The 144,179-nt window shown below is 33.7% G+C and overlaps 3 protein-coding genes across 3 annotated transcripts; 1 reads left to right on the top strand and 2 right to left on the bottom strand.

The window, feature by feature from the left end:
• Nucleotides 1-1,366: 1,366 nt before the first annotated feature.
• LOC106711347 lies at nucleotides 1,367-5,914 on the bottom strand. Its single transcript, XM_014503650.2, has one exon. It carries the CDS (start codon nucleotides 5,912-5,914, stop codon nucleotides 1,367-1,369), a length of 4,548 nt encoding a protein of 1,515 aa, XP_014359136.2.
• A 13,529-nt stretch (nucleotides 5,915-19,443) lies between these two features.
• LOC123721661 lies at nucleotides 19,444-22,075 on the bottom strand. Its single transcript, XM_045681052.1, has 2 exons — nucleotides 20,259-22,075; nucleotides 19,444-19,810 (listed from the first exon to the last, which is right to left on the bottom strand). The coding sequence occupies exons 1-2, from the start codon at nucleotides 22,073-22,075 to the stop codon at nucleotides 19,444-19,446; spliced, it is 2,184 nt and encodes a 727-aa protein (XP_045537008.1).
• A 52,352-nt stretch (nucleotides 22,076-74,427) lies between these two features.
• LOC106710090 (dopamine D2-like receptor) lies at nucleotides 74,428-143,510 on the top strand. Its single transcript, XM_014502067.2, has 8 exons — nucleotides 74,428-75,022; nucleotides 140,327-140,436; nucleotides 140,943-141,195; nucleotides 141,744-141,937; nucleotides 142,127-142,237; nucleotides 142,348-142,575; nucleotides 142,762-142,967; nucleotides 143,296-143,510. Exons 1-8 carry the CDS (start codon nucleotides 74,474-74,476, stop codon nucleotides 143,508-143,510), a joined length of 1,866 nt encoding a protein of 621 aa, XP_014357553.2. The 5' UTR covers nucleotides 74,428-74,473.
• Nucleotides 143,511-144,179: the final 669 nt, after the last annotated feature.

Below are 144,179 nucleotides of genomic sequence, written 5' to 3'. Positions count from 1 at the left end.
TCTCTTTCAAAAACCCTCTAAACTCTAAAGAAAGTTCTCTTCTTTCTTGTAACATGTCTATATTGTATAATTATAATTATTGTTATTTCGCAGTCGGTGTCGGCCGAAGTAAATAGGTGACATTTTATATTTGAGATGTATTAGACATACTTACGTTTATGTCCCTACTTAGGCCGAAACCGACTCCAAAATAACAATAATTATACAATATAGACATGTTACAAGAAAGAAGAGAACTTTCTTTAGAGTTTAGAGACACCCAAAATACGCGCTTGTCGTGGAGTTGCGGAAAACTGAGCCCCTACTACTAACTACTAGAGTTTAGAGAGTTTTCATGACATTATTTTGTTTCTTTTTAGTGCATTTTGTTTGAATTTATTTTTATGTTACTTTTGAGTGCATTTTGTTTAAAATTGGTTTTTTTAGGTTACTTTTGAGTGCATTTTGTTTGAAATTGGTTTTTTTAGGTTACTTTTGAGTGCATTTTGTTTGCGATTGTTTTTTTTGAAGTCGGCTATTTTTTTTTCTTAAAATTTTTGTTTTATTTCACAATTTTTAGTGAATTTGAAGTTCAATTACAAATTTCCTTAATATATATAAAGACATAAATAAGACAAATAAAGAAAAGGACTTTCCTATTTGATATGTGTGTACTTCAATTCAAAAACTAATTTAGAATGCAGCAGATAACCACTTATCCTTTAAACAATGAAATAATTATCAAAATCGGTATACAAATTGAAAATTACCGAACTAATACATCGTAGCGTGCCTTTAATTTTGTCCAGCCGCGCGCCGCACTAGCATTTTTCGAATGCGCGTTGTACAAGAACCCAAAAAAGCCCCGAAATGATACAAAAAAGGTCGGGTGTAATAGTCGTTTAATTAGGATTAGCCGCAAGCACGTATAAACAATTAAATCAAACGCTTGCGTGAATTTATATCGTACAGCGCCATCTAGTGTCTTTAGAACAAAAACTGTACGTTAACAACTTTCGCGTTTTTACGCCTGAACATACCGCCCACCATGGACAGAATGTCCATCACAAACAAATACAAATTTGAGTAATATTACAAACTTGGCGGCAGTTGCACAAGCTCCTTGACTGAGAGCACAATAATCAAACCGTCAACAGCAACTGTCCGCCCACCATGCTAGGATAAACAAGAAATTACAGAAAGTTTAACTAATCACTAAATGACAAAAAATTGTATGGTAAGACAACTATATGGCGTTATTACATAATGTAACGCGAATCAAAATTAAACAAAAAGTAAGAAACACATATAAAATTACTTATAACTATTTTACAATGATAGCAATTATGCTAGTGGACTGTATATACACTTAATTAAATTCTAATCTCTAAGAGACCGGTAACACAACTAACTTGGACAATGGTCGCTTTATTATGCTGCCCTTGCATCGCACACTGACAACCCTCGTAAGGTTGTCCAAACCAGTATGCTTTTCAGTAATGACTCCAAAAAGCCACTTGGCCGGTGGGAGATCAACTTCACGAAGAAGTACAACATCGCCTATTTTAGGTTCCGCGACCTGGTCCTTCCATTTATAGCGATGCTGCAACTGAGCGAGATATTCGTCAGACCATTTACGCCAAAATTCTTGCAGCATGCGCTGCGTAAGTTGCCATCTTTTAAGTGAGGTGATATTGAAGTCCTTATAATCTCTATCAGGGACAACCACTAGTGGTCCCCCTACCAAAAAATGACCAGGGGTCAAAGGAAAGGGATCGTCCGGATATGTTGGTAGCTGTGACATAGGTCTTGAATTTAAACAGGCTTCGATCTGCGCCAGTAATGTGGTGATTTCTTCAAACGTTAATGTACTGTTGCCCATTATTCTACGGAGATGGTGTTTGGTGGACTTCACTCCTGCCTCCCACAATCCTCCAAAATTCGGAGAATGTGGAGGGATGAAGTGCCACTCTGTACTATTTGTGGCACACCACTCGGCGATTTCACGTGCCATGGCAGACGTTTCTGCGTTGAACAAAATCTTCAACTCCTTCGCGCTACCAACAAAAGTGGTACCGTTGTCGCTCCAGATCTCTGCGACATGTCCTCGCCTGGCTACAAAGCGTTTAAATGCTGCTAAAAAGCCTTGAGTAGTCATGTCGCTAACGACTTCAAGGTGGACGGCCTTTGTAGCCATGCAGACAAACAAGCATATATAGCCCTTTGTGGAGTGATATCCACGACCCTTGGTAGGACGAATATTAATGGGACCAGCATAGTCCACTCCACTACGTAGAAAAGGACGACTAGGGGTAACTCTCGCCTCTGGTAATTGGCCCATCATTTGCTGTCTACACTTTGCGGAATGACGAACACAAACTACGCACTTCCAGACGTGCTGTCGAATAAGACCTTTTGCATTGATGATCCAATATTTGGATCTGAGATAGTTGGCCATCAATTGTGGGCCACCATGCAACGTTTTCCGATGTGCATCGTCTATTAATAAACTTGTTAAATGCGAGCCATGAGGAATCAATATGGGATGCTTCATGTCATTTTCCAGTGCAGCCATCTGCAAACGACCACCGACTCTCAAGATGTCTTCGGAATCAAGAAACGGATTCAACGAGGTAAGTCTACTTTTTTTGTTCACCTTGCCATGCTTCTTTAGATTATCCATCTCTTCCTGGAAATAATGCCGTTGACACATTTTAATGCAGGTTTTCAAAGCTTGTCCCAGTTCCTCTGCTTTCAAAGTACCCGTTGATTTTGGAGACAAAAACCTTCTACAGTAAGCTACGACTCTGGTAAGTCGCATTAACGACGAATACTTGGTAAGTATGCTACTCTCTTCTGTGGTGCTTGTAGCGGTGTGACATTTTAACTTTCTCTCTTCGACTGTAGTATCCATAATCTCTTTTTTATATTCGATGTTTTTCCTTTTCAGGAATGTCGGACCCTGCTTCCATATCTGATTATTGGCGCATTCCGATGGTTTTACGCCTCTGGACGCGCAGTCGGCAGGATTCTGCTTCGTCGATACGTGAGACCACTGACTTCCATCCAAGACGGTGAGCACTTCCGACACTCTATTTGCTATGAAAGTTTTCCAACGACTAGGGTGGCTCCTGAGCCAAGCCAATACTACCGAGGAGTCAGTCCAAGCATGGATGTTTTGCTTGGATATTCCGAGAACTGTGGATACTTCCTTTAACAGCTTGGCGAGCAATACTGCTCCGCAAAGCTCGAGTCTCGGAATTGACACCTGCTTGACGGGTGCCACTTTAGTCTTAGATGTGATAAGGTTGACATGAATGGACCCGTCTCTATCGATAATGCGAGTATACACTACGGCTGCATACGCAACATTGGATGCATCGGCGAAGCCATGCAGCTCTACCACGCAGTCATCACTGGCTGCATGAATCCAACGAGGGAGACGGAAGTGGGTAAGTTGCTTCAATTCTTCTCTATACTCAAGCCAGTCCTTCAACAATGGTGAGGGTAGTTCCTGATCCCACTCGATGCCCGACAACCATAGTTTTTGTATCAATACCTTGGCCGTTATTATGGCTGGAGCTATCCATCCGAGTGGGTCAAACAATTTCGCGATATCCGAAATAACTCTGCGTTTAGTTACAGGTGTTTCTAAAGGAGGAAGATTCACGGTGTATTCGAATTCGTCGGACCTCCTATTCCAGGTAAGTCCTAAAATTTTGCTAACGGCGTCTGTTTTAAGTTCCAGGTGTTCTCCGGTTGCTTGTCTGTGGTCTTCCTGTATGTGATCTGACAATTCGGAACTATTGGTGGACCATCGCTGAAGCTCGAAGCCTCCACGACCAAGTAACTCCTTCATTTCGTGATAGATTTGAATACCTTCTCCAACGTTCTGGCATCCTGTCATTAAATCGTCGACATAGAAGTCCTTCAATACACGATTCGATGCTAGAGGAAAATCAGTTCCCTCATCGTGTGCAATCTGCTGCAAAGATTTCACTGCTAAGTATGGTGCCGATGATGTGCCGAAGGTCACACGGAGTAGACGGAAATGCTGCAACTCGTCTTCTGGATTTTCGCGCCATATGATTCGTTGAAAATCAACATCCGTCTCAGACACCTTGACTTGTCTGTACATCTTAACGATGTCTGCAACGAGGCATATTGGAAACTGACGCCAATTCATCAGGATGTGACGCAACTCTGGTTGGAGAGCTGGACCGACCAAAAGATCCTGATTCAACGACGCTCCATTTGTTCCCGGACATGATGCATCGAAAACAACTCTCACCTTGGTGGTAAGCTTGTCATTTCGCACTACTGCGTGATGTGGTAAATACACCGCATCAGTCGTTTCTTTATCATCGACCTTCTCCATGTGGCCAAGGTCCAAGTATTCATTGATGACCTTGACATATTCTTTCTTCATCTCAGGGTCTCGTAAAAACCGCTTTTCTAAAATAAGAAACCTTTTCTGGGCAATTTGTTTCGAGTCACCATATTTGCATTTTGGATCCGGTGTGCGAAAGGGCAACCTAACCACGTAACGACCAGATTCGTCTCTACGCGTCGTTTCCGTGAACAATCTTTCACACAACTGCTCTTCTTCCGTCAGATATGTTTTCTCAACATCATAATGGTCGGACTCCAACTCCCAGAACTTCCGTAAGAGCTCACTCTCGTTTGAATGAGCTGAGTGCAAGCTAACAATAACGTTGTGACATGTTTCCGATTGGCTGCCTCCTTCTTCAACTTCACCAGAAAGGATCCAACCAAATCTAGTATTCTGTGCAAGAGGGTAGCCCGGCGGACCCCTAATCAACCCTTGCAACAGAATTTGGCTGTAGACTTCGGCACCTAACAGAACATCGATTTTGTTGGGTGTGCCAAACGAAGGGTCAGCTAAAACCTCACAAGATAATGAAGGCAACATCGGGACGACAATCTTCCTATCAGGCAAGAGAGACGTCACTTTGTTCATAACATACGCCTTGACAGAGATGACAAAACTGGGGTCGTGACGGGACTGAATTTTCATGGTAACCATGAACTTACAGGCCAATGACGCTTGGGGGTCACCGCCCAGACCTGAGATTACAGTTTTGATGGGATGTCTTTTTAATCCCAATAACTGGACCGCGGACTCCGTAATGAACGAAGCCTGAGACCCCTGGTCTAACAGGGATCTTAAACAAATCAAAGATCCAGTTCTCGCCTCTACATCAATCAAGGCCGTGGCCAAGAGTACGTGTGTACTAGCCTTGGCGAAACACGTCATAGCTCGTGTGGACTCACCCGCTGAAGATGAAGCTGCTTCTGACGCAACAACATCGCTACTAATGGACTGACCTGGATTACTATCATCAGTTTTCGGGGTACTTTTAGGGTGAAGAAGCGTATGATGTCTTCTTCGACAAAGATGACACCTTGTAGATTGCCGGCAGGTATACATGGAGTGGCCTGCGCTCAAACAATTAAAACACAGCCTACTGGTTTGGACAAACTTACGTCGATTTTCTACATCTTCCTGGGCAAACTTTTTACAATTACATAACTTGTGTCCTTTATCAGTACAAAAAACACAACTGATATTATGAGTGGTGGTTACATGTAATGCCGTAGCATTTTTTGGCTTAGTGTTACCTTGCTTATTTACATTATTTGAACCTAGGCATTCTAATGCCCTAAACCTATTTTCTAAGAAAGTTTTAAATTGACTCAGTTCTGGTAATTTATTTGAACAATCGTTAATTAAATTTTCCCACAATTTCCGTGACTCTGGATCAAGTTTTTGGCTGACAATATAAATAACAAGTATGTCCCATGAACCAACGTCAACCCCTAAGTTTTCAAGTGCATGTAAACATTCGTTCGTTGTGTCAAGTAATTCTTTAACGGCACTTGAAGACTCCACGGTGATGTTCCTTTGGTTCATGAATCTTTTTAAAATACAATTGGCCAAAAACTTTTTATTGTTATATCTACTCTCCAATTGGGCCCAACAGGTAGTATAATTATCGGCCGTGATGGGTATATGTCGTAACAATTGCTCAGCTTCTCCTTGCAAATGGCTCTTAAGATAATGGAGTCGTTGTACATCGTCTAAACTTGGGTTATTGTGAACGAGAGACACAAACAGGTCTCTAAAACTAGTCCACTCCACATACTTGCCGGAAAAAGTTGGGATGTCTATCTTCGGTAGGCGTACACAGGGACCTTTGGATTCGCTATTTGAAGATTGCGTTATCGGCGCAGTCGCCCGCAATTTCACCAAGGCTCCTTTTAATTTCGATTTAAATTCAATATAAATCTCCTCAACTTCATCGAAGCGATCTGATTTATAATAATCAGAGGATTCAAACTCTGTGCCTTCCGATTCAAAAATCATCCTCTGATGACCCTCCTTAAACGATGTCCAACACTCCTCCAAATTATCCAAACGCGTTTCGACATTTGACAATGTTATCTTGTCCTTTGACTGTTTGCCAAAATTTATTTTGTTTTTAATTATTCTGTTTTTAATATCCTCCTGATACTTAAGCAAACGATCCATATTTAAAATTATAAATAAGAAGGATACTTTAACACAAGACACTGATACTAAACACGCAACAAATAAAAAAACAAACAATAAAATAAAACGATCAAATCAATTAATAAGATACAAGGTAAGTAGAAAACACCAGTCCAAAGTTGAATGCAAAAGTTTTACAAGTGTATTAATTATTCGAAATACTACAAGTGTAAGGGATTCGATATTAAATTTTACTAAGTCCAAATTACAAAAATTTTCTAAGTCCCCTATTCTGTAAAATAATCTAAGTCCGGTATTCAGTGAAATTTTTCTAAGTCTTTAAGACAACAATTCGCTATAAAATCGGGCATGGATTCCCCGTCTGAACACTTTTTCTTAAATTATTCTAAGTCCTAATCTACACTTGTAATATTTTTGCATGCATTAACTATTCTTATCTAAATAAACTAAGTAAAGTTCTTCTAAGCAATAAGGTTCAAATTGTTCACTTCTCAATTAAAATATATAAAGTACTTACAGTTTGCATCGTAACACACACACTCACACTATGACACTTCACTGATGTCCCGTCGCAGGAAAAGGCGGATGAGGAGGTGCTCCCCCCGCTGCTAGAGTTGAACTGCTTTGGTGGTGTTAGTGCGGTCTCTCCGCACTAACTGCTGCCCGGACTGTGACACTCACTGACGTCTTCTTCAGAACACACACGAATCAAATCCGTGCCAGCTATGTTTTATGTGGCAATATCGACGTGACCACTTGCTCAAGTAAGCACCCAAGGTGCGTGGAACTGTACATGTATACTGCCAACGTCCAAGATGCCAATATCCGGCTCGAAGGACCATGTACAAGAACCCAAAAAAGCCCCGAAATTATACAAAAAAGGTCGGGTGTAATAGTCGTTTAATTAGGATTAGCCGCAAGCACGTATAAACAATTAAATCAAACGCTTGCGTGAATTTATATCGTACAGCGCCATCTAGTGTCTTTAGAACAAAAACTGTACGTTAACAACTTTCGCGTTTTTACGCCTGAACACGCGTAGTTTTTAATTATTTAATATCTCCCAAACTATTGATCAGAATTACATAGTTTAAAGGCTAATGTAATCTGCATTTAATACTCTAGCCATAAAACATATTTATTTGGCTAAGGATTCATATCGAATATAATATAATAGCGCCGTAAGCTTACGACGCTGTTTTTCGTGTGCATTTTAATCGAAGTTTGTTCACAATAACATGGTTTTTGTGAGACATCCATAGATGATAGATATATGCCACCGAAGACTTTTATTTAGCAAATTTAAGGATCTATAATTACTCCATACATCATTTTTATGTAAGTCATATAGTGTGACCTACGTAAGCCCAGAAAGCAAAATTGTGCATTTCGTGTAGCATTTTTCGTTTCCGCGTAATTTTATTCTTACGATATCTCCTAAACTATTAGACAGAATGATATAGTTTCAATTGCAAATATAATCTACATTAAATTCTCTTGATAATGAACATGTTTAGTTACATAAGGGTTACTACTGAACTCGAATAATAGCGTCAGAAATAGGGCATGAATTTAATTGATGTTTCTGAAGAAAAAAATGGTTATTGTGAGAAAACTATAAAAGATAGATATATGCTATCGCGGACTTTTATTTAGCACATTTAAAGAGCTTCAATTCGCCATACATCATTTTTATGTAGGTCCTATAGTTTAGCCTACGTAAGCGCTGAAAGCAAAAATGTCCCTAATGTTCGCAACAAATTTTGAAGCTATATTCAAAATCTACTAGTCTTCTAGTCATTTAAAAAAAAAAAAAATGGGACCCACCTGCAAGCACTTCCTTTCGATTAAAATATTTTTCATCAAAATCGGACCACCAGGGGCGGAGTTTCGCGGTAACACACATAAAAAAAAATACAGTCGAATTGATAACCTCCTTCTTTTTGAAGTCGGCTAAAAAATAATAATTGTTAATTGATTTAGTTGTTAGTAGAATTGTTCTTTTTCTGCCCGAGGTGACTTTCGACTAGCGAAAGTTGGCGGTCACTATTTTTTTTTATATTTATCTTTGACTCTTGTGGCCATTTTAGAGATGGACGCTCAACAATATTTTATGGTTTAACAGGAAAAAAAATTTTCGTATGCATTGCTTGTTTCTCCGATACATGTTTTGACTACTTGGTCGCTTTTTCAGTGTTCAATTAGTCATGTACCCAAGGATATTTGATATTCTGACTCATGAGTTGTATTTTAAGCTTTTTTCGTCTGACTTAAACAGAAATTAATGGTAAAAGAAAATTACATGTCTCCATTTACAGTATTTAGTGAATCAAGACTTGAAAATTGTCTAAGTAAAAGACAGGACGCTAAGATACAGAAGCTAATTTGTGAAGTAACAAACTAGACTTGATTTATTTGCGGTCAACACTGACAGAGAACTGCGAAATGAACGGAGTATACTTTCCTAATTGGGGGGAATTATAATGTTATTACCCTCTATATTATTATTTTTAGAAGTAATTTAGTTGAATATAATGTGATAAAAATATCGTTACTAACTAAAGGCTGTGTTATATTTTAGTTGAGTTCTGATTTTTTATTGTATTTTCAAAATTACTATACGAATTTTGATATAATGCCAAATATGTTAATTACATTTTTTTGAATGTTAATTGGAAAACAAAAAAATTTTTATTAATTTTTTTGTGTAATATTTTATTGTGGGATTTCACAAAATCTCACAATCTCTACAAAAAAAATCTAATATATTTTTATATTCATTTGAAATATCTTATCTTTTGTAAAAAATGTAGATTCGTTTTACTGTACTTACACTATATTAGTAGAACATTTTTGTAAATAAAGATTTGTTCTTTTTTTTAAAAAAAATCCATGTTTTATTTCGTAGCTCGTGAGCGAAGGGCTGGAGCAGTAAAGTTGTAACAAATGACCTATAAAGCTGTGCCTGATGAGTTTTCTTTGTAAACTATTAGCTCGTTTCTCCCACATTTTTGTTCTGTAAAAAAAAGTAAATTTAAATTCGTAATAAATTAAATTACTATTGATTCTACATTAATATGTATTATCATAGTCATATTTATTTTAATAACTGGTGATAAAATCAGAAAATTTCTTTGTTGCATTTACCAAATTAAAAAAAAAACATATAACAATATCTCTTTGCTTAAAGTCATCCAAATGTATCCTATTGCATTTTAAAATAAACTTTTGACATTAGGAAATCGTTGTTTTAATTTTTTTCAAGCGAAAATGCTAGAATTTAAGGTTAGTTGGAATTTAATAAAGACTATATAAATTCTAGTCGTTATATTACTCCTTAATATAAATTCTTGTTTGTTTAATAAATCTTATAAGCATCGTATGAGATTAAATCCATATTCTAAGTAATAACACTATATAAATTTGGGGGCCATTTAATTTCGTCTAAATTGATAGGCTAGAGCCTGGAGTGGCTGCATCAATTTAATGCTTTAGACTTACGAAGAGGCGTGCCCTAGTTAAGGTTTATGTTCCAACGCTTCAAATGCCGATGAAATGTTTTCAAATGATCTACAGTTTTAAAATATTTGGAAAATTTCGTCATAAATTGTAACTTCAATCTCAAAAAAAAAAAAAAAACTCTGTCTTTTGACGTCAATTACACAGTTGAATGTCTTTTAAAAACAACTGAACGATACATTGAAATACAATTTTTTTCTTTCTTTTCAACGATTTATGGCTTTAAAATTGCATTCTGTAAAAGCCAAAAAATGGCTAACAATATTTATGGTTTGATGTTTTGAAACTTAAATACATCCAGATTGAACAAATATTTCAGATTAATATTTCAACTGACAACCGTCCGGTTTTCATTTATAAAATGTAATATAAAAAGTTTTTGTACTGTAAGTACAACAGTTCCATACAACAGCGTACGTCCGCGCACATATTTGATTTCTCCGGGGTCCGCGCTGTTGACGGCGAAAACCCGACGGGTATTTGTTGAAATATGATAATTCTGTTCAAATGACCTTAAATAATGTGTACGAAGTAATGTAGATAGTTTATTTAAATTAAAATATAAGCAGAAATGTAGTATTCAAGATACAAAACAACTTTACAAAAGCTATCTGTCTTTTAAGTGAGTATGAGAAGTATAAATATTTTGTTTCGGAAGTTTTTCTGCCTTAGAAACTTCATTAAGAAAAATATTGATTTATCTTTTCCGTTTATTTCATTTTGTTTCATTTTCAAATTAACTATATCTAATTATACGTTTAACTTTCACACTTACCATGGGTTTTTGAGACGAAAATCTCAAAACTCAAAACTTTGAGAAAACTGAGATGACTATATGTTTTCAACAAAGTTTTAGGTCTAAAGGAGTTACAGTAAGTGAATATTTAAAAATCAATAATAGTTTAGTTTCTGAGTGCGATACTAAATTCGTATAATAATAGAAAGGTGTGTTGATAATAAGCGTTTGTTACAAAGCTAAAAGGACTAAGCGAGCTTAAAGCTTACGTCCCGGGAATTACGTGCGGCACGCGAGGCATCGCAGCGAAACCTCCTCGCTAAGGCTTCATCGGGAAATTGGTTATATACGGTTTAATCTACACATTACACGATATAAACGGTTATCGCAGAAAAAGGTATAAATTTCAAATAGAGTTCTACGTGGTATATGATATAGGCTAGACTCGTAAGGCTTTAGGTTTATCGGATATTTTGGATCGAATAATTGTATATTTCATCATCAAATTCAATTAAACTATCGACGACATTTTTGATTTTTAAAATGAGAATTTAATTTCATCTCCTGCTCTTATCATGTTTTTAATTTTGAAGTATAAAATGTTATAGTCATTCAGTCGCCATCGAGGGGCTCGCAGACTACACAAGTTAGGGGTGACTAGGCTCTAGTCAGCAGTTTTTAAATAGTCAATAAATAAGGTCGGTCATCGACCGTTCCTATTTGCGCATAATGCAAGCTCATACAAAACACATACATATTATAAAATTTCAAATTGTAAAACCAAATTTTGTTTGATATAAAATTATTACCAAGATTTTAAATCTACTTCCGATCGAACCGTATATCTGTCCAGTTTCTGATAAACGACTTTACAGAAGCTTGCAAAGTTACACAACTTTGTAAGGAAACTCATCAGTTCACAAAACAAAAGAGAATTTCATAGAACTTTCATCATCTTATCTAAAAAATTCTCGTGTCACAATGTTCGTTCCCGTACTCCTCCGAAACGGCTTGACCGATGAAATTTTGTGAGCATATTCAGTAGGTCTGAGAATCGGCCAACATCTATTTATACCCCTATTAAGTTTTTTTAACTGCGCGCGGACGGAGTCGCGGGTGACAGCTAGTAAGAGTTACAATATAGCAACAATGGTTGTTGCTATGACATGTTTTCGACCTAAATGTAGTAAATTACGTATGGGTAGGAAATAAATGTCCTCGTCTGTACCATAAACCAGGATTCCAATAAATGTTATATAACAATTGAAAAACAACTTTACTCATTAATATGTACTTTGGCGCCACAATTTGTGGGCTTAGGGTCGTATAGTTTCACCCTTTAGGCCACAAATTGTGTGCTCACCACTTGGTAACTGAGGGGACCGTTTTATTGAACGTAACGGTCAGAGTTACAGATCCACGCTCTCGACAATTTACTCTATTTATTGATGCAGCTTTTTCGAAAGTACTGACAGCTATTTATTGTTCACAGTTAATTTCAAGTACAATCAAATAGGGACGTAAATTGTAGCGTAAATAATGTTAAAATTTAATTTGTCTTAAGATAATATTTTTAATAATGTTACTGTCCGTTCGAGGTGCTTGCTTGGAGGTGGATCTCAGATCCCATATGTAGTAGAGTATATAGCGTATAGTCCCATAGTGTATAGAGCTCGTAGGGAATTATTGATTTTCTGGATGGTTTAATTTCGAATTGATACAGCCAAATATCATCTAGTACAGAAGTTTATTTGTCTTTAGTTTTGATGTAATTAATTAATTTTTTATTTTGTAAAAAGCGTGAAAACATCTCATCATCAGCTCACTATACGTCTCTAATAAGTTAGGGGTGACTAGACCCGAGTCGACCACTCTGGCCTAATGCTTCACTTAATGGTTCACGTCACACATGTCTTTGGATTTCGTAAGAACGTCGAATAAATGTCGGATATTACGTAAATCCAAAATCGAAAAACACATCGGTAACCTGCAGAGTCGAACCAAAGACCTACAGGTTACAAATCAAGTGCGTAACCTTTGAACCACCGACGCTTATGAAAACATATTTGCAGTATACACACTAAGAACTAAACTACTACTACTATTACTAAACTAAACGATATCAGTATAATTTGTAAATACAAACCAAGATATTGTTATGATAACTTTAAAATTATTACCCCATAAAACTTTTTGAAATTAAACTAAAATGAATTATTAATAATAAGAAAAAGTTTTCATCAGCACTTTTTATAATGAAAATATTCAACCATGTTTTATTTTAAATAAAAATAAAACACGCTGCTTAAAAATTTCATTAAGTCAAATTTTCTCGGTACTGCTACGCTGTCTGTAGCACTTACTTAACGTGGTAATATCAAACAGAAACATAAACAGAAGATGTTCCACACCTGATGGGTGCGTTGACACGCATGCGTGAGGTCTCGAGCACTACTCGAGGTGGACTACGTTCAGTGTACGGTTTGTTCCCGTAGGACGCCGACGGGAAAAGGGCGGGAAAGCGCGCGCTCTGTTGGCTACGAGATAAAACACGTGTGTGTATCGTGAATGTGGCTTGTGATTTTGATTGCGGTAAGTTGTATGGCTTTGTATGTTCACGTGTTCATTTTTTTAAATAATCCTAATTAACGATTTAAGAGGTATATTTAAAATTTATTAGAATAGTAAATTTTTTTGGTATATTTTAGGAGAATTAGTAAAGAACACATTTGGTACTCTTTTCTTAAAATAATTTTACATAACATTAACAGAGTTATTTATTTATTCAATTGCAATTTATATATTAAAAAAATATGCTTAGTATATTGTTATTCTTTTTATTATCATCTACACAGATAAGAAATTAAATCGAATATAAATAATCATTTTTATTCAAATCTTTTGACATTTAACTTATGAACGCAGGAAGGTCTGATACAACTTTTCAAGTATTCACAAAAAGTTCAAAAGAAATCGAGGGAACCAAACCCTAAAAAGGTTCTTTTAGATAGAAGAACTTAAATAATTCAAAGGGCGATATAACTTGTGATGTTTTGCTATAATTTATATTTTTGCATAGATAAATTGTCAAAGCGTTTTCATGTGTGACTAATTTCTGAACGATAATCTGTTATAAAAAGATTTTGCTGACAGGTTCTTCCCTTCACTCTCTGACCGTTAGATTATGAATGGCTATATTAAATAACATTTATTAATAATTAAGTATTTCAATTAATATATAATACCATGTATTAACATTTTTATATTCGCCATACTAATCAAGTTTGTCATAATGTAGAACGTCATTATGACACTTTTGAAGTAAAATTAATGATCTAGTTTTGATACAATTAATCAAGCTATGAACAAACTGTTAAGAACATTAAAAAACTTTAAATTGAGTTACCTATAATTGTTCTGATTAAGTTAAATTTTTTAACATGTTATAAAATATTTGAGTATTAACCTTAAGTAGTAGATAGAGCTGTTGTTTCGTTGGCTTTATGTACCAAACATAGTTATCACATTAAGATTGAGATTGGCATTAAAAAAAAAAAACAATTGATACTAGTAATTGATATAATCTTGCCTTTTGTAATTGAAGGCTATAAAAGACAGTAGTGATAATATACTATTTTTTTTTTCTCTTTGTATGATAATTTGAAATCCTAAGATGAACATATTAGTCAGTATAATATAAGTGGGATTTAATTCTATTTTTGAAAACGTGAAGATATATTCGATATAATGAAAAATATGTATTACTGTTTAAAAACTATTAACAGAGAACCGTTAAACGTGTGTAGAAAGTTTTAATTAAAAATAGAGAATGTGAGCTCTGTTCCAAATATCTCCTAAATGTCAACATATTTCCGTGTAACTTTAATTTTTAATTATAGTATTTGTTATCTTATTTTTTGTATATTTATGTGTTATTTTATTTCTAACCGTAGAATTTCACTACCGAGACTTTAGTACATGTCTTTTATTCTTTTTGACAAAACAGAGATAACCTTATCTTCTGTAAATTATGCTGTTGTAAATAAAGTTTGACCTCAATTATTAAGGTCTAAGTTAATACATGTGTAAATAAAGTCTATATTAAAATAAATATAAAATTTTTTGCGGTCCTAAATAAAATTCCAACTCCTTTTAAAGTCCAACAGAACGTATGGGATATTAAAATAAAACCGTCACAATATTTCTAGCCGCGATTGTTCGAAGGATTTTTTATTAACCTCCTTAATGAAACTGTTACGATACAAAAATCTTTTCGGGTCAAAGATTAAAAATGGATTTAAGATAAAAATAGGTCAATCCACGTTTTATAACTTCCTCTTATCTCGATGGCAAGTCGAGCGTACTTATGGAGTCATCAACTTGAAAGGTTCGACAAAAAAAAAACTGTGACGTAATACATGCAGCTATCGATACTGTGGAAATTCACACCTTTAAACAATAAGGACTTTTCCTATTTAAAATCCAAAGTTTCAAAAGATTACTTGATGTTTATTTAAAAAAAAAAAATTGGTAAAAAATGTAGCTTAGTGCCGGGGCATAGTGTAGCTTCTCAACAGCGAAAGAATTTTATAAATCCCTAGTTTCGTAGCCTATTCAATCAAAATATATATATATATATATATATATAGTTGTTTCTTAAAGTATTCATTCCTACATAATACCTTCAAAATATCACGATAATAGTACATTTCATTTTTTATTAAAAATGTATGAACTGTTCCGCATATATTGACCTATAGTAAACATTTAGACTAGTTATTTGCTCTGGCTACGGTCACAAGTAATCTCCGTTATGAAGTATCCATCGCGGATATGATCTTTTGCGGACTTCTTTTTAAAAAAAAACTCCAGCCGGCGGCCTCAGGAAATTATGTGTCACGACGACATGCATGTGAATAAATATATTTGTGTGGAGAATGCAAAATAAGATTTCTCATGAAAAAGTTATAAAAATAATTTGAGGAGCAGAAGGTTAGCGTGGTTTGGACATGTTATGCGGAGGGATGATGTTCATAAAAACAAAACAGTAATGAGATTGAATGTGGATGGCTATAAAGGTAGAGGAAGACCAAAGAAAGTATGGATGGATTGTGTTAAAGAGGATATTCGTAAGAAGGGGGTAAATTTAAAGATATGACGGCTGATAGAGATGTATGGAGGAGTAGTACATACTGTGCCGACCCTCCATAGGGATAAGGGCAGGTTGATGATAATGAAAAATAATTTAATTGAAGGAATTTTTATGACACCATTTACAGTGTGATAGTAAATATTTTACAAGAAATCTCTTAAAAATAAATATTTAAATAAACAAACTTAGTAAATAAGTACTTAACCAGTGAAAATTTCGAGACAATTTTTTTTTATTTCTAAAACTATTAGCGGGGTGACGAATTTATACTTGTTGTATAAATATATTATAATATGAATTTATAATTCAAATATAAACATGAGGGTACATTCATTGAGGGATTAAGCCCGGATCAAAACTGAACCTGTTCTGATAATCCGGATAAGAGGTGGATAATGGCAATTCACGCCCGGCCATCGTCCGGATTATCTCCACCTTAAATGCACGTATTAATTTATTGTAATGCAACACTTAATACGAACTTTTAATGTCATCATCATCATCATCATCAGCTCACTATGCCATAGTCTACCACGCTGTGGGTTGACTTCACACATATCTCTGAATTTCTTCGCAGATATGTGCAGTTTACATCACGATGTTTTCCTTAATCGTAACATGACGGGATTCGAACCAAGGACTTGCAAATTACAAGTCTAGAGCCCTTGAGCCACTAACGCTCTCACTATAAACTTTTAAAATTTATGTATGCCTGCCTGTATGTTTTGTCCGCAAGGTTGCGTTTGTTCCGGGTGTTCTCCGGAATGACTGGACCGATTTTAACGAGACTTTGACAGGAAGATAGCTAATACACGCGAGAATATTAGTGGCTTATTTTTTAATTCTGCGCTGATAAAATTTTGGGTGACCACTAGTAACAAATAAACTAACACACAAGTATAGAGGTACCTACTACAATTCCACCTGATGTTTAGTGGTGAAGGGCTAGAGTACTAACCGTGGATTTCTGAGACTGAAATCCCCTTTTAAAACATATTTTTACCTCTGTTTTTTTAAGAATAAAGACAGGGATGACAATATGTTTTATACAGAGATTTTGGTCTCAAAAACCTTCCGTAAGTAATGGTACTTAAGAGCTCTATATTGCTATCCAACTCTATACACTCTAGAGTTAGATATAAAAGGGATAATATTTGTAGTGCAGACTAGTTTCTCTCTAAATACGAGATCTATGCTTTGCAATATTTATCATAAAGCTCTATTGAGAGATAAAATGAATACAATAAGCCAGGAGGATCGAGGCATTTTCTATAAAATGCTACGAATTTTGCGGAATATTGCACAAAATACAGTACTATTATATCAGTGGACTAGGAACGTAAGCTACAAAGCTTATTCGCATTTAATGTAGTCTTAGTGTATACCATACGGTTAAAATGTATGCTGGTATTATTTTGTTTATACAGGTCTTTAGCGAAACTGCATTATAAATATTGGTAAAGCGCCATCTATCGTTCATTTAAATTTGTTTTTAAATTTGGTATAATTTTCCGTTTCTGTTTTATGTAATAAACTAGCTGTGGACCACGACTCCGTCCTCGCGGAATTAAAAGAAACGTAATAAGTAGCCTATGTGTTCTTTCAGAATATGTTCTACATCAGTGCCGAATTTCATAAAGATCTGTTGAGCCGTTCCGGTGATATCTCAAAAATACATCCATCCATCCTAACATTCGCCATTATAATCTTAGTAAGATTACTAAATTCTAGTTGGGTGAATAGATAGAAAATTTGAATGTATAAAATGGGTAACACATTTTAATGTGTTTTAAATCCAGAAATAATGTTAAAAATAAATTCAAAAGTATTTCTTACAAAATAATTTGTTTCAAAATTAATAGAAAATAAATTAAGTAAAAAAATGTATTATTTAGAGATATTGTTTAGACTCTATTTACGAAAAAGGTTAAATATAAGATAAAGAGTGTCTGTCGGCATCAATCTACGGCGCAGTTTGGCGACATTTTCAAAATTATGATGCATTAATTTTTTAGAACAAATAAATAAAACAAAATTAATTTTCTTATCTTTAATGTTTGTGTTACGGTAAATTTAATTGTTATTACTGAGACCCCAAGCAAACAATATATAGCTACGAACCCAGGAAGTTAAACTACTTGCAAAGAGATTTAGATAATTAAACTTTCAAAGGATGTTTCAAATATTCACGAATTACAAATAGTGCGGAACACTTGAAATGTTTTCTTATTTAATTTGATCTCTCGAGAGTTTCTCATTTGACTGAGTTAATGAACTCTTGGCGAAACGAAAACAAATTCAAGATACGTAATAAATAAAGATTGCGTAACATGAATACTATATAGTCTGGTCTTTACAAATTAATATTTTACTTTAAGTACCAATAGTTACAATCCTAGTAATGCCATCTATTGTAAATTATTTGAATTTGTGTTACATTCGCACGTTTATTTTTTACCATGTCATTCCGAGACACTGAATAGATAAAAGTTACCAATCAAACACATATTCCGTCGCCATTAAATATTCACGAGCAATTATTTGCGAGCAAGATATAATGATGAACGACGTAGTTAAGACACAAGTTTGGGTCATAAATAAATTACGCTTTAGTCTGTTAACATATCTCGAGATTTTCTTGATTAAAATCTGACATTTAATATAAGTATAATTTGTGTACAAAGTTTGTAAATTATAAAGCAAAAATAACAAGATTTATTATAAAATCAACAAGGTTAAATTCAGCGAGCTTCATACTAGATTAGTAAATATATATACTGTTAGCACTTATTTAATTTACTTGAATATTTTTGTCTATATCTCAGATATTTAATTAGTTGAGATCCTTAGAAAAACGAACAAGTCATTCACTTCAAATGACTAAATACCGTCTGTCCCGAGCGCATACTTCTCATAGTATCGCGATCCTGCACACATATTTAATTAATTCTTTTGCCCGCTAGATGTCGCTTTATATGTGTTGATATAAATAATTTCTGTTGATAAAAGAACTCATTTTTACATGTTAATTACTTGTTTTTTTTAAAGTTCAACACAACTTATAACATACAATACCGCAACAACAAAAGCATTTTAATAAAATAACATGAAACGTTAATTTAATAAAAATGGCGGGAGATTGAAGTTTTAATTAGTGCTTAAGTTTGTTATTTATTATTTTATAAAATTTAAACCTCTTGAAACGAACAAAATGAAATGAACAAACCAATAACTGTGCAAATGACTATATTTAAATAAATAACAAATAATTAAGAAATAGAAAGAACAAGGGTAATCGACAGCCAAACGTCAAGAAGAATATATCAAAATGTGATTGTCAATAATAGAAAACTACATAAGCTATCAAAATAGCAAAAAGGTCCGCAACATCCTCCCCCTCGTGCAGCTAAGCACAAACTGGTTATTCAAACCAAGGTCAGTCAAGGCCTTAGGTGGAGAGCCTAACCAGCTTTCGTACGGGTCAGTGTAGCGTTCCCCCTGCTGTTGCAACGTCCACTACCCTTATCGCGCCATTGAATTGACAATGGCTTCTGCCTCGGCTAGTAAACTGCTTAGGGTGTCTTCTTTTGGAGCTCGTTCGGTTAACGTTGCGTTCAGAGCTACTTTAACTGATCGCACCAAGCGCTCCCAACATCCTCCAAAATTAGGTGTCGCAGGTGGGGTGAACTTCGCGAGTATTCCTTGAGTGCTTGTGAAATCTTCGACATTTTCTCCGTAGAACTCTCTGAGAATGCGATTGGCACCAACAAAGCAGGTTCCGTTGTCCGAGAAAACAGTATTTGGAGAGCCCCGTCTTGCAATGAACCTTCTAATAGCCAGGATAGCGGAGTCAGTAGATTGACTATGTACCATCTCTAGGTGAAGAGCTCTGACAGTTAAACAGGCATGAAAAATGTTGTATGGCCCTTATACAACATTTTTCATGCCTGCGCCCGATAGTGACGCTTATGGGGCCGAAGTAGCCCAGGACCGTTAAAGTAAAAGGCTGTCGATGGTGAGCTAATCTTTCAGGTGGCGGATCGCCTGTTTTCGGGTTCATCTAATCTTTCAGGTGGCAGATCTCCTGTTTTCGGGTTCATCGGTAAGGACTTTCTTATTCTGCAGAGTAGACAATCTTTTCAAGAAGGATGGGGAAGCGCGTGTCAGGATCAATGCCTTCTGCGGCTTTAATTCTTCCGGCTAACCGCAGTAATTTGTCCTATCCCAAAGTGGGTGACAGTTTTCTGAGACGACTGTTCGGAGGAATAGGCTTCGAATTCAGGATATGAAGAAAATCTATAGAAAAGCTCTCGAGCTGTGTTCGTTGTAGAATTTGCCTTTCAGCGGCCTTTATTAAATCTGCACTAAGAGGCGGTAGGGTAGTGGACGCTGAAGGATGGCGGGCACAAACAACATCGCCTTTCAATTTAGAATTTCTAAAGGAAGCCAAAATTACACCAAACTTTGCCGCAGCTTGAAGTACCCGGGCTGTGGCACGTAATAAGCGCTGCCAATTACTAAAATTGGCAAAAATAGCTGTGACAGGTGTCGGTAACTCTTCGACAAAGGAAGTTAGTCCGACCAACTCAAAACTATTGGTCTTGAGTTCATCGGTATTTGGTGAGGCATACCTCGGCTCTGTAGGCCAGTCCTCAAAGGATTTAAATAGAAAAGATGGTCCGCGAAACCATCTGTGGGACGCGTCGAGGTTAATTGATCGCGTTCTGGTAGCGTCATCAGCAACATTTAAGTCTGTTGGTACCCATCGCCAGTCTCTGACGCAAGAGTTTTCAATAATTTCGCCTAAACGATGGGCAACAAAAGGCTTAAAAGAGCGCGCGTCACTACGTAACCACTGAAGGACTGTCATAGAATCAGTCCAAAAGAAGGTATGTGTCGGTTGTTTTCTATGACTGTCCTTAATGGTGACCGCGAGACGAGAAGCTATTAAAGCGGCCTGGAGCTCTAAACGTGGGATAGAGGTAGGTTTCAAGGGTGTAACTCTTGCCTTACTAGAGATGAGAGAAAGCTCGATGCTGCCGTCTGAGTACAAAAGACGCCAATAAGCGACACATGCGTACGCGAGCTCACTTGCATCAGCAAAAACGTGTAACTCCCTTTGAGTTGGTTCAGAGTTTTTAAAGTTAGAATACCAACGTGGAATTTCCAAAGATGTTACTTTTGACAACTCCTGAAACCAATCAGACCACCTTAATGCTTCCGTGGGTTGGAACTCGGTGTCCCAGTCGACATTAGACCTCCACGTTTGTTGGAATAATATTCGACCCTTTACAACTATTGGAGCTAATAAGCCTAACGGGTCGTACACACGCATGAGGTGACAAAGAACTTTGCGTTTTGTGAGAGGGTTCGAAAATGTTTCACCTAAGCCTGAACGGAACCCTAAATTATCTGTTGTGGGATTCCACAATACTCCTAATGCTCTAATATTATTTGCAGAGCAGCTGCCAACATTGATTTCCGACGACGGTTGAGTGGCCCTAAGATCAGCAGGAATAAATTTCAGCGCTGATGGGTCGTTGGAAATCCAGCCCCGTATTTCGAAACAGGCATCGTTGTGTACGGTAACAATATCTGCCGCCAGTTGTGCTGCCTCTTGAACGTCATCGAGAGAGTCAATATAATCGTCCATATAATGATTGTACAAAATAGCATGAGCTGCCTTAGGAAATAAACTTTCGTGCTCACAAGCGTTTTTATTTTTAATAAATTGTGCTATAAATGGACTGCAGCACGCACCGAAAATGACGGCTGTCATCCTAAACTCCTTTATTGGTTGGTCTCTGCTTGACCTCCAGAGATACCGGAGGGCGTCCCTATCTTGCTCCCTGATCCTTACTTGAGGGAACATTTCCCGGATATCAGCAGTGAGAGCAATACGACCCTCGCGAAACCGAAATAAAATACCTAACAAAGGCTGAAGCAGGTCTGGGCCAGGTAACAACAAAGAGTTTAGGCTGACGCCCTCATTCGTAGCTGCGGCGTCGTGAACTACACGAAGCTTACGTTTCTGAGGGTGGTACACGCCAAAATGGGGTAAATAGAGCCTCATAAAAGAAGATTGTTTATCTTTAATGTGGTTGGCGTAGTATGACTCAGGAGCACATTCTTCTGCATAACCTTTCGCTATCATGTTTGAAATGAACACGTCATATGCTTTTGTATTAATTTTGTATTGTTCCCTAATAAGAGAGTCTAATTTCTCGTCATCGGAAGGTTCGATACACACACCGTGGTTAACAAACTCCACTAATTTAGTTTTACTGCTCGCGATTCCATAAAGAACCCAGCCTAAGGCAGTTAAACAGGCAACGGGTTCATTCTTACCACCACACCTTATCTCACTGCTGATATCCGGCTCGAAGGACCAAAATGAAACGAACAAAATGAAATGAACAAACCAATAACTGTGCAAATGACTATATTTAAATAAATAACAAATAATTAAGAAATAGAAAGAACAAGGGTAATCGACAGCCAAACGTCAAGAAGAATATATCAAAATGTGATTGTCAATAATAGAAAACTACATAAGCTATCAAAATAGCAAAAAGGTCCGCAACACCTCTCAAGAAAAGGGTTAAAAGTATAATTTTACGAGATAATAATGATTAATAATTTTACGTACTAAGCGAGGCGACGCCACTGTCTTGCGTCTACGTTACTCATACAAACTGTCTAACCGTAAAATTCCACTGCTTTGACACTTATATTATAACATATTGTTATATCTATTTTTTTCAAAGAGAACGTGAGAGATTACATGTATTTAAACAATTTTATTAATAGTGAAAACCTATTCTATTTTTGCGTCGCAATGCATCGCGTTGTATACCGCGTAATTTCAACTAGGATAACGGGTTAGACGAAATCATGAATTACAACCGTCTGGCGTTTTAAAGCTTATAAAATACAATTAGATTTTTGTAATTATTGGAACATTTCTATTAGAAAATGGAAATATATTAATAGATGTTTTATTATTGATGTTTGTTCCACATTTTTAGACTTTAGGGACATTGTAATACTTTTAAAAACCCTTCGCCTTAAATAATCTAAATGTTTAATCTTACTGTGAAGAGAATTTATCTGAGTGTCAAAGAGAGATCAGTATTGGACCCTTTTATTTGAAATTCGACAAAATGTACTGTGAATTTTGTTTGATAAATTCTAATAAAAAAAAAGTCACACATTTAGTACATTACGTACTTACTTAAATTTATTAAATGTATGGAAGTTTGCCTTAGAACACGTTAGTTTATAAACGCTTGTTTATAAACATTTCGATAAGGAATAGAGTAGCTCGTAGTGACCAAAATTCCTTGAAAACTCTACATATAATCTAGTTACAACATACTTAGCGTAAAGTATTAAATAAGACTGATGTATAAATGAGCTTCGTTCTTTTTAATTACTTTAACATAGATTCCATTAAAACATAATGCGAGAGTGAAATGAGTTTGGAACCCTTTCCTGGGCCCTTAACAATGTACAAGCGGCGACAAACTTTTACGCGGCTTTAGAGTAAAGCTAACGTTCAATTATCGACCTTAAAGTTTAGATATGAATGGTCGATTTGGCTTGTAATAATTTGTATGAAGAGATCGATTCTCTTGATTTGAATGTACACATTAATTTTCAAGTTACACGACTCTGGATGAGAACAGTATTACTTCTACAGTTATCTGTTACGTTTTGTTGTTTATTTACTTCAGTATAAAACACGTAAATTCAGTCAAAACCGGCTTTAACGACATCGAAAGGATTAGCGATAATAAATAGTAACGGATGGACGTAATAAATAGTTTCTAGATTATTGTAAAATGCAGTCTATAAACTCAATAAAGTACATTTTAAAGTCATTTTTGTACGGAACGTTCCAAAGTTCCTCTTCACCTTGTGTAACCAGTCCATGGGTACGAATCTCCACCGCCATAACAATTTAGGAACCTGGTCGAAGGGACTATATAGTTCGGAGACCAAGTGATAAAAAAAGCAAATTATCTTAATCTCTTAATATCTTAATATCTTAACTCAAACGTAAAATATTTTTTTAAACGTAAAAAATTAAAAATTATATTATGTTATTACATATTTTAAATCGAATACAAAGTCAAAATAAGTTATTTAGGCATTCCAAAACATTTTCGGCTTCAACATGTATGGAAGTTTGATGTGATTAAGTAATTTCCTCCGTACATAATTACGCGAGAGTTATCAGATTTTAATCAAGAAACTTGTTGCGAGATCCGAAGTAAGACTCGAGTCTAATTTATTTATTGCCCAAATTCGAGCATTAACCGCAACGTTCGTTTCTCTCGTGTGTATAATTGGCCGTGAAAATTTAATGAAGATGGAATATGTTTTAGTTCATTTCTTGTGACGACCGTTGAAGGACATTTGTTACATTCAAAATGTCGTAATAAATTCTTGCTTTATTAAGGATATTTTAAGTGTATATGACAATATTATTTTCATTTACTTTTTCTTTCAATATGTTATATGTTACAGATCCTATTGCTGAAGTTGGGTTGGTTTTGTTTTCTGTAATAGCGTCGAACCGTCGAAAGAAGGTCGAGGTACCTACTTATTCTAGTGATAGATTCGTGATGTTTACAGCCTGTAATAAGGTGTAAGATTCGATTTTCAAATGATTTGAATAATTATTCTAAACTACCGAATAGATGGCGCTGAAATGCTAAATCACTACGTCTCGTAATAAAACAGAAGAGCTTATTGTAACAATCCAATGAAACGTCTCTCAACGTATAAAATAGTTATTACACAAATAAAATTTATTTAACGATTTTGTTTTGTTCTTAAACTTTCTTATGAACATGTAACGAGCAGTTTTGTGATGTCCTAAAAGTTTAACTGGCAACATTTTAACAAGCGCGCGCTTTGACTATTGTCTTGTTACTCTAAGCTTACTTTATTGTGTTACTCAATGTTGTTTTATTTGAAATAAAACATTTTATTAAATGAATACTAAAATGAAGCTAGTAATTAAACATCATTTGTGTACCAACATAACTCTTTCTGAATGTAGAAACACTACTATTAATGTTCTTATGATTACTTACTTATGACTACTTCAGATTGTGATAAGCAATCCTATACGTTTATAATAAAAAGAGCTTTTATATAAGAAGTATTTTATGTAAAAAAAATTTTAAATAATGACAATTTCGAACGTCATTTTTCATTCAGTTAAGAATTATAAAGTACATTATGAAATCAAAGGTCACAGAAAAATAATCACTAGAACATGAATACGTTTTACTTAGTTAAAAATTATAAGAAAATCTTAGTAATATTATAAACTAGCTTTTACCCGCGACTCCGTCCGCGCAGAATAAAAAAAAAAATAGAAAACGGGTTAAAAATTATCCTATGTCCGTTTCCTGGTTCTAAGCTACGTGCCCACCAATTTTCAGTCAAATCGATTCAGCCGTTCTTGAGTTATAAATAGTGTAACTAACACGACTTTCTTTTATATATTACTAGCTTTTACCCGCGACTCCGTCCGCGCGGAATAAAAAAAATAGAAAACGGGGTAAAAAATATCCTATGTCCTTTTCCTGGTCCTAAGCTACCTGCCCACCAATTTTCAGTCAAATCGATTCAGCCGTTCTTGAGTTATAAATGGTGTAACTAACACAACTTTCTTTTATATATATAGATATAGATTTAAATGTTTGGATGCATGGATGAATGTTTGTTTGAAGATATCTCCGGAACGGCTAAACGGATCTAGATATAGAGCATAGTCTGGAAGAACACATAGGCTAGTAATAAAGTTTTTTTTTTAATTCCGCGGGGACGGAGCCGCGGGCGACAGCTAGTGTTCCAATAAACTTCGATGAAAGTTCACTCAGGTATTGTTTTAATAATGCTCTCCGCTCTCTTTAAAGTCTAGTTTTGCGGCGTCTTTAAACTTTTACGAGGATCGTTTCGGGCTACGCTCCACTTTTAAATGTATTTTCTGCTTGGACACGGTTAATGTGTTTTTTGTTTCATATAAATTACGACAGACGAATGGATAGTTATGTCATTTAATATTATTGGCATATGATCTTAACTATTTTCTGGGAAATTGGGGTTTACTTACGTTATAGGAAAGTGTTTTTAACATTTTTAATATACGAGAAAGAGACTGCTGCCCATAGACATGTGCAAGTTGCCAACCTTTAATCGACGGAGGAAGGGAAGCATAGGAAGAGGATATTTTCCCTTCTTATGCATCCCCTCCTCTAACAGATTCCTTTCCCATAATTTACTTATTAGAAAAGGATGGGAACGAAACGTGGACTAAAATTAAGCCTCCAGCACGCACACTCATCAGACGAAACAGTTCAACTTGACGCCTGTCTTCTGTCGTGGTACTGCACCGGGCGAGCCGGCTCATTCGTGCACTCAGTAATATTGTTGTTGTTGGCTCTACCACTATACTGAACATATTATAACCTTAACTTCACATGCCAATTAATATTAACTTAATAAATTAAAGTTACTGATATAATTTAATCATTCATAATTAGTAATAAGTGTTAGTTTATTAAGTTGTAATACACTTGTCAAAAGTTGTATAAATGGTAATAAATGACACTTGACATCTGCTCCTGAGGTAATCAGTGGCTCCTAATTGTCAAAGTTTTCGTAATGAAAGCAATCGAAAAACCTTGGCAACTTTAGCGCTTAGTATCGATTTCCACTGAATTCAGCTCCATCTTACACTCGCTACCAACTTACTTTGAAAAGTTTCATTGACGTTACAAGTTCTTGTAACGAAGTTAAACTTTTCAGGAATATTCGGAAGAAAATAGTAACAGGAGACATTTATTGCCGGAACAAAGTTAATTGTTAAAATATACAAGAGCTTTAAGTGTAACTTAACCTTAGTAACTTTAATTAATATTTTTCAAGTAGCTTACTATACTCGTTTATTTTTCTTTCCTTTCTTGTCTATTCTTTTTTTTGTATGTAGAAAATATTTTCGTAGGTTACAAAAAAATTAACGGTAAAAATCTCTTAGTTATGTTTTATTTATTTTTCTGCGTACCTAAGAAAAAAATGCTATAATTTTTAGTAATAAACTCTAGTTTATTTCTTCTATAAAGGGTTGGCGAGAGGCATTCGGCCGATTGTAAAAAAATTAAGCCAAAACTTTAAGGTTTATAAACCGTTGTGCGCCCCCACGTGAGTGTGATAAGGCCAGGCAGAATACGAAAGGTAACGTGTAGAATGAAGTGCTGGCTATTTATGATAAAAAAATACAGACCACTAGTATTCTTAAAAAAACGTATACGTTGTTACGTTGAAGGTCCGTGTTGATTGCTTGTTGACGGCGGCAGCACCATTGCGTCTGTCACACGAAATGATGGAGTTGCTTCGAGTGCACTACGTTACAGATTTAGGCTCTGTCAGGATTAGAGTGGGGATTATATTGAAAATTTCAACTCTATTATTTAGTTTGCTTTGTTTTGATGTGGATGAGATGAAAGGTGTACTATCATCGTGTCAAAAGGATTTCCATAATCTTGCCGCCCACACTGAGTAATAGACGTGTGTTGTGTTTTGTTTACGTTGTTGTTGTTTTATATAATATTTCAATATATTTTTTTTTGTCTGAGACGGACTGAAATTAGAATCAATGAAATAAAAATTTTATGAAAGAAAATATACAACAAACTTATTATTTATAAAAATGTAAACTCTCCTAAATTCCCTCCCTAAGAATATTAAAGAAAAATAAGATTTTAAATATCCATAAGATCTGTTTTAATTTACATGTATTTAAAACAGCTGACAACAAGTAACAATTTCAAAAGCTTCGAATCAGCAGGTCGTGTTCTGTTGTGTAGACTACGAATGAAAACAAATATCAAGCACAACGATTGCGTTTAAATATTTCTACGCGCCCGCTACAACATTGCTACGAATATTGCTACGAATAAATGACACCTGAAATAATGTTCTAGTTGGAAATAGTTTAAGTATTTAAATATTTATTAACTTTTAAACTACGTGAGATTTTTACATTTTTTTCTTTTTGTTTAAAAACCATGTTTTAACTTGTGTTAAAATGAGATCGTAAGACATATTCTTTCGATTACAAATAATATCAAGTAACTGCAAAATAAATCAAAAGGCTATTAAATAATAAGAAACAACGAACAGCGTAAAAGTTCAAGTTGTTTTTGGTTCATCTTTCGTCACTTATCCTTGTTATAATTTGTGTAATAATTGTGTTATTCTGTTCCATAGACTTGATTACAAGTCAATTGTTTATTCAGCTACCGAAAGGCTTTAATTACAAAGGAGGAATTTAATTAGAACTCAATATCTTCTCACTGAAATTTCTTATTAAATTCTCTTCCTTATTGTACAATATTTGTCGCAGGATCGAAAGCTTCTGTTCAGGAATAAACACTCAGTCTAAGAAATGACAATACTTACAATCGTAGTAAAAAAACTTTTGTATAGTACTTTCTCGTATAAAATGTATGCTATGGGAACCACTTCTAAGGCTCTTCGATATTAATATAGGATGCTTGAGTCACGAGTATCGCGTAGCACGAGGCCCGTACACACAACACACAACAGTGAATCGTCCACGCGAGTCGTCTGTTCGGTCATTACAGGCATAGTAACTACTTTGCTAATACGAATATTAAAAATATCTATGTAGATTTTCTCCGTCATCTTGGAAATCGCAGTGAGTATTTCACGACGATTTGACAAACAGTAACAGAGAATAAACTAATATGAAATATTTTTTTATGTTTTTTTTTTTGGAACAAAATTCGGTAAGACATTACGATTCTGTGTTTGTCTATTGTAAAATGAAATATAATAAAAGCTACATAAATAACTTGCATTTCATTCTCATAGATGTATAATGTTAAAGTTTCTTGTTGTACATTATTCCAAAATACACATATTAAGATTTAATCCATTTATATATAAGTTTTGCTAAGTTTGCGGTACCTCATCTGTTAAAATTTACATTTAGTAACAAGTTCAGATGTAAACTTATGATTCAGTAATTTGAGAGAAACTTATTTAATACTCTCATTACTTGAGACGGGTGAATTAAAACTATCTCATATGACTTTATATAAGATTTTACGTTGAATAATACATGAACTATGTAACTTTAGAAATAACATTTTTACAGCTGATAAATTCTTGTTAAAATATAATTTAAAAATTGTTCAATAATTTCATCCTAGTTTTGGTTGAATGCTTTCATAAGTTTTTTAACATTTACAACTATAATAAAATATAAATTATATACATAATAAAACTAGAATCATTTGTGTGATATTTACTCTACAACTTTAATCTTACTTATATTATAAATGGGAATGTTTGTATGGATGTTTGTTTGAAGATAACTCCGTAACAGCTCAACGGATCTTGATAAAACTTGGCACAGATTTACCACATAGTCTGGAAGAGCACTTAGACTATTGAATTTTCTTTTAATTCCGCGCGGACGAACTCGTGAGTCTTATAATTATCAGTTGTTTATAATAAAATCTTTTTTTTTAAGTGGAAAACGTGCAAGCGGCCATCTAAATTTGCCAAAATGGCGAAATTACCGCTCCGGCGAACATCCTCAACTTCAGATACGTTGCCTATTTTTAATCCATGCTGAATGATATTTTATAAAACATAACGTAAACCCTCGCATTTCCTTTAAAAGAAAACCGAAAACTGTAATATAAGATAATACATTCAAAAATTTGTTTCAGCGATAGAATTTCAAGTAAAGATGTATAAGGTGTTAGAGGTTTCAAATATTTAATCGTTGCATATTTCGAGGTTTGTATGTCGCATGTTAACAAGGTACAGCAAAGTGCACGCTTCAGCGACCTTCCCTTTGATTTTCCGGGTCGCCGTGCCCGTTGCAAATAAACTACATAACTACGGATGTACCGGAAAAAAGCTGTAACGTTGCGAAATAGATACCTTGTCACGTTGGCCCGGTTTGATTCTATTGAATGGTACGCATCGCTACAAATAATCTAATATTGAACCGTATTGTAAATGAAAATTGTTGATTTGTTTTTTATGGATTTTTACATCCTAAAAAAACGAAAAAAATGTCTTTTGATGCTAATCTTATCATTAGCTCACTATACGTCCTCACTGATGGGCTCGGAGCTACCCTAATTTAGGGGTGACTAGGCCATAGTCAACCACACTGGCCTAGTGCGGATTGGTTGCCTTCACACATATTTTTGAATTTCGTCGTAGATATATGCAGGTTGCATCACGATGTTTTCATCACACATTTGTAAATCGTAAAGCGAAAAACACATCGGTACATGGCGGGATTTGAACTGCAGATTACAAGTCAAGTGCTTAACCCCTGAGCCACCAACGCTCTCTGATGCTAATACTTACAGTTTATTGTCGATTTCTTAATATTCCTTTTAAAAATTATGACTAAGCTGTAGACCTGTGCTAGGATGTAATTCAGTTAAAGGACAGAAATCGGATCATTGGCCGCGTTCAATAGTATGTACCCTTAACCACTAGATAACCGATTTTTCAAAAATGAATCTTCAAATCTTCTCTGATTTTACAAAACGGCTTGAAATCTGAATGTTAATAATCACTTTAATTAGAATACTCGAATAACTTCCTTATATGAGGCGTTAAATTTGTAATTAGTAAGCTTTTACATGTTTTAGTGCTTTAATTTCGTTGTACGTTAGGAAATAACAAGCAGTATCGTATTAACTTAATTTGAGATAAATTAATTATTCTTAACTTAAAATTTGATAATAGTTGTTTTAATAACGCTTTACGCATATCATATCTTATCTATAGTAATATTATAAATACCAAAGATTTGATTGTTTGTTTGTTTCCAATAGAATCCGAAACTACAGAACCGATTTGAAAAATTCTTTCACTGTTGGGAAGCTACACTTTTCACGGGTGACAGAGGCTATTTTTATTACTAGATTTTTTTAATTCTGCGCGGTCAAAGTCGCGGTCAACTGATAGTGTCTAATACTTTAACACTTTTACGGTCACACGCAGGATGGGTAATTAGTAACTAAGGGAGACGCTAAGAAAATCTGCATTAAAGATATATGTGCGTGCCGGAGACCTAATTTTAGACAACGTTCCCTTCCCACCCTTTTTTAAGGAAAGGATGTTAAGAGGAAGAGGGTACGAATAACAAGAGGACTTACTCTTTTCTGTGCGTCTCCTCCTCTGTTGATTAAAGGTAGGCAAAGTATATGTAATTGCAGATGTTTATGGGCAGCGGTCGCTTCGCATTTTAGGCGTATTCAGGTGGCCGTTTGCTCGTTTGGCACCTTGTATTATATAAAAAAAAAATTTGAAACGTGAGTTCGCACTCACATGTAAGGTCCCATGTTCAGTAATATCTTTGTTAATTTCACTAATGAACTATACTCATTTATATCCATTATAGACTAAATTACCGGGTTAAATTTTCTCAGTAATTATTATAAAGAGGCGCGCGGAATAAATGATGTTAATTCTTATTAGAGTCGAGATATAAAGACTGCTCAAGAAACTTAATTAAAATATAAATGTGGAGTAATTCAAGCATATTATATCTTCATATTTCTTAAACAATTTTTTCATAGCATAATCTTCAAGTTAAAGTAATACTTTAGAGGTAATATTTATTAACTTAAAGTTCTAAGTTATTATACTTCAGTTTCTATGTTAAGTTTTACTTATTAAGAGTTTACTAGCATTCTAAGTAAAGAAGACTTTCAGTTTTTTATTTAATTTAAATATTGAATACGGGGTTGTTATTTAAAAATACATTCGAAACGGGTTAAGTGAGAGTCGAAAGGATCGCGATATTATTGTCGCTTATAGAGGTTATTCTCTTACCCAAGTTTCGGTCTTCCGAATTGCTTATTGTGCTTTCTCGCTTATCCAGGTTCGACTGTATTTGATTTTAATGTTTAAGAATCAACTAGACAATATACAAGAAAAATATCTTTTGCCCAGTTGAAGCGTCAATTTGACAAAAAAGGGATAGTCTATTGACCTTCTACGTTGTATTACTTTTTTAATCATCTTAATTTCAAAGTTAATTTTAAAAAATATCATTTTTAACATAATCAACTTGGTATAATCCTCTATATTCTTACGAGTATAATATTTCCGAGTAATAACTTAAATAAGTCTTCTTTTGTTTTAATAACTAAATTGAATCTTAAGAATTTATATCCGGAATAAGTAAGTTTTTAATTAAAGCAAGATTATACGCGAGTTCTTATCCGAGGATTAGAGTGATCTCTTTTTACGGTCGTGGTGAGATAATTCTCTCCATGCGGTCCGCTTTATATTGACCACTCGCCACTCCACTGACACTATAGTAAAATTTGATATTTTAATGTAGTTAAGAATACCAGTACTTATACATTCTTTCAATAGCTGAACGTACAGTTTATTTGATTTATGTTAGCTTAATTTCTGTATTGTGATAAGGGTCCCGTTACTTACGAACTTTATACATAGCTTTTTTATATAACAAGGTGGCAAACGAGCAAGCGGCCACGTGAATTCGCCGAAATGGCGAAGCGACCGCTGCCTATAGACATTCACAATTGCAAATACGTTGCCTACCCCAAATCGACGAAGGAGGAGGACTCACAAAAAGAGAATATTTAACCTTCCTATGCATCTCCTTCATAAAATCCACATCTCATTCCCATCCTTTCCTTATAAGAAAAGGGTGGGAAGTGAAAGAGGACTAAAATTAGGCCTCCGGCATAACGAAGACGAAATGCGGAATTACTTCCACTTCACGCCTGTCTTCTGTGTGGTCGCCTGTCTTCTACGTGGTCGTGGTATTTCATCGGGCGAGGTCAATTCCTGCAACGAATGTTGTTGTTGCTGTCGTCTTCCACTGTTATATGTTATAGCAAGCTTAATATGCAACCATATGTCTATTGGCGATGTTCACTTTGCTATTTCACTGATACCATTTGGCTTTTAACTCGTTTCAAATTTTCTAGTATAAAATGTAGTAGCTTATATTAATATCAATTAAAGTAGTGTATAAAAAGTTGTTTGAACAAGTCGGGTATTGAATGTACTTTGAATTTTAAAACTCGGCCGAGATCATTTGCATAAAAGGCCGGATAGGTCTAATGTAAATTTATTTTTCATTAGGTTAATATAGAGTGAAGAATGGAAATTATACCGGTGTGCATTATTGTATAGCTCATTAGTGTGAAAGGTTTGTTTGTTTTGTACGGACTTGGGAATTGAGAATTTATGTAAGTCATTTTTCAAATCCGGACGATGCGAGGGCATCAAATTGTTCTTTTTCCTTCCGGTTTTTGATCGCTTATGTTTTATAAAAGGGATATTAAATTACACACTCTAGTTTAATTTATGTTATTGCAACAATGGTCTACATCTTTCTTAAAGAAAGACATTATCTCAGTTCTTTTTTAATAATTTAAGATAACCCATAGTCTTACTTATATTATAAATGTGAATGTTTGGATAGATGGATGTTTGTTACTACACATTTCCAGTACAACTAAACGGATCTTGCTGACATTTGGCATAGATGTAGAACATAGTTTAGAAGAACGCATAGGCTACTAATTAAGTTTTTATTAATGCCAAGCGGACGGAGTCACGTATAAAAGCTAGTATGACATAAATACTTAAAAAAAATTATCCATTGATAATCATGTTATAACACGAAAGCCTAAGAACTTTATAATTCGTTATACGGAATTAAATTTCATCCACTATCGAATAAAATATTTTATATGTATTTTGCAATCCACAAAAATGCATTTTCAAATAATGATTTAAAACAGATTTTCTTCATTCCTCAATTTTGAATTAAAAAATTATAAACTTGTGGTGAAAATTAATATTTAACTTTGATATGTCACATAACAATTGAAATATTATCTTAAGAATTCCTTTTCCAGTTGTCAGAGAAGTGTGAGCGCATGTTGTATCCAGGTGCGCCCAGGCCGGAGTCGCACGGCCCGTTGGCCACGCGACCCTTTGATTTTCCACCTGCTGCTCGCTTGAAATAAACTAGACAGACGCAGACAGGGCTAAAGCGACAGCTGTGCTTTGCCATATATGTACCGTTGTCGTTAAACAATTTTATTGAAACTAATATAAGAAATCTAAGACGTTTTTCAGACAGTATAATATTATTTATGTGGTATAGCTGTCGCCCGTGACTCCGTCCGCTATTAATTAAAAAAAAAAAACTTAATAGGAAGCCACGATCGTTTACGTTTAATACGTTCTTCTTGCTGATTATGTTCTACATCTTTGCCAAATTTAATCAAGATCCGTGAAGTCGTTCCGGTGATATCTGCTGACAAAAATGCATTTATCCATACATCCAAGCACTGACGTTTATAATATTAGTAAGAAGTAAGATATTACTGTATAATATAATTTCAAAATATTTGTAGTAAGTGTTCGAACTGTAAAGTCTAGTATGCAAAGTCTAAAGGAATATAATAATTACAGGGAAGTGATTAATATGCAGATGTATCTGTTTTCAAATCAATAAATAAGGGTTACATAGAACACGCAATCAACGCTGTGACCGTCTATCTTGAATTGCATTTCAATGTGAATGTATGACTAATTTTGTTTGCTTTGATTTTACATTTGTATTTGTCTTTGTTATTGATTATGTAAATGACATTTTAATTATGCTACCCTTTTGAAAGTTAAATAAAACAATATTTCACGTTTAAAGCGACTTTATCTAGTGACAGTTTCAGAAAATAGGGATCCTGAGTTAGATTAATAGCATAGTTATAGTCCCTTTAGTTCTGGAATAATGTGCAAATAAACACTTAAGTTCTACAGCCTAAATAATTGTATAAAACATAATGCCATCCCTCTCTTTATCTCGGAAAAGGTAAAGACTATGTGACTATGTGTCTATATATATATATATATATATATATATATATATATATATATATATATATATATATATATATATATATATATATATATATATATATATATATATATATATATATATATATATATGTTTTGTAGAGAACAAAACAGAGGTAACAATATGTTTTAAACTGGGATTTTGGTCTCAGAAACCCAGGGTAAGTATTGTTAATTATTCCTTAGAAACATTAATAAATAGTTATTAACGTCGAGTTATGATTCAAACAGATTATATCAATTGAATTAAAATCAACGTAAAACAATCTCACTGACCAAAGATCTGTTTATTTGAAGCAATTCACCGTGAACGTAAACTTGAAATTTGTCCGAAGTTATCCGAAACAGACAAACTAAGTTATAATCTGGCCACATCAAAGCGATCATCAACAGTAGTGCTTTACAACTTTACAACTAAGGTAACCGGTGTTATTTCTTATATGTAACTGGACTAATTGACTTGGTCGAGTTACTTACTGCCATACTCCCCTGAGTGGCTCTTCTTTTAATGTTTGCTGAGCCGTCCCTTAGTGTAGATTAATCTCATTAAAATACTCTAAGGTATTAATAATATGTGAGTACGGCAATTAGTTCCATTTTTGTTTAGAGTCTTTATAACATATACTAGATGGAATTTCTTGACACCCCTGCTAGAGAAAATAGCAATAAATTCTTTGGCTCCAAAATAACATTCCTTTGTCTACAAAAAAGTAAAACTGATTTCAAAGATTTTAAATACACTTATTGGAAATTAAACTACGTAATTGAAATTTGGACAAACAATATCCTGTATTTTTATTATATCAAACGATAGACTCAATGATCACAAATATCTCACTCCAACAACCATAATTAATGAGATGAAAGAAAAAGCATGAAACGTAAGCTTTTATAAATAGTATTGAACACTCGATTAACCAAATTAGTTTAGTTTCAAGATAGGATAAAGGTCAAACATAAGACATGTTGTTAAACTAACAGCCTGCAGACATCGCGTAATAACCTTTTTACTGTCACGAACAAAAAAAAAAACAATAACAACTCTTATCCGATTAACTATACTTTTATCGGATTAACCCTAATGGCTGAAATCGTCTTATGCGGTTTGGCTTAAATTATTTTTGACGAGAAATGTGTAATTTCCGTAGTATTCTTTACTAGAGTGACACTGAGGAATTGTTAGGTATTTTTATAAGCTGTTCTACCATACGATGTCTTATCGTCTTAGATTTTTAAATATACATGTAATGTGAATAACTATAAGCAAGGTAAAGTCACAATGTTCCATTCAGTAAACATGTCTATTAATTATGTTTTAATTGTTCGTCTTAAATTGCTCTTCAAAATCCATATAATTGCGGCAGTCAAACGAAGATTTCATTTCTAATTACTTGTGTAAACAGATGGCATCGGGTTGTAATTGAACATTTTGAATAGCGTTTTTATTTAAAACGAAACTTTGTCTTAAGCAAAATAAGGATGCTCATTTATTAAATTAATTTAGCTAAAGATAGTGATTTCCTACACGTGTTTATTTAGTTTTATTTATCCAGTTAACTCTATTTTTATTATTGCAATAGCTGTAATTGTACGAATTTAAATGAAATCTCTACAATGTCTTTGCATATTTAATTATATTTAGGTGTAGGTAGACATTATGTTTCAGTACGTCACGTATATATAGACGCAAAAACATAGTAACTTGCTACTTAGGGATTAAAATTGACTAGATACGGATAGAAAAACGAAATCGACCGAAAAGGGACTCATCGAAAAGAAAATATCTTCATTCGTAGTGGAATGTCCTTTTTATTTTTTTATCCGTCCAATTTGGCAAAAAGTATTCGATAACGAAATTAGGAAGATATTAAACTCGTAGAAATTGATTTAGGATTTGATTGATGTTTGTATAGCGTATATAATGTTATTTCATATTAACTATGAATTCAACACAATAGTTTTTCATTTCCAAAGCATGTAGTTGAAGCAATTCCGCGTTCCGTCTGAAGAGTGTGGTGCCGAAGGCCTAATTTTAGTGCTCTTTCCCTTTCCACTCTTTTCTTATTATGAAAGGATGAGAAGAGGAAATGGATTTGGCGGAAGACGGGACGCATAGAAAAGGCGAATATCTCATTTCAGTGCGTTGATTTCTCCGTTGATTAAAGGTAGGCTCGTAGGTTTGCATTTGCGGATGTCTATGGGCAACGGTCGCCTCGCTATGTCAGCGAATTCAGGTGGCCGTTTGCTCATTTGCCACCTTTTAATATAAAAAAAAACACTACTATAATAATTAGTATGGTCTAATCAAGGTAATAATAATGTAGTTATCTATTACGTAAAGTAACAAAAGACTAACGTATTTATACTCCAGATAATAAAATATCTAACATTATTTGCCGTTTGACTTATTTAATAAATAATATGATTGTTTACTAGCTGTATAGAAATCCTGAATTATTTACCGTTCTCCTTTGTTATCAGTAACAATGGTCGCCGCTCCGTAGAAGCCTACGCGGTCGTGAGATGTCTTTCGTTATGGCATCGGAACAAATATAAAGGTATGAATGTAATAAATATTTTCTAATATTTATTATTTATCGCCATACTCAAATTTTTCTTTTGATTACAGTTTACAGTTCAATGTTTTTTAGTACAGGCAGGCTTTAGTATTAGCAGTAAAAATGTGTTACAAGTGATCGATAGATGCAAAATGAATGAAAACTAAATCGGCTAAAACACTCACGTACATTTGTCCTGTGTTGGTGTCTCACGAATGTTTGAATACTTTAATTGTCAATTGCAATTCCGAATTATGTTAAACTAGCTTTTACCCGCGACTCCGTCCGCGCGGAAAAAAATAGAAAACGGGGTAAAAATTATCCTATGTCCTATTCCTGGTTCTAAGCTACCTGCCCACCAATTTTCAGTCAAATCGATTCAGCCGTTCTTGAGTTATAAATAGTGTAACTAACATGACTTTCTTTTATATATATATAGATTTTTATTATGTTTTCTTACGTTAATTATCTTATAGAATGATTTAACGATTTATTTAAAACAATTAGGTGTAATAAATACCCGTGTAATAGAGCTGTCAACAACATCTTATGCAAGAATGTGCTAGTTCGAGAATTGATGAATATTTTTAAAAGTTTCCAGCCTTGATATGTTTAAACTTTTTATTATTATTCTTTTATTTTATCAAAGCTACAAATAACGTCGTTGTTGTCTAAAAGGTTTTCGCGTAATGCAAAAGTTTGAACACTACGTGATGTTATTAGGTTTCTTTTTTGAGTTTGAAATATTATTAGGCTTTATAAAGTTTCTTGTTTATTTACGACGAGATTTGTTTTGAGTATATTTTTTCGGAATATTATAACAAACCTTCATTTCCAGAGTGAAGAAATGACATATTGACTGAAATAATTTACGAAACGAGAAGTTTTAAAATACCAGCAGTAAAGAAAATTTAAATAAGTTTAAGAGATACCATAATGCTCCAAAAAGTAATTGAAACATATCCTTCAAGAAGCGAGCATATATAGGTATCTTTCTTAAAGGCCGGCAACTCATCTGCAGTTCCTCTAATGTTGCGGATGTCCATGGGCGTCGATGATCACCTTGGTGTTCACGCCGCTCGTTTGCACCCTTATCTTATGAAAAAAAAAATATATATATATATTGTAAATTGTAACTTTTTGGTCCTAGCAACGGTTCTGGCATTAATAATAGAATTCTAATTATATAAAATTAATTCCGTTCAATCCAAGATCTATTTATAAGCTTAATTTAAGACAAAATTCGTTTTTAAAAGTTATTCGATTTTAAAGATTTGTTTCGAAATCTCGTGCCTCGGGCGATCGGCTCGCTAACAGGGTCAACGAAAATTAGTAACTTTCAATAATACATATTTTTAATTTCAAAATCTATATATATAAAAGAAAGTCGTGTTAGTTACACTATTTATAACTCAAGATCGGTCGAACTGATTTAGCTGAAAATTGATGGGGAGGTAGCTTAGAACTAGGAGACGGACATAGGAACTTTTTTATCTTGTCTATAAATATAAAAGAAAGTCGTGTTAGTTACACTATTTATAACTCAAGATCGGTCGAACTGACTTAGCTGAAAATTGATGGGGAGGTAGCTTAGAACTAGGAGACGGACATAGAAACTTTTTTATCTTGTGTGCATTTTTTTTATTCCGCACGGACGCAGTCGCGGGTAAAAGCTAGTAATTTAATACAATCAAGATTAATTAATATAACCGTGATTTTCCACTGCTGAGAAGTCTGTACAAAATATATTGTCTGATGAGTGTGCGTGCCAGAGACGTAATTTTAGTCTGCGTTCCCTTCCTGCTCTTTTCTTATAATTTTCTGGATTTGACGGATGAGAGGACTCATAGAAAGATAATATACTCTGTCGATAAAAGGAAGCCAGCGCATCTGCAAATGTGGATGTCTACGGGCAGCGGTCGCTACGCTATTTCGGCGAATTCAGGTGGCCGCTTGCTCGTTTGCCACCTTATGGTATATAAAAAAGTACTGATTTTTAAAAATTCTTACACTATTGGAAAGTTAAATTATATCCGGCACTGTTTTTTTTTTAATTCCGCGCAGAAGAAGTCGCGGGAAATTTTTTTTTTCTTTTATTTCAAAAGGTGGTTAAAGAGCAAACGACCACCTGAATTCGCCGAAATAGCGAGGTGACCGTTGCCCATAAATATCCGCAAATTCAGATGCGTTGCCTATCTTTAATCAACGGAGAAGGGGACGCACTGAAAGAGAATATTTGCCCTTCCTATGCGTCCCCTCTTCCGCCAAATCCACTTCCCCTAAACATCCTTTCCTAATAAGAAAAGGTTGGGAAGGGAAAGAGGACTAAAATTAGGCCTCGCAATTGCTAGTGTAATAATGTATACAGTATATATTCCTGTTATCATTCGAATGACTTGTTCCAATTTCCTTTGGTACGGTTCATTGAGTAATAGTAACCGAATTATAGATATTCAATAGAAATGCCTTCGACTTTTGACATCGATAGTTCTCTCGTAATTTCCTTAGTCAATGACCTTACAGAGTAGTCGGAGCTCACGGAAATTATATTTCTGTAGAGGTCTACCAGATACTAATATATCTACTAAAAGGAAACATTTTTGATTAGGGTTTGATCCTAAATGTATATTAACGTTTTATTACAGTAAATTGTTAAAATAAATAGTAATTTTTTTATTTTTTATTAAAGGATATATTTTCATTTGTGTGTTATGTAGTGGGAAGTCGAAATCATAACTTATGACATTTGACACTTCACGAAGATTTGTTTTATATGATCAAAAGAAGGGGTTTTGTGTAACATTCTTATAAATAACATGAGATTTTCCTTGTTCAGTTACGAGTATTACAGCGTTATATGATATGTAGAAAGATTGAGTAGTGGAGGAATATGATTTTTATATACGTACGACAGTTACAAAGTAAGTAAAACTATAATACGTAGACTGCAAAATTAGTTAAATATAGTTATAAAAGTTAGTAATAAAAAAGCCAATAAACTAATTATACATCACTATAATTTTATTATTTACTAGCTGTTGCCGGCGAATCCGTTCGCGCGAAATAAAATAACTTAATAAGTTAATGTGCTCTTCCAGGCTATGTTCTACATACAGATATAGAATATAGGCACTTGCCACAAGATGTCTTTAATCCATCCATTAATCTAAACTTTCTCATTTACTATATATATAGTTTTTAAGTTAAATAAAAAACTTACAAATTACTCTTAAACAGTAAATAACAGTAAATTGCTATTTTACTTAGATAACTTACTCAGGATGCAACTTATGTTGTGTTAAAACAATTATCAGTAATGGTATACTTTAACCGATAAGTAAGTTATCACAAAGTACGTTTCAACTGTGTGGTGAATCGTCACTTAATTGATTTAAACTACGTCATTGTGCTCGTAGTAACAGCCGCGACTCCACTCACTTCGCACGTTCCACTTCCTTTTATTTAATTTGAGAGTTCATTGTTCGCTCTCTATCACAAATTTCTATAGTAATTTTACTGAAGTAGATACGTACTAAAAATTTCAAAAGAATTTCAATATAAATAATAACACGGAATTAAACGCAATTAAAACGTCTACGTGTAAAAAAGTACTACAAATTCATCTGTAAAAATAAAATAAGTCCATCCATGTCTATCACAATAAATTAATTAAAAACTGATTAACTCACGTGGGATCGTCCGGTGACGGCACCGACTAGTTTCGAACCTGTCGGTGGTCAATCTTCAGAGCGAATGTTTATTTTGAGGACTTCGCGGTTGCGTCGCGTCTTGCACTGAAACTAGTCGGTGCCTTTACCGGACGACCACATGTGAGTTAAGCCGTTCTTAATTAATTTATTATCATATCTCATGAAAGTATAAATAATTTAATTACACGTCTATCACGTTCGTTGTTCTATGTTGTAAAAGAATCTTAAGTAAGCTTAAGTATATAATTTTAATGTCGTATTAAAACATATTGTTGTGTCTTTATTTTCCAAGTGAACGAGTGGGATGTCAGATACACTAGGGTGGTCAGTGGACAAAGAACAATAAATACTTAAAATAATAAAATGTCAAAATAGTTGACCAAGTCCCTAGTTTTCGCGCGTGGATAAACAAAATTTTCCGAGCCGTCGCGCTGGAAAACACAATGCAACTACGAATTTTAAAGTTCATGATAACGTTACTTTAAGCGCGTATGGCCCGAGCCGCGTGTCAGAGACACACCGAGAGAAGTTCAATTATAACTTTGAGAATTTAAAGGGTTTTGTGTTATATCAGACGTTGTTTGTTGAGTATTTCGGAAAAGTTTTGAAGACAATTCTTTGGGATTTTCTCAGTTGCTATAAATGTACACTTATGTATTATTTTTCATGAATGTTTCTATCCTTAAATGGAGTAGGTAGTGAGATTTCCAGATTTTGTAGATGGATGGTCTCGATGTGAACTATGGATACAATATTCTCAAATGCTAAACCCACCGATTCTAAAATTTATCACCTAAGTGATTTAATACAATTAACAATTAAAAAATATATTTTTTTAATTGTTCCGTCGACTTGGAAACTGAATGAAATGTTTCACAAGACTGTGATATTTCACCAACCCATTCTTCTAATTGCGAGATATAAAGGCAATATTTCTTTCAGCCATATTTAAAACTATAATTTGCTTACATTTTTTGCTGTTTTTTGTTATTATTACGGTCCCAATTTTCCAATATCTGTTTCACAATAATATTGCCGTATCTCTCAATTTCTATGAATTTCTATGACTTTGAGTTTCCCAATTGTGTAATACTCTTTGTAACCAAAACCTTATGGACAGGAAACGATAGCGTGCATATTTATTTCGCTTTAAATTTAAAAGCGTTCAATGAGGTTAATTATAATTTTCACGCGTCGGCCGGCGTTTGGCCGCTGTAGCCGCTGGTGGCGCTGTTGTTAAATTTATTCTTTGAAACATTTCAAATTAATTGTTCTCTTTATTACTTAAATTATTTTACTATTTAAATGTAATGAACTGAACATATTATATTTTATAATTGAATGATTTTGTATAACCATTTAATGACACTATAATAAAAAATATTTAGTTGGAAAATGATGCAACATATTTTGGTACTAATTTTTTTAACTGTATTAATCTTTTTTACTTTCTGCTTTTGATAAAAGTCTAATCGTCTTCCAAAAGATATTGCGAGTTTCTCATTTTTATTAAGTACATAAAAGTACTGTAGTATAGAAAAAATTCTGTCCCTCGTAAGGCTACGACATATACGAAGGAATGTAAATATAATATTTCTGCCTCCAAAATAGTCTTCCGATTGAAGTTCCGTATTGAGGAAATTATGCGAGGGAGCAAGTAATTATGCTCGGAGACATTCACATTCACAAAGGCGTTACTCTCAGTATACGTACGTCAATAAATTAACTAATGGAAACTGCTATTATTGGATTTATGTTTGTTACATTATTATTATTAATAACGTAATGTATTTACAAGTTACAAAATAACGTAACAGGAGTAAAAATTTTATCAAAATTAAATTGTTTGCAAGAACTAAGTTTTTTGCACATAATATCGACGCCCCCATCGAATAATCCTGTAATGGACTCTTACCGGGTTCTTGATTTTCCGTCGAATTCGGCATCTAAAGGTCCTACACATACACGTTGTGAGTTTTTTTTTATATTTTTCGTAATATTAATTACGGAGATAAAAAGTCATTATTGACACAGATTTTTTTTTAATTTCCGGTATTATAATTTTTCCTTCATAGCACAGAATACGTCCGGAATATTTGAATGAAAATTAAATACAATGTAGCTATAAAAATTAGCTTTGTTTTGGTATCTAAAATATTCTTGTACAATAATTATTGATGAAGTTATTAAAGAAATACGGTTTTATGTTTCTCCTGAAAAATTAGATTTTTCCTATTACAGGGTTATTCGGCGGGGGCGTCGATATACCCTATACAATTTCTTAAATATATACTGATATTTTTCATTTACTAGATTTCACTCAACTTGATTGAAATAGAAAATATTAAGTTTGGCTGTAGTAGATATAGAATCCTCTATAGATTGAAGTAATCAAAGGAAAACCTCAACAAATTTTCTGAAACATATCTTAAATAATAATATTTGCCGGAGGCCTAATTTTAATCCTCTTCCCCTTCCCACCCTTTTTTATAAAAGAGAGGATGGGAATGGGATTGGGATTTGTCGGAGGAGGGGACGAATAGGAAGGGGACATGTTTACAGAATTTTAACACATGGTTTAGTTTTTCTTCTTAAATACATAAACAGTGATTTAAATTTTACGTATTTATTATTTTTTTCTTAAGTTATACGAATTGTCATTTATTTAATATGGTTGAATTTTTTTTGGCTTTATTCAAATTTAATAGGTAATAAGGTAAGTCGACTTTACTTAGGTACAACATAAAATAAAATGAACAGCGTTTTCAATGAACTTTAGAAAATGATATCGTTCATTTATGATTTATGGTGTTCAGGGACATTGTGTTTGACGCGCGAATGAATGATAGGTATTATCTTACTATCATAATAAATCTTTGTTTAGGTAAAGTAAGTAAGCTTGTTTATCCAAATAGAACGGAAACAAAAGCTTTCTTGGCTAAATATAAAATGATATAGAAACGATATTTTTTTTTTTATATGGATGCTGACAAATGTTTTGTATGTTGTGTTAACGAATGCAAAGCCTGGATATAAAAAATGATACAAGTATTGCAAGATTGATGAGAAATTTCTGCCGAAATATAGAAGTCCCTTAGGGAATATACTACCATAGACAAGTGATATATACTACTAAGGGCGCTGAAAATGGTATCGATTAACAGTGTATGTAAAGTTTTCGATCATGTTCTATGTCCTATCTTTCCTTAAATTTAATTTAATTTAAATTAACTTTATTTAATTTAACTTACTTTAACTTTAAATTAAATTTAAAATTATTTTCTGACCCTCGAGTCAAATTATTTTAAATAGTTTTGTAGGACTTAGTTCTAATCCCAAGGTTAACAACGTATAATATAGGGTGTCTCAGTAAGAGTGCACTTTTTAAAATTGGAATATTTTTTTTTCAGTGCAAGTGGCGAGTCTGAAATTTTACAGTTGTCACCTCTGTTTATTCCGATTATTAAAAAAGGTGCGCTTTTCGAAAGAACAACTCGTTATAATTGAGAAAACTTATTACAATAATGGGAAAAATTACAGCCGAGAAAGTGTACCTAATGTGTCAACCATTTGAAGAGTGATCAAAAAATTGATATGATAATAAGAATCCTTTGCGCAACGTACCGGTCGGTCTCTGAAAACATTGCTGCTGTAAACGAGAGTGTCGCAGAAAATCCGAAAACATCAATACAACATCGTTCTTAAAATTTCACAATTTTTCGAAAAAAGTCATTTTCTCCGATGATCCATATGGATCCATGAATGGCTTCGTGAATACACAAAATTGTCGAATTTGGGACTCATAGAATTCTCATGCAATCCATGAGAAACAAATGCACCCCACAATAAGTAACTGTCTGGTGCGGATTTTGGTCAGGCGGCGTGATTGGACCTTACTTTTTTGAAAATGAGGCCGAAATTGCAGTGACTGTGAACGGCATTCGTTACAGGAATATGATTACGGACTCCTTGTGGCCTCAACTGAACGGTATGAATCTGGACAACATGTGGTTTCAGCAGGACGGCGCAACCAAATCCAACGCGTCATCGGTGATATACAGCCACATATCTGTGCAAAAGTCATGGAAAAATTCATGAAAAGAGTAATGGCCTGTCATCGGAGCCGTGGGGGTCATTTGCCAGATTTTTAATTCCATACTTAATCGGAACATGTCTTCTTTACAATACAATAAAAATATCACAACTCTGTCATAAAATACTTGTTTTTATTTTAAAATGAAAAAGTGCACTCTTACTGAGACACCCTTTATTATAAATAAATGAATAAATAAAATAAATAATGTTTTTGCCATCTTTTGATAATATGTACTTAATGTAAATGTTATAACAATTATGTATGTTCTTATTCAAAGTATTGAAACATTATTTATAACATATTCTTTTACCATATAAGCTTATGTACAAATAACTCAAAACTTTCTCTAACAGTTCCCTAATTTCTAGTCGAGTAACTTCCAGAGGAGTGCCTTAACAAAATATACAGCCTTTTATGTTGAACCCAAATAAGACAAATACATTCACTTGAGTGGAAACGAAAGCCTCGTCCTTTGAATAAACGTAAACATTTCTAGTAAATTCATATTCAGATATTAAAATTAACTTTTATTGTAACTAATTATTGTAACTTTACGATACTAACCTACAGTATAAAAAAATATTAGCAATATTAATAAGAAAAACAGAATCACTAACAAATATAAACATAGTACAATTAATATTGAGTTAAATGTAATTATACTAAAAGCATTAATAAGCAGGAACAAACTATGTAGCATAGGGATAATGTTAATAAACCAAAAAAGGCAATAACCGAAAACTGTGCAAAAAAGAGTACGGACCAAGCTTTTTTTTTTTTTTTTTTTTTTTTTTTTTTTTTTTTTTTTTTTTTTTTTTTTTTTTTTTTTTGTGACTGTGTAGTCACTGTGTAGCCTTGAAGAGGCATTTACAGTTTAAGGCATTTACAGTTTAAACGGACCAAGCATCTGTAAATGTAGTTTTATTAATTTAAAAAAAAAAAACCTACAGTATAGCATCACGTGGTCTTCCGTTTAATGGACAATAATTAAGCCGGGACCCGACGTTATAAGTACAATTTAAATAGCAATTACCAAGAAATATCAGCCATAAGTCTGTTCTTGTAACAAATTATTTAGTACGTCCTTAGAGTATCAAGAGAAAGGTGCATAAAATGTATAAAATATATAGGTAATTCATATATTCATTTTACTAATTAACAAGTGGTTTTATCCAAATTATTCCGTCAGTGGAAATCCTAAAAGAAGATGTGATTAAGAATTATTAATATTACAATATTCTATAATTATATAACAAAAATGACGTAACAAGGAACGTAACAAGTCGATCAGAAAGTGTAATTAAAGTTAGAGGGCGGCTGTTAAACTAGTTAATATGAATTATCGGTTAACACGACAGCGCGGCGCGACTCAGTCGACGAACTCCTATACGTATAATATGTAGGTTTCTACACTCTACTAGAGGTATCGTTTTCGTATTTTTTTGCTAATGGTCATGTTAATTATGTAAATAAAGTGTTTCTTTTATTTCAAACTTAACTTCAATTTTGTGTTGATAATATAGATCTAAAGTTATTAGACGAATTATAGACTAACAATATTTAATCCATTAGTAGTATAAATAGTTACTAGAAAATGCATCTAAACCCTTGACTATATTTAATTTAGTTATATAAAAGATTTTCTATCACTTTTTTAGCTATTCTTATGTTCTATGGATATTTTTTTATTTTGTAATGGTCTTTTTTTTAGTCCAAATAAAAAAAAGACCAGAAATAAAGTTTGATCGTAACTTTAACAATGTAGCATTAGTAACATAAAACTTCTGCTAAGTTCGTACATAAATGGATGGATAAAATTTTACGGACGCAAAAATAAAGGCTTAATATAGGCAAACAAAAATATAAGTCATGAAAGGGTATCGGATGTGCGTCGCAGAGCGCTTTGTATTGGATATTTTCGGCTTTATTATGTCATCGAAATGGATGCGTGCATATTTTATGTCGGCCTATCCCTATTAATGGACTTAGTTTATGGACCCTTTACCCAAAGCTTTATATCATATCCCAATACTAATGTATATAAACCTTGGAAACAACGACCACTAAATATTACTATAATAATGTAATTTCATTTTTTATATAAGAGAAGGGGCAAACGAGCAGCGGGAACACCAAGGTGTTCATCGACGCCCATGGACATCTGCAATACCAGAGGAATCGCAGATGCGTTGCCGGCCTTTGAGAAGGTGATAGGTATCCGCTACGCACACTCATCAGACGATGAGTATGCGTAGTGCATACTACACGCCTCTATTCTATGTGGTCGTGGTACTGCACCGGTCTACCCGGCCCATTCGTGCACCCAATAAATATTGTTGTTGTGGGATCTACCACTTTTAAATTATTGTATTAATGCGTTTAGTATAGTAAATTGACTAAATTCTCAATTGAACCGTGACATATTAAAGTAAAATTCGCAGTTATTTTTGTAAGCATCAGTTGGAGTAATAATGTATACGATAAGATGGCACATTAGTCTACTTGAGCTAAATGTGACTCGTCTTTTATCGTATTAGTGCCGGTTCAAAGCTTCTGCGAGCAGATTCATGAGAAACTGTGGAAAGGAAGGGGCGCATCGTCGTACGCTTTGTATCACAATATAATTCTTTTGAACTATCGGAAAATTGTTTTATTCTGTAACTATCGGGAAATTGTTTTGTTCTGTAAAACAGACCCTGTTTAAAATTTCCTCTATTATATGAAATTATGTAACTTTTGGTTTCTGAGATCAAACTCTCGGAATGTAACATATCGTCATCTTTAGCGAAACAGAGAAAATAACTTGTTTTAAATGAATATTTTGGTCTCAGAAACCCACGGCGTGTGAAGTTAAAAATTCCATCAGATTGGTAGTAAATTTCACTAACAGAAAAACATTTTTTTTAAATTTTACTTATTAAAGAACACACACCAACGTGCCCTTAAAAACACCAATAATACGTACTTATATTTTTGTTTACGTAGAAAAATCAAATTCCTGCCGCCGAGTTCCGTCATCGGACGACCCGACAGACCGCCAAGTTCCATCCACACCACCTCGATGGCTGGCAATCCACAACCGTGCGGTTTTCGCGTAGCTTTCTACCGCGTACCGCCGCGTTGTGGAATGGTCTGTCCTCGGCGGTATTTCCAAACCGCTACGACTTAGGGTCCTTCAAGAAGCGAGCGTATCATCTTCTCAAAGGCCGGCAACGCATTTGCGATTCCTCTGGTATTGCAGATGTCCATGGGCGTCGATGAACACCTTGGTGTTCCCGCTGCTCGTTTGCCCCCTTCTCTTATAAAAAAAAAAAAAATCTTAAAATCAGTATAGACTAGTAAACCTTTGAACATTCTGTCAACCCATGTGTAGTGCAGTGGAGTCCATGTCGTGGGCAATTCGATGCACGTAGATCAAATGAAGCCGCAATTAGTCCGGCCCGAGCTCAGATGCTCGTAGCTAACATTTCGTTGACTTCCGTCCCTAATTTCTATTCCACTTTTACGTTTTCTAAAATGAAGTATTTTTTTAGTAAAATGTTTTAATATTATTGAATTTAATCGACAATAAAAAAAGTACATTCGAATCAGCTATTTGGAAGTTTTATTAAATTGTCTATGAATTCATTAAAAAAAAAAAAATTATTGTCATCAGATCTACATTAAAACTTTCAACAGCAATTGGGCGTAATTTGAATTAGCTAGATTTGATCTCAATAAACAGAACAATCTCAACTTATGGTAGGTTCCGAGCCCGTTGATGGGGACTCAGAACAATTAAAAACATTTTTTCTTTGCTGTTATGCATGATAGATATTTTATATAAAGAGAAATGCAATTTGTATAAACGTATGTAACCAATTCTAATACAAATAAAAAAAATGTATAGCATACAACATTATGTAAATTTATTTTGCCTCGAGTTTGTACATAATCCTATTCAAATAGTGAATCGGGTTACACGAAATGTTGACTAGAAGTTTAACCAGAAAATATCCATTACATATTCTATACGTGTTTAGTTTAAACAATATACTTACGTGTTATTTTGTTTTACAACAAGAAGACAACAATACTCACTCAATACTTACGATACTTATCAACGTCACATTATGTTTGAGCCATATAATTTACGATCTGAACAAGTTAATCTTCTAGTAAAGAGTCTTAAGTAATATTGTCAACAGTTTGTGCAGTGTAGTTTAAATGTTTAACTTCGAAATATAAAGTTACCTTAAGACAGAAAACATGTTTGGCCAACATTACACTTTCTAAAGAAAACTAAGAATACATAATGCTCAGACTAAATTTATTTATGAGTAAAAGTGGTCACTTAATCTGTATTATTTATGTGTACACATTAAAAATTGTGTACACTTGGAGATATTTTGTAATACAGCTTGTACACATTTGAGCCAATGTGTACAGCTCATGTGTGAACGCTATGCGCTTGGGTAGCGCGTTTGTGATGCTTTACCGCTCACAAGACTGACTACAGAAAGTCTTGCTCACACGAAGAATACATATTAAAACTCGCATGAAGTTGACAGCGACTCGACAACACGTCACTTATGTTAAATTATATTTTCACTAAAAATTATGGAATAATAATAAAATTTAATTTTAATACTAAAAAAATGGTTAGTTTCTGAAATTGTAATAACAATAAGCCCGTTTAACAATTCTATTAACATCATCACTTGCATATAAAGATTGGTAATTTTTTAAGCTTTTTGTTGTATTTTACTACGTGTATAGATATGTGTTTTATAAAAAATGGTTCCGGACAACCCGGACGAGGTAAATTGAATTACGATAAAAAAGGTTTTATACTGCCGAACGCTACTCGCTTTATTGGATACTCTACTCCTTATTGTGTAAAAGTTGGATGTATGCATATTTATATTTGGAACACTTTGTTTTTATGTTGCACGAAACACATTCTGACAAGGGATGGCGAATTTATTTTGTTAATTAATCTATCTAATATTATATATGCAAATGTTTGGATGGATGAATGTTTGTTAGAAGGTATATCCGGAACGACTAAACGGATCTTGATGAAATTTAGCACAGATGTAGAACAAAGTCTTGAAGAACACATAGGCTACTAATTAAAATTTTTTTTAATTCCTCCTGGACGGACTCGCGGGCGACAGCTATTTTATTGACATATCATGAAACAATGTATGTTTTTATACTATATGCTTATGAGGTGGTTAATTAATCTTGTCTTAATTGGTAAAATGATGTTTGGTTTACTCAAATTGTAAACATCTATACTCTTAATGTAAATGTTAATTATGAATCGTTAGTTATAATTGAAAACGTAATAACAGACGTTAACCCTCCCGCTGCCGAACAAAGCTCGTCTCATTTGGAATGCGCGTCGCGTCGATCGGCCAGGGTCGCAATTAGCTCGGGACAGCTGCTTTTTGGAACGGCCAATTTGTCAACTTCTAATGGCGGATTACAATTTAAATATAGTGGCATTGTTTTAAACTTAATGGTCTCGCAATTAAATAGCTATTAATAGAAAATAACCAATTAAATTTCGATATATTTGTACAACATAACAAGGATTTTCCACTGGCTTTGTAAGTAAAAACGAATATGTTTTTTCCTAATATCGTAGGTATCTGGGAAAAAATCAAAAATATGTGACAAGTCAACCAACTCGCACTGGGCTAGCTTGGCTGAGTATGGCGTGGTAACCCATAACTTAGGATACGCTCCGGTCCCTCGGTAGCTGATGTTTATATCTGATTATGATTTTTATACAGTTTTTTTATGCAAAAAAACTTTGATTTCTATGTAATTTAAAAAAATATTAAATATAATACAATATAATACAACAAACTATGGATGGAGATGATCGTGATAAAAGGTTAAATGGAGATAGAAATCAAGAAATATATTGACAAGAATGTATTGTAATGCTTCTAAACGTACCATCTTTACGAAAATCCTTGTAAAATAAATAGTATTAGACATGGGGTTGGCGCACTTAGCTGCGACGATGTGGAGCGATGAGGGACTTCTGTTAGCGCATTAGTTTGGGTTCGGTGCACGCGAGGTCAGGCGCCGACCGCTCGAAAGTTGACGGAGATTAACCTTCGGATATTTTTCGTACGTACCAATATCATGAGATTAAAGTCTATAAATCTAATCTGTACATCTTTAAGTAACAGAGTCAGCGACGGATAAATGTATTAGACAAATAAGAAGTTCCAGGAGACTGCTATTGAGTTTATTGTAAAGGAGCGTTGGAAGTTTGTTATGAATAAACGCCTTACATAGAGATCTGGCATGACTCTCAAGTCATCTGGAAGTTATATGAATAACACAACCATGATATTTCGTGTTTCCCGTGTGGGGTATCGACGGCAGGCGGGCAATAACTTCTGTATACCCGTGCAATAAAGATTGCAATCACAAGCGTAAACGATTCCGTTTACCCAACACGTATTTATTCATTGCAGGGTTACCGATACAGTTCTGCTATAAGGGTAAACATTTTCTCAAACTGAAGTAAATGTTGATGTTTAATAATAAAAAGCCTCTTTTGTAGATAGTCATAATAAAAAGCTACTTCTGAGACAGTGTTGTTAGGTAGATTGAACCACTTGCGTCTTTCTCATATAATATAATATTTGTTCGTAAGATGGCAACCCTAGATATCGAGTATAGCGAGGAGGTCGTGGTGGGCAGCCGACATCGTCGAGCGTTAGAAATTACTTTTTGTCACTTGTTGCTGATGGCTTGTTACCGAGATATGGCGTGTAGAGCAGCGGGTTACATACATCCTCATTCCGCGACAAAGTGGAACGTTTAGAATTTGATATTAATGCGTTCTATGTGAGATAGGGAGTCAACTTGAGTGAGACAAATTGTTCACACAAAAAAATGGTAATTTAGAACTTAACAAAATAAGCAACTGACTATTTCTTTCGTTGATATAAAATGGTTATAAATTTGTAACTCTTTAATACAGGTACGAATCGGTAGGCATTTTGTGTTACCCAACGATTATTGACCAGACTAGATAGACCTTATAAGTTATCAGTAAATTGTACGATAGTCACAATGTGACGTGTAATTTAATGTCGTTTTATAAAGCGTCGAAAACAAATTTCAAATCGAAAATTCTACCTGGCAAGATATCAACCTATATTATAAGGCCAATTGTCAAGATAATATATTCGTTAAATATTGTACAAGCATAGATATATTTTCACTGCTGCCTCGAAAATGGCTTACGCAGTAAAAAAAAAGGTGTGTTTGGGCGCATAAATGAGATTCATAAATTCTTTTCCGCGCGATAAACTTGAATGTTATCAGTTCAATTCGTGGCCCATTTCCGTGGCCCAAATCGGAAAATAAATTTACAGCTGTATAATGCAGGTGCTGGCGGTGTCAGTACGTTATGGGGACAAAGGGGGGAGACACAATATGCCAAAAAGTAATGGTGGCAAAATGGGGAAGGAACACTTTTATACTCCTTACATCAGAAATTTCATTAAAGGAAATTATATTTCATTGTTGTTGCATAATCTTGAATTAAGCACAATGCTGTATAATTTCAATTTTGCTTTGCGACGTTATCGAAAGCGTGCTTTTTAAGTAACTCATTCAAGCCAACTTAAATTGGACATTTGGGATAATGACTGAATTTATTACTTTGACTATAAAATTGATAGAAATGAAACTATTTTTTTGTAACATGCGACAAAAATAGTCCGGTTGATTTACACACTTTGATTTGACACATGACATGACACATGTCATTTTGGGCTTTCAATTGAATTTTAGCATCAGTGCGCGACAGTAACAAGAATTGATTCTGTTAATAACTATAAATAATACCATAGAGACTCGAGCATTTTTTTCATACGAATTTCCAAATTAATTTAGACTGGTTTGGAACTTGCTAAATCAATCTTCACGAGAGACAACCCTTGTTATGATGATTTTGAAGATTTTTATCTTTGCGCCACAAAATCTTTACTATGTAGCCCTGAATGCATGAATATCCATAGAAATTGACATACAAATAATATTCTAACTTTTTTTTTGTGACTGAGCAGTCACTGTTTGCCTTGAAGAGGCATTTACAGTTTCACCGGGCTTGAGGTGGCCGGGCGCAGATGACGCTTAGCCTAAGCCTTGTTTAAGAGTAACTAGGCTCGAGGGCTCCCTCAGGAACCTCGGCTCGGGCTATTACTTCTTTATTATTCCCGGATTGGGAGGTCATCGAGTTCTTAGATCGCTTCGGTTGACGCTCCATGGAGTGACTGGGCGCAAGGGCCCCCGAGAGGGGACCTCGGCTTGGGCTGTCACTCATTACGCGTTTAGCATTCTGATTCAAGGGTGCCCGAGAGGGCCGGACCTCGGCTTGATCGGTTACTATTGTCTGATTGCATTCTAATTTCACTTAACTACCTAACTTATAATTCAATCCAAGAAATTTAAAGTAAACATGAGTTATTCGAGAAAATTACAATTTTTTGATCTTTATTCACATTCTCAGAGAAACGTATTCCATAACTCTGAGCTGAAAAATATAAGGCGTAAAACTACTTTGTTACAGCACAAGCGTAACAGGTTATACGAGAATTATCCAATAAATTCCATCTAACATGGTTACTGTTACGTCGCGATGTGTATTTTCATAAAATTGAATAGAGAGATAATAATAAAATATTTTACGTGTCTAAAATTTTATTAGAAACATTTACTAAAAGAAAAATATGCTTTTGTATATACGAGTATAATCATAATTTATAGAATTACAATATAATCGCTTAGGAAGGGGAAATATTATTTTTCAGTTCGTCCCCTCCTCCGTCGATTCTATATAATGCATCTGCAATTGCGGATGTCTATGGACAGCGGTCAATTCGCTATTTCATCTATTTCCCATAGGTGACCGCTTGCCCATTTGCCACGTTATAAAAAAACCTATCGTGTTTCATAAGCGTATAAATTTCCTGATTACACGCCAATATATTCATACTTTATTTAACGAAACTCCTGAAGTCCCTTTTGATACGACACGTCCCTAATAAGGTTTCGTAATGAAGTGGGGTCAGGGTGACATGCAACTTTACTAATTTGAGTAAAGACCAATTAGGTGCGCGATAACTTAGAGTTCCCTCTAAGAAGCTCGTTCCATTTCATGTTTATTTGAGAAGCTATCAAATACTATTATTTACTATATCTAGCTGTTTTTTTCATACGTTTTATGTTTCAAATACAAATGCGACAAATATTATAGTAATTTATTTCAATTTGTGTATGGTAGCTTTATTCTGCTTTTATCTGTTGACATTACACTAGCGGGCCACAATGTTGTAAATTATTTGTGTTTTGTTTTCATAAGCTTATTGATTGGTTGAAGAATATTGTTTTTTAATTCCTCCTAATGAGGACGTCAGGTAGAAGTTTTGTTTACGACGTGCAAAATTAAAAGTCTATACGACTCGCACACATGGAAGAAAAGTTATATCTCGCACAGAAATAAAAATAAGATTGTTAAGGACGTCTCGAAATAAAATGTCAAGGATCGTGAGTAGCACGTTTAAAGTTAAGTATGGCTGAGTCGGTGTGAGCCGGTCACGTATGCCGGACGTCAAATGTGACGGAGCGTCGAGCAATCACGCGTTAAGGCTGTCGATTGCTAAATGGAACAAAAGGGACATAGGATTTTTTTTATTTACTAATACTAGCGATGTTTTATTTTGTATATTCATAAAAGTCAATAAGAAAGATATTTTATTAACTACTTAGCTGAACTAACCCAAGTCATAATGGTTTGGAAATACAGTTGAGGATTGCTAGGCATTGAGATGACGCGGTACCTGGCGATTAGTCGTGTCATTTTTGCATTCTCCTATGACTAGCTATGCATTATTTTATAAATTTCTGCAGTCAAAGGCATTTTGCCTTTACAAAATTTGCTGCAAAGAAGAAGGCAATGAATGTGATAAAAGTTTTCAATTTAAATGCTCATATGTTTCAAATGCTCGTAGTTAAACAATAACGCATTACTTCTTAACTTTACACTTATTGTATGTATGAAGTTAGCAACAGTAACAGAGTAACGCATGCTTGAACTCTACGTAATCAAGACGGATAGCGTGATGTTAGCGATCGCTCTTTTCCGCTTCACTGTACATTACAGCTAAGAGTAGAATCTTAGATCTTTTTATAACTTTTGGATTGAATTGTCGTCTTACAGATTAAAATTATCGATTAATTTGCTACTTGTTTTATTTGGACTTGGAAATTTAAGGCAAATGAATGGCCTTTGCTTTAAATGTACAAATATTTTACTTAACTGTCGTGAAGACGAAATGTAAATTTGAAATTATTTAACACCATTAAATCACTTAAAATTTGTTTCTTTCCCTAAAACACCTTTATTAAATTTTACAGAGTTTTTATTTAATAATAATATATAATAATTGTTTAAGTAACTAAAACTTTGAATTTTGTTTAAGGAAAGGTCACGAAGCGTAGAAAAAAATAAAGTAAAATCAATGTCGTGTCGGGAATAAATCTAGGGATTACCCAAACTCGATTTGATTTCAAGATAGGAATAGAACGACTTCTCAGCTGTCAATATGTGATGTACATTTCGGTAGACAATTCATTGTAAATGAATATTTATATATAAATAATCACATTTAAAATATATGTCATTTAATGTTACAAATATAAATAAAATAATTTTCTTTTTTCTTTAATAATTAGTAAATATTTTCTTTGTTATAAAAGGAAATTAAAAAATAAGGTTAATAATTTAAGCAAATTATCTAAATTACTTTGCTCATTTAAAATTCTTCAAAGAAATAAAGATTAAAATAACCGTAAAAATTCTTTAAATATTTCATAATTTAAATTTTTAATTAGTTTAAGCATTCGCGCTTTAACTTCTTTATAAAATAGTTTACCAAAAAAACATTTAGCATTTTAGATATTAAAAAGAAATTTTATCAACGAATTTTATTTAAATATAAACTTATTCCAGTTGAAGTAAAATAATAATGAAAATTAAATAATAAATATAAATACGTTTCAAACTTATTTTACAAGGTACATTTTTTTAACTTTAAAAAATTGTTATTTTTATAAATTTCCAATTTACGTATAACACGTAACGATACTGTGTGAAAATCCCTATAACTCGAATAATAAAAGAACAATAAAATGATTTGTAATATGTGCTTCGACAGTGTAAACCGACACTTAGAAAGAAGTGTTTTAAGTCAATTTACACGCCACGCGTCAGTTTAATAGACTAAGCTTTGTTTTTGACACTAAAAGCTATAAACAATTCTATTTCGAATCAATTTGAGGAACTCTAAATAATGTGAATGTTTAGGTGGATGGATGCATGAATGGTTGGATGGATGGATTTTTGTTACTACGGCTCTCCAGAACAGTTCAACAGATCTCTAGAAATCTAGAAGAACACATTGGCTACTAATTACTTTTATTTTAAGTCTGCGAGGACCGAGTCACGGGCAAAAGCTAGATATTTTCATTAGATATTTTATTCTTGATATACGTCCCCACCGAGGGGCTCGGAACCAATCCTAAGATAGGGGTCTTTGAATTTCTTCTCAGATATGTGCAGGTTTCATCACAATGTAAATGTACATTTGTAAATTGAAAAGCGAAAAACACATTCGAACCCAGAACCCAGCCACCGCCGCTCACTTGAGATATTTTATCTAAATAAAAATTTCAACGCTGTCATTTTAAGTTTCCATTTATTTCCATATTTTCCATATACGGGGAAATATATTTATTGTTGAACAACACAAATAAGAGTCGTAATCGTATTCAGCGGCGTTGAACAAAGAAAATAACATAAAGTACTCTGTACACTGCACGAGAAAACTTCAAACGCTTTTCAAACGATATTTTTATTCGAAAAATGGTGAGCAGTGGCTCTAGTTTGTTTTGAATTGTCATATTTAATTGAAGTCTTCACTTGTTTTGCAATGCTTTTAAAGATCACCTCGATTTTACTTCACATTTAAATTGTCACTCATTATTTCCTAATACATCATTTAGTTATGATGTAAGTATAGTAAGCGAATTCTTCATTTATTTTCAAATTTTGTTCTTAAATATTTAAACAAAATACCAGTGACATTTTTAGTGAATGGATAAATTCAAAGATTACTTGAAGTCGATTTTGTTTGGGACGGAAATAGAGCGATCCCTCCTCTATCAGTCAAGCGCTCTATGTGTCTGAACGTCATTTGTATAAAAAATATATTTGGAGAAGACCTTCAAGTGACCTTTTATTTTATAATACTAGAAAAAGAGAGAACATTTTGTGAAAATATTTCTTAACAATAATGTAGACAGTTAGCCGAGTACGAGTATTTACGACAAGCGTCTTCGTACTCGTCCTCGTACAATCAATTATGTCTAAATTAGTATGAGGTTTTTTATGTACTTTACCCCGGATACTGCACAAATTTTATTACAAAATTTCATGCAGTTCAGGAATCAGAAATTGTATGCATTGTTTAATAGACAAAGGAAAACATACATAAAAGTTGAATATGGTACTTTCCGTCCGACATTACGGAAATCTAAAGCCAAATTAAACATAATTGTTCATCTATATTTAAAACGAGAAAAAATATGCTTTAAATAAAAAGTGAAAGCTAGTTTTTGTGGCTGTATTAAGTTGATATCGGTTTGAGAAACAATCCGATTTGGAACTATGTCAGAGCAAGCATTGTAAACCAACCGAGATACGATTGGCGAAAGCCGTACGAGATAGACGTAGCTTGACCGTGTATGGATATCTCGCTTTGTAGTGATTAATGTGATTGCTGAACTATTCAATATATTACATTCTACTTTTCATTAATATTACAAATACGAAAGTTTGGATAGAAGTATGAATGGTAACACAACGTCGCTCCAGAAAGGTTGAACGGATCTAGATGACATTTATTATAAATATAGATAAAAAAGCTGGAGTAGCGCATAGGCTGTCATTTATCCTATATATGATCGGTTTTCGCGTATATATTTTTACTTCAGCCATAATAACTCAGCAAATAAATAAATACTATTTCATTAATTTCAAGCTAAAGAATTGATAATTTACATAAAATATTTGATTGTACAAATTAAAAAAAAAGTTTGTTCATGGCGCGTAATACGGCTCGTAACAAATATTCAATTTGTTTCGTTACTAATTGTTGTTAATAAGGGTAATAAATAATCACACTTTCCCTGTAATGTCTAATAACTTTAACTGATTGTTATCAGCCGGTAAAGCTAAATCTGACATCGACAAATTTTCCAAAGCTGACGCTCAGGAGCTTAAAGCCTACGGCATCATTTATTATAAGATATTATTGTTTTTTTTAACTAATTAGGTATCGTAAATAGGTTATAATAACGTCCTTTGATTTGCAAAAAGTTAAAGTAGTTAAAGTTACGAAATAAAAAGAAGGATAGAAAATTTTATCGCCTAACATTTTAACCTAGAAAACATATAGAAACCAAACGTAGACGTTTCTATTTGTCTAGTGAGTTGTCATTTGTTTCGTATTCTGCCGCATAGAGTTGGTTGATCAGTCAGTCTTATTTTAAGGTTTTTTGATTCACAAATAATAGTCGTTTTAGTTTTTTATGCATTTGTCTGATTTTGATTGTTAACGTACGAGCTCTCGATCTATCTCGGGTGTGGAGGAATCCAGATAATACGCAGTAAACACATAGATTAATTAATTGCAGAAGGTCACTCTATCATTACTACTCTGTGGTGGCGTCGAGTTAAGCGGATTAGTGTTAATAGAAACGAAGCTAAAGTGTAACTTATTTTTTTTATACATATTATTATTAAAAAAGCTCTTTTTTATATCACTAAAGCTAATTATAAATACTAGTAGCTAGTAGTTACATATTGAAAACTTAAAATATCTTTGACTTTTGTCTCTGGTTTCAAGACAGATTAAAAACACATTTCATATCTTCTGATGACTATTCAATAGTTAAATAAGATAATAAAAATGAAAATAAATATGATTTAATTATTTAGTTCTCTAAGGAAAAATCGAAAATGTTTTATTCTTTTTTTGCGCTTTATTTAAATTTAAACGCTTCAAGGGCTATGCATAAATATTGAATAGATGCAGTGTATATATAAACCAATAATAAATCAGAATTTGATTATTTACAAAACAGGAAAAAAAACACTCCAATAGTTCCGGCGAACGATATAATGTTAGCAAGATACAGAGTTTCTGATATGTACGGACGGAGAACAAATTTATTGCAGTGCAATTCTCGTTTTTTACTAACTTTGAAATCGGAATAAAATGGAATTTAGATTCAGAATTAGAGGATTTATAGTCAGAATTACGTCATTCAGAGGAGGAAAGATAAAAATGTCCTCTCTTGCAATATACGATAGGATTTAAGAAAAAAAATGTATAAATTTTAAAATCATTATGTTTATAGTAACATTTTATTTAATAATCCGTTAATCTTAATAAAATTAAAAAGAAAACAATAAAATCTATATAATCCGCGTAACATTATATACAAGAAATCATACATAAGAGGGTTACGTGGTTGAATTTCTTAGAAAACATATCTAAAATGTTTTACTAGACAAAATTAAATAATCTTAAAAAGATAAAAATAAATTTATTTATAGAAGCAGGTTAGCATTTTTTAAATTAAACAAACTTCCCTATTTAATTACTTAAATAACAGTTTGCGATAATTAAAAGAAATACATGAAGCGTATTTTCAGCGACTCCAATTAATCAAGCGAGTTCTTTCTTCGCAATGCGAACAATCACGTTTTTCATTTAAACAAATACAATGGTTTTATTTAGGAAAAACATTTCATTTGATTAATTTATTCAAATAGTCAATTTGTTCATTTTAGAAAGGATTCGTTTACAAACGTACCTCGATAGATATAAAGAGACATTATGTCTAATTAGTACATCTAATAATTTGAAATATATAAAGACATGATACAAGGAGAAAAGTTATACAATCCCATAACTTTGGTATTCCATTGAGAGATACCTGTGCAAAAACGTTTTATAATACCTCTCGTTGTCTTTCAAAAAATAGGGATAAAAATATATATTAAATTTCCCGCGAATTCGTTTGCGCAGGATTTTAAAAAAATAGAAAAACTTGAGAGGTGTCAAGGGACACCCGGATGGAACGAAGTTCCTTTCTATTAATTAGTGAAGGAACCAATGTTTATTCTATGAATAAAAAACTTAAGTCTTCACAAGCAGTACATTTTATTTCTATGAATTTTCGTTATATATTGTCACGTCGTTGCCATGGTGAAGTAGCGCTCATTCGTCGTTAACATACTTACTATAGCAAAAAGTGTCGTGACAACTTTTCGTAAGAATTTTTTCCGTCTAGCCCCCTTTCACAACGCGCGATAAGGAACTTCGTTCCAATTATGTGAAGTATGTCATGTGTTACTTGAACCGTTACGGAGTTATCTAGGATCATACGTATACTATATTTTCTTAAAGCCTCTGTTTTATATCTACGCCAAACTTCATCCAGATCCGTTAAGCCTTACTGAAGATACCTTCTAACAAACATCAATCTATTTATCCATCTAAACATTCGAATTTATAATATTAGTAAGAAGTAATATTGTCGAATAGTTTTTGCATTGTATAAAAATTTACTCATATGTCTGATATGATTTATTGATATTTCTGTTGTTGTAGCCAGAATATATCGTGTAGCTGTCATAGTACAGTGCCTTACAACGCAATATAATGGCATAAGCTTACCGAAGCACATTATCGGTGCCTTCCGGTTCATTAAAACGTTAGCCGTCTACGTAGGTTTATCTCACGTTCTAGTATCGATATATTATTTTTAATATACCTCGTACAGTATCATATTAGACAGTTGTGGTCGGATTTTTAAACATTAGTGCGACGTGAGGTGTTTCAAATCCCTTTATGAATGATACGTCGTGAAAGATTATTGAACTCCTCGCACTGTGTAAAAGTAAACTAGTACCATTGACAAAACCTTGCTTTTTCGTTGAATAATCACAAATAAATCGTTGTTACATTTTTGCTTTTATATGCCACATTATTTCTCGCCTAATTCACTCTCGTAGTTTTCTTTTTATTTATATTTTGTCTATTGCATTCTCGGTGGCCAGCACCTCATTGAACATTCATCCTCATTAAATATATTACTTTTTAATATAAATATGTTTTTACGTTTTTGGTTACAATAAAAACATTGGTATTTCGATCAGCGCCATCTAGTGTTTGACATGTACTAACACGCAATCAAAGTGTAAAATAGTGTAAAATAAATCACACATTTTCATAAACATTTTGCATGAACATCGGTCTATTATAATTTATAATATATAGATTGGAATCCATTAACAAAATTGAAACACAGTAATCAAATACATAACCCAGATTTGTCAAGTCTATAAAAACATAGACAGATACAAATAACAACATAATATATATCGGTATTTGAAATTCAAAAGCAAACACAACAAACCAAATGTAATCAACCTTAATGTAGGTAAGTATACACCTCCCTGACAACCTTAAGCTTCTTTGTTCTCTCGCAAGGAGGTGTAAATTTCAACAAATGCCGCCTATATGTCGTGTAATTTACACATTAATCTCTAGGCTATAAACAAAGGTCCACGTGGAAAACAACGTATAGCATATTTTAAATTATGCGATGGAGAGTAAGGCTTAAAGATTATGGAGTGAAGTTAATCTTTCACAATTGTGTCAATTAGGTTATCGTTTATACTATTTTAATGATGTGTGAGAGCAAGGAGAAATAACTGTTGATTAAATTAAAAGGGCAGATGTTTTATGTTTTGAAAAGTATTACTGCCGCCAAGAATAGTTTTGTAAAAGTAATTTCCCAATCTACCAGACAACTTCAACTCCTTCCAAATTTAAAATGTAAATGGTCATTAATGCTTAAACTAATTAATAAATATTTTATCAACACAGATAGTTTGTGTACAAAATCAACAGGAAGTTACGAGACTTTAAAATAAAGTGTCCCGTGAGCAATCAGTTAATAATTAATTAGTTCTCAGAGTCAGCCTCATCCGCACTAATTGATTATAAATGATTAATTATCTGCGGGATTAAAGCCGCAGATGGAATTGATACCTCTTTTACATACTATGAATTTTATATTTTATTTCCAAGCATATGATTTGTTATTTATTGTGGTCTGTTAAAATATAATAATAATACTTGTTTGATGAAATTTCGACACAAAAAATGTAAGGTTATGTAATACTAGTAGTGCAAAGCCCCGGCTAGTTGTCAGTATCACATAAAAGACTTTAGGACCTTATTTAAGACGGTCCTTTTTAAGGCTTATCAGGGACACACGCATTCGACTATTGGCCGTAGCCTTCTGAAGGTTAAGGTCACTGTGAGCCAAGTTTACGAATAATCTTAGTTAATAGGATAAGAGAAAATTGGAAGTGGCGTGAAATTGCCGGCAAATTTCTTTTACGGCCGATACCCTAATTAATTTTCTTCATATTCTTCAGACTTTTGTATTATAATAACAGATAATTTATTGTTAATATATTTTTGTTAAGCAAGCGACTTGTATAACAGATAGTCTAACTTAACTGACTAGCATCTCGGCTCTAGCCGCACGCGACTGCTATTTCTGTGACAAATAGCACGTGACTATTGTCGTGCTAATCGTCTCAGTAGAAAATGGGTCTAAAATCAAATAAGCGTTTGAAATTAAACCAGTTAAATGATCATTACACCTTAATTCCGTCAAGAATGAATACAAAATTTTATAAAATGGGCCCACAGAATTTATTTAAATTATTTTCCTGATATCTTGAATAAGCGGAGTGAATATTTTGTGGAAAAACTTTGGGGAAAAAAGCACAATTTCTATTTGATCGTTTGTCAAAAGACGCTTTTAAAAGTAGTAATTTCATAAGGACATTAAAAGTGACGGAGTACCTGATATTGAGTAAGGAAATTGGAAATACTTATTTGAATAACTTTTCATATTTGCTATATTTCATTGGAAAACGTTTGAAGTCGTTTGTTTTATGAAATTGATTTACATTGGCTGGAAAATGACTAAAATATGAATGAATTAGAACATAAAACATTAATTGAATTTCTACAGTCAAATCAAGATACATACTTACATACTTTTAAATCTGGTCATCCATACTGCCTAGAGACTGAAATAGTGAATGATCGATCTGGAGGAAAAAAACCTGGTGCGGAGATCCCACGTTCATTGGGTTAGATAAGTTTATCTGGATCACTATGAAAACATGTTATTCGCGTATCTTTTTAAAAAAAATTATTACCGCTTTTTTATTATTTGACATATTTTATATCATGTTAGTCAATTCCTCTATAAAAATTAAAACACGGTATAGCTTTTAGGAAAATTCACAATATTTTTTCCTCCTCACAACCAAAGTAAAAGTTGATAGATAAATTCTCGACTCACTCATGGCTTGATTTACAGCATAAGTTCTCAGGTAAATTACTAAAAGACTACGATAAGGAGAGCTTTCGTATGAAGTGGGTAAAGTTTAAGTTTAACTCAACTTGGACACGCACAAAAAGTATTTCAACCAATAAATCAGAACGACCTCGTTTTATAAAATATCTACCTGTAATTACTGCTGTATTAATAGTTATTTTCTTTCATTTACATGTCTATTTGAAAAAAAGGCTTAGTAGACTTACTTTCTACTTTCGATTTAGATTTAGACAAACCATTTTAGCTGAAAAAGGAATATAAGTAACTAGCTTTTACCCGCGACTCCGTCCGCGCGGAAAAAAAAATAGAAAACGGGGTAAAAATTATCCTATGTCCGTTTCCTGGCTCTAAGCTACCTGCCCACCAATTTTCAGTCAAATCGATTCAGCCGTTCTTGAGTTATAAATGGTGTAACTAACACAACTTTCTTTTATATATATAGATAAGATAAGATTTTAAATTACATTGCTTATATTAGATATTTATTTTAATAATTGTATTAATTATTCTGATATATTGCTACACACTTTCTAGACATATTTACTCACCAAACATTCATCGTGAAGCCGTCAAATTACAAGTTTTCGACCAAAATACATTTGTGAATAATCGTTTCGTCGAGACCTTATTTACTGAGTTCGTTACAGATTAATAGAACTCGATTAGATTTTGTGCTGGAAATATATTGAATGTTGTTTGTTTCGTGGTTAATAGAATGGATCATATTTGATGTGAATATTGTATTTTCAAAAAAAAAAAAAAAAACTACACAAAAATGCAACAATATTTACGAATGTTCATTTAAATATTCCAATAATACGTCGACACCCTGAAAAAAAATCTAAGTGCTTTATTTTATATCATAAGGCGACAAACGAGCAAACGACGACCTGAATTCGCTGAAATATTGAAGCGACCTCTGCCTATAAACATCAGCGATTGCAGACCCGTTGCATATCTTTAATCGACGGAGGAGGGACAGAAGTATAATATTTCACCTTTATATGCAAATACTAATGCGTAATAATTTCCGATACAACCCTAAATAAATAAAATGCTCGGTTTTATCTGGGGAAAATTCTTTCTAGTTTAAGAATCTTTCTAGGTTCAGAAATTGGCTTTTTTTCAATACTTTTATTGATGAATAGCCTTAGTTAAGCTCACAATAAATCTGAATTTACTTGATCATACATTTATTTGGTTAAAGTGACGCCGTATGATAAATTGCTTAGTATCTGAGGCAGCCATTACACGCGGTTCTAAAGCCAATGAGTAATGACTTGAAAATTTTACTTTTTTATATTTCAACATTATAAATACACCTAAGTGATGAAATATCAAAAAAATACCGCTGAATAGAATAATGTATGTGGTAGGAATATGCACATTAAATTTTACAATAAATTTAATATAAAAAAACACAACTTAATAAATGCGAAAAAGATGTAAAAACAAAAAACGTTAAAAAACTGAATTATGTCTAAAAGAAGAATATTTTATAAAAATGTCCAAAAAGGCTGCAGGAAAAAGGCAAGATGCAACCCCGAGGCCGCAACAAATAATAAAAAAGTTGCATTTGGATTAAACCTGTCTGCAATACATATTCTTTGGCTTCTTTATACGAACTTTATAAAATTATCTGATAGTCTTTTAAAGATCAACTTTAGTTCTTTGTATGTGTCGATTTTTTTCTTTGAATTCCTTAAGGAAAAAAAATGCTTTAGACACGAAATAAATTATTAACTGCCTCATTTATAGTTGGTTTCTAGAACCAAAGTGTATGTATAAAACATATCGACATCCTTATCATTATTTTTGACAAAACAGAGATAACAGTATATTTGAAACGGAGATTTTGGTCTCAGAAACACAAGATTAGTCATTAAGTGGGAAATAGTTGAAAAATTAACACTAAACTGTACTTAAATTGTTTAAACTTTCGTGAGACATAACAATTAATTTATTAAGAAACGGCTTAACTCACGTGTGATCGTCCGGTGACGGCACCGACTAGTTTCAGAATAAACACTCGCCCTGAAGATGGAACCCCGATGGGCCGTTTCTTAATGAATTAACTAAACTATACTTTTTCACTTAAGCGAACTAATAAGTAATACATTTCTATTTTGAGAAAGTAAGTCAAATAAATAAATGAATCCTTGATATAGTTTTATGTTAGATCTTAAGGCGAGTGATTTCTCTCGCAGTTGTAAACATTTCCAACTTTACAAAGTCCAACAAACTCGGGACACTATTAAAGCTATAAATTGCCTGATCTGTATCTATCTCTTACTAAGTTTCAACATTGCAACTCTACTTTAACTGATTTAATACAAAACATTACAATTGTAACTTAAAAGATGCAGACAAAAATCGAAACGAAAACATTTCATAAATCTTACAATACTTAGCTACTAAACAAATTAGGTTGTATTAATTCAGTAAGTGAGACTGAAATTTTTAGGAGAATAGCGCGGGAAGTCGAAGTGTTAAGAACGAAATGAAAATTATTAAATAGTGTTTTTAACAACGGAATAAAAGTATTTTGACTGCCATGCTGCTGTTTTCAATTTGATTCAACAACAAAAAAATGTTTAACCTTAACATTGTTGATTTATAAATTGTGGTTGTTTGCCGTCAGCTGTTTCAAACCACAGCTTCGTGTTTATAGCTCGTAAAATAATTTCGTTTAAAAAACTGTCAGAATATTTGGAAGAATACAACAGATTGTCACGACCATCTGTAATTTCATTGCAATAGCAAAAATATTTACGTGGGATGCGAAAGCGAAGGGATTTCATTTTAATAATTCAGTGACTGTGACACACTTTACCGCCAACAAAAACAGTTTGAATTACCATAAATTTGTTTATTTTCGTATAATATCGGTGGACTACGAAACTACAATTGTTTTTTTCTTATTTTGTTACTTTAGTAAAAGCCAGAGAAACTCTGAATTAAGTTCATGCAACATTTAAAAATACTAGTTTCTAATTTAAGATACCAGTACAAAATAAGTAAAGTTTTTAAAAGGAAGTGGTTATATTTGTTAATGTCTTATTTGCTAAATTCATTGTGGTTTAAGTCTAAATTATTGGGATTACAATAATGTTAATATATTAAAAAAGTATTTTTCTTACTAGCAGCACATCAGATAAAACTATAGAGTTCGAAATCGTATGACACTAGTTGCGAGCTTTGTGATATCACAATAAGGTCGGTATAAAAAAGGGCTCGCTAAAGTGACATAAATCGGACAATTCTTATGGCACTGATATATTGCCAGATTTAGTTAGATGGAATTATGTCAGTTGCGCCCATCATTCATCACGCCCCAAACTCGCCAGTGCTGCCCTCAACGGAATTGTGATGTAACATTGTACATAAAATATTTTTCATTATTTACTAATGGTCGAACTCAAGAACGCGGTGGAATATTTTATATATCTCGTCTTTTACTAAGATAAATTTTGATTGACCTATTTACAAATTAAGGTTTTTAGTCACCTATTTAGTTGGAATACCAGCATAATTTGCTTTCTATGGAAATACAAAATAATAGTTAAATTGATATTCAAATATTAAGGCATCAATTGGACTAACTTTATTGAAACTAAACTCTTCAAGTGTAAAATCCTTGAAACAGCAAGCCGTATATAAACAAACTCTACAAAATAAACGTCAAAAATATGGCAAACCTCCAAGTTGTAACGAACAAAAAGTCAACATAAGCTCATTGATTATGCGCCGGGGGAAATAACAGTACATTAGTAACGTATTATTATTTAACATGATTTAAATTAAAAATACTTGTAATGTTGTGTCAATACAGTTAAAGATTAATTTCATGACAGTTTCTTCTTAAGTTTCACCAACAACTTAATTTAAAAAAAAAGTTTTCTATAGTTACAAAATCTGTAATATTTAAAACGAGTGCTCATGTGGGGTATACAAACTAGTTTTCGTCATGTGACCACAAAACTGACGTAATTGTTTTTATTATTTCATCTATAAATTTATGGAATGACAAAAACTGTCACAAAGCTAACTATGATCTATTTCAAAGCAAACTTATTGATTTAAATTTGTGAAATATAAATTTTATCAACGAAAATATTTTATATTCAGTTATTTGAAAAATAAAAGCAGTGTCTACAGAACAAGTAAACAAATTTACTTAAGCAATCGCATCAAAGGAAATGATCGAAAATTCCTCCCACTGAGGCGAATACGATGTTTGCCTAGCTAAATCTTTTTACGTACCTCTAATGGAAATCTTTGGGCGTCGAGAAATTTATTCGCATTTACGAAGAGCTGATTCTATTACGATCGATTTTTTTTTTAAATATTTTTCACGATTTTTCTGTCATGAATAATATATTTGTTTAATTCATATCCACGTCAAATAACTTCAAGAAAAGGTCCTAACATTTATCACGAATTTTAGACAATCGCGTTTACATCTATATATATTTCTATATATACGAGTATAAAAGAAAGTCGTGTTAGTTACACTATTTATAACTCAAGATCGGTCGAACTGATTTAGCTGAAAATTGATGGGGAGTAGCTTAGAACTCGGAGACGGACATAAGAACTTTTTTATCTTGTGTGCATTTTTTTTTTATTCCGCGCGGACGAAGTCGCGGGTAAAAGCTAGTACTCTATAACTTCTATTCTTCTATTGGTCATCTTCTAAGCGTAAAATATTAACAACATTGAAGTGACTTTACATTGTATCCACAGCTTCATTGTATCTGTTTACTTCATTGTTATTTAAAACATTCCCGAATATGAGAGACCGCATGTTCCATACAAAGAACCACATTAATTATCGATATGAAACACTGACTATTTACCTCTTTACATTGAATAATTTCACACAAACCTTCCACAAAATTATATTTGAATTTGGCTTATTTGTTATTAACACATTCATTTTACATAAAATATTTGATTTGTGTACTGTTTTTGTTTAAATTGTTAATCATTAATCAACTTTAATTAAGGAGCAGAAGGTTAGAGAGGTTTGGACATGTTATGCGGAGGGATGATAATCATATAAACAAAAAAGTAATGAGATTGAATGTGGATGGCTATAAAGGTAGAGGAACACCAAAGAAAGTATGGATGGATTGTGTGAAAGAGGATATGCGTAGGAAGTAAATTCAGATATGACGGCTGATAGAGATGTATGGAGGAGTAGTACATACTGTGCTTACCCTCTACAGGGATAAGGGCAGGTTGATGATGATTAATCAACTTTAAATCTTACTAATATTATAAATGCGAATGTTTAGATGATGGATGTTTGTTTGAAGGTATCTCCGGAACAGCTGAACGGATCTTGATGAAATTTGGCACAGAAGTAGAACATAGCCTGGAAGAATACATATGCTACTAATCAAGTTTTTTAAATCGGCGCAGACGGAGTCGCGGCCGACAGCTAGTATTAAATAATACAGATTATAAATACAGATATTAAAGAAAAATATTTCGTAATACTGAACAATAATCAGGATATGAATTATCCTTTAGCCGCTGAATCGATCGTCTTGGGATCGCATTCCTTTGGCCCGAGCGCTGGGGATATTAAATTGTCTAACGTTAATTTTTTATAAGAATATTTAATAAATCTTTTAATAATATTATATTCACTAAACAAGCATCTATAAAAGTTCTTAAATAGAAGAATTATTTTAGTGTTAAACCCAAAATATAAAACTTATTAATTTCCATATTTCTAAAGTAAAAGGACTAAAGTTTAAATAAGTTTTGAACTTAATTGTTACATTTTTATAGTGTAATTGGCAAACGTTCAAGCGGCCACAAACATGCGTTTTCGGGCAATAATCTAAGTTTCCAAATTGAGGTCATATTGTTGGGATAAATGTATATAAGATGTATTTCTAAGTTTAGAACAGGAAGTAGCTCTTGTTATTAACTTTGGTGAAGAGTTCTAGTTTCAGACTTAGACTATGAACTTCTTACCGCAACGTCTTCTGTTCGGTTTAAACTATAAAACTATTTAACAAACAAGACCTTAACTATAATGTATAACAAAATATTGATAGCTAGTTTTTGCCCGTGACTCCGTCCGCGCCGAATTAAAAGTAAAAAAACTTAAAGTACCTATGTGTTATTCCAGACTACGTTCTAAATGTATGCCCAATTTCAGAGAAATTCGTTATGCGGTTCTGAAGATACGTATTAACAAAAATCCAACCATCCATTCACCCAAACATTCGTATTTTTAATATTAAGAGTATTAGTGAGATAGTAAGATGGGATAGTTTTAGTAAATAAATTAATACATAAAATTAAATAATAAATACTTTGGTCAACAAATTGCAAACGTATTTTAATTACTTTTCCATTTTTAAAACAATACTCGTTCGCATTTTTACGCGGAAAGTGTCAAAGCAGAGACTGACGAAGGAAAGAAATGCGTATTTATAATTAGGAAAGAAATAATACAAGACGATGCCCGAAAACTCTCTTTGAAATTTATAATTGGCAGTTCAGATCAATTAACAATTATAATTTACCGGATTTTATAACAATTGTACGACTCCAGGTGAGTAATCTTTTCATATTCTTCATTGAAAGTAAGGTCAATAAGGTTTCTTGGTTTTTTAAATTAATTTCTAATGTACGTAAAATTATCATTTGAAGTATAGACAACTAAAATATTTTCAATGTCTGTTAAGGTTCTGAGCAAACAGTACAATTTCTGCTCTTTGAAAAATCTTCATTGGAGTCAAAAGTAACAATAATTTCCCATAACTTTATATAACAGTAATCTTTGACCCTACTTTGTCTTACATCAAACACAAGACTTGCTTCTATACCCGGAAATAAAACAGCGTTTCAAACGCAACTGTACGTGCTTTAGAATTGAGAAGTCTGCTTTTGTGTATCTTTTCCACTTCTCTACGTACATACTTTATCTTGTTATATGTACATAATATATATAGAAATTCAAAGGGAAACAGAAACTCGTTGCTTTTAAAATATTTTAACACAAAGAATGTATAACAAGGTTGAGATGCAGCTGAAGCATGTTGCATTATACGTTTTCTGATTAACTACTTTATTATAATCCTTTGCATCTGCTTCAATTTACTAATTGTGTGTATGTCCTAATTCCACTGGCGCTTCCGCAACTATATAAAATGACGTCAAAATCGTACGGCTAGGTCCTTAGTGGAAATATGTACTAAACATAGCACTCAAAACTTGGTGTAATGAAAAAAAATTAAGAAATTCATATTTTTCGAACTATTCTACTTCTAGTTTCAAAGTATTAAGTTCGCACTTCAAAGTAAAACCACTGAAGTGTCGACTCAATGCTGAGACTCTCAGAACTTCTGAACCAACTCACTATTTACTCTTTTAAATCAACCTCATAAAATATCGGTTATAAAAATCTTTTTACTTAACAATTTCTACAGTTAATTGGACGATAACCTGATATTAATAATTAACTAGATTCACAATTAAAATTAAATAAATACATACCAGTTACAAAACAATTGTACAAAGAGATCTTTAGATGTAAAGTATGTCTTTTGATATCTTGCAAATAACTTTGCAAGATATCCAATTTTTGCGACAAACAGACATTGTAATAATAAAATAATTTACTATAAAAATACTCTGATATCTAAAAAAAAAACTTTTAACATAAAATTATATTTATAAATCAATGTAGTCATTTAATAGGTAGCGAAAACGAAAAAAAAAATCTGGAACCCGATTGAAGTTGTTAATTGACACTTCCTTTTTAAACCAATTATGAATGTATAAATTATTCCTTTGCCGTCTTTAAAAGTTTATAAGGAATCTTGCTTTGAAAATTTATAACAAATTGTTGCTTCAGGCGTTTTTACTCGTTTAAGAACGTGGTTAGAAATCGGACATTGGGAAAGTCTAATGGTTAAGGGTGAATGCCGATATAGCTGGAGTGGATTTGAATCTACATTTTTGAAGTTTCGAGCTGGTTTAAATAGGTGAACCTACTGTCAATAACCTGCAAAGATTTTCATTAAAAAAACAGTTTATTAGCAAAGATTTATTAAAAGGGGTTCTACAATATTTATTGATAATTTCAAGCTATATTGTTTTGTGTCTTTTGAGGAAAATCTCAGAATTGTTTGCTTATTTCTAGAAAATTTATATCATATTATAATATTAGGAAGATCGATGACTATTAAACTCATTAATAAAATACATTTGATAAGTATTGAGTTGCTTCTATATTGTTTTAATGAATTTAATTTTACACTACGCTATAGGAAAGGCAAATACTTAGAATACTGGGCTACCAGATTATTATAATAATAATAAATAGCAAATGCTTTCGCTACGTACGATACAATGGATACGTTTGCGTCCTAAATTCTCTAAACATAAAAACCTTTAGTAGGTTACTTGTTTATTGTTAGACTAAAGCAAAATACCTTTATGCTATAGATTTATAACAATGTAGAGTTTTATTACTTGTTAAAGTAAAAATGTTGTATATCCCGTGACTTGTGTCTCGGATTTATGTTTCTTTTAAGAAGATTATTCCAAGTACGTTAAATATTCAAACTGGTAACACGAATACACATCTTTTATTCCGTTTAAAGAATAGAGTTTATGCTCGTCAGTTAGACAAATGTATTCTTTAAGACATTGATCAAATTTCCGAATATACAAGTGTTAACAGGATACGTATGAATCTTAGACGCACCAGATTTCTTTTGCAGTTTTTCAAATGATAAATCCACGAGAAAATAATGGAATTTTCGATATGAATTCTTCAAGAACACTTCTTAAATTTTCATAAAACTTTTTAGATCTTACTGCCGACGATGCTTTAGAATAAAGTTGTATAACCGGAAATAAGAGATGAGAATAGATTGCTCGGGGCGTCAGCTATCGCGATGGGGCTCGGATTCCATAACGATTTTTTGATATCATCTGTTTAAGTAGAGGAAGATAATTAAAATGCCATTACCAATGTCCGCGGACGAAACGGAAATTATTTTTTCATCTGGAGAACTTTATCGAAATTCCTTTTAACGGATTCGAAATTTAAATTTAATTTATAATAATATATCTTTTTGTTATAATAGAACATCGTATTATTAATATTAATTATAGAAAATATATGAAAAAATATTTCATTTAGTTTATTTTTTAAATGTTACGCTTTTTTAATTTGGTATTTACACCGCATTATATTTAAGAATTAAATTTACTCGCCTACAAAGACTACTCTACAAAGAAAGGAAAATCAAACTGTCAACTCCCAAACCACAGCTATATCTTAACAACAATGCCACGATAAATATATAATATTTCTATTTAAAGGAATCATATCCGGCAGTCAGTCACCGTGAGCTCTGTCTATCAATTCACTTAAAGAGGGTAATAGCTGTTAAAACCGCTGACAAAGGCGTGCCGTCAGCGTTGAATCTATCAAACCGAGTGAATTGCCCGGAATTACCATACCGCGGTCCGTCATACCTCCCGCATGATCTGTTCTACCGCCCGCAACCCCGACATCCCCTGTAACCATCCCATCAACCCGCAAACAGGATTTACATAAAAGCTGACATAGCCGACCTATTGTGTATATATTTATAACTTTTTCCTTGTTTTGTAAATATTGTAAGGTGCGTGTCTTTTACAATATCCTTTAATCGACTAACCGGAGGTTTCTGACCCCATAATCTTTGTATAAAACATATCGTCAAATCTGTGACAAAATAGAGATAAAAACATGTTTTAAGCGGGTTAAGGTATCTCTTGGTGTGTCTCTGGTACAGTTAAGTGGGCACTAAGCTAGACCTTTAGTGACGATTTAGTATGACAATATATAGCGAGGGAGTGTTTACGTAACTGTGACGTAGTAAGAAGAAAATTTTATGTGAAGGTCTAAAAATTTCATTATAGTCCTATATTTCAAAGGGTAGCAAAATATAAGTTACTTTTTTTTAAATAGACCGAAAAATATTGGGCATGACACCAAGTATGATTGATTATATTAAACGAGACGGTGTCATTATTAACACGAGTTTTCTATCAATCATAAAAAAATTGACTCGTACACAAAAGTCTGAAAGATATCTGTTACGAATTGAAATGAGGTAAGCGTAGGAAGTCATACTGTTTGTTGTACTGCGATATTATGAATGATCGATGTCCATCAAACTAATGGTTGTATTGGTTTGAACATAAAACACTGATTTAGCGGTAAATGGGTATTGATCATTCATTTGTTTACAGTATTTTAAGTTGATGTATGTTTCAAATATTTTTCTACTCCTTTCTAGCGAGCCGAGATAATATGTAATTTTGGTGATTTTGTAACTGGAAGTTATGATTCCTTAATTTCTAATTATGCGGGATTTAAAGATTAATATATTGTCTTTCATAAAATTCTGTAAACCTGCATATGTTATGTCTTTAACATAATATTTTTCTTTTGTTACAGATCAATCATGTGAACCAAAGATGAAGATGTAGTGAGATAGAAAATTGAAATTGAAATTAGAAATGGCAGGCACTAGATTAATGCTCAATGATGAAATAAAAATAGCTACAACAGTGTGATAGAGCCGGCCATGACTACAAGAGTACCATATTATTATAATACAGCCTACAATAGTATTACGACTTATCCATACCCATCTAAAAGACCTCCCGATAATATGATAAGACAAGCAAACAATAATTATAGCGACACAGAGAAAACGAAAGAGGATTACGAAAGGAAAGAGATTGGAAATGGCACCAGAAATAGAGAGAGTTTTATGATGCTAGTCGATGATTTTAGTGATTATTTCTATGGAAATGCAAGTCACGATATATTTAGCGTTCATAACGGTTCCTTAGACATTCTAAATGATGTATACGAGTACTCAAATTGCACGTTTAACGGGACTTTAAATGTTTCTTGTTTCAACCGAATAGATGTTACCCCTCAATATAATTTCTGGGCTTTGTTACTGTTGATATTTCCATTTTTTACTCTGTTCGGTAACGTGTTGGTGATACTGAGTGTAGTGAGAGAAAGGACACTGCAGACGGTGACGAACTACTTCATAGTGAGTCTGGCAGTAGCTGACCTGTTGGTGGCAGTCGTCGTTATGCCATTCGGAGTTTATTATCTGGTGAGTGATAGAAATAAGTTTTCAACGTTGATAAAATAATTGATAAAGGTAAATACAAACAAGTATAAATTAATACTGAAGTTTACATTTATTATATGGCGTATTTTGTAATTATTAAAATTGATGACAATTTAACGGACATAAGTTTTTAAATGTTTATTAATGATTTCATACGTTAATGGCTGACTGAGCCGCACTGCGGAGGCGGGTTGAGGTATTTTAATAGGCATAATTATTGGCTTCGAGCTGCTGCATTGAATAATCTGTCCAACTCGCCACCGACATGACAATTGGACATTCCACAATACAATTGCATTGCGGTTACTTCGGATTTCAACTACGTCTACTAGGATAACACTTCATCTGAAGAAGAAAAGTAGTGAAAAATTTTATCTAGCTACTAGACTAGATTTAGTTCAAGATCATTGGAAAATAATTCCTATGAAAAGACAATTAAAATTAAAGTTTTATTGAAAGAAGTAAACTGATATTTTACCAACGTTCGGCAAAGAATTTTCCTTAAAAACATATTCCTTAATTTTAATGAGTCGCAGTAGAATGTTTTAATTGAATTTCGTAATATAAAAGAAATGACATTTAATTTTCTTCAGTAAGACCGTGCGCTGAGCCTTTCTGATCCAGACATTGATGTGGGGACGTAATCATTTCGCAAGTCGGATTAATGGTTCAGCTAAATATGAAATAATATTAGCAATAAAAATACCACACTCCCGTGTACTCCTAGACGAATATAGTACTGACTTTTGTACTGTGACCGCCTAAGAAATTTTGTCATAAAACTTTTATGTCCCACGTGAAATTCGGCTGCTCGTAAAATATTTGTAATAAAATTATTTCATGTTCCACAATAGCGATAGAACGATTTCCTTTCAGGAATTTCAGTAAATCAAAAAATGGTATTTTAGAAACATCTATTGTGTTTTTTAGACATTAATGTCTTTTTTATTATTGACACGACTAGTTATTATTGTGTCAATGAATAATTTGTCTAGTAAATAAATAACTTATGGAAATAAAAATCTTAAACACAATCTACATAATCATAACATCACTAAATTGCATACATGTACGATAGTATGTCGATTAATATTTATGTACCAAACGTTGGCGATTTCTGAACAGAGAGACAGAGCAGTAGACAATGCGGTACTGCTATTGCTTGAACACACACTTACTTTTAAAACAGTACTGCTCCTCTGGCCAATCTATTATTCGATTAGGGATCAGAAATATGTCTCGTAATTTTATGTATTGATTCCTATATATTTTGACACATTTAAACGATTCTACTATTGAGATCGGTAATCGATTTTGTCTTAGGATTGCGTTCTGTCTCGACGTTTGCGTTTGCACTACTCTACCACACTGTTCTGCCCTCTTGAGAAAGCATTAATGTAATTCAAGTCACGTATGTATTGATTGCATTTGCAGAGCATATCGGTTGCTGAGAATGCGATGTGGACTAGCGACTTAGTCTTAGACCACGCGGCAACTCCGGTTTAAACTTAAATTACCTACTTACCATTGTGAAAATGTACTTTTTTACGTGATCTTACTTCTGCAGAGCATCTATATTATGTGTCTGAAAGCAAGAGAAGTAAAATAGCAAGGTTTTCTTTGCATTTATCATTACATTTATGCATTTTTCCTTCTAGGTAATAGTCTAATTGAGTCAATTTTCCGTCAATGAGTGCGCGAAATTAACCTACAAAGTTACTTAAATATAGCTATTATTTATGACACTAGACGTAATATTGGGGACGGCCCCACCTGAAGCTCACTCACTGTGTTTTTACATCGTTAATGTATAAATTTCGTTGAACTTTCATCTTGTTTTAATAAGATAATTGATTTATGGACATTATTAAAGTGTAATTAAAGTAAAACATAGGAACGTAATAAATTCACATTTGCGGACAGACTGAGCTCTCGGGTATATTAATTAACATACTATGTATGTATATAACAACTAAAATAAATATATATCTTACCTAATATTACAAATGAGAATGTTTAGATGGATGTATCGATGGATGGATGTTCGTTTAATGGTATCTCCAGAACGGCTCAACAGATCTCGCTGAAATTGGCAATGTTAAGATGCAGAACACAGCTGTTTTTTGACAGATAGTTATAATATAATTTTACAGTAAAATACCGAAAGATTCTAATGAAGTTCTTACCTTTTCTTTCCACAAAAAATATGACAAATCAATTGATCATAATTTACGAAACATTGTTTGTTTAAATCCAACCCGGAAATGAAAATAAAGTACTAAAACACTTTTTTATTGTTATCTCGTAACGTAACACTTAGTTAGCACAAAAAAAATAATTACTTTACAATCTAATATATAAAATTCTCGTGTCACAGTTTTCGTTCCCGTACTCCTCCGAAACGGCTTGACCGATTCTCATGAAATTTTGTGAGCATATTCAGTAGGTCTGAGAATCGGCCAACATCTATTTTTCATTTTTTTTTAACTGCGCGCGGACGGAGTCGCTGGCGACAGCTAGTGTTCTATAAAAATGTAATAGCTTGCTTTAGATAAAAGCGGCCTATATCATCATCAAATATGGCACGTTAGTCTAGGGCTTGTATTAGACGATATTTCTGCTCCATTTCTTATGCTGCGTAATGATCCTTGAAGAGTTTCATAAAAGGATATGAATGGACATTAAGCCTATGGATTATAATATTAATATACATTACATATATGAACGTTTGAATCTATACATATAAAAGAAAGTCGTAGGAGACGGACATAGGAACTTTTTTATCGTGTGCGCATTTTTTTATTCCGCGCGGACGAAGACGTGGGTAAAAGCTAGTCTATATATATAAAAGAAAGTCGTGTTAGTTACACTATTACTATAACTCAAGATCGGTCGAACTTATTTAGCTGAAAATTGATGGGGAGGTAGCTTAGAACTATAAGACGGAAATAGGAACTTTTTTATCTTGTGTGCATTTTTTTTATTCCGCGCGGATGGAGTCGCGGGTAAAAGCTAGTTATGAATAAATATAGTCTACATACATAGTACTGCTACAGTAGACGAATGTTGAATGCAGATGAAATCAAGTTGTGAAAGTTTCTTGCAAGTTAAAAAACAAAATGCGTGCAAAGTCACTGACAATTGTTAATGTAGTTGAAAAGTATGTCATTTCTAATGTTGTGTTGTTGTTTAAATAAAGTATTATTATTATTAAAAAAAAAAAAATAGCACTTAAATTCACGCATTTGAAGCGATGAATGTTATTCAATCGACCGTTACATAGCTTCGGTTCGGAAATTCAATTGGAAAATTTTATGCTTTTACAACTTTATTATAAATGGTGTTACTTTAACCAACTGTCAAAAGTAGCGCAATTTTGAAGTAGAGTTTAGGAGTCAGACACAAGAGCGGGCTATAGCAAAATCAGCGTTCAAAATAAACTCTGAAAAGTTACATAATAACATTATAATTATCTGCTGAAGACGACGTTTACTCCACTCAGACTATAAAAAAAGCGATATTGTATTTATTTAGTATACCTGTCTGTCAGTAAAATATAACAAGTTGTATTCAGTCTATGTAAACTTAAAAATATAACAAAAATTTAAATCAAAATGCTATTTAAACATTTGATAGATATCGGTAGGTAATACAATAATTAATGATATATTAACAGTAGTAAATAAACGCGATATCTGCGGTCAACCACAAACATCGTCGGTAGCGCTGATTACATCGCGGTGGCAGCCTCAAGTGATAATTAAGATTACACTCGATATTTGTATAGCATTTATGTATGTTATATTATTAATTCCTTGATTAACACAACACAAAACAGTTGTTAACTAGTTGTTAGTTGTTAACAGTTGGATTAAAAGAGAAAACCCGACCGACTTCGTGGAAGAATACGTATCATATGACGTTTCAATCTTTGATATATGTTAAATAATAACAATTTTATCCTACAAATAAATCTTTTCATTGACCTATATTTGGTTTCTATGTTCTGTTAAGCAACAAAACAGTTTAAAAAACGGTTTCAAACTTCATGAAAAACAGCGTAATTCTGAACTCCTCAAATTTTGAACTTTTATCTTACGTAAGCTAAACCGTTTTATAACAATGTTTATGAGATAATATTAGATCTCAAAAATTAGTACAAAAAAGTCTGTAAAGGCGAACCTATCTTTTACGGTTTTCTCAATGCGCATGTTATTTGCGGCGCTATTTTTTCTGTTTCAATACTAATCCTGATCCAAATAAATATGTTCGTTGTCTCAATAATTTAATGTAATTGCCTTTTAGAGTATATTATGATTCTGGCAAAATAGTTAATAAGATATCACGTTCACATACAATAAGCGTAACCCAAAAATCAGCTCATTGGCCTGGCACGCCAGTCCTGCGGATGAAACGTCACAGGCAAGGATAGGGTACTACTGAGCTTACAGTAAAGAAATTAGACTTATATCCTTTGGCACCCAAGGCACATACCGGGGACAGTCGCTAGTCTGTGATAAACAAAAAAAATCTTAATAAGAACTGTAAAAGAAATATTCATATTTATTTAAATCACAAAAAACAGAAAAATAAAAAGCTTTTAAGGAGCCATTAATTTTTACGTTAAAATACTTCGCACTTTATTTAATTTGATTTCATAACATCAAAACAATCATAATAATTCTCGCTTTTAAAACCACAATTTTGTGCTCTGATTGTATAAGAAATAATGGAAAACAAATATTTCCTCTTGCTATTCAAAGAAAATGAATACAGCCAAAGGAATATGAGATGCGAACAATAATTGAATCTGAGATACTCGAGTATTCAGGTATTTACAAAAAACAGCTTTGAAATTCAACACAATGGAAAAAACACCATAATAGCACAAGTAATAGAGATTTTCTTATTTAGAATAGTACAAATGAAGAAAAATATTGTTATAATTCGTGCATTTAAATTACAATTTTCAAAATTAAGTACTAAGTTTCAGATATGCTTTCATAAATCGATAAAACAATATTAAAATTATATATAACTATAACTATTATATATAACTATATAAGAAGTTATTAAACTTTCGTCCCTAAAGTATGTAAAATAGTACATAAAACATCATCATCTATCTTAAATTAAGTATCATTAAATACAACAAAAAAAGTTTTTAACTTAAGTGGATCAAAAATTGTACGTACATTTTATTCAATTCCATTTCGATAACATAGTAACCTTCCGGTATCAGTGAGTGCGTGAATTTGGTCGTTACATAAACCAGCCATGTAATAACACTGTAACATACATGTTATATATTTTAATCGCATATAAACTTTTACTGGAGCTTCGCTCGCTTTATACCTTAGAATAAATTTATGTTACGTATTTTCAGCATACATATAACCCTGTTTCAAGTAAATTATTTGTTTTTCATAGAGATTTTTATGCTTAAAACAAAATTTGTATAATTTATTTATGTTTATTCATGATGTTACATTAAAAGTAATGAGACTGAATATTGGCTACAAAGGTGGTGAAAGTTCAAAGAAAGTATAGGTGGATTGTGTGAAAGAGAATATGCCTAAAAAGGGAATGAAATCATGTACGGAAGTGCATTAAATACTGTACCGACTCTTCGTAGGTAAACAGGCGGTTTGATGACGATATTCAATATGTCAGTAGCAGTCGCTTGCGACTCTTAATCTAACCTCGAAACTTAATCAGTAACCTATGTGTTCTTCCAGACTATGCTCTACATATATGCCAAATTTCATCAAGATCCATGTAGCTGTTCTAAAAATATCTTCAAAAAACATCCATCCATCAATCAATTTAAATATTCGCATTAGTAAGATTATTAGAACATAAGTATTAAAACATGTTATTTTAGCAGTGGAAATACGCAATAATATTCTATAATCAATCCAGTCTTATTTTTAAGCAATCTGTCAAAAGTACCACAAGTTAGCGACAAAAAAAACAAAACAATCACAAAGAGAGTCATTGACCTGTCAAAGTTAGTTAAGTTAAGCTATGAAGAAAACCGCGGGAGCGAAGGATTTTAATGAAATAATTTAAATGTCAAACTTGGTATTGTAACAGAACAAATTATACAAAGTTACGAAGAGGATAACGACTTCTCAAGATTATTAGTTACAGTAAACGTGATTTTTCATAAACCGACTTTAATATTAACCGTGGGTTTTTGATACTAAAATTTATGTATAAAACATATCGTAATTATCTTTGACAAAAAGACATAAGAATATGTTTTAAAATGGAATTTTGATCTCAGAAACCCACGATGAATAACGGCATTTAATGACGTAATGAATAACGTCATGAAATAAATACTCTTTTGTAACCATTGAAAACTAAAACATCTTACAAAATTGTATTTAAACACACAGCGTTATAGATAATGTTTTTTTTTTTTTTTTAATTCAACTCCAAAAAGTTTTCATATGTCCATTTTACGGCCAGTTTAAATAGTGTTTCGATCAAGCACTAGGTAATTTTCCTATCACTTATTTTCGAGAGGTGCCAAGCTCCGAAAACGTCAAACCATCGCGCCGCTGAATATCTTTGATAAATTGCAGTGTTTGCTTGCTACAGGCTAAAAGAACGAAAAGATTTTAGAATAAAATTTGATTTTTAAAGCATTCTATTTCATGTCTGGTATTTGCAAAAAGAATAAAAAACGTGATGTCTCAGATGTTAACTAACTTGGTGGTACATCGATACCACGTTTGGTATCCACCGCCGAAACAGTTTTATAAAAACATTTCCATATCTCTAATTTTTTTTAAAATAACTGAAATGATAAAGTAGCAGTGGAATCTTACGTTTACTTAAGACATTAGTATCATTATGGATTTAAGAATTTGAAATCTAACTATTACAGTATTAACACTACATATGGCACATTAAGTACACATTTTAAACATAAAAAGCGAATTTCATATCATTCCAATGACTCGCCAATTTATTTTATAATTCGTTAAGTAATATTAATCAATTTAAAACGGCCCAGTCACTGTACACTATCAACGGATTCATAATGGATTAAGAGCTTTTAAAAGTATATGAAATGAAGCATTGCTTCAGATTTTAATTACATTATATGAAACAGCAATAAGTAGTAAATTGAAAATTTAGCTGAATTAAAGAGATTATGGGCGACTATACAAGGGCTGTATCCTGTTTAAACCACCTTTTTTCATGGCTGACTGCAAACTGCGACTCCATGTACGACGTACCTCGTCCACTGCCTACTGCTTGACGCTGTCCGTGATCGGCTTCCTTTAACGTTTATTGCCTGCGGTGAATTTAGTAGACAAAGAAAGATCTTTAACGTTCGATCTCAAATATTCAAACACACAAAATCGTATAAAAAGAAAAAGTTCTCGTTCTCTCCTGTCAAATGAAAATTCATAACATTTGTCTACCCTATATGATAAAGCAAGTATTTACACTCTACAGATATTTACAGATTAAATTCGTAGAACAAATTAATCGAATATTAAAATTAGAAATTTGTTTCGAACAGTTATTAGAATCGGCTTACAACAATTTTATCCGCAGGCCAGTTTCGAACAATATTAATTGAAACAGTTGTTTTGTACAAATATCTAACGATTATAAACAAAAGTCGGTGTAAACTTTATCATGCGGCTCGCGTCAGTGGAACACAGCACAAGTAATATCTGAAGGAATCCGCAGTGGTCGAGCCGCAAGCTGCAAACTTAAGCAATAATGAATACCCCAGTGAATTAATCACTTTAAAACTTTGTTTATCGAATATTTACTTGTGAATTATGTTTGCCACAGCCGAAGGTTCCAAAAAAAACCGAGATTGATTCTTATATTTAATTTAATTATAAAAAATTACAAATTAAAACTTATTACTAACTATGCTACGTTCCCTCCGAAGTCAGGAAAGGAATTACTTAATCTATTACAATTAATAATTATGAAATATCGGTGCCAATGCTGCCTCAGCGCCTCGTGTCCACTTAAGTGGGTCGCGGCGAAGACAACGCACTGCTGCGTCGGCGATCTTCCTTATAGGCATATATGTAACAAGTGTATTTGAACATGATTTTTCAACAAACCTAACGATTTTTTTTTATTTATTGTTTATTTCCATACTAAATTAATTAGAACAAGAAAATCGCTTTCGCTTGTTTCTCATTTTATGCAGTAAAATATGTGTATTACCAGTAAAATCCTACGGTGTTTTTAATCTTAAAGCTTTTTCTCTTATCTAAGAATTCTGATCTTACTAATACTATAAATGTGAATGTTTATATGGATGGATGGATGAACGGCTCAACGGATATTGACGAAATTTGGCACGTTTGGTAGAACATAGTCTGGAAGAACACATAGGCTACTTATAAAGTTTTTATTGCCGCGCGGACATAGTCGCGGGCGACAGCTAGTACAAGAATAAAGGTAAATTGCTAGCAGCGACCATTCATACAAATTTAAAGAAAATTGACAAGCAATTACTTACAAATGAATCGAACGGCCCACAAAGGTTTAAATGTAGATTCACAAATTGGAATCGAAGCTTGAGGCCGGAAACCAATTTCTAACGTTTCAGCTAAATCAGATTCAACATAATAATATGCCGAACACTAATTTCGAACGTTCCAAGGTACGCAAATGGGCTTCTGTAAAATCTATTCACCAATATAAGCATAAATTTCCATTGTACCAATACAATGCTTTCAAGATTCCAAAGATAGTATTCCTAAAAAACAAAATAAAAAGCTTTGGTAGCCAAAAATTTCCTGCATAAATTATATTATTTGTCCTTCTAACATTCATCTAACCCCTGTTCTTAGATTAACTTTAATAATTTTCTTTTTTTAAACTATTAACAAATAAACTATACTCTTATGAATCTTAAATTCAAACTCCTTAACTATTTATAAACCTAGATATATAACTCCGATTAATGTCTCTATTTACCTAATATTATATACAGTATCCCTTAATTAAGCGTTCCCGGAATCGTCCTCTCCAATTCAGGGCATTGCATCTTATGCATAATAAACGAAACATAAACAAGAGGGCGGAAGGCATTAGACGATCGTTCTGGGAATTATTCCCTACAATCTCTAATTAACGCGACGCTTACAAAAGCTCACAATTAATCAGGATTAAGACTTTAATAATAACAATAATACTCTTTCAATTATTTGGTTAAAATTATTTATTATTCATATTCATTTATTAACTTATTATACGTATAATAAATTTTAAAAATAGTATACCACCGGTTGCGGAATCCCATGATTTAAGCAACCAGTTAAGCTCCAGAGACAGGAACTTCCTCACAATGCGCGCGGATTCTAAAATGACTGCCTCTTGTATCAGGCCATTAACTAAATTAAATAAACTTAAACATAATTAAATTATTTATATTATTCAGACACTACCTATTATAAAAAATAAGCACAGTAACGTAAATTAAGTAAGGAATTGGTTACTTTTAATTAACTTCATTATCCACCCTTAAATCTGTATCTAGTTAAATTATTTCGCATCTCGTAAACACGCAAACGTACCGGAATAAAGAACCTTTTATAATAAACAAAGTGGTGTGCACTAAACAGGTCGGACAGTAAAATGTGTTCAATAAAGTCCGCTCCACTCACAGCAATATAGAGCCGACGTGTCTCCGCGAGGATTGCCGAGATTCAAGCCACGTGGCGGGTAAGATATTGCGTCCATCTAGTAAGCTTTTATAACCAAGGAGAACGTAAGGGACCCTGCACACTTGCTAAACAAATGAAAGTAACTGAGTGACATAGTAAATAAATGTATGTTTTGTTTTAATATATCTTTTTATATGTAATCAACTAGTTACATTTCATAGAGACACTATTTCGCTGTCTCTCATTAATTTAAATATAATATTATATTATTCAAAGTAACATGTAAATATTAATAAAATTTTGAATGTGAAAGTTTAGTTGGATGGATCGGTGTTTGTAAGAAGGTGTCTCCTTAACGGATTAAAGGATCTCAGTGACATTTTGGATAGATCTAGAACAAAATATGGAAGAACACATGGGCTAGTAATTAAGTTTTTTTAGTTCCGCGCGGACGGAGCCGCGGGCAATAGTATATAATAATATGTATATTGTATCGACTAAAGCTTTAAAATAAAATTCTACATTTTAAAAACGATAGTAAAACTAAAATGAAGATCGTGAACAAATTACTTCTATATTTAATAAAATAGAAAGTGCATATGGACGTTTATGTGAAGAGGAATGGGATAAAGGTAAAACGTTAGAAAAAATTGTGGGCGAAAGTTTGGTCGGCGTAATCCTGACGAAGTGTTGCCTCAACCGGTCGACTACCCGCAAAGTGTTACTTCACGTTACAATAAACCCCTAGTCTGTCCTTTTATAACATCTTTATTGTGTAACTTTACATATCTTTTGCACTAAAACACAGATAAACTAACAGATGGGGTTTATGTTCAATTATTGTTAACTTGTGACAAACTCTACATTTTTCTTGTTCAATAAATTAACATGTTTTACTGTTTTAGCCAAAAAATTATGCGACTTAGAACTCTATCCTATCTAATTTGATTTGAAGTTTACGTGTCACGAGGGTTTTTCCATTCAACGTTAGAACAAAGTCTTTTAAAATAACTATTTCATTAACAACAACAAACTGTCAAAACAACTGACGAGGAAGTCAACAGCTGCATACTCTAAAAGCCAAATAAAACTGACGCAGAGGGATCGCGCCTCGGGAATAATATGTCAGGATTATGGCACACCGCTGACGTCCGGACTTACACAAACTTGTCTAGTTGTTAACTTGAATAAGCTAAGGCACCCGACACACTTAATAGCAAAACATAAATGATATTTTTAAGCATATACAATAGCAATTTTATACAACAAAATCTATTGCACGAATTGGCCGGCTCGACCGCGAGGCGTGCCAGAGGCCTAATTTTGGTCCTCTACCTCTTCCCAGGCTTTTTTGGTAAGAGGAGATGGGAATTGGCGAGAGAATCGACGTAGAGGAAAGAAGAATATCCTCATTATGAGCGCTCTGTCGGTTAAAAGTATGCAGCACATCTGCAAATATGTTTACGTATATTATTAAATAAGCGAACGTAGACGAAGGGGAAGTAAATCATCATCATGGTCACAATGTCCAGTTATGTACTGTTACAGTCTGTATATAGGCCTTTATGTAGCAGTTGAAATAAATCACCAGAGGCAGTACGCAATCGTTTTTCAATTTCCTATGCGTTGGAAGTCCCATTCAAAACAGCAGAGTTAATCATTCGAGAGACCCCTTTTGCGATTTAAACTCAGGCATAATAGTAAAAGCCACGTCACTCAGGTTTATATCGTAGCTTCTCATTCTGTCAACATACAACATATGAACGTCCATCAGACACGAGCGAGCAGAATATATTTATTGGCAATTAATCAAACTGTAGTTGGAACATTGCCAGAAATACGCCGCAAGGACACAGGCCACCGATATGATTCAATTACTTAGAATTTAACTTATATAAGCTGTACGACTATTCAAAAAGATGTAGAAAGCAGTAAGTGAGAAAAAATAATGTAAAAACGTTATTTACGACTTTGTTTCCGAATTATTTATTTTCAAACCTATTACATATGTAGTCTTTAGTGTTTATGTGCACAAAATCCTATCCTTAGCATACTTGTAATGTTTTATTTCCTTAAAACTTATTATTTCCATAAACTATTGTCTTGAAATAAGAGCGTTAGCATAAGATACAGTAATTCATTTACACATCTTTTTTTATGTTGCAGTGGCAGAAATGAACAGGATCTGGTTTATACATTTCTAATATTTATGCAAAAATTGTTTCTCAATAATGATACGAAATCATTTCCTTCTGTCATAAATAACGTTGGTAAGGAATACGATATGGAAAGCGTTGTTTCCGCGCGAGGGCGGCGGGCCTGAACCACTCACCCATAAATTCTTCACCAGTGCACTCCATTAGCTCCAACAGATACTACCGTCTCTTTATCCTATACATACGAGTGTCGCAGTGCATTTTGAAGTTTTGTTGTTGATGTTTTTATCTTACTAATATTATAAATGCGAAATTTTAGATAGATGGATATTTCCTCGAAGGTATCAACGGAACAGTTCAACGGAACTTGATGAAATTTGGCATAGATGTAGAACATAATTTATAAAAACACATAGACGACTTATTACGTTTTTTTTTTTATTAACCGGGGACGTAGTCGCGGGTGACAGCTAATCTATATATATAAAAGAAAGTCGTGTTAGTTACAGTATTTATAACTCAAGAATGGCTGAGTCGATTTGACTGAAAATTGGTGGGCAGGTAGCTCAGAACCCGAATTTTTACCCCATTTTCTATTTTTATTCCGCGCGGACGGAGTCGCTGGTAAAAGCTAGTTTCTTAGATTTCCGTTTTCTTTGGTTATGGATATGGGAGGTTATAAGTTATTTTTAATAATGAATAACGTCTAATTGTTTTATTTGCTAACTGCCACACTCATTCAAGGTTATTTAAACAGTTCCGCAATGTAGATTTTAAATACTAAATCTACACTAAGCGGCTACCTTAAGGACTCTACATTTGAATCCATGAATGTCAGCCAATGCTCTGTTTTTTTTGTTCCTCTCCCCCTTACTATGTCACCTTGGCTCGTGACATTTGTTCTTTAGTCCGAGCGACTGACCTACATACCAGATCATATAAGTGAGAGCATTGTCCGGGCTTATGTCTCAAATGTCTAGCACTTATACAAGACTATACAGGATAAACTTTGTTGTTCTTGTGAAAGTATTTTTTTAGTAGTTAGTTTATTATTTGTAAATAAACATTCCTAGTGTCTAGAATATTAAATTATACGATTTGATCATTTTACTTCTGGAGTTCGGAGGAAAGTTAGTATAACTTTGGTCAATGTAATCAGATACTTAATAAAATAAAAAGATATCAATTGCCGAGGAAAAAATAAAGTCTTAGTAGTGCTTTAATTCCTAGAATACTGATATTAGGTTTATTACATATCTTATGATTTTTTTTACTTTAAATATGTTGTGATCGTCATGATTAATGATGGTATTTAAAAAGAAATATAGATTTGGATCATTTTAATTAAGTTTAACTGAGTGACGTTTTCAATTTGTTCGTAAAAAAAACAACAGCAAATGTATAACATTATTAGAACTAACTTAGTTACTTGACGATAGAACTTGAGCTAAAAGAAGATGAAAAATTGTTTTAACTAAATATTAATCTAAAATCTCCTATGAGATTTTCCAAATTTGTTCACAATGCCTTTAATTTAGCAAACCACAAATCACGGCATCGCGCACGTCACGTCACGTCACGTCGAACTCTCGCCGTCATTAGATAGACAAGCTGCGGAAATAAATCCTCTTACAATTCTCTTCCTCGATAATCAGTATCAAGATCGTGAATCGTAAGAAAACTGCCTTCATCAACCCTCCTCGGATTATATTATCGATTAAGCTTTCCAAGCATTAACATAAAAGAAAGAAGTATTTACTATTCAAACAGTAAAACAGTTCTTTAAAAAAACATATTAAAAAAATAATCGTAAATAATGTTTAAATATTGCTTTAGCTAGTTCACTAAATTAACGTAATCAAATAATTGTTATATAGTTTAAAATAAGAATAACATTGGAAATGAAGTCTCGGGCGTTAAATATATTGTTTCAAATAATTATAAACATTCAGCGATACTTTAACGATTTAAAATCTCTAATAATCAATGCTACAATAATTAGATGAGTCATTAAAAACAAGAAACATTTTAAGAGACGTTGCTTCGTTAAAATTTGCGAGCCAATTAGTGTTTTTCATGTTCAATGTAGCGTTTACTTGTTAATTGTAGCGTTTCATTCGACGTTCCCCGTCTTTGTTTTGTGCAAGAAGCTTTCAACATGCCAAACAATTTCACGGAAGAAAGCTACTGAGTGAACTAGTTTTATTTTAATGCATTTTATCTTTGAATCTAAGAATAAGTCTATTATCATAGTTAAGACAACACTTTTATATGTGTAACATAATGTTGTATTTAAAATCCACTTCAGAAACAGCTAGTACTAGATAAAAAATAGATGTACAATTTTTAGACAGTTTTACGGTCATATAGTTAAGTTAATCGCGAGTTCCCACTGTCAAAACATCTGTACAAAAACATATTCTTCTTTTTTTTAAAAGAGAATATGAGATATGGACTTCTTGGCTAATATAATTTTAAAATCATTTAAACATCTTTTCGCTTAGTTCTTAAACTCCTTAAGTGGTTAACTCCAACATACGTGAATAGCACTTTAATATCAAAGCGGTTACCTTTAATATTGCGAAGCCTTTTGCAAACAGAGATTTCTTTTATACATTAAATAGTGTACATTTTACTACAAATTCATTGTATTTCTAAAAATACACAAAGTATTTTAATATACGTATTTTGAATTCTAAATAATACACTTGTTTTTAAATTATTCAAACTTTCGTGAGACATTATCACTAACTTATATAGAAACGGCTAAAACACTCACGTATATATATATCCGGTGTCGTCACCGACTAGTTTCGAGCCCTACGGGGGCTCTTCATCAGGGTGAGTGGGATTGGTATTATTTCGCGGACGTTATGCGACACTCAATTCCTGCAGGCTGAATTGACGCACGTACGGCACGTATTAGAGAGCAATGGATACAACTGGCGACAGAGTTACCGAATAGCGAACACGACTAGCAAACCACGGCCTCAGGTTGCAGAGCGGGTCCCGGTCTATTTACCATTTATGCGAGGGGTTACGGACAAAATTGGACACCTGTTACGCCGTAGGTTCAGCATCAGGACAATTTTCCGCCCAATGACACAGATCAAACAACTTCTGCGATCCCCAAAGGACCGGGATCCCCTAGATAGTCCTGGTGTCTACGAGATCCCGTGCGACTGTGGTAAAAGTTACGTCGGCGAAACGGGGCGCAATATAAAGTCGAGACTCTCTGAGCATATCCGCAGTATGCGTAAATTAGACGGCAACACCTCGGCGGTTGCGGATCACGCACTTAACTCCGGAACCTCGCATTATATTAGGTTCGACAAAGTTAAAGTGCTGGCCCGTGAGAGGAACTTCGTGTCTCGGAAGCTTCGGGAGGCTATTGAAATAGGTCGTCGACCTAATTTCAACAGAGACAAGGGGTGGGCTCTGCCGCGTACATGGGAACCCGTCTTAATGAACGCGGCGCGACACAACATCAACAGTGCTGAAGACGATATTGTGGATATAATCAGTACATTTTGTGCCCCCGGAAACGCTAATAACAACACCAACACTGCTTTGGTATCAACCTCGTCAACGACGCCGGCGCACCCCGCGCCCCCCGCCCCCTCAAGACGCGCCCTAAGAGCGCAGGCGCGCAGTGAGCGACGGGCCGCGTCCGCGAAATAATACCAATCCCACTCACCCTGATGAAGAGCCCCCGTAGGGCTCGAAACTAGTCGGTGACGACACCGGATATATATACGTGAGTGTTTTAGCCGTTTCTATATAAGTTAATACACTTGTTTATTTTAAATGGTTATTGTCTATGTTCGTAATAACAAAAACATTACTAGTTAACTTACTTTATATTAAAAAAGTTATTTGTCTCATATCTTTTCAGATAATTTGGGGCATGAGTATTATTTTTTAAATATATAGCTATTATTTTAACATATTTAACTTTCAGACACGTAGTTCAAAAGAAGAATTTAACCCGTATAAAAATAAGTTAGGAGTAATTTTAATATTGACAAAGGCACGTTCGAAATGTATCTTTGAGCTGGCAGCGCTGGCTCACCTGCTAAAGGCTTTGTCACGTTTGCTATTTCAGCTTCAGGTCACGATCTCACTACACTGAATATTAAGTGTAATGGCTTTCACATTAGAGGGTAATGTAGTTTTGATTTTATTACTGTCCTTGATGTACTCGTATTTTCTTTCCTTTTTCCACATTCAATAATGACATTTATGACAAGATGAACTTTTTATATTATAAGGTGGCAAAGCAATTGGTCACCTGAATTCGCCGAAATAGTGAAGCGTCCGCTGCCTATCTAGACATTTATAACTGCATGCATTGCTTACCTTCATTAGACAGAGGACGAGACGCACAGAAGAAGAATAGAATATTTCCCCTTCCCATGCATCACCTCCTCCAAAAACAAAAACAGGTTGTATTTACTATCATTAATTTTAAAGAGAAAGGAGAATTTATGTTGTTTAAAAACGAAATTGGAATTAATGACGTTCTAAAAAGGTTATAAATGATTAAAAATTAAACAATTCTTAGAAAAATGCATCAAAAGCTAAACGGATTTATTCCCGCAATCAGCGATCGCTTGCTCTATTTAATTTGCCATCGATATTTGAGACGAGCCATTTGAGCGCACAGAGTAATGATAGCCAGAGAATACTAAATTTAATTTAAATACTGTTAGTTGTGGACAAGTTTGTTTGAAGTCTAAAAACAAAAATAATCTAAAATGTTGGACTTCAATTTTATCTTCTAAGAATAACAGGTTAAATTTTTTTTTTATATTAAACTAATGAATTAATCGTAGAGACGTCCAAAAATTTAGTTTATTGAATTATCTATTGTTTTCTAATACAATAAATATAATTTAATCTCTACCGTACATTGATCTGTACAGAATATTTTGCTATCTCCTGCCGGCAGGTGGCGGTGGGGCGAAGGTCGTAAATTAAAAGTTTCAGCTTTATTTGAACTCTGCGGAAAATATGGCGGCTCTAAACCGTGAGACATCGTCTCGCTCCATTTTAACCCCAACACCGGTAGGTAATATTTGAAACAAGTAAAAATATATTTTTATTTGTTTTAATAAAAGTGCATGTTGCCGTGTTAAAATACAATGGAATTCTTTCGAACAGTGTGAAGATAAAAGGTGAGAGAAAATGATCAGAAATAAAATATGGATCTGGTCTCTAAAATATTAGAAATAGTGAATCTACAAAAATATATACAGGATGTCCATATAATACCAATGAAGTCAATAATTTCTGTCTCTGCTCGTAACCAGTTAGTAGAAAATAAAGTAGATAAACTGACGCACTTGTTGTTAAGCGCTAAGGGAGACCCTTAAAGTAAAACTAAATGTTTTCTTAAGTTACCACTAAAGGACATAGACAGCAGTAAATTGTCAATAACCCAGTATCAAATAAGACACTTTGAAAATTATCGCTTAATCACAAATGCGAATGTTCAGATAAATGGATAGATAGATGGATGTTTGTTGCAAATTATCTCCAGAATGACTGAAATTCGGTATAGATGTAGAACACAGTCTAGAAGAACACATATTCTATTAATTAAGTTATTTTTTAATTCCGTGCGGACGGAGTTACGGACGACAGCTATTGTTACAACAAAGTTACTTACTGTAAATTACAAGATTTACTGGTGGGTCTTTATAGGAAGAGGTCCTCGACTTACGTCTGTTATTCACGCAGCACTCGTAACTCTCAAGCGGCCGACAATATTAAGAGTCTCTTACGAAGAGTTGTGTAGTTCTACTCGAACAGGATTTGATTAAGTGTACGCTATTGTGAAGTAAACTCCTCTCTACGTTTATGAGAAATTTAAAAATATTGTAATTTAATCTCCGTGTTTTATGCCAAGAAAAAATTCAAAACTTATGTCTTCTTTTATTACGCAATGTTAATGGGCCCAGTCGTTTAAAGTCTTGACCATTTGTTTCTGAGACCAAAAACTCTGTATAAAACTGTTTTAAACGATGATTTTTTTCTCAGAAACCCACGGTAAGTCATCTCTATTCTTAACATAGTCATTTATAGTGAGGATTTCCACATTGTTGAGATTAGTCACACAGCATTTTAATAGCGAAAAGTATTCTTTGATGATATTAAGTCCTATTTATCACAGCCTGCAAGTCATAAAAAGTCTTTTTTATTATTATTTACAAGATATTTAACCACCATTCATACTATAATTAACAAAAAATTAAGAGTAAATTTTAGACTGCCGTGTATAAAGTAATTTCATATTTGTAGGGACGTCACAGTAACATTTCTCGCCAGCTGCTAAGCCAATCCGAAGCGCTCACTGGCAGTGGAATGGTGTGAGACTCTAAGAGCTTACTCCAATTAAGTCAAATTTCCTCTTGGCAAATATCATTTAGCTTAAGCACTAGCGCTAACGTAACTTATAACTTGTTGTCAGAGCCCAGTCTCACTTAGAATTTTGATTAAGTTAAATTAAAAATTACATTATAATCGAATAAAAAGGTTGAGCCAAATAAAACAGGGTGACATTTAAACTTTTAATTTATCAGAATGGAATGAATTTTTAAAACCATAATTTCTTTTTACAATCTCAGCTTAGACCGAAGAGTTTAAATAAAGTCTCTATTTTAAGATTGGTTAACGACTTAATTAATAATTAAACTAGTTTTAGATATTCATTTAAGTCTAATTTTATCCCTAATCTCTCATACTTAATGAAAATCACGTATTCCAGTGACGTCACAACGCACTATAAGTTGTAAATCTTAAGCGCCTTTCAAAATGTCGTTTGCTAAGTTGTCGGGTTAAATCAATTTGGGGTCCGCACATGTCGGCCGCAATGTCACGCGGTTCTGTAATGGAACACTTTGGAGCGATAACCTTGTAGAATTCAACCTTGATAATAGTTTAAGTGTAACGTAACTATCTAACATATCTTCAATATTGTAAGATATTTTTTATGTTAAACTAGCTTTTACAAGTCCGCAAGTCAAGTTCAGCAACTCCGTCCGCGCGGAATTAAAAATATAAAACGGGGTAAAAATTATCCTATGTCCGTTTCCTGGTTCTAAGCTACCTGCCCACCAATTTTCAGCTAAATTGATTCAGCCGTTCTTGAGTTATAAATAGTGTAACTAACACAACTTTCTTTTATATATATAGATTAATTAATAACGGCTCAACAATCGGCAAACTATTCGGTGCCGTCAATCATACTTGAGTTGAGCTGTTCTTAATTAATTTATTGTTTTGTATGTATTATTGTATTTTCATTGTTAAATGGTTCAAACAACAAAACATGTACTCCATTTCAATATCTTCATCGCATCTTACTCTCTAAAAAAACTGTATTTGACTATTAAAATCGGAACAATAAACGATAACATCGGCCATAAATCAGTCAGTCTGTATTGATCAGATTTTTTTTTTTTTTTTTTTCCTTTTTTTATATACGAGTAATAAGGTGGCGTACGAGCAAGCGGTCACCTTGATTCGCCGAAAGCTGTTGCTGTTGTTGACGTCTACAACTGTCGATTTCTACTTCTTGTGTAATAAAACTTTTACACACAAAATTATATCAGACCAAATACGTTATGCTATTTAATGCTTCGTAAAACATAAGAAAAACTCGCAGAGTGCCTTGAAAGGATCTTAAAGTGAGCTCCACTAAGTTTCAGGGTTGCAATCAATTTTGCGGTCACACATGTTGACCTTAATATTACGATCTCGCTTCTAGAGTTATTTAACATGAAATTGTGGTCACTACAACAAACGCAAAATTTCAAAAATCATTTTAACATGTCCAGTATTCCTTTTAACGCAATTGAGAAACTACTCAACTAAAGCTAAGCTTTATTGGTATCGAATATTATTTTATTTTCCTAAAAAACTTTCCAACATAAATAAACAACTAACAAAACAAAGTTGTTTGTTGTTTAATTTGTTCTAGTTTCGGTATAATTATGCAAACTGTAGGCAATTAGTTTGCGAATAAACAAACAAGTTATCACGTACTTCTGTCAAATAGTTGGGAACAAAGTCTCTGTCGTACATAACAGTACGAAAATAAACAACAATTTAGTTTGTCTCGAAGGAAAAGTAATAAGACATTGATCATGTAATAAGTAAAGGAGCTTTAATATTTCGGAAATTATAAATAACTTTGGTTGTGCACTCATATCATCCTTAAGATTCTCTTTGAAAAAAAAAAAAGACCAAGAATAGTGCGTGGAAGCCCACTATAGAATTGTCCTGATCGCAGTGCAAACATAACCCTATATAAATTACAAGATAAGCTCAAATAATGTTTTGTGCGACGTTATTTTTTAAAAGCAATAATTGTGTAAGTGTGGAACATATTCGCAAGATCGTAGCGAAGTTAACTAGAAATCTCATTAGCGCGGCTCGCGTGTGATTAACGCGAACATTATCGTCCGCGCCGGCAGACCGACACTCTTAGCTCACTATAGTGATGTGCTACTTCAATATCGATACATTGATATAAAAATTGTTATGCAGTATTTATAAAAAGTTATAAATTTAGTAGTTCTGAAACACCTTAAAGTGTTAGTTTATTAATTTAAAGACAGCAAAAATATCCATCCATCCATCCATTCAGCCTCGTAACGCCCATTGCTGGGCATAGACCTCCCCCAAAGATCGCCGCAATGATCGGTCCGGTGCAACCCGCATCCTGGATACTCCCGCAACCTTGACCAGATCATCAGTCCATCTTGCGGGAGGCCTGCCCACGCTGCGTCGACCTGTACGTGTACTGTAACAAAAATATTTATGCAATAAATATAAATACCGTAATGCTACATTGATGCTTGATGAATAACAAGATCGAGTTCTATTCTCAACTGAATAATTTCGTTAAATGTCGATAAAAATGTTGTATTAATATGTACAACACTATAAGCGTATTGCAATCAAGGATAATGATCAGCTATTAAGACGCAGGTAAAAGTGGGACAGGCTGGCTTGAGGGCACAATAGGCTGTACCGTACTCGACTCTATGTTATTTCTAATACAGTTAATTATGTAATTAATTATCCCTCTGTATGTATTAGCTATTTCATATATTCCTATTTATCACTTTATTCCTTAAAAGTTAATAAAGACAAATCAGTACATTACAATTATTAAAATGGAAAAAAAATGGAAAAAAAAAATGATGTAAATATTATGTCGAAGATTAATTTAATTTAATTATCGACGGTTCAAAGAGATTTAGAAAATTAATCAGAACAAGTTGCCTGTTTATTGTTTGTGTAGGAAATTTGATGAATATTTGTGATACAACATTGCTCCATAATATTGAAGGAAATTTCGTGTTTTGTACCCATTAGACATAATGTAGCAGTACGCTGTAATTCAAAGTGTAGCCACGAGGAAATACAATCAGACTTCTTGGCAATACACCAAGAGGTTTACACACTTCAAGAGCTTAAATTAAAAAGATACTTTTATAAGTTGTTTTATTTTTGTAAGTAAATGATAGGTTGTAGGTAATTTAAAGCATCTGTACCCAATTTTTGTTTACGTTTATTTTATTATAATTCAATTTGCGTTACAATAATTCACAATTATTAAAAAAAAAGTTATTCGTTCAATTGTAAACTAATAGCTGGATAACATTTACAAAAAATTTAGCTTAGCACTTAGCATGTGTCAAAATACTTTTACATCTTGAAATTGTTTCTATTTTAATGCAGTTCATAAACTGTTTTGTTATCTTTCAACTTGAAGACGCACCATCTAATCTTAAGATTGTAACTTATTATGATATGTTCGATCATAAAACATTGCTATTCGACAAGGGAGCGCTATAAACAGCGTAAACAGGAGTAAACAGTGACGAAACAATCCCCATCGGGGTCTTCGTCGATATAACGGTGTATTAGATAAACGGGGCAATACGCGGACGCTTCCGGTTCATTGGTCGAATCACACCGCCTCGTGGCACGCTGCTCGGTAACACGCTGCTTCGTAGCACATTATCACGTTGCAGAGATGAACGCTATCACTGGACCTTGTAGCCCTGTTCCCGTGTTAAGCTGTCGCTTAGAACAGCGTGTTAACACCAGTGTCACGCTGCTACTCTCTAGGTGATATTGTAATAACTTGAGGGAGATTTGGCGACACAAGTTTGTTACGTGAGGTTGACGTATATGTACATACAACAATATCAGTTGCACGAATTGGCCGGTTCGCTCGGTGAAATACCACGACCACACAGAAGACAGGCGTCAAGTGGAAGCAATTCCGCTTTTCTTCTGATGAGTGTGCATGTTGGAGGCCTAATATAGTCCGCTTTTCCTTCCCACCCTTTTCTTATAAAGAAGTGGATTTGAAGCAGCGGAACACATGTAAAGGAGAAATGTCCTTTTTCTGTGTGCCTGTATTCCTCTATCGAGTAAAGGTAGACAACGTATCTGGAATTGCGAATGTCTGTGGGCAGCGGTCTCTTCTCTGCTCTGTCGGCAAATTTAGGTGGCCGTTTACTTGTTTAAAAAATAAAAATAAACAATCCCAGCAATATCTCATTCGCGATACAATAATTTATAGCTATTTGTTTGTTTTGCAGCGTTTGAAAAAACGCACCCTATCTGCTCATATGGGAAAGAGATTTATTTCTATTTTGTTTGTCTGCGATATCGGAAATAATCACGTTAATAATAGTATACATTCTGTTTTGTTTGTATTCATTCCTATATCGTTATAGTAAATTAATTTCGAAGATTCCTTGAAGATATTTAGCAGTGAAATTAAAAGTGTATTTTGGATACAAAAAGCTAATGTATATGTAAACTACAATTAAATTGCTAACTTTGTTACACTCATTATCTATTTTATAAGATGCATTAAAAAGGGATCTCATTGGCTCTTTAAATACAGATTAACCTAGTAAGGAGACAACGCGATATTGATGCTTATCATTTAAATATGCAATAAATAACTACGTGTATATACGTTTGTTTGTTTGTTTCTGATCTTTACAGTCTCCTACATATCTTTGAAAGTCGTTGAATATAAACAAAAGTTAAAACATGACTACATAGTCATGCGACGCAACTCCCGGACCACCCAACAAATGCCTACGCGCACAATACTTATTCCAGGAGAGATAAGACATTTATAAACATCCGATGTGCCTTGCAGGCATAATCTGGGTGGTCCCTAGCATAGTGCATGGTAGAGATAAGTTAGTATTATTAAGTTAGTCTTAAGCGAGCAGTCGAATAAATGACATCTCAAACTTTAGTTGTCTTTTTAAAAAAGCTCCATCTGTTCGTTAACATTTGAGTGGCGCAGCCGGTAGGATACTCGTCATCCTGCTGCCGTGCTTTGCGTATATCTCGAGGCCCCAAAATTGGCCTTGTCGTGAGTGCTGGTAGCAAACGGGTATCCAACGAACCAAAGAAATAACTCTAACCAACGGCGAACAGATTCGGACATCGCAGTAAGCAGACTCAACGGAGGATGTGTGGCTTGTGAGTAGTCTACTTCACTATCTCCTTTTTCCACATCTTTTCCATTCTTTTTGTGTGTATAAATATAACTTTAGGTCGAACTTCACCTAATTGTTAACTGATTTTCGATATAGACGCACAAAAATTGGCGTTTATACGACGGCAATAGTAAAGTAATTTATAAAATAAGTATTATAGAGACATTAGAATAAAGTTAGTAATTTAAATTTTTAATTTGAATTGTGTAATTAGTTGATTGTTAATTGAATTGTGTAACCTTGAAAATAAAGTAAAATGACTGAAAGCAGGGAAAGCAGGGGAATTGTGGCCGTTCCCATGGAGATGTCTAAGGTCATACCAAAATTTGATGGGGACGAAAAACTCTTAAATTTGTACATTAAAAAGTGCGAATACGTATTAAATTGTTATAAATCGGAAAACAGCCAGGCACAAAATTTATATATGTTTCATGTAGTGTCAAGTAAATTAGTAGGTAAAGCCGCTCAATTACTGAGCGAACGACAGGATATAGAATCATGGGCCGAGTTGAAAACTGTATTAATACAATATTTTGGCGATCCACGGTCAGAAGAGTGCATTGCAATTGAACTCGAGACATTAAAAATTAACAATAACGAATCGTATCTCGATTTTTGTAACCGAATTCAACAGGTTAAAAGTACTTTAATTGCGAAAGTCAATACCATCTCAGACCTGCATGTTAAGAAAAGTAAAATTACGATCTACGACAATTTAGCGCTGAACGTTTTTCTCTATAATTTGCCCGAGGACCTCATACGTATTGTCAGACTCAAGGGCAGTTCAACACTTGAAAATGCGCTGTCTACAGTATTGGAGGAGGTTAACTTCCAGTTCCAGTACAATGCTAGGAATAAAATGTTTAGATCGAATGTAAGCAAACCACAGTTAACATCTTCACAAAATCCGTACGTAGAAAAGTTCGGTCTCAAACCATTTTTACCATCAAACAATAATGGAGGATTCAGATTCGGCAGCCCGAATCAATTTAGAATGCCCAGTCATCCACAAGGGTTGAATTCAGTACAACAATTTAAATTTGGGAATCCACCTCAAGGTCAGACCCTAGGCGGATTTAGACCGCCTACCCAAAACTTCCGTTTCGGTATACCTAATCAAGGACCTCAGGGTTACCGACCGAATTTCAGTCAGGCACCCCAAGGTTACCGACCGAATTTCAGTCAGGCACCCCAAGGTTACCGACCGAATTTCAGTCAGGCACCGCAACAAAGACCGGCCTTTAACCAATCATATCAAAATCAGTTCAAATTCGGCGTACAGCCGCCACCGAAACCGTTTGATTCCGATGTAACTATGCGCACAGCTTTACCAGCGTCCCGACCAAATAAAACATTCAATAATGAGATCGAAGTATATACGGAAGCTGACCCTAACGGTTATGACTATAATGCTTATAACACCTACTGTGACTACGATAACTATGACTATGACCCCACTCAGGTCAACGCGATGAATGTGACTGAATTTCACCACGATCAACCCCTAATGGACGAGTCAAATTTTCAAATGCTAGCCTCGGACACAGCCATGAAATAATAAATTTAAATTGTGCTAATTTTGCAAAATTGCCGTACATTTATTTACCCGAATTAGAAGCGAGATTCATGATAGACACTGGTAGTTCGCGTTCGTTCATCAGTCCACATAAAGCCGAAGAATTCTACGAACAAAATAAAATCGCAATGCCATTCGAAGTTATCAGTACTCATGGTAAAAGTCTTCACGACGAGGCCATACACATACCCCTGCCACCGACATTTCAAAGTGCGGATGCTCACACATTTTACGTGTATAGCGTGGACAAGGACTATGACGGCCTAATTGGTTCAGACTTACTAGCGCAACTCGATGCAAATATAGATATGAAACATCAAGTTCTTAGAACACGCGACACGGAAATTCCATTTATATATAACCCACTAATTAACATTAGACTCGAACCGCGATCTGAAACACGCGTGCAATTGCCCGTAGATTTATACAGTGGCACTGGCATTATAGATTATAGAGAGTTTTCAGACGGAATCCGAATGCCAGCTGCTCTTGTCAACTGTGTCAATGGACAGGCGTACACGGTTATTCAGAATATCTTGGAGACACCGGTCACTCTTAAAATAAATAATATTACACAAGTAACTCCGTATGAACCTGTACAGTGTGACGTTAATTTGACTAATGACTTAGACAAGGACGTTATTACCGAAAATGACTTGGACAAAGACGAACACCTAATCGCGAACTTAGAAAGGATACGTCTCGATCACATGAATGACGAAGAGAGGCGCGCCATTAGTGAATTGTGTTTCGAATATAGGGATATCTTTTACTGTGACAAATTGCCCTTGACTTTTACCAATAAGGTCAAACATAAAATTCGCACTACCAATGACGACCCCATTTACGTACGACCATATCGTCAACCCCCTCCTGTAAACGACGAAATAAATAGACAAGTTGAAAAATTACTCGCAGATAACATCATTCAGGAATCCGTATCACCATGGAATGCTCCCGTGCATCTCGTACCGAAAAAGATCGACGCATCGGGCGAGAAGAAATTCAGGATGGTCGTCGATTATAGAAGGCTGAACGAGATAACTACTGACGACAAGTATCCGTTGCCAAACATAACCGACTTGTTTGACAAATTGGGTAAATCTAATTATTTTACGACATTAGATTTGGCAAGCGGGTACCATCAGATAGAGATCGATGAAAAGGACCGCCAGAAAACTGCGTTCAGTTCCCAGGCTGGACACTTCGAGTTCTTAAGAATGCCGTTCGGACTTAAGACAGCTCCGGCCACGTTCCAGCGGGCAATGGACAGTATTCTGCGCGGACTTCAAGGAATTCATTGCCTTGTTTATTTGGACGACATAATTGTGTTTTCTACAAGCCTCCAAGAACACGTGGGAAAACTACGAAAAATATTCGATAGGTTACGCGAAACGAATCTCAAAGTTCAAATTGACAAGTCGGAGTTCCTCCGTAAAGAGGTTCTATATCTAGGACATACAATTACAAAGGATGGGTTGAAGCCGAATACTGATAAAATTGACGCTATCCTTAAGTATCCACTCCCTAAAACTCAAACAGAAATCAAGAGTTTCCTGGGGCTGATTGGATATTACAGGAAATTTGTGAAAGATTTCGCAAAATTAACAAGACCAATGACAGTTTGCCTTAAAAAGAACAGCAAGGTAACAATCACAGAGGAGTTTGTAGAGGCGTTTGAAAAATGTAAGCAGCTGCTCACAAATGCGCCCTTACTACAGTTTCCCGATTTCGAAAAACCGTTTATTCTAACCACCGATGCTTCAGATTACGCTATCGGCGCCGTCCTATCGCAGGGAGCTGTCGGTAGCGATCGACCAATAGCATTTGCATCTAGGACGCTGAACGACGCTGAAACGCGTTACAGCGTTATAGAAAAGGAAGCACTGGCTATAGTATGGGCAGTGAAATATTTCCGCCCGTATCTTTACGGGAAGAAATTCACGATATACACGGACCATCGGCCACTGGCGTGGTTGAATTCATTCGAAGAATCTAACAGCAAAATAACTCGCTGGCGCCTCCGATTGGCGGAATATGACTATGAAGTCATTTATAAAAACGGCCGTCAAAACACTAATGCTGATGCCTTATCTAGGGTTAAAATCAATGCGTTAGGCAACGGTGAAGAAAACTCATCTGTCGCTGTGAATGTCGACGAAACGGAAATGCAAAAACGTCGTGACACTAAGAAAGCACCTAAACCTGACAAAAAGAGAGGGCGGAGGAAGACACCAATTAGTCCTGTAGCTCTTTCGTCCGATTCGGAAAAAGCTATAACGATTTCTTCTGCAAGCTCTATCTTAGAAAATAGAGCTCGTTCCCCGTTTTCGATCGCGACACCATCTAGCGATACTCTTAGTGCTCCGGAAACGGAAAGCATACTTTCCGAAACTGTACACTCCGCACGTGACGTTGACTCTATAGGCATACCGATACTAAAAGAGGCTATCGACACGAAACCTAATCAGATTTTAGTATACACATGGCTTAGAAATGACATTTCAGTCAAGGACATTTCAAACAAGAAACAAAAAATCTTAGAAATTCACTTACCCAAAGGAAGACCTGACCTAATAACAGATTTTCTCAAACGATACATCCGGAACAAAATAAAATATTTCATTTACTTCGAAGACGTACAACATAGAGTAGAATTCACAGCGGTAGTTATCAAACTGTTTAAAAAGGGATCTGTTAACATCCTCGAATGTACGGAAAGAGTAGTGTACATTGAAAACGAAGATGAACAAAGACAAATTATCCAAAAGTATCATATGGGTAAAAATTGTCATCGCGGCATTAAAGAGACGGTTACACACCTTAAGCGAACATATTTCTGGCATAACATGGACATAACAGTAGCCGCGGTTATTAATGCGTGCGAAGCATGTCAAAAAATGAAATATGATCGTAAACCTTTAAAACCCGCGATGCAACTAACACAAACTCAAAATAAACCATTCGAAGAAATATTCATAGACCTTTTTAAAATTGAAGGCAGATGTTTCTTAACTATCATAGATGCATTTAGTAAACTAGGACAGGCGATTGAGATTTCGAATCAGTCAGCACCTGAGGTTGTTAGGGCCCTTATCAAATATTTCTCATATTACGGGACTCCTCGCAAAATCAGTTCAGATTCCGGATCGGAATTCAACAATCGCCTAATACAGGAACTATTGGATTTTTATAAAATCCAACTACATTTAGGAACACCGAATAATCCTAACTCCATGGGATTAGTCGAACGATTTCACTCCACATTGATCGAAATATACCGATTAGCGAAGTATGAACAAAAATTAACAGATGCAGCATCCGTTATGACCTATGCCGTAATGGCTTATAACCACTCCATACACTCAGTAACAGGATTCACGCCTTTTGAGGTAGTATTTGGCCATACCGAATCCAAAAGCACCTTTGAAACAAACATCGATAAAGAATATATGCAAGTTTTAATGCGTGATCATCTTAAACGAACGAAATTTATATATAAACATCTTACAGATAAAATGATACAAACTAAAGAAAAAGCAATAGCGAAAAGGGGAGGTGAAACAGATTTCAAAATCGACATAGATGACGTAGTTTTCTTTAAGGGGACTAATGTTAGACGTAGTAAGGATAAGCCTAGGTTTGACAAGGCGATAGTTACAGGGGAAGTGGAAAGAAACGTGGTAACGCTTAACAAGAACAATCGCGACATACGAGCTCCATTAAAGGATGTTAAACGTCCTCCACAGGCGCATCCTGATCGTCCTGCTCGTGCTGAAGGCGGCGAGTCTACTGCAGGGCCTTCAAATGCAGTCACTTAAGAACGTGCCGGGAATATTTCCCGTCAAGGAAGGAAAGGCGGTAATAAGCAGAGAAAAATGGACACTCATAAGAATATTGGACCTTAATAACATTCAAGACGATTTAACATTAAACATCAACAAACTAAAAGAACTAAACACGCTTATAGAAGCAAATTTCAATCAGACTTACATAAATGTAGTATTTAGAAACTTTAGGATACAAGTAGAGTATATTAAGAATGTAACGTTAAATAAATATAAGCAGTTAGTTCCTAGTTTTAGAGTTAAGAGGGGTCTTATTAACCCATTAGGCAGTATCATTAAAACGATTACTGGCAATTTAGATCACGAAGATGCTAGGCGCTACGATCGGATTATTGGAGAAATTAAAACTAAACAAAACGCTCTTAACTACAAAATAACGTTGGTCACTGATTTTATTGAAAATCTTAACAACTGGTCTGTATCTGTTTATAATAATATAAACCAGTTAAATGATAACTTTAATATCGTCCAAAATAACTTGGAAAATATTAAAGAACAAGAAAGAACAGCTTTTAACACTAACATAATTGTTCATACGTATTCACTCATTTTACACAATTTTCAGAGCCTCTATAGCAGATTGGGTGAAATAGAAACAGCCATTGCCTTTAGCAAACTTAAGACACTACATCAATCAATTGTCGATTCTGAGAAATTGCTAATTGTACTAAAGGATATTGAAAAATCGGCAAGATTTGCATTTTCAGTAAGTTTAGATAATCTTGTTAAAATAGAACAAACTATAACTATAAAAGCATATTGTAAAGAAAATCAGTTAACATTTTTATTAGAAATTCCACTTATAGAGAAAGAGACCTATACATACTATAAATTGTACCCCACTCCTATTTCCCGTGATCACGATACTTACGTCATCCTTCCCAAATATCCTTACATGATAGTGAATGGACTCAACTCCGAACCACTCGCTGAGCCCTGTATAGCTACAACACCCTCCAACTTCATATGCTATGTTGACTCTACTAGCCAAATTTTGGAAGACCGTTGCATCACGGACATCATGAAGTACGCAACCAATCTCAGTTCCTGTGAATTTATACCTGTGGTCATCGACAACATCCTGTTGCATCATATTCATCCGAACCGTTGGATCATATTTGTGAAACAGAATACCCTACTGCAACAACAATGCAACAACGATATTTTCCAACGCTATGTACAAGGGTCACATGTTATAACTATAGAAGATCAAGCGTGTGAAGTGAAGATTGACAAATTTACCTTAAAAGTACATCCCCAAATGACAGAGCTCATGCAATATCTCAAGCTACCGGTTATAAGTCTGCCCCACATCAGTAACGTGAAGACTCGACAGCGAAAACCAATAATGATGGAAGATATGAACTTGAAAAACATGCAGTTATTAGTAAAATCAGTAAAAAGTATCAGTGAAAGTGAATTGGAAATTGGTAAAATTAGAGTCTATAGTGTCAGTGTCTGGACGATCATATTGTATTTAATTATAGCAGTTTTCATTGTGGTCATTTGGTATATTAGACTTAAGAAATTAGATTACACTTGTAACTTTCGAAATTCTCAGAATACTGATGATTCTGATAATTTCGAATCTCAGGGGGGAGAAGTCATGCGACGCAACTCCCGGACCACCCAACAAATGCCTACGCGCACAATACTTATTCCAGGAGAGATAAGACATTTATAAACATCCGATGTGCCTTGCAGGCATAATCTGGGTGGTCCCTAGCATAGTGCATGGTAGAGATAAGTTAGTATTATTAAGTTAGTCTTAAGCGAGCAGTCGAATAAATGACATCTCAAACTTTAGTTGTCTTTTTAAAAAAGCTCCATCTGTTCGTTAACATTTGAGTACATACATTGTCAAAACACAATTGTGTAACAAACATTAATACGTTAGCCGGAAGCGATTCCGTATTGGCATTTATCGACCGATAGCGCAGTTAATGTGCCCCCGTGGATATTATTTCATACATTCAATGTTACTAATATATAGTTATTATTATAGTCATGGATTAGTTAATATTTTAACTATTTGTAAATTTCACGTTACTCTAGTAACTTGTACCTGTAATTCTAACATCTATCAAATTTGTCTGAAGTAATAAAAACATTTTCTTGTTTGTTTTTCTTCTATAAAATTTGATTAAAATCATTTTAGATTTAACACATTAATTCTGTTAGTAATGTTTTTCGAGGTTAAAATTGTTTTAAGAGGCAGTTTAAGATAACATTCAATTCTTGAATTCAAACATACGACTGCACATTACGCTTCCATATAATAAAACCAATGGGCTATTGGCGCTTAAAAAGTCCCTTACGTATATAATAGAAGAGATCGATTGGCCCTTTGGCGCACTTTGTGACGACAAACGCCGTGTTTTTCCAAACAAAAATGATCCCGTTTTCGTTCCGGATGTAGTAGGGTTCGAACGCAGGCTCTCCTGTCGTCCCCTGCGAGGTTTTACTGAATCACTTTACTTTTGTGTATTTCTATTTGATCTTCACTTTGGAAATAAAATGTCCTTTGAGAATTTTATAACCTATATCACTGGAATTCATTCCTTTATATGTTTTGAGATTTTTAATCAAGGTAATATAGGAAATGGAAACTTTAAGCTATAAAAATGACAAACTCTTAGAGATTAAAACTGAATAGGCAATAAAAAGAAAAAGAATTTTCCATCTACAAACATTATTGCTGACAGGGAATATTTGAAATACAGTTCTTTTTTAAACTTATGAATTGAATTGATACTTAAATTTCACTGGACAAATTTACATTAAATAATCAAAGCGAAGCAGTTACAATACAAAAGTCGGCAACTGGCATTCGTAAGTAGTACACTATTCAAAGACAACAACTTAGAGGAGGAGCGATCTTATTGCGCTTTTTACGAGACTCCTGAAAAATAAGAGAGCTCGGTCACAACTCTCTTCTACAACTAGGTCAAGCATTCCATCTATCGGCAAGACTCGGCAATGTTCGGCAATTCCCGGCAAGACTTGGCAAGGTTTAGGAAAACTCGGGCGACGTGCCTGCATCCTCCCGACGAAAACGACCCGGATGTTTGTGCGCGGCCGTAATACAACGGTCAATGAATTTTAAGTATATAGGTTCGTTTTCAATGCGCCCCAATGTTAACATAGATTTTATGGTTTTATATTGCATTCATGTTTTTTTAACATTACTGATCTTCCTTTCTTAATAGACAATTGAAATTGATCGTTGCTAATATGAAATCTACAAAAAGGCGGAGGATCGAATACTGTGGAAGCCATTGGAAAAGGCCTTTACCCAGCATAAGACTAAGTCCGATGATGAAACCTTTAAATCGATGATAAATCAATATGCTAAACGTATAAATTTTTAATTTAATGTTATTACGACGGTAAAAAGTATGAAATGATGAACCCTAAAGTTACATTTATTTATGCAGTTTACCCATGAGTATTCCACTCCGGTCATGTAATTGTACAATTAAGTAATACAACTGAGGTCTTCAAACAATAATTTATTGAAGCATACATATTTAATCTGACTGGAATCGCGCACGTTTATCTCCGACCAAAGATTTATTCTCGCAATAAAATAGCTGTAATAAAAATAAACGTGGCCCATAAACCTAATGCAGGTGGATCTAATCAACTGTAGCTATACCAATTACTCTAATATATAGAAATAATTCATGATGCGTTTGAGGTAAAATACGATTTATTGATTTGATTATTATTGTAAACAATATATCGTTATATTGAGTTTAAGTTGACTCTCGTAATTTAAGCTGATGGGAAGATGTTTCGAATAGGATTTAAGATAATGTTGAAGAGATTTGAAGATAATGGGAATCACTTACACTTGATTAACGCGTAATGAAGATAAAGAAATTATTGCTTTCCGCGTGTATTATTATTAAAAATGGTGTTGTTACTAATTTTATATTTATCGATCTCTTTGAAATGTATTACTTTGATTGTTTTTAAATAAAACTAAATTCACAAATTATTAATTTTTGTTTATTAATGTAAAGAGCTTCGTCATGTTAAATTTATTTAAAAAAAAACTAATGAAGTTACTTAATTACAGTTTCAAGTTTAACAGATGGCTGGAGAAAACGGGTGCGGAATTAGAATATGGGGTGAATTGTAAAGGCGCTTTCGGCATATCTTACAGCGGGCTAACGATCATTAAGGCCTTCCTTAACTTTATTCGCTGACAAAATGTTGCTTGCGAGACCATTTTAAACCATTATCTCCGCTATTTAAACAACAGTATGCCCATATTATCCTTTTAATTGATTAGTACATTGTAAATTTGAATTAAATTTAAAAACAGGCGATTTGGGATCCATCAAACTGAAACAAAATAAATATAGTAAGCTAAACGTTTTGAGATAATCAACTAAAATAATACAATACAGTGCTTGAAGGTAAAATGGAATCTTTAATTAATATAACATTTTAAAGATACACGCAGATACACTTCACTTAATACAAATTCTTGGATAATTTGTATAAAATGAACTTCAAAACTATACCTCCGTACATTAACTCCACCGTTGAGTAAACCAAAACTATTAACTTTACAGAATGAATGTCTGTTAATGAATTTCTCTATTGAACTATGATATAACTGTTTCACTTCAATTTAAATTATAGTATTAAATTAACTATAACTAATTACTTCGATGAATTTATTTCAATGTTGGAAGTATAGTGGAAATGCGCTTACGTTACGACGAGGTGTATTTCTTAAAAATTACCCTATAAAATTATTATATATACTCTCTATTTTTCGCTAAGATATTAATACTCTAATTATCAAGAATAAAAATATTTAAAATAGATAAAAGTCTTCACAATCATTTTCAATTAATACAGACCATCGGCATGGGCATAGTACGATGTCTATTTACAATTAATATTGTGCCAGTATTTAAGAGATGTCCCTTTGATATTATAAAAAAAATTCAATTGTATAATTACTCATTTAAATTCTTAATTTAATTGTTTAATCGTTGTAATAAAGTCGTATTTCATCCATGTAATATGCCCAAGCTTCACACAAAAGCCATACATCTCATTCCACCAACACAGAAATTATCCACACAGCAGTCCATTTGTTATGATAATTTGTAATGAAAGTGCCCCAAAGCGAGTGAATTATACGTATTGGTGTTACTTAATGCGAGTTATCCATTCCCTTTGCGAACACATTAATCATCATTTAAACAGACATGATTGCGAGACCTCGAAAATTATTTTAATTGATCTTAATTTATAAAATAATTGCTTTCGCCTGCGACAACCTTAGTGCGAAATTAAAAAAGGAACTTAATTAGTAGCCTATGTGTTTTTCCAGGCTGTGTATCTGTGCTAAATTTCAGCGAGATCCATTCAACCGTTATGGAAATACCTTCAAAAAAACTTGAGAGGTGTCAAGGGACACCCGGATGAAAAGAAGTTCCTTTCTATTAATTAGTGAAGGAACAAATGTGATTCTATTCTATTTTATTCTATGAATAAAAAACTTAAGTCTTCACAAGAAGTACATTTTATTTTACTAATTTTCTGAATTTTAATGAAAACTAGGAGATGGAAATAGGAACTTTTTTATTTTGTGTGCATTTTTTTATTCCGCGCGGACAGAGTCACGGATAAGCTTATATTATAAAAGGAAGATACCATATCGTATTATATGAATTAGGACGACCCAGAAGAAAAAAGCTTTAAAATAAGAATCTTACTAAATAAATGCGAATGGATGAATGTTTGTTTGAAGATATCACCGGAACGGCTTAACGAATCTTGATGAAATTTGGCACAGATGTAGAACATCGTTTGAAAGAAAACATAGGCTACTTATTATGTTTCTTTTTAATTCCGCGCGGACGGAGTCACGGGCGACAACTAGTAATAGGATTAAATAGAAGGAATAAATAAGCTTTAATACATGCCCCACGATATGAAATACAATATTTTTTGCAGACAGTCTAGTGGTCTTAATAAAATGATTTAACATGTCTGAACCGAATGTGAGGTTTAAATTCTCTATCTCCGGTTTGAGAATATTGAAGCGACTTCATGAGACGGTAACTGAATATTGGTAGTACGGTGCGTAGGACGAAAGGTTCGTAGCTCGTACGTTGTGGAAATCGAAACATACTTTATAGAGTATTTATTTGTTTGAGTATTTGAGTCGGCGAGAATTTTATGATGGTTTTATTGGTTTTTTATAGACATGTGCTTTACGATTATCTGTTTCTTCAACTATAGACACTCCGCGAATGAGGTTGTATGAACAAGGTTATATGTGTAATAAACAGGCGTCTGTCGGTCTATCAAAATATTGAAAGGAATGTACATTTGGAAACTACATGTAAATGTTAGAAAGTGATAGTTTACAGCTTTTTAGTATGCACATTTCGATAGTAAAATTGTTCAGCAATTCTTAGAAAATAAACTACGAAAGACATCGTTACATTCACACATTAAACAAATAAATGGCCACATATTTTCGTAACAGAATTTAACAACAATAGAAAATATATTACTCAAAATATAATCTAATATCCGTTACTGAAATTGATAAACTCTTTGTATATTAGAAACGTGAACGCTCGTGTAGTCTTGTAAAATATTACTTGCTAAGGATTCCCAATAAAAGAGGTAAGAAGGGCTATTACTCTACTCGTTACAATAGTTGTGCTTCAACGCCCATAAATATCTTGAATCGAGGTTAAGTGAGGTGCCTCGGATACACTGCGCAATAAACTAAAGTGCAAAGAAATCTAGATACAGGAATTGTTAAAAGATAAATCTTTTACAAAAAAAAATCCGCAAATTAAAGTTACATTAATCAATCTTAATGAATTAAGAATATATTAATTCACGATGACGACTCTATGTTTAAATACTCTGTTCACTTAAAGACGAATGAGAGCGAAGTTATGTGACGTCACGTCCATTGATTGGTATAAGGCGCGGTACTTTCGACAACGCGTCAGATTTATCCCCCCTCCCTAATTTATAAGGGGCTGACAATGTGACCACTATTTTATTTTCATTAATAGTTTTTCAATATTTCGCAACTCATTTTTCAAAAAGTTTTCATTCAAACAAATCATTATAATAAGTGCAATTTCTTGTTTCATCAGAGTGATTCAAAACTTTAAATGCTAGACACTTGTAAGCCGTAGGTCCCTCATAACTAATGTATTTTCGAGTATACACGTAGTTCTGATATGAAAAGGGTTCGGGAAAACAAAGAGGTAATACAAGCTCCCTACTTCATGTTTGACAAAATCAATATGTGTTATATCAGAGAAATTTGTGAATGAAATGTCGAAGCACTTGAGATACAATTAATGGCAGGATACACTTCATTTGAATTTATAAATACTAGAATTAGTAATAAAATATGTTTTTAAAAAAACAATGGTGAGGAATGTCATATTTAAAATAGAGTTTATAGAGTTTTAAAAATAGTAAAACGTCTTAATACTTTTTTATTGAAGTAAATTGTACACTAAAATTTAATTTCTATTCTAACCATGAATTTTCACTGCCGAAGAAATTGACCTCAAAAAAAAACTTAAATACTCATGTTATAAAAACTCATGGTAGTACTGTCCAGTACGGTAATACTCAATAATAGCGATGTTAGAGATACAATTACAGCTACCGAATATCGTGACTGAAAACGTGAAAACTAAATAAAGTACATATATCTCGTAGTGCAGTTTAGTTGACTTTCTTATAGTTGAGAGGGAAATAGCCAAGAGTTCACTGAGGTAAGTGAGACTGCAATCAAATTAAGCACTTAATTAATTAAAACTCTTAAGGACGAAAGGTAAACTTTTCGTTGAACTCAATGAATATTTTACTAAGAAAATATTGCAAGTATCAAACTTTTGAAGTTGAACTTGTTGAAATACTAAAACAGACTTCTTGGAGTAAACATTTTAAATTAATTTTACTAGTGCATAATATGTTTTTTAAATTACTTTTTTTATATTTACAAGATGTGCAAGAGATATTTTAGTTTAAACCACTGTCCATACTTTTACTTTGAATAACAAACGTTTAGTCATTTCAACTATTATTTTATTTTAAATTAGAAGTTTCATAGAAATACGACAAAACTTTTAAACACCTGCTGTCTTAGATTTATTACTTTGCCAAGAAATCTTAAAAACTGGACCGACGTAACTCTATATTAAATGCTAGCTTTTTCTTTACGCTCTAAAAAAAATAAAGAAATTGAAAACAAAATGTCTGCTGTCAATTCCCATTGAAAAAAAAAACACATGTATCTCAGACTATGAAGGGCTACTTCTTTCTTTACTTCATATGCAAAGTTTTTTATCGTGGGTTACCAGTGCTGTAGACGTTGTCTAAACGACAAACTATAAGAAGTTGAAACACATAGAAACAAAAAATTATTTCAACTTTAAATGTTATCTATGTTAGATTTAGACTAGGATGATTCCTTTTAACCTTACTGAGCGTCCCAACTAGCCGTACATATAAATATCAGTAGAATAAAGTCACCGGAAAGCTTATCAAAATTTGCTTCGATGTTAAATCCGCTATGATATAAAAGTTAGTTTCCCTGCAGTCTTTCTAACTAAAACTGGATATTACTTCCACAAACCCTATCACAAAATTCTACAGAAAAACTACGTTACAAAATATACGTTATTTTTATAAATAACAATAATGTTTACGCACGAAATGTTGTAGCCAACTCAAAGCTTTCATAAAATGAGGAATTTATGAGTGTTCATTTGAGAAATATTGTTATTTACAACATGTGTAAGTACTTACTTATTGAAATGAAGGCCACTTGATCTCCGACATGTAACAAATGTTGTATGCTGAGTGCAGCTGTTTTTCATTTTGCGGAAGCGCCAAAAGAAGTCATTACTCTAAGGCTGTGAACTCACGGGATAAAATAACAACATACATTGATATGAACGCAATGGAGGACCCACATTCGTATGCTCCCTTATTATATAAAAAGGTGGAAGAAATTTAGATAAATATCGCTTATAACAAATTCATCATCAACTTCTCCGCTCACGTGACCCGGGTCAGGAACCGCGCGGCTTTCATCCTAGGTCGTCTTTCCGCGTTGATTAATAGAAAGAGTAAAATGTCCCTTCGGAACAAGGTGACACTCTATAAATCAGTAGTTCGTCCCGTCATGACGTGTGCTAGTCCGGTATTCGCGCACATCGCCCCGAAACAAATACATCGACTTCAGGTAATTCAAAATAGATTCTTGCGTAGAGCCACGGGAGCCCCGTGGTACATGCGCAACAGCAATCTTCATATAGATTTGGACTTGCCCACCATTGCCCAACACCTGAAGTTGGCGTCGCGTCGTTATTTTGACTCTGCCGTCGGTCATCCTAATCCGCTTGTTGTAGGTGCCGCCACCTACAATCCAATCGCGCTCGGTAAGTTTCGTCGGGATTATCGTAGACCTAGGCACGCTCTTGACTTTCAAGACGATGCAATAACTATAGCTCAGACTAAGGCATCACAGACAGATCACACGTCGCAGTCGCTGTCGGCTGCGACAATCATTCTCGCGATACGGCCTCATAGCAGGCAGGTTTTCACCTATTAATAGTAGAAGCGTTGCTGGAGTTTCTTCCGCCACTTCTTCTCCCAGCGCTAACGCTTTTCGAAGTGGTAGTAATGTTAGCTGTATTAATAATAGCAATCAGATAATAGCAACCGATCAAGCCGAGGTTCGGCCCTCTCGGGCACCCTTGAATCGGAATGCTAAACGCGTAATGAGTGACAGCCCAAGCCGTGGTCCCCTCTCGGGGGCCCTTGCGCCCAGTCACTCCATGGAGCGTCCACCGAAGCGACCTAAGAGCTCGGTGACCTCCCAATCCGGTAATAATAACGAAGTAACAGCCCGAGCCGAGGCTCCTGAGGGAGCCCTCGAGCCCAGTTACTCTTAAACGAGGTTTAGGCTAAGCGCCATCTGCGCCCGGCCACCTCAAGCCCGGTGAAACTGTAAATGCCTCCTCAAGGCAAACAGTGACTACTCAGTCACAAAACAAAAAAAAAAAATTCATCATCACTGATTATTCATATTTGTTTCAACAAGTGCTAAAAAATCTGTATCAAGTGTGTATCAACCTTGCATTTACCGCGTCGCGTCGTTAAATATAGGTAAGATAAAATATAACACGTTAATTTAATTTGCATATGGTGCTTTGTTAATTAAATAGAGCTCTTCACAATTAGGTTTTACTCTACCAGGTTCTCTTTCTCTCACCAATATTTCTGTAATCTGTAGCTTATAATCTCTATCCGTCTATTCTATCTTTGGCAAAAATATGAGAACTGTTATTTTTATTCTTGTGAAACAGTTCCGAATATTTGAGAGCGCGGTGAAATATCATCCCGTGTGTTCGCACCACTAACCGATACGATATTTGTTAAGGAGTGTCGTGTCTTGTGTTTGTGACATATATTTTCCGAATGAAGGTTCCGAAGGCGGAACGGAGACGCAATTTTATGTAGCGTGCTCGTGAAGTGGAACGCAAGAAAAATACGCTATCAAGTAGGAATGTCTTTGATGTAAATTTGAAAGAGAATATTTTGCTGTTTACACGAAAAATGTTTTTAGTAGCCAAAAGCTAAGCTTCTTGAGGAATTTGTTAAAATAGTTTTATTACATTTCGCTAATATCGACTGTTAATAATGTTACTTTTTATGTGATACCTAATCTAGTCCACAAACGTTTCTACAATTTAAAGTTTTAAAAAACCCTTACAAGTAATTTGAGAAGTTACGTACATAAACCAGATAGATACGAGTATAAAAAAGGTTATACTATGAACTGATGTTACAAAAATTTTCACTAAAATTGCATCTATATTTCAGTGAAGTTGAGAGATTGACATTTTTATAAAGCTTAATAAATTACAAAAGATATAAAGTCAATCCTTTATGAGTCGTAAAAGTTTATCAAAGCAAAGAGTTTTATAGCGTAGAGCAGTATGTACGTTGTCGTATTTTTACAAAAATTCTTCAGTTATTGCAAAGGAACGTCGTTTTTGTCGAATACCGATATATCGTAGATTAATACTGTTGGCAACTATATGTTACTTTTACGTTTTTGATTCATCTATATATAAATGTGTAAATGGGTAAGCGTGTGTGTCTGTGCACATAGTTATGAATGCGAATGTGCATTTTTATTCTAATATGGCTAAGATTCGGTATTTCGTTATGCTTTTTTATTGTTAGTAGTCATTAGAACATTATATATTAAATATTTCGTTGTTTAGTATTACGTAAATACTTACTTAATTGCCGGTAACCTTAAAAAATATCACTAAAGTATTTAACTATACATTATTATAAAAGTATGGTATTGTTTAAATTCTAGTTAAATCTCAATATATGTCTTGTGAACTAAGTAGTTAATCGACTTACCTCATAATAAAACCAAAGACATATATATTATGTAGATACAACTGTAAAAAAAAACATTAAGAAGATTGAAACTGAAACAAGAACGTTGAAGAATGAAAGAAAAAATAATAAAGATTAAAAATTCCGTGGAATCCAATTGCAACACAAAGCAATTAAAACTTTTTTTACGAAATCGCTTTTATGTTCAATTATACTGGAAAGTTGTGGTAATCCGAAGCTTAAACCAACAGGATCAATGAGAATTGACTTTCCAATTTAATCTACGTAGCTGTGATTGCAACAATCAAACAAACTTTTAATATAATCCAGAACAAATCTCCAGCGGTTTTGTTATTACATTTGGTATTTTGAATTTGTATCGCTATTGATACAATTACTTCAAAGAATACAATGGCAATAAAAAATGAGATTATAAATAATTTCTGGTGATTTTTTCATTAGAAAATTTGCTATAACTTCCAAATCCTAGGTATTAAGATACAAAGTAAAATGGACGGACGAATGACCGATATCATCATTGCGATTAGGGTTGCCAGGTCGCCAAACCTACTAGCCGGACAGACCAGCCAAATTGGCCGGACATTTGGGTTGAAAGGTCGGACAAACAGTATTAATTAGAATTTTGTGTCAGTATTAATAGGTACACTCTCGTTTAGGAAATGTAAAAAGCCTAATAAAAGCCGGACAAATGTTTATTTTGGCCGGACACGCAATCAAAAAGCCTACCTATGTCCGGCTTTAGCCGGACGCCTGGCAACCCTAATTGCGATCATAGTTATCGTACATACTGTATAGGTACCGATTAATTTAGGTTCCTTACTAACGCTGTTTTTACTAATTAAAAAGAAAAATAAAGATTTTTTGTGCACAGTCTTTTGTCAACAAATCCGATATATAGATTGACCAAATACATAAATACAGTTTAAAAATACTAAAGACTATATGGCTCTTAAATTAAAGTTAAACTGATATTTGTAGTAGCATAGTAGAACACGTGTTACCAGTTATCTGTTACAGCTCTTGTTTGTACGGAGTACTGGCGCGACGCCAGCGCCACGCCGCCGCCGGCGCTACGACACACTTCTTGTTTTATAATTTCTAGTGTTGAACAGCTTGAACGTTTGAATTTCGTGTTATGCTTTTAAACTAGCTTATTTGTCTTCATACTAATTGTTCTCTTGAATGTCCTTTTTTTAAACTATTTTTCTTTCTTTCTTTTCATATTATTCTAATCAATATCTAGATCTAAGGACCAAATGTATTTTGAAGTTCATAGAATAAGTAATAAAAAAATACAACATTTTAATTTCAGATTAGGAACTATCGGATTAATTTTATTGGTCAAATTAAAAAAAAAACGTAGTTTAAAAGGTTTTTTAAGCCCGTCTTCCGTGAATTCTTGGTTAAATTTGCCGATGGGTGTCGTCTGCAACTTACAAATATAGCTTAAAATTTAGACGCAGTTTAGATAATCGAGAACTCTCGTGTCACCTTTAAATGGAGAACTTTAACCCGAAAACAACAATTGTTTTGAAATTGCCAAGAATTATTTGCAGTAAAAGAGAGTGAATGCTTGTCTTCTTACTAACTTATATTGTTACTAGCTGTGCCCGCGACTTCGTCCGCGTAAAATTCTGTCTTCGGATAGAATTTTTTTAGGCTAATTATTTTACTTAACCGACGTGCTATGATTTGATGTATGGATGTAGAAGAACATAGAGAGAGGTGTGCCAGGACCGCGCCAAATGTCTAAAATATTCCCAAACAAAATTTCATCCCCTATTTTTATTTAGCATCCTTGAAAGTAATATTTTTTCAAACGTTGAATTTCATATTTTTTTATATCAAATTAGCAGCCACAAAAATAAGTTTTAAACTTGTAACTGTAAAAATGACGATCCTCCCATACAAATTTCCACGCCCACTTTCAACCCCTTAAAAACCCTTTTTCGCATTGAAAAGTAGTCTATGTCCTTTCTCGGGCTCTAAACTAAATATTGGTAAGGGTAACAGCAAAAAATATTAAACAAAACATTCGCCAAAACCTCACATATTGCCAAACAAATTTTCATCCCCTATTGTTATTTAGCACCCGTGGGGGTAAAATTTTTACAAAAAATTAATTTCATAATTTTTTATATCAAAGCTGCCTTAAAAATAAGATTCAAGTTCTAACTGTAAAAATGACCATAATTCCATACAAACTTTCACCCCCACTTTCAACCCCTTACAACCCCTTTTACGCGTTAAAATGTAGCCTATGTCCTTCCTCAGGCTCTATACTAAATATTGGTAATTGTAACAGCAAAACTTATTAAACAAAACATTCATCAAAACCGAACATATTGCCAAACAAAATTTCATCCCCTATTATTATTTTGCACCCTTAGGGCTAAAATTTTTACAAAAATTTAATTTCGTATTTATGTATATCAAGTTAGCAGTCTTGAAAATAAGTTTCAAGCTTCTATCTGTAAAAATAACGATAATTCCATACAAAATTTCACCCCGACTTTCAACCCCTTACAACCCCTTTTTCGGGTTAAAATGTAGCCTACGTCTTTCCTCAGACTCTAGACTAAATATTGGTAAGGGTAACAGCAAAGCATATTAAATAAAACATTCACCAAAACCGAATATATTGACAAACAAAATTTCATCCCCTATTGTTATTTATCACCCTTGGGGGTAAAATTTTTACAAAAATTTAATTTCATATTTATCTTTATCAAATTAGCAGCCTTGAAAATAAGTTTCAACCTTCTACCTGTAAAAATGACGATAATTCCATACAAACTTTCACCCCCACTTTCAACCCCTAACAACCCCTTTTTCGCGTTAAAATGTAGCCTATGTCCATCCTCAGGCTCTAGACTATCTATGTACAAAATTTCATTTAAATCGGTTCAGTAGTTTTTGCGTGAAAGCGAGACAGACAGACAGACAGACAGACAGACAGACAGAGTTACTTTCGCATTTATAATATTAGTAAGGATTGCCAAACTTATTACATTACGCTCGTAACTTTTGTAATATACCCACTAGATGTCGCTGTAGACCAAGTATACAATAAAGATAATAGCGCTAACCGTAGAAGACTATTTCGGTATTCTAGAAGAATTTAAATTCGATCAGTTTAGTGACATACTAGGAAACGTGAAAGTATACTTGTTACAATAGAGCTGAAAATGTTTTTTTTAATAATGAAAAAATACATCCAAAACCATTGTACTTCTTTGAGTGATACAAAAGTTATTTAAAACCATTTTCGGCTTATGTCATTTTTTTATAAATTGGTACCCGAGATTTAACTATTATATTATCTTACTGCCTTGTAAATAAACATAAACTTATTTCTTTATGGTAACTATGTTTAAAACCTAAGTTACTATTATTTTATCTTCCTAACGAAAACTTTTAATAAAATTATTAACTAATAAAGAAACCAGCTAAAACACTTACGTACATTTCGGTCGTACACATGACGGGCCGCGTCCGCGAAATAATACCAGTCCCAATCACCCTGATGAAGGGCCCCCGATGGGCTCGAAACTAGTCGGTGCCGACATCGGACAAATGTACGTTTATGTTTAGCCGTTTTCTATATTAGTTAATGATAATGTCTCACGAAAGTTTGAATAAATTAATGAAATTATTAATGTTTGAAGTTTTATAAAGTTTGTTTTAGGTAATATAGCAGATGTTGAGATTGAGAAAGTGTATTTAACACAGTAAGGCTAAACACTATAAGTTCTAGGTTATTCTAAACTTCAAACACAATTTTAAATGTTGATCATATCTTGTTTGGAACAAATATTAGCCGAAATATTAAATTTCATTTGTACTTTAACTCTTTGTTAAAGATAACAGTATAAAATTAATTCAAAGCATGTTTAGTGAAAATAATTCTTTCATTTTTTTTGTCTTTATAATTTTTAATTTATTCATAAGCGCATTTACTTCTTGAAATTCACGTTCCATAAATATTTCTCAGTAATTTAAACGGATTAAAGTCGGACTAACTAATCCGCGAGACGACAGGGGGCGCTCGCGTTGAAAACGTTCCGTTATTCATTTCAACAATGAATTTGTGTAAAGCCAAGATAAATTCACTATTCTGTTTGCGTTACATTTCACTTTGATTGATAACTACCGCTGTTACATGACATTGTCAATCGAAATACAATTATAAATTGTATATTGTGAATAAAATTTTTGTAGTCGTTTTTGTCGTGTACATTTTTTTTATTTTTTAAATTATTTTCTTCTACGTAGAAACATAAAAAAAGTAAACCATTGCCTTATTAATATATCAATATACAGATATAATTAAATAAAGAAGTATAAGTTGATTTGTCGACCTTGAATGTTTGCTGTCGGTCAGATTCAAATTTGATTCATTTTATTGGTAGAAAATCGAATTTTACTGGCTGTATATCGATACGAAACAGCAGCGTCGATGTTTACGAGCCCGGCACTTAAAGTTAAGGCTTTTATTTAATTTATACTCGACTGAGTGATGACGATTCCGCTTTCAACTCAAACTCATTCAAGACCAAATTAATCCATTGAATCAAAAGCTTTCTAACCTCACAATTTAAATACAGAGTAAATGAAACTATTGTTGACGTATGAAAGGTTTTTATTAATGTGACATTCAGTCGCTTGCGAAGTTATGTAGTAAGTACTTTAGATTTCATAAAGGTTGCCATTAAAAAGTTTTAATAAATATTATTTAAAAGTTTTAATGGATTTTATGTCTCAATTTTGTTTAAAGCATAAGTGTGTTTGTTTAAAAGTAATTCATACCTTTATATGGATATCAAATCCATAGAACGGTGGAGCGCACGTTTTTACATTCATTTCATTTATTTGAATATTACGTGACTCCATCTACAGGACAATTTATTCATGTATACGATTCAGTTATGTTAATTATATTAGAATTTGAAGCTTTGAAATATACTTTTTTTTTATAAACCAGAAAGAACGCTTAATACGCAATTCGATCAATTATTTAGGTGTTGTTTTAAACTGTGATCTTATTAAATAATTCGCTTAAGTAATAAAAGAACAAATGTAAAAAACATAGTATATGTCATCGTGCAAAAACAGAGATATTTTTTAACATTATAATTTCATTTTGTTTCTATATTATGTATACGTGCTAAAACAGTGGGAGCAAGTTCTAAGAATTTGCAACATAACAAGGTCGTATTAACTACATGGATTGTCATCATCATCAGCTCCTACCCTAAGTTAGGGGTGACTAGGCCATTTACCACGCTGATTTAGTACGGGTTGACTTCACACATATCTTTAAATTCCCTCGCAGATATGTGTAAGGTGCATCACGATATTGGATAAACGTACATATTTAAATCAAAATTCGAAAAACATGTTGGTACAAGGCGGAATTCGAACCAAGGACCTTCAGATTACAAGTCAAGTGCTTAACCTCTGAGTCACTGCCGCTTAGTTGTATAGGAAATAAAAGTAGAAATATGAACGCACTATATAAAACATGTAAATCCACGACCTCTCAGCGAGTGAAGAACTCGGTAATGGAACGGAGTCATTATTTTGTTTCAAAAAGGCCAAAAGTAACTCTTGCTTACGTTTGATTTACGTTTATTACGACAAGCCGACCGCTTTTTATTAAATTGCAACAGTTCGTCTCATCTTCGCACGGTTGCTTTTTTTGGAGTACAAAGTAACGAAGGTTTTTGTATTTGTTACTACAAGTTTGATTTTATTTTAGTATTTGGAACAATTTTGAGTAAGCGGAGGCTTATTAACTTTTTATTTTTACCCAACTAACTCAGGACGTTAAAGTTTTTCGTGCGTATGGTTTTTTATATGTGGGTTTTGTATGAATTCAGGTGTACACTCGTGTTGTCTAAACAACTAAACCGAGGATTGTGGTCAATTCGATTTGTTCCGTTCTTAAAGTCGTTCGGGTTTCTTGATTTTTTTTAAACTGAATATCATTTATTTACATGGACAAAAATGTTTATATGGATGTTTGTTAGAAGGTATCTCCGGAACGATTATTGATGAAATATTGACATAGATGTAGAACATAGCCTGGAATAACACATAGGCTACTTATTACGTTTTATTTTAATGCCGCGCGCACGGAGTCGCGGGCGACACCTACTATTAAATATGTTGGTAAAAGTTTTGTTTAAACTACAAGTAATTTTTAAATCATTAATAATTTATCACCGCCTAGCTCATTACGTCCGTGGTCGGAACTGTTTCGTTCGAGTGTTAACGATTCCCAATGAATTTTTACGCCTTAGAAAATCACTTTTATTTTCTTTTCGAATTTAAAATTTAATTGAATTTCAACAGCGTGGCTAACGTTCCGACTCATAAAACTTCAGTTCCCATGTTTACGAGCGCCTTCAAAACCTTGCTCCGAATATCGAAGTATTATTTATTGGAAGGTACATTAAAGGCAGTTGATGTGTTCTTTAAATTGTGTTTAAATTTTCATAAAATAAAATACATCAAGAATGTCTTCAAAGTTATTTCAGATATTTAGTGAACATACTTCGTTTATGACAATGTTAAATTCTTGAATAGCTGAAGATATTTAAGACAGAATCGAAGTAATAATTCCTTTATATTGAGTCAAATCTGACTCATCAGTATTTCTTGCATTTAAAAGTAGATGAAAACAACTTTTTAAAAATGGAATTGTTGTTTTTCTAGTTATTTTTATAATAACTAAAGAAAACATTAATGTCAAGTAAAATGACGTCAAATACGCCAATTGTTTAAAGTTCTGTCGTTTGCACAATTCCGTTTATATTTACAATTGGTAAAAGCCGTCTCTGCACAGTAATGCAATATTCCGGGCTATGAGATGTCGGTGCATTTCGTTATACTTCCATTCATTTTAATAAGTTTCTCTTTAGCATCGCTTTACTTAAGAATGAGATTTGAAACAAGTCTTTGTTTGCTCAGTTGCATTCTTTCAAATAACAACTGAATTGCTTTGTTAATATTATATTCATACTTTTAAAATAGTATTTACTTCATTTGATAGCGTAACAGTTGTTATTATCTGATATTTAATGAAATACAGAGTTAAGCTTATGCATTATTAAGTCAAACGTTCCTCATTCCTTAATTAAAAAGGTTTTTCAAATTAACTATGTTAACTTAAATTTCTGTAAGATGGCGCAGACTGATGGATTGACGTTATGTTAAAAATCGTTGTTTATAAGTACTATATTATTTGTTTAGGAGATAATGAAATCCACCCACAAGTTCTTTTTCATGGGAGAGGGTAGACAATCAGCGGATCACCTCATTGATCCGACGCCCATAGACATGCAACACCAGAGGAACTGCAAATGCGTTGCCAGCTTATTGAAATTTTTATTTCATTTATTGTAGTTACAATCAATTCGAACATCCCGTTCCAAACTGTACCCGTTACAAAATTATAAGAGAATTAGAAAAATTGTTTTCTACTTGTCACGAAATAAAAAATATCGTCTCAAAAGAGTTATAAATATATTTCCCTCGGACATGTTCTTGCTTTTAAATATCTGCAGAACATCATATGGAATGAGAGTTTCTCATAAATCACTTTTAAACATGAAATTCATTCAAGCTTCAAATAGAATTTTTAGTACGTATTCTTTATAAGTTTATTTCCAATGAAAAATGTAAAAGAATAAATATTTTTTTCTTGTTACACAAAACATATCCAAATCCTGTATAATTCCGTAATTATAATAAAACCCTTCCTTTTTAGTACCGCTTACATGAGTAGTGTATTTTCCTCACGTTGTTATGATAAATTAAACAAATTAAAAAAGATCACATCCTGCGTCAATGAATAAAAAAGCAATTAGTAACATTTAACCTCACCTGAATAAATTACGTATGAGAGCATTTTTAAATATAATTTCTTTTTAACCTTTTTCACTGTACAAAATGTACCCAACGATTACCCTTTTCCAGATCTTTCATATCCTAAATGTAATTTAAACACGGTCCCAATATTTGTACTTTTTATACAAACATGAACTCTATATGTTAATATTGTTGTCTTAATATTAAGACCCTTTCACAATTTGTAACCTGTCCGTTTCAAATTATACTGACAGGGGTCAAAATTAGAGTGAACAGTTGTTTAAACCAAACATATCTCATTATAGTTTTTAGACGAAAGTTTTATGTTTATGAATTAACTCAGAACCTACGAAATACAATAAAATTAGTTATTAGTAATAGATACCATGATCCAAATTCATATCGGAACATAACTTTCGAGTACAATAGACTTTAACAATTAGGAATGAATAGAAAAAAATAATTAAACCCATAGGAAGTGGAGATATTCTCTTTTTGTGCGTCTCCTCCGTCGCTTAAAGGTAGGTAACGCATTTGAATTGCAGATGTCGCTTGTGTCGCTTCGCTATTTCAACAAATTCATATTGCCACTTGCTCCTTTGCTACGTTAAAAAAAATAATAATAATCACTGTTAAATGCTAACTAAATCTTTTACGGCAAAATAATTTACAGAAAGCCTAAATAAAACTGGTCATACTTTCGTTATTATGCGTATGCTTTATTACTAAGTTCGGAATTACAAGACAGAGACTGCCGTAAATGTGTAGTCCAGTAATCCAGTGTATAACAGTAAAGGTCATAGGGTAGTCTATTGAGATACAAGGTCGAAGTCATAGAGCAGCACGTGTTGTACATACATATCCCGTACAAGGTCGAAGTTACAGAGTAGTAAAGGCAGCAGCATATGTCCAGTGTAACGATAATCTGTGGCACGTGGCCACTCTGCTTAGTATGCGGCGAGCGCACGCAGACCGGAATTATCACTTTACTCCGCAGAGCTTGATTTTCTTTATGTGGGTCATATTTTTATTCCCCTTATGCCCTTGCACTGGTTATTTCGTACAACTCAGAAAGAAATTATTTTGAAAAGTTATTATTCCACGTAAGTGAGAAAAGGCCAGGGAGATGATGATGTCCTTTTAAAATTTTACATTTAGCTGCAAACTGTGCAATAGTCTTTCAAAATTAAACGTCCTTTGCAAAATATACATATTCCAATAAAGTTCCTAAAGAGTATATTAATGCGAGAGGTTAATAGCATTCAATAGAATCAACGAACAAAAGAGGTCACCAAATCTACCCCCAGATTTAAACCGGAACCTCCCTCCGTATCTTCGATGCACCTTTATCATATGAACATTGTGAATTATTTTAGCATTCATTGTTGAATTCAATTCATTTGGATCGTTGCCAAGATATCGTGGTATCATTGCATCTCTACTACATCTCTCTCTCTCTCTCTCTTCTTCGTCGCTGCAGTCTTTTCAGACTGGTCGTGGTCATCAAGTATCGGTGACCCGCTTTACGAGGCGCCGCCACTCCTCCCTACTCTCTGCCTTTTTTGTATATTCGTGCAGGGGGACCGCTACATCTTTACATAACATTATTTCAATATACTTGAAATACTAACTTACATACTAATCTGATGAATCCATAATGTGATATACTGTTGCGTGGAAGCTTAGATCAATACTCATATTTTGTATTTTCTTTCTTAATAAAGTTGTGCAGGAGGCTAAAAGGTGTCTCGGTGCGTTCCTTTGGAGATCCTGTAACTCTTACCAGGGTACGGTAGGTGCCTGACAACCCCCCCTCCCCGAAAAGGTTCCAAAAAATTTTAATACGCTCTGAATGTAAATCATAAATATGCTTAGAAAAATTTGCTTGGCCATTTCACCTATAAATTTAAGGGCTCACCAGACGTATTTTATTTAACATGACCCAATGATGAAATGAGGGAAGCAAAGGGTTCCCTTTATTCACATAATATGCTAATTTTGGCCCCCATAAAGCAAATGCGTTGAACCTTCGACCCTTCTCCTGCTGAGCTGAACGTAAATAAGGGACCGTATTAATGTCGACCATGCACTGACACGCATCTACTGGGCTATTCCGCCAGGATAAATCTAATTAAATAGCACTAAGGACATAACGTCGTAAATCAAAATTTCTATAGGAAACACAAACCTTATAGATATTTTTCGAATGCATCCAATCCTTATTGCGCTTTGTCTGCTTCCGGATGAGGTTGGCAACAAACTAACCACATTATATCGTAGTTGTTACGGATATTTATGAATAACGGTTATCCATTAATTCATGTTGATTGTGAATTTGTTTATATTTCATCTTCTGCCAAAAATGTTTGCCAGCTATGGCCATATTTTTATATCCTCAAAAGATCTACATCTTCACAAATGGATGGATATTCTAAGAATTCCCTGCTGTCAATATATGAAACATGATGTACACATAATTCGGATTTTTATTCGCGTTGCGTGTATTTTGCTCCGTGGGGAATACGTGTACAATTTTGACCCTTCCCTTGTCAAATTAAAAACCCTAATAAAGTAGTCGTTTCCTGAAAGATACTGCTTACAATTTACTCTATTTCGTGCGATAATTTGGTAAACGTAACGGATCAGAATTATTTTCATATAGTTTCATAATTGTTGTGACTATTCGATTATTTTTATTGTTGAAACTACAACATTCGTTACATTAATTAGTGTGGAATTAATTTCAGAATGCAGCATATTCAAATTAACAGTGTCTTATTAATTTCATATCTGGCTCAATATCATGTAACTTGGCCTCATATATTAATTCGTTCACTAATAACAATGCTTATTATTCCCTACTGTATTACCTACAAACGTCACATTTGCATAATTGCGTTGTATCCACGGCTCACTTGTCTCGTCAGCTAACTGACTGCTGAAAGCAGAGCATCTGATCAAATGTTACGATATGACATGTCGATTTCAATTAACATATGACAGCAAATCAAATTGATTTCGCTGTTTAGTTCAGTATTAGCTTAGTTAATGCTTTTAAATAAGTTAACATCGATGTTTGTGACATGAATTACATTTTGTGTGATGTCATGCTCACAGATTTGTAAATCAAATTAATTTTTTGAAATTATTTTAACTGAGTCTCTCAAAAAAGGTACCTTAACCAGATACTACTGGAAATAATACTGAGCATAAGTTGGAATCTACTGGTAAATGCAGGCCAATCCAAAACTCTCAAAGGAAGTTTAGGCAATAACAAGCATAGTTGGGAATTTAGCTCACAGAGAATGCATTCAGATGCTTTTAATGAATAACTTATATAATTAGGATTTTCAAAATCACTTTAAGAAAATCACGATAACAAGCTTTGTTTTTTATTTCAGCAATATTTGCATCGTGTAGATAAGGATAATTGAATTCTAAAAGAATGAACTGAAATGTTAAAATTAAAATAACAGTGACAAAAGCGTTGACTGTTAAAAAGATTACAAACGTTGAAGTGCATGCTTTTTAAATCCTCATTGTGATAAAAGGATGACAATAGTTCGTTAATACAACGAGAGTACGCCGAATGCTCCAAAATTATTTTGCGTGCGGCAAGTCCCATGTTATCTGTTCCGAGCAATTGCTCGTTAACTGGTTTATTTTCAACTTTTATTTTTAAAAGTTTAAATACCATTAAAATGAAAATATTTCTTTTTGTGTCTGCTTGACAGTAAATGCATCATTAATTTATAATTAGACCCAATTATATTTCCAAATTTATTATACGTATTATAGCTACCGATATCTTGTCGTTTTTATACTTTTTCTTTTACGGCTGCTTAACTACTCCAATGTATATACAACCTAATCAAAAAAAGAAGCATTAATTTGAAAATAGTAGGAATTTTCAGTAGTATTAACATTTTGTCAGGGAAAGTTTGACTTGTTGACATTGTAAGTCAACATCTTCAGATTAAACTAATTTGCTCCGCTGAGTTCTTGTCATCTAATGTTTATATAATGAATTAATTGCTATCATCTAACATTGTTTACATAATGAATAGAGTACATTTAAATGTTATTAACATATACTCTATTACATTGTATGATAGTAGAATATCAAATTTGTAATTAATATCACAGAAACTAGGTGTTTAGTTTACATTAATAAAGCCAATTCTTGATATACTCATTACATAAGTGTTGATTTGGATCATAATATACTCGTAGTTAAGGAATTTGTTTTCTTCAGTTACTTTTCGAAAGATATTTTGTACGAAATAATTTTAACTTTACTCGACATTACAAGTGTTTACTTAAATGGTAGGCAATTTTTTAAATTTAAATTGCTGAGAACAATTCCGCGAATGCTGGTAATCGTCCCAACGGCGAAAGTCCGGAAACATTATCCTCCCGCGGCCATACGAAAAAACGAAAGCGACCGAAAAATCTTTGAAATCCCGAGGGTTATTACAATTAGTGCCGTGTCGTTGGTACGGACGGGATTTGACTTCGTTAAACTGAATCAGTTTGTCTGATTAAACAATTGAGTTGCCAAATGCAAAGTAGACCAGAGATTTAAAAGATATTAAAGAAATCAGCTACTTTTTTAATTTTAATAAACAGCATACATGACCTATATCTATTCTAGATAATAATGGGTTGTTGTGGCAGTTAAGAACATGTCAAGATTATTTTAGTCAGCAAATAATCTTTGTGGTCTGGCCATTTTGTCGTTATTTAAATGTAAAAAGAAATTTTACACAAACTGCTGGAAGTTTGTTTGAAAAGATTAATTAAAAAAAACTTTACCTGTAACAGCTTTCTCAGATTAGTTTTTTACCATTTCTTTTCGACAGACCTTTCCTTTTATAACGTTGTAAATTTTTTGAATGTCTAAAGTTGTGCAATATAAAATTAGAATCATTAACTTTATTAAAAGCAGTATGCGACACACCCTTTATATATGAGCTAGTTACGTTTCTTTCATCGAAGAACACAAGTATGATGAGCGTCACACACAATTTAACAAGTTAATTACTGTTAATCCCAAGAGTATAGCTTTTCCAACATTAATTATCCGTCTATTTTAATCTCTCTCACATTTCGAGGTACCGTATCATTATCTTATCAAGAATACAGCCGTTTAGCAGTCGTTTAACTATCTGATTTAGTGAAACTGTCTACGCAAATGGCTTTCCTTACCTCAATCAGTTGTCCGTTCATTTAATATCGGGTATATATTGTTCTCTTTCTTTAAATTCTACTGATTTAGTTCTTGGAAAATACGAGTATTTATATCTTTCCAGTAGACTGCAAGCCATATATTTTAGCAGAGTTGGTTCTTTTGCAATGTTAAATTTTGTAAGCGCTCATCCGTGAAAGAATCACTCGAGATGTGTTAAACGTTCGTTCCGAACGAGTGAGCAGGTTGATTGCTATCCGCACTTCCTACACTTACCCCAGCTCCAGACCAGCCCTGGGCTGGAGCGAATCGATGCTACGTTTATAACAAATACCATAATGTGAACATTCATGCTTGTTTTATCATACGGCATTTGTAAAATTGGTTACTTATCGCAAAAATATGTTTTTGTTATATTTCCATCTATCTTCAATATTAAATATTCCACTAGATTAATATAGCAATCAGTCTGTAAGTTTTCTAGTTCTTAACAAGAAAAAAAATGTGCTATTTTTTGCTTTCTTATTATTTGATACCCTCATATGTTGCTCGGCTGTAATAAACCCGTCGGACCAGTAACTACGTTACTGAACTGATCGGGTTAGAAGGGATAATGGAAAGCTGGAAAAATCGAAACGGAGAGCCAGCTTTAACAGGGCCGCAACTGATGAGTGTGTGGTCATAATTTTATGACGCATAACAGAACAAACAAGAAATATTACGCTAATACCATTGCATATATACATCTCTGACATGTTTATCTTTACATCTGTTTATTTATCATATAGAATTTATTTCAGAGAGTGCTTCTCTGGTCTTCGGTATTAAGGCCCGAGATCTAGCCATTCAGACGTGAAGGGACCACTTGAGATGTGTTAAACGGATGTTCCGAGCGAATGAGCCGGCTGATTGCTCTTCAAGCTGTGCACTCTCTGGCTTGTGTTTTTGCTCATTATCTTGTTTGTCTGCGACGAAAACAAAGGACGCTTTAAATGTGTTCATTTAATAGGAAATACTCGTGAAGATGTTGTTACATTGTTATGTGAAATTGAAATTTAGACCATACCTCTTTTATGTAACAAATGCAAATTTTTTTGAATTAAACATTATGAAAATATATTAAATTAAGCACTTTTTAGATATAAGTTTTAAGTGCATGTTACTAGCACTTTACAGGTCATGATTTCGTATGATTGAAACTACAATCTATTTCTGTGCCATTATCATTAACAACCGATTTATTTCAAATGAGCATTCTCATAGTTAGTATTCACTTATTATTTTTGTCTTGAAATAATTATATTCGGTTGATTTAACTTTGAAATAAGCGTAATGTTCGTGTACTGCCGTTTATTAAGGAAATAAAACAAATTAATGGAGGGTACTCGTAAAATTTATTCTCATTACACAAACAACTCACAATTTTCTTGAGCAAGCGTAATAAAGTTAACATTTTTATAAATGTTTCTTTTAATATATTCTGAAGGAGAATAGGCATCAGTTCATCTCATCATCATCTGCTTGCCTTTATCCCACTTACATAAGGTCGCCGCAACAGGTTTCATCTCAATAAATCGCAATCATTGTTACCATATATAATAGTTCCCTCCTTATGTTCTTAGATACGCTTTGTATTAGTTACAGAAATTTAAAATTAAATTTTGTAGTTTTTGAGTTATTGCGAATAAAAACAATTAACTTTATTTCAAGACTATAACGTGTAATTGTGTTAAAAGTTAGCAATATTAGCAAATCAATTCTTATTTCCCTTCCGTATGTTAGAGGATTTTAATAAACATAAAGCACACACTAGAGGGCAATCGAAGGGAAACATCCTCGCAAGGTATTGTAATACAAAAAGTTAATATTCCTCTGATCCCTCGGGCCCATTCCGCTTCAGTCCATGCTCGAATAAAACTTTTTTAATTTATCGAAAAATATTTAATGTTGCACATTAACATTGTCAATAACTAATTTTCTTAAAATTATATTTTTATGATACAAACTCTGTAATTTTTTCCCGTAAAGGATTTTTTTCGATTTTGAAACAAAATTTAATAGTTTCTTGTAGTAACTAAGTACATCTCTAACTTCTAAATACCGTCTAGAAACTAATCAGCCATCATGCCTTTTGAATTTACAAAATAAACTTAAAAAAGCAATGTGAATCCATTTCTGTGGCACGCTTAGCAACTTTAGACATTGTTGAAAAATCTAAAGAACTTCTTGATTGTTTTAAGTTTTTTCAATACAACTTCTCAAAACAAATAAACCCATTGAATAGAAAATCCGCGATACCATATTAGCGCTATCCATGGATATAATGCTTCTATCGCGTTATGGATTATTATAACTCCGACAATAGGTTTGTACACAAAAGGAATGACATGTACAACCAAAAATTTAACCCTCATCAGGCGCACCCCTGTCACATACATAACACCAGGTCACTGGTCGTAATCAAAGCAATAATGGCCACTTAAAATGAAGATTCTGAAATAAAATTATAATTAGTGGTTTGGAAACTCTGAACTAACCATTATACGAGTGTATATTATATTTGTTGTACTTATATACCCTACTAAAAAGGAATAGAAATTAATTTCTCCTAAAACAATTTTAGAGGAAACGACCAACCAAAGGTTATGCTTAATTTTTATTAAAATATTAGTATAAAGATGGGTGACCTTAATAGAAACAATAAAATTATATCAACATCTTTATTTGCCATAAAAAAACGTTTTAAACTAGAAATTAGCATTTTTTCGGGTAAGTAACTTAATGCGTTGCTTAATTTAATTTGGGAACACGTCAGATAAGTAAGTAACGTATTTACTTAGGCCTCTGAGCTGTATAATTAGGAGTCTATTAGGAGCCGGCATGGAGGCTCGCGTTTGAACAAGGCCCTTACTTACATTACTCCACTCCAGTCAACTTATTACATTTATAATGACATTTTTAATGGCGGTCTTTTACAAATATAGCATAGATGAGTTATTTTTTTTTATAACGTAAAGTATCTTCAATCAAATTATTTTACAGTTGCCAGCCAGTATTTTTTACTGCAGTAACACTTATATCCATTATGTTATCGTCTTTTTTTGACAATATATTTCGACAATTATTTAGAGTAGATAAAATATATTTTGTAGTGTTAGTATGTACTTGTATACTTTTTCTTTTAACTAAGGGCGGATTTACCAAACTGGAGTAAGTTTATACTCACCAGGAAATACTGCTTGATTAATATTAAAACTAATTTTGCATCTAACCTAACCACTAAGATAAGAATAAAATAATTATACGCGAGTAAATATTTACACGTACACGTACAATTTTTGTACACACACACAAATACACGTACAATTTTTGCGGTATAAAATATTGAGAATAGTAGTTTTCAGAACAATTCAATTTTGTAGGTTTATACACTTCTTTATTCTTCGTTCTTTGAAATTAGAGGATAGCAATACCGAGATAGCTTATTCTTCAAGTAAGTGTGTTGTAATAACGAAAACAAATGATATATCAAAGGGATACATTAAAGGAGTAAAATTATCCGCCCATATAAATACTAAATATATTATACATATATCTCGATTTAAAACTACAACTACTTGATAGTACAAACATACAATGTTCAGTCCTTCAAATATAATGGAGCACTTACAGAGCGAGTTAACTCGCACTGCAGACCCGTTACCGTCTCAAGAGTGTCGCTGTAGCACAAGACTCGTTACAGCAACACGTGGCAGTTACAACATACTTGAGTGACATTTGAAGAAATTCATTTCATTTTTTCTTGTTTTCTTCGAAGCATTTGTTTTTTATATACACGATTACGAAATGAGGCTATGAAATTTAATAGATCCTTAGGGCGCACAAGTTAAATATTTCAGATGTAATAGACAGATTGATTGTTAATACATAATTTTATGTATGTAAGTTGCGTTATATTATAGTGTAATTGCGTATATTTTATAAGTTGCGTTGTTGTTTTTAAGACGTTACAACCAAGCTGCCATTTGACAGCCACTTAGGAGGTTATTAATGGGTATAGTACAAGAAATCTACGGTACTGCTCCAGTACCATTCAATTGTGTTATTCTGAGTTCGCTCGGGAGTAACTTCTCGTAATGTAAGTCCAACTACCTCATAATAGCAAAAACTATTGAATGTATGTTTGTGTCACGAACTAAAACAATTAGGTACGATGTATTTTCCATAGTATTATTTCAATTGTCAGAATTATGTTTGTGAACATAAGTCCTATTCAATTAAATTTTAGGAAAGTGCAATAAACGCTTTACGTGATTTAGCAAAGTTTGTTGTTGGAGCCTTCAACCGTACGTGTCGTGTGGCTGGGCATTATAACTACGGTCGTAATGTTGGGCCATAAAAAACTGATTTAAATTACAAAATCTTAAAAAAGTTTAATAGAAGAATATTTTGACGAAAGAGTATAAATGTAATATTGTCATCTCGTTAAAAACTGAGAAAAAAAATTATCTAGATATTTCGACAGTAGAAACAAGTAAAAGAATAACGTAATTTAATTTTCCCTTTGAAATAAAATAACATTATCAATACGACATCGTCCCTAAAAGTAAAACAAGAAATTTATATGCTAAACATAAATAGACTCAAAACACCTTAAAATACTTTCAATAAATAACAGTGGAAATCGTAAGCAAATTTTATTTAGATCGAGTCACAAAATACATTTTTTTTTTTGTATGTAATGTCAGTGATAGAATACAAATATGTTGGACACCGTATGATATTCATCATGGTAAGGCCGACAGTTCGGTTATTTATGTATGTACACAGTAAGTCACGATAACTTTATAGCCCCACTCTGTCCCGCCATAAACAAAGGAACAAACAGCGTCCACCTGAGACTCAGACCGGGCATTAAATATGTTACGAGTAGTGCTGCTGCCAGCGCCTCGCCTCCGACGATTTAATCTCTCCTACGTTGACTATATTATTACCTTTTTGTTATACAAAGGGACATATATATATACCGTTTTACCAAACGATTGTAAATTTAATAAACATCTAATCGGACTAGGAATACTTTAAACTCATAAAAAATAGTTAACTGAAATAATTATTTATTTATAACTTAATACATTTGATTTTGGACAATTAATTAGTTTTTGTTTAGTTAATTTTTAATCAATTTACAACATGCCTGGTCAGATTATAAACCATGCGTGTTGAAAATTGATACATAACACGAGGGAAAAGTTGTTTTATTATCATCAAAAGTCGTTGTGTTGACCGAATGCTCGCTTCCGCCATGACGACCACAGCTCGCGTTTGGCGGGAAATTGCGCGGGAAATATTACCCGCCATGTCCGCCATTTTGAATCATTTGAACTGTCAGAACGAGAACAAATTTGATGATGTGTTTTAAAACACCCTTTATTTTGTTTACCAAATACCTTTAGCATTGTCATTTTTATATCTACAAAGATAAAAAATGGGTTCAGAATTAGAAAATTGATAAATTGTTTAGTTTTATTTTAAGAAACTAAAGTTATAGATTTCTTACGCTTATTAAATAATAATCATATGAAACCTTAAATGCATATTAATGTTTTATATTTTTTAGTGTTTAATTGGCAAATGCAATATTTCATTTCATATTTGAACATTAAAATAATATAATTTAAATGTTTTACAAATATTTTCAAACGATTTTTGAACGTAACCATTATAAAAATTAAAAGTGGGTATTAAGAAATCATTCATCAAAATACCAGGATCGGTAACTTTACTCTCTCATGCGTTGTTATCTTTTTTTAATTTCACCATTTACAATGTAATCAGTTTTAAAATGTTATGTGTTGTGTGACAAAAATACGTTGGACAAAATAAAATCAGCGACTAATTGATCACCATGAACACTCCAGCGGAGGTAAGTGAATTTTTGGTCTGTTTACTTTTAATTTACAACATTATTAAAGCCTTTTGGTTTAAGTTGAGTTTTAACTTTATAATACTTTTACAACTCGGTAAGTTATAACTGGAATACAGCTTAGGAGAATGCTAGTTGTTAAAGTAAAAAAAAGAACATTAAGATAACTTCTTTTCTATTTTAGTTTTTTTTTAATATCTCAAAAAAGAAAGTAATGTACTTTTCATTTCAGGTTCGATGTATTGTTTGTCAATTAGTATTTTGTTGCGGGAACTGCCGCCGCAAGCACGAACGAACAGAACACAATCTGACGTACGACTGCCCAATCTGCCGCGGCAAGCGCTTCCTCTGCCGCCCCGAGGACATCAACCAGGACCTCATAAAGCACCTTGCTGACGAGCACATACCTCTCCAGTGCAGGAAGTGCAACAAACTGTTCAAAACTATGGACGATCTCATTGATATCGATAAGTGTGTTACCATATCAGAATTAGTTGACGAACCTTTGCACAAAGATGACGTCGCCGAAGTAATAGATAATGAATTTGACTCACTATATAACAATGTCTTAAATAATAACGAAGGTGAAAATATCGCAGCTATAGTATCTATTAATAAATCAAATAGAACCGCTGTAATCACACCATTGAGTAAAGGTCAGCATTTAGTTGATTATGAATCGAGTGACGCTGAATCTAAAAGTAGTCCTAAAGTGCAGTTTATGACAACTCCACATCCTAAAGTAGCACCTAAAACACCTGTTAGTAAGAAGTATTATAGATCTGCCACACCACACGTAAACAAATACGTTCAGTTAATGAGACAAAAAGCTATTGATGATTACGAGGAAGCCATAGCTAAGGAAGAAACAAACATGTCACCAATCAGTGGGGCTATGTCTGGCGTCGACCGCTTAGAAGGTAATAAAATTAAAAAATACTTGACTAAAGACAGCTATACCCTTTCAGTATTAATGCTGAAGAGTTAAACTATTCAGTTAAATCTTTGTGTGTAAGCAAAACGGAGAACTGTGCATTTTTAACTGAACGGACGAACTTTTCAGTTAAAACAGAAGGTGTGCTTTATTATCTGTTAGAATCATAACTACCATTAGCTTTTTACAACTAACATTTGAATTCCAACAGTTACAGACTCTCAAAAAGAGATGACGACACCAACATCCCAGTTACCATCGCACTTGATGAACCTGGTACAGTCGGTGACGACCAGCACGCCCACGCACCCGGCGAGCGGCGGCTGGACTCTGTTCCACGAGCAAGGAGCGGATTCACCTCTTTCAGAAATAGAGAACACAGAAAGCCCCGCTCAGACAATGGAAAGCGATGTAAGTTGATGTGTTATTTAATACTAGCTTTATTCCCATGGCATTACTTTTGCTATCTCACAAAAACAACCCTTTCTTAATAAGATATGTATTGTATTTTTGGGAATGGACGCTAAAACTTACATGAATATTGCTTAAGTTATTATGACGTCATTAGTTAGGATTTGTAAATCTTGATACATAATTAAAAAAGTCCAGAAAATATCTGTGTTGTTAACATTTTAGACTACCAATTTTAAAATTGTTTTAGACAAAAACGGAGTCAGATATTGTACAACCAAAACTGAAAAGTATAATCTCGACCGCAAGCCGTCAGCGCTTCAGTAGCCAGGAAAGTTCCGAGAAGGGAAGCTTAACAGAAACAGGAAATAACAGCACAGAATCATCGATAAAAGCTAAAAAAGTTAAATTCGCGCAAGATACTGTTTTTGAACCGGAACCAAAAGTGAAAAGAGGTATGTTTTTATTTCAAAAATATGTAAACTACCAACAGCTTTGCAATTTATGCAATATCTGGCAACATAGGGGTATTTATTCATATATTTAATTTACATTTCTTCAGTATTTAGGAAACCAAAAAGAATGCTGACACCTGGACCTCAAAGACAACGGTTTTGCTACAATCCTCGTTTCCAAGCACTCGTCAATAGATTTGAAACTCAAGCAAGAACACCGCTTAATATAAAAGTCGAGAAAGATCAAGAAACAACGCCACCTATCGGTCAACACAATATGCAAGCGAGAGCAATAGACTTCAAAGAAGAAATAAATACCGATGAAGTACCAAGTCAATATAAAGATTCCAAAGAATTGTTTAAATCTTGCGTAGACACTCCTTCTAACCCAACCGATAACACTATAACGACTGTGACCACAAACATCGCAACTACTTTAGAAACATGCATCAAATCCGCTTTGCGCACGACTGAGGATGAAACGGAAATTGAGTTCAAATTCGTAATAACAAAAAAGAAAGTCAGTGTAAAGAGGATTGAAGAAGACTGGGAGAGTACAGATTTAAAAAAGATTAATAATAAAAAAACAGAACCACAACAGAATAAAGAGAATATTTGGTCATCGGTTGCTCGGGCGATCAAAAATGCGTTTTGGAGCGAACAAGGTTTGTACTTTATATACCATTTACATCTTACAGGTAACAAGCGACAAACTCTTATTACGGTAATTTACATCACAATAGACATGTGTTGTTCTATAAATCATATATATTACGATGATGAACATATGCTACCATTGTTGTTTGTTGTTGAAGAAAACAAAGTATAATTTTCAAATTTTCCCTCCGTGTTATAAATTTTCACATTTTCGAGCTTACGATGTTGCATTTTCTTATTTCTACTTCAATCACTTTATTTTACACGAAGGGTCGACGTATTTTAATACACTTTATTTCTTTCCCCTTTTTACTTTCTACGCTGCGGCTCGCATTTACGGTGATGGATCGTAATTTTGTCCCTACTTACCACCTACCCTGCGATTTTATTTCGTACTTTATACAAAACTTATCCGAACTCAGCTGTATTATATTTAGTTAATTATACATTTAACAAGTTTTATGAAACTTATGTTAAATATTATTATAGCAGAATCAATGTTAATCAAAAATAGCACAAAATAAATTTATTTATATAATATTATGCCATTAAACATATCTTAGTATCCCTTCTTATTTATGTTCCGAACAAAATAAATCATAAAACAGCAGAAAATTTTCTTAGGTGACAAAAATCTAGAGAAAGTTGCCGTATGTCTTACTAATATTATAAATGCGAATGTCTAGATGGATGGATACTTGTTTGAATGTATCTCTGAAACGGTTGAACGGATCTTGATGTAATTTAGCACAAATGTAGAATATAATCTGGAAGAACACATAGCCTACGTTTTAATTTTTTTTATAATTCCGCGCGAAGGGAGACGCTTGGAAAAGCTGGTCTTAAATAAATAGAAATCTCAACAAAAAACTACAGATTATTTGAATTAATTATCCTATCCGTTAATAAACCAGAAAACAATAAACCACTAATCTTTTGCAGCTTGTTCAACACCGGTTGGATCGCTGGATAGCAACGACTCGACATCATCTTCAGCGTCTAAACGCAAGTACGAGCAGATGTCGGACTACAACCTGAGTCCGATCAACCACAAGCGATACAAGTACGAGGGCAGGATCCCCGGCCGGCCGCCGCTTAGGCGCACCAAGGGTTGGGGGCTGCCCGGATTGAGACCGACTACGCAAGAATGGGGCAAGGATTTACCGGAGTGTAGCCAGGATTAATTAGAAAATAAATTGGAAGAAACAAGTTTACACTATTAGTTTTTAAGTATTTATTTATTTTTAGTAATTCAACGTTTTTTTTAATTTTTTTTTATGTGATTTTAGTAAGTGTAAATTATGTAGAATCCAGTGGTAATCGCTAAAATGATCCTTAAATGAGTTAGGTTAATTATATTTAAGTTAAGAATCTTTTATACTTAGTCATTTTATTGATTGTGTTAATAAGTATATGAAAAACGAAAAAGGTAACAGATAATTAAAAGAATTACTTACAAAATTATTAATCAAGTTACTTTTGTTTTAATTTTACTGTGATTTGTTGTGTCCTGTTTGTGTGGTTTACAAAAAAAATATATAAATTCTAAAATTAAAGATTTCTTTTACATAGGTACTTTTCTTTATGCGTAGATGTGTTTTCAAATTAAACCTATATGTACATAACAAATAAAACACGATAAGAACTGCCATCTAGTTTTTAAAAGTTTAAAACGAGAAATTCGAATATTTTACGACACAATGATATTTATTGCGGTCGTTTTGATTCACCCCCAGCGAGTTTTCCTATCATTTCACGGTCTTGTTTGGTCACGTATCGTATAAGTCTGTTGTTTTTCTTTTAAATTTTCACGTACTGTACGCCCCTCAAATGTTGACGTTCGACAAGGATTGTAAAGTAAATAAAAGAGACGTACCTAAGTAATGCTAGTGCATACTAGAGTAGAACATTGAGGCAGAACTGTACACACTAATGTTGTTTGAACATACTGACCGTAAAACCCCACGGTGGCAGTGGAGTTTCACAGTTTTATTAACACCTATGTATATCTTTGTTTTTTTTTTTCAAAGTAAATAAAAGGGATAACAATATGTATTAGTACTACGAATGCACGTCAAACGAAACCAGACAACTGCGAGACAGAACAACGATAATTTGACAGTAAGTGTGGTTGAAACAATATCAGTATTGAATTGTCTACTGCTCTGCCACATTGTTCAGCCCTCCTGTGAAATAGGATAAACGTACATTTTCTGAGACCAAGTAAATGACACGTCACTTTAAATTCTCCCTGGCGGCCGCAAAACACGACGGAATGCATTCAAATACATTTTGTTCAAATATAAAAAGAAGATTTAGATTGCTCGGTGCGTTATTCGTATCACGATCGCGGGGCTACGTGACGATATTATACCAAATTCAAAGGGTAGGAATCGGGAGAAGGCGTATTAAAAGAATCGTTCCTATATTATACAGAACGCTTCCATTCGAAAGTACGATGCGACTTTTGATAAGAGTGGGTAAAGGTAAAAAGTTTAGTAACATTCAAAGCAAACTAAGTCCAAAGGATATGGGAGTCAGGCAAGATTTGAGTTTCTTGCCAATTTATAATATAATTTCAAGTATTTAAATATTCCAATTTGAATACGAAAATTGCTACTTTCAATTTTATTAGTTATTCGATCAGAATTGATGTTATATACACAGGCAAGAGTATTTTATTTGTTTGCAAATTAAATGAATGTTAATTTAGTATGCAAAACTTCAGTCGCGCGAGCTGTCCGCCCGGACCCGGATTTTTAAATAAAACATTTAACTAATTGATTTTACACACTCATGCGACTTTTTTGTTTTCAATTTAAACACAATTTTTTGAATATGCGAATTGAAATTATCTACGTGGAAAAAAAAGGTAACACAGATATGGTTAGTGATACATAATTAAGTGTTCATCAGTTGGATTAACTCTGCCGTCGACAGTATTGATGTACTTATTGTTATTTAAAAAATCAGATTATTTTCAATATTCTTAAACTATTGCTTGATTTTATGTTTGTTTTCTTATTAACCTAAGATGGAAAGAATCTATCGTTATTACATATTCATATCAGCTTTTAAACGTTATTTAACGTCTAAAAAAAGTGCAATTGACACAATGCTCGAGGTAATGAATTTGTGGAAAGAACAAAGAAGACAAATACATCTCGCGTGCAACGGACGCGAGTTCCGCTTTTAATGTTTTTTGGCCAGGAATTAATGGCTTGCAGCCACCAGCGCCAACAGCGCAGCCAGATCCGCCATCAAAGGCAAAATACACATTCACTACGATTACTTTCAAATATCATTAAATTTAGTTGAAACTGCATCGGACATTTTTAATTCATTAAGCTTGTTGATATCTAACAGCAGCAAAATAATCAAGAGTTGATTTAATAAAAGCTGGAAATTTTCAATCGTTTATCAGATACCTAATCATTCCCTAGATTGTATTTGTCAAATGAAGTCTCTAGACTCATAGTTTCATAGTAGCCACTGAAAGATTCAAAGTGTGGCAGTTTGTCGTGCATTTCTAAGTGGTCACCCACTATTTATTAGCTCACATTTATAATGCCTTCTTTTTCCCCAGGTGAACGGATCGTGGGGTCTGCCGGCGTTCGTCTGTGACGTGTACATAGCCATGGATGTCACGTCCTCTACCTCCAGTATATTCAATCTAGTTGCCATATCTGTTGACAGGTTAGTGAACTTTATATAGTTCTTGATAGTAAACAGATTTTTTATTAATACGTGCCCAGATCGTTCACAATTACGTTACAGTTCTATATCAAATATCAAAATGTCAAAAAATGATTTCAATCCTCATTTTATAGTGATTCATATAAACTGGTAGAGGAGACAGATAGGTTTACCAGTCCCGAAAAAATACATATCAAACAGGTTTAAGTCAACAAGCGCCATTCCCGTGGGGTTTCTTGGCAGTCGTACAAACGTTTCATCTCAGAAGTAACTTGAATTTAAATAAGAACATTGTAATTTGAAGATATTGCATTTCATGAAATTCGTATGATTCGAAATATAAATATGTCGTTGTATGTTTAATACTGCTTAAATTAGAACAAATGTGAACGCAAAAGCTTATTCCAGTAAATAAAAACATTTTAAATTGTATTTGGCACCATCCTAGCACAAACCAGTCCTTTCTTTTATACTTTCGTTTTGAACATAATCATCGGTTACTCCAGGTATATCGCGGTAACTCAACCAATAAAGTACGCGAAGCACAAGAACAACCGTCGGGTGTGGCTGACGATACTGCTGGTATGGTTGGTGTCTGCGGCCATCGGCGCCCCCATTGTACTCGGCCTGAACGACACGCCTGACCGCAATTTCGACGAATGCCTCTTCAATAGCCAGAACTACGTGCTCTACTCCTCCATCGGTTCCTTTTACATCCCCTGCATTATGATGATGTTCCTGTATTATAATATATTTAAGGTCAGTTTACAAAAGTCTATTTGAATTCGTTACTAAAGAACTGTAACTTATTTGTTTGCAGTTAACGTGAGGGTACAAACTTATTTTCTTGTTTATACCTTTATTGTGAATATTCCATGATTATTAGGTTATGTCTTTAAATATATTTAAATTCTGAAAGTGCCTAGATCAAAGGAAAACCTGGGACTTATAAACACACGCGTAAAATAACTGGAGCTATACAACACTACACTTTATTTTTCATGTAAATTCAATTGTGCAAAAAGCTTGAAGCAAACGTGGTCTCGTAAAGCGAGCGTTTCCAAAGCATTTCACACGACTGATATAAAAATTCTATTTTATATTGCAATTGCTTGCCGACTACGTTTGCGTCTTTACTTGAATACCGTATTGACTTTTCAAAACAATACAATTTTCATTTCAAGGAATTGGTCGATTCGTATGTCTCGATCTTCTAAAGTTTTCTTTTTTATTTAGATTTCCGTACCAGAACCATCCTGAAGTCAATTACCGCTCTAGAATAAAGATTAGTTTATTTTATTGTACAGGCACTAAGAAAGAGAGCGAAAAAGCAACGTGCAGCAAAAAAACCTCCGGTATCTGGTGACCCCATAACCGGAGCCACGACCGCCGTGGTCATAGAGAACGTGGCACAGACCAGAATGCTGACAGAAACCGCGCTGCACGATGACCGTCCCACGAACACTGGTTCCGGGAGCAACGAGGACGATCACGATGACAGGTAAAACGTTAAGCTATCAACCACAACATTTTTAGTCGCCTAAACAGATTTTGAGAAACTTCTAAAAAACAATATCTGCCACATATTATGTCAGATTATACACAATGGTTCTAAGGAAATCTGTTATAAAATGATGTCATAAAGAGGACAGTCATAATGTCTGCAATGCATATATACATTTTGTTTTAGCTTCGACAAGAGGTCAGTGGATCTGGAGGCTGACGCTGAAGACTGTCATGTTATACCTAACGACAAATCGACGGACTTCATGCTCGCTGCTGTCGCTGAAGAAACAATCAAGTAACTGCCAAAATGAACAACCCGTAGTTCAGACAGGAAAATTCATTTGTTCAGACATTTTCGAACCGGCTCTTATTTATTTTATAGATAAAATAGCAATATACTTACAGGACACCAAAGAGAAGTCTGAAGATACAGATGGTGCCGGACACAAACGGGAACAACGACTCAGGATATGCGGCGTCAGCGGCGGAGGAGGGGCGTGAATGGCGGGAGGTGCGGGAGACGTCGCCGCCGGGCTCACCAGGTCCACGCGGCGCCACCGTGCTGCGCAACCTCGCCGCTGACACCAAGTTCAAGAAAAACGGCAAAATGACCAGGCTGGATACAGACTCAAGGTTAGTTTTTTTTTTTTTGAAGTTCTGATGTTTTTGGAACTAGTGTTACAGAACTTGTAGTCAACGGTAAGAAATTTGTTATCTTAAAATTATTTAAAGGTCTATCGGTATAGACATCGTTCCGAATTATGTATACCTCTTTAGAGTTCATTAGCATATTAAGTGATGAAAGGTAATGTTTTTTAGAAACGCGTCGCTGGGCATGCGTTCGGAGGATGAGCACGAGGCCAGTACGCTAGAGCTGCGCGAGTGCAGCAAGAAGGAGCGCAAAGCCAGCGCCGCCACCGCACGCTTCACCATCTACAAGGCTAACAAGGCCAGCAAAAAGAAACGGGAGAAGTCCTCCGCAAAGAAGGAGAGGAAGGCCACCAAGACATTAGCTATCGTCTTAGGTAACAACTCTTATAATTAAATGTCCTTGAGGTCAATACAGTGTACAATTCAAAATACTAGTATTACATTATTGAACGTGTACCGATAATTTTGGTATAGGTCATTACCACATATAATGGAAGTTAAGGTCTCTTGTATATCTATCTTAAGTGCTTTAAACATTTTGTGCAGTCCTTTGTATGAAAAGAAAAAAGTTGCTATTAAGCAAGCATTTTCTTTGTTAGATAACCGCTGCAAATATTTATAATAACTTATTAAGCTGTATACACGTTAGCTACGTTAGACATTTCTATTTTTATTGAAACATAAAATTGCCGCTTTTCGTAGGTGTGTTCCTGTTTTGTTGGGCGCCATTCTTCACGTGCAACGTTGTAGAGGCAGCGTGCGGCAAACTAGGCCTGGAGTGCAGCCCTGGCGTCACTGTCTTCATCCTCAACACCTGGCTTGGATATGTCAACTCCTTTCTCAACCCCGTTATCTATACCATCTTCAACCCCGAGTTCCGCAAGGCCTTCAGGAAGATTCTCAGGTGCAGCACCTAGCCCATAGATTATTTGGTCGTTTTCACGCAGTAGATCTCGTATTAAGGACGGGTAGGTACTTAACAACTTCCTTGTTCTTTACTACCTCATGACTGAAATAAATTCAAGAATCATAGGGATCTATTGTAAATAAGGAAGACTCGTTAATTTATTTATCATATAAGTATTACTGAACTGAAAATTAGTTAATTTTTTTATTAGCGTGTACTAGTATTCTGAAGTATTGGAAGAGGATAAACGGTATTTACAGGAATAAGGAAGTTGCTTATTTAACTTATTATAATTATGTACATTATGTATAATTCTAGTATTCTATTCTAATGACAACGAATTGCTAAAATTCATAACTTTGAAGTATCGACCTGAACTCGAGATCTGCTAACGGCCAAATAATTAAACTGAAAAACAATAATAATTGTTACGTTGTGATAAATCAATAATAGAATAACTATTTGTATCCTAGATGTAGATATTTAGCATATCAAAATTAAATCTATAGTTTATTATACATACTAAAATGTATCTTAAAATTGCAAAGAAAATTGTACGTTGCGTTTTATGTCGGTAGAATTCTAGTCATGTTTCAGTATGGTACTGATTCCTTTGACGCGCCAAAGTTTAAAAGCGATATTATAGAGCTTTAGTTTTGAAAGGTTGTGATATGTTTAC

Source organism: Papilio machaon, chromosome 14 (genome assembly GCF_912999745.1).
Source record: "Papilio machaon chromosome 14, ilPapMach1.1, whole genome shotgun sequence".
In the NCBI taxonomy this organism is placed as follows: Eukaryota; Metazoa; Arthropoda; class Insecta; order Lepidoptera; family Papilionidae; genus Papilio; species Papilio machaon.
Note: the sequence above shows the minus strand (reverse complement) of the source record. Positions and strands in the feature narration are given on the sequence as shown.

Bases quoted from the DNA above. Each gene is read 5' to 3' on its own strand.
- LOC106711347 (XM_014503650.2), bottom strand. From the start codon at position 5,914: ATGAACCAAAGGAACATCACCGTGGAGTCTTCAAGTGCCGTTAAAGAA.
- LOC123721661 (XM_045681052.1), bottom strand. From the start codon at position 22,075: ATGATAGCGAAAGGTTATGCAGAAGAATGTGCTCCTGAGTCATACTAC. The intron at 19,811-20,258 runs GCAAATTCTACA...TTTAACTGTCAG, and splicing joins TTAATAAAGGCCGCTGAAAG to AGCTCTTCACCTAGAGATGG.
- LOC106710090 (XM_014502067.2), top strand. From the start codon at position 74,474: ATGACTACAAGAGTACCATATTATTATAATACAGCCTACAATAGTATT. The intron at 75,023-140,326 runs GTGAGTGATAGA...CTTTTTCCCCAG, and splicing joins CATTCGGAGTTTATTATCTG to GTGAACGGATCGTGGGGTCT. The intron at 142,576-142,761 runs GTTAGTTTTTTT...AATGTTTTTTAG, and splicing joins AGGCTGGATACAGACTCAAG to AAACGCGTCGCTGGGCATGC.